Source organism: Labeo rohita, chromosome 14 (assembly GCF_022985175.1).
Source record: "Labeo rohita strain BAU-BD-2019 chromosome 14, IGBB_LRoh.1.0, whole genome shotgun sequence".
NCBI classification, from domain to species: Eukaryota; Metazoa; Chordata; class Actinopteri; order Cypriniformes; family Cyprinidae; genus Labeo; species Labeo rohita.
In genome coordinates, this window is record NC_066882.1 from 23,306,253 (window position 1) to 23,411,597 (window position 105,345).

The following is a 105,345-nucleotide window of genomic DNA, read 5'->3' on the forward strand; positions in this document are numbered from 1 at the left end:
GTCTTACTGATCCCAAACTTTTGACCGTGTGCGTGTGTGAGTGATTTTTTTTTTATTTTTTTAACTAACCCTTTTAATGAAGAGTTGAAAAAGCAGTCATAACCAATTCATACATTAGACTATTTGTTTAACATAATTAAAAGTTATTTAATGACTAATGTCTTGAATGTGTTCTGTTGTTAGGACTCTGCTGATGATCATGTGTTCCAAGACCTTGACCTTGGAATCCTCCTTGTTGAGCGTGAAGGTGCTGTGTCTCTGTCCTCTCTGCATCTCAATCCAGCCTCATTTAAGATTGTCATCGAGGGAGAAGTTGTGATGAAAAGCATTAAAGACTTGCCAAAGGCTATGTGGCTTCTCTTTGGACTTACGTATGCACTTCATCTAAGCTACCCCAAACCAATGAAGAACACATTTCAGTTCATCCAGCAGGTACTTCTAATGTTGGGCCACACTGACTTGAAGACCAGGTTACAGACATTAAAGAACCAGCTTGGAATGAGTGGCTGTTTACTGTTCTTGATGTGCACAATTAATCTCTGAGGTGATTCTCTTGTTTCAAATATCCTGTCATTGCTGTAAGTTAAATTAAACCAGTTAAAAGAGAAAGAGGTTAAAAAGAGAAAGAGGTTAAAAGAGAAAATAAAGAGTTAAATTGTACCAGTTTTCTGTGGTAAAAATGTTTAAAATTCACAGGAGTCATCTTTGTTTTAAAGAGTTGACTCAAGTTTTATTGTTTATCCAGTTTTAATGCATGTTTAGTCATTCAAAGGGATATGGCATATTGTTGAATACTATGTGTTCATGTTACTGTAAGCAATTTGTACAGTTGTTGACTAGCAAATAAGAATTGTATGTCAAAAAATGTTACTTGTCTTTTGTATGACAAGTTCATACATGGATGAATACACTGTACTGCCTGTTTTTATGAGCAATAAAAACATTGGAATGCGGTTAGTTTATTTCTTTAACTAGTATTATTTCTTAATTATAAGGCATTATGTAATATAACATTTATCAATAGAATTAATATTCAATAAGATTTTTTAATATAAATTGTACACCAAAAAAAAATAGTGTGAACTAATGGTTTTCAGTAAAGACTACTAATGCAAACCTGATTTGTCTACTGCACCCACTAACATTTTTATGTTTATAAAGCTTAACCCGTTTAGTTTTAGATTTGTAAAAACTAATCTTGTTTAGTGCAACGGGTTTCCACGCAAATTTCTAGTAAAGTCAACTAATTCGGGTTAAGAGTGCAGCATTTGGGTTTAAAAAAAAATAACCCAGCATTTTTTAGAGTGTAGATCCCCCCGGCGAACAGCAGCCCATCACAGGCTTAGAGAATTAGCACTATTTTGATGAAAAGTGATTATAGAGGACGGTTTAATACACTTAAATTAAAATGCTACTTTTAAATGTTACATTTTTTTATTTCTAAATTGCTTGTTAAGTGAGTTTAAATGTATGTAATATTGTAAACTATGCTGTTTTCACCCAGATAAGTTCAATTTGTCATATAATTTTGTCTATAGGTGTTCTTGATTAATAATAAATGTTCATCTTTTGATTATTGCTATTGCCTCTATAATTCTCTGTGATTTTTTTATATTTCCAGCCCATTTTAAGCCAGCAATATAATCATTTTTAAACAATAGTTGACTTAAATAAAACAACAATAAAAACCTTTAACCCAACCAGCTGGGTCAAAATAACCCAGCATGTGTTCTGTCCAAATTTACCCAGCGCTGGGTTGCCAAATAACCAAAGTTGGGTTGTTTTTAACCCAGCATTTTTTACAGTGCATGAATCTATGAAAATACTTTTTGTGCATCGTGGTACTCTCATGAAAGTGCATCAGAAATTGTTGAATAAATTCATTATTTTTGTTTTCTTTGTGCACAAAAAGTATTCTCATAGCTTCAAAAGTTAAGGTTGAACCACTGATGTCGCATGGACTATTTTAATGATGTCTTTACCACCTTTGTGGGTCTTCAACATGTCAGTTGTGTTGCTGTTTATGCACGGTCAGAAAGATTTCATCAAAAATGTCACCAAAATTCATTCATATTTCATCAAAAATATCTTAATTTGTGCTCCAAAGATACACGAAGGTCTTACGGGTTTGGAACAATATGAGGGTGAATAATTAATGACAGAATTTTCATTCTAAGTTTAACATTGTCTGTTTCACTGGACAATTGTGTGATTTTGGGTTATTTGGCTTTTCATAATGTGTTTTTTTCAGACTAATGGAATGAAGACATGCAAAATACCATTTTAAGTGTTTATTTTATTGCACCTTATCTATTTGTGTCTGTACAATTTAATTACAGTACATATTTTTAAAGGTCATTTTCATTGTATGTGATTGTTTTTATCAACCTTGTGATGGCTGTGCCATAAAGAAACCACACATACCTCAGAGGATCTCTGTCTCTCTGATGTCTCTTGACCCATTTTCTTCGATTTGAGCACTGACCCAGATATAGATCCACAAGTCGCTCATACTCATGAATGTTGATGCACTATTATACAGCTTCATTGTTGGTGAAATAATAAAGGCAGTCATTTAGAGCTTGTGCTTCTTTTCCACAATAATCCTTTAAACCTTTTCAACCCATGACAGACTTCAGAAGCTAATACAAGTCCGAGACATCAGCAATTACAATCAATTCAGCAATGGAAGGGGAACACAATAAAAACACGTCATTTTGTCGTAAGTCTTCACAGGCCTGCGATCCTCTGGCATTTCAGGCAGATAACACATTGTGCTTGTAATGGTCTTATTATGCACAGAGTGGAAGTCGAAACGTAAGTACTTTTCTTGATTCGGAAACCGAGAATGAATGCTGTGGGGGGAAAGAGCCTCAGTAAATAGTTTCCTTGGTAACCGTAGAAAGAAGGGATTTTCTAGTTTGAGCAACTAAGCTTTCCATGACTTATTTTTGGTTGTTCACTGGCGTCACTTTCAGTAGGAATAATGTTTGAATCAGCACATACGATGTTGGAGAGTCAGAGAAGATGCTGGCAATGTGATGATTTGGCTGGAATTGTTTCTGAACAGGTTTCCAAAACTACCTTCTTGCACCCATTTTGTGTGTTCAAATAGGTAGTTTCACAATCTGCTTTAAATAAGTCTTTTTATTTAAAATATATATATATATATAATACAATTATAATAGTAATTGTAATAATAATAATAATAGTTTATTTAATAATCTTGTTGATGATGATAATAATAGTATGAATATTATTGTTTAAAAAATTAAATTTAATAATTTTGATAAAATAAAACAAATAAAATTAATTGTAAAAATTAATTAAAATGTGTAATTATTACAATTTATTAGTAGTAGTAGTAGTAGTAGTAGAAGTCTTCATAGTTTATTTAATGATTGTTGTTAATAGTTTAATAATTGTTGTTTATAATAATAATAATAAATAATAAAAAAAAATAAAATAATAGTAATATTTTTAAAAAATTGTTTTTAATAATAACAATTATAATAAAAATAGTAATAATACAGATTATTATTACAATTTGTAACTATTACAATTTATTGTTGTTGTTGTTAATAGTTTTAATAATTGTTGTTGATAATAATAATATTAGTATATAATAATTTCTTGTTGTGGATAATAATAATGTTTAAAAATATATAATAAAATATAATGTATTAATAACAAATAATAATAAAATAATAATACAAATAAAATTAATTGATTTAAAAAATAAGATGTATAATATATTTTAATTATTACAATTTTCCAAATATTATAAATATTGTTGTTATAAATAGTTTTTTAATAATTGTTGTTGATAATAATAATATTAGTATTAATTTTTTTAAATTGTTGTTTTCAATAATAACAATTATAATAAAAATAATAATAATACAGATCTATTATTACAATTTGTAATTATTACAATTTATTATTGTTGTTAATAATTGTTGTTGATGATAATAGCATTAGTATTTAATTTTGATAATAATAATTTATTGTTGTTGATAAATGTTTTAAAATTGCTGTTGTTAATAATAATGAAAATTATAATAAAAATAACAATAATACAGTTATATTATTATTACAATTTGTTATTGTTGTTGTTGTTGTTAATGTTTATTTAATAATTGTTGTTGATAATATTAATATTAGTATTTAATTTTGATAAAAATGTATTCATTGTTAATAATAATAATAATAATAATAATAATACTGTTTAAAAAGTATTTTAATAATAATAATAATAATACTCAATTTTTTATTATTGTTTTTTGTTGTTAATAGTTTATTTAACTGTTGTTGATAACAATAAAATTAGTATTTAAAAAAATATTATTTTAAAATGATGATGATGATGATGATGATGATGATGATATTATTATTATTATTATTATTATTATAAATAATAACAAATTTTGCTTGATTTACATTTCCACTTTAAGTGTTTTATTTATGCTTGCAGGGAAAAATTGTGTGTTGAAAGATTATTTAATTTATAATAATAATAATAATAATAATAACAACGATTATAATAATAATACAAATGTATTTATTATTAACGTTTATTGTTGTTATTATTTTATTGTTGTTGTTGTTAATAGTTTAATAGTTGTTGTTGTTGTTAATGGTATTTGTATTTTTTAAAATATTATTATTATTATTAATAATAATAATAATAATAATAATAATAATTAGTAGTAGTAGTAAGCAGATTATAAATCATAACAAAATTTAGCTTGATTTACATTTTAGCTTTAAATGTTTAATTTATACATGAAGGGAAAGATTGCATGTTGAAATATTTAATTTAATTTATTTAATAATAATATTAATGATACATTTTAATAATAATACAATTTGTATAATTGTTGTTGTTGTTGTTAATAATAATAATAACAATAATAATAATACTAATTAATTAATTAATTAATTAATTTAATTTGATTAGATTTTTGTTTGTTTGTTTGTTTGTTTTTGGGGGAATGACTGTTTCCGTTTGCCTTGTTTGTGATGTTAAATGCTAAAACTGGGACAAGCTAACGGTTTTCCAACGTGACTCCAGGACGCATGCAGAGCTCAGCTTCTCGTTTAGACGGTTTAGTCTGAGTCCTTGTTAGTTTTTCATTAGTTCTATCTGTCTCGTCTTCTCTCGGCTGCACCAGGCTGCCTCAGACAAGGGCATTAGAGAGCGCTCCGGCTGCCATGCCTTTGTTCTTGGCATCTGGCGCAGTGGCATATGGACCTGTATCACAGGGGCCTGGCAGGACGGACGCCCCCAGCTCCTGTGCCCACACAAGGTCCTCCATGCCCAGAAAACGTGCCACTTGGTGGAAAAAGATGTTGTAAAAGAGATTTTTTATGAGCTTTAATGAGCACTTCAGGGTGGAAATATTTAAAGACGGTATTTTAAAACAACAATTTCAAGGTGTTAATGCATGTACCATATGAGAAACGCAATAGTAATAATCATGTATGCCTGAGCATAAAAATAACATTGTATAAACAAACCGATTTAGACACTTCAGTTACTGTTTATTTCTTAACAGCTCTAAAACTTAAAGGTTGCTTCAATACAACTGAATAACACTCAAGGTTCAACATGCACTTGAATTGTTTTCCCAGTGTGTAAGTATTCTCTTCACGATGGTCTCGAGAGATAAAAGAGCACTAGTTGGTAAACTTGTGGTTATAAAAAGCTTATCATTCTGACAAGCCTAGCAGTTGCCATGCCAACAACAGAGCTAAAGTGCCCACGTCTCAATTCAGGAAGACGTCAGATCTGAGAAGAATGTGACGGGGTCAGCAACTGTGGTGGCCGATCACTCATATCATATTGCAATCAAAAAAATATAATGTCTAAATATATATATATAATATATATATATATATATATATTTTTTTTTTTTTTTTTTTTTTTTTTTAATTGTCATTTTTTTTTTAATTAGTAAAGAAAAATGGAATTGCATCCAGACATATAATTAGAACTATATTCATATCTTCTAAAAATAGTTAAGTATCTGAATGCACAAGCCAGATGATAACCAGGCAACTGTAAACAGTCTATTGCAATATTGCACTGTGTTATTTGGTAGAATTCACTCCTGAATTAAAATTTTCTGATAATTTATTCACCCCTATGTCATCCGTTTTTTGAGGACAACATTTCAGATTTTTTTATTCGTATAGACTTCAATGGAAGCCAAAAGGGTTGAAGGTCCAAACTGCAGTTTCAAAAGGCTCTACACAATTCCAGCTGAGGAATAAGGGTCTTACCTAGTGAAATGATCGGTCTTTTAAAAATACATAAGTAAAGAAATAAAACCGATATACGTTTTAATCACAAATGCTCATCTTGCACTAAAATCCTGCAAGGTTTTCCTTAAAAAACCTTCTTTTCAACTGAAGAAAAAAAGACATGAACACCTTGGATGACATGGAGGTGAATAAAATGTCAGGAAATTTTAATTCTGGAGTGAACTAATAATTTATTTATTTACTATTTATTCCAAAGTTGCATAATTTTATTTATTTATTTATTTATTTATTTTCACAGTATACTCTTGCATAATGTCTTATATTAATAAATGTATAAGTATAATACAATTTTTAAACATTTGTGTGTGTGTTTTTTTTGTTTTGTTTTGGGGTTTTTTTTGCTGCTGCTGCTTTGTTGTTGGTTAATTTGTTTGTTTGTTTACTTATTTATTTACTTACTATCAGGGTCAGAACTTAACAAGGGCTTGTGGCAAAAATGCCATGAAAATAAACAAAAATGCCTCAAAAATTCAAGACAAAGTGGCAAAAAAACATTAAAATTGAATTAAAATTGATTAAAATGAAATGTGAAAATGAATGAAAACCCTTCACAAAAATCCACCCTTCTTAGTTACTGTTGCTATGTCCGACAAACAATATAGCTCTCACACGACACATCATGTTCTAAGCAAAGTCCCTTTAAGGCAAGTCATTTCACTCGGCGGCCAGCTTTGAAACACCTCTCGGGCAGGCAAGTGCAGCTCCTATCTCTTTGAATGGGGAAACATCAAATTATCCAAAACTGTTCACCAAGCTTACGATTAAATTTCATATTTGAAATCACCAGGGAAATCTGACAAGAACTGCCTCATAAATATTGTTCCTTATGCTCTAGTAGCTTTTAAAAAAAGCTTATTTTTCAGGCTAGATAAGCACACGTCTCAGAACGCTGACTGTTTCTATAGCAACCGGGACTTCTAACGGCAGCTGCAGTGATGCGCTGACTTTACTAAAAAATGATTGGCTCTTTCATTGAGAAGGCGGGGCTTAGCGGCCATAATGAGCGTTGCATCTTTTCCCATTCAAAACTATAGGAGTGACAAGACTTGAATATTCTATAGACTTTGGTTCTAAGGCAGTGAAAAATACATAGTGGAGCAAAGAGGAACCTGAAAACACACATTTTGTTGCTGGAGCAGGGATGTAAGTTAGACAAGAATATCTCAGATTGAGGTGTTGTGTTGCTGGATGTAATAATGAACATAGTGGTTGTCATTTACTCCCGACATCTGAGCCGCTGAAGATGCAGTGGATTATGTTTGTTTGTGAAGGGAATGCGCCTCTCGATCTACATAAACGCGTCTATGTTCGCTCGAATCATTCGTGATTCAGCTTCACTTACAGCAGAAGTGAGTATAAGGTTTTTTTTATGAATCTTTGCCATCGCCTTTCCTAATAATGTGCTAGTTAGCAAGTTTAGCGGCTAAATGCAGCTAAAGTAAACAGGCTCGTCACTCCACAGAGAGAAGAGAGGGGCGGGGTGAGCAGAGCTCATTAACATTTAAAGCAGCCTCGACCAGAACAGGATGATTTTTGCAGAGCTGATTTTGGCAAGGTATAAAAGGTTGTTGTTTTACACTACCATTGAGAATTTTTAACCAAAGTATATTATAGACTTTTCATTAAGACCCTAAAGAATCATATCAGCTTGTGGAAAATGGGCATCCGATGACCCCTTTAAGAAATTCAAACAATAAATACCATTTTGTGGCTCTTTAATGTGTCCTGACAAATCAGTGTATTACCTTACTAGGTCAATGCTACATGAACCAATTACCTTTTTCTTCTTTACTTAAAGCATACAAAAAAACGAATGAACATCATAACGTATTTTATTTCAACCGCGGAAAGACCTCACAACACACACAATGTTTCAAGTTTAAGTCCACGGAAGTTAATCTACTCTCCTGTCTGATTTGTTTGTTGGGCAGAATGGCGGATTCTGCGTTATGATTGGTCAGATCGCCCATTCGCATGTTTCATTGTATCAGATTGCTTTGACATGCTGTTTTGTGCAGTGTTGAGCCTTATAACCAATCAAATTAATTTCTGTTGAACTTAGGAATGCATTGGCCAATCAGAAGCACTTAAATTAGACAGCGCTAAAAACACCAGAGATGTGGATGAGTAGGCATGCTCTCAAATTCCCTCATCAGACATAAAGAACACAGTGCAGACACAATGTAAATAAAAGATTAATTCTGTAGTTTTAGTGATTATAACGGGAGAGTTTTTGCATAAGTTGTGCAAGACTTGGCTAAAATCATGGAGCAAAATGTTTGTCTGTGAAGCCAGAATGTGACGTGGCCAAAACGGAACAAAAACATTTTATATTGTTTTCTAAAAAGCAATAATTTACAATAATTATTTTTTCATATCGCAGCCCTATGAGCTCTTTTTTTTTTTTTTTTTTGTTTTTTTTTATGTTTAATATAGATATAATTTTACACAGTCTACTGTTATTGACAACACTTTAAAAAATATTGATTAAAGTAATTGGGTATTTTGATTAAAGTAAATTTAGGTATTTGACATTAAATACAACATAGTATGGTGATTATAATAATAAGGTGTTTAAAAAAAAAATAAAAAAAGTCTGACCCTGCTTATTATATATTTACTTATTTAATCTAAAGGAGTACAGTTTATATATTTCAAACTGGGAATAAAATTGAAATGGTGGTATCCACTGTATGATCTGTATATCCCTGTACTGTACTGTAATAGGCTGTACTTGCATAATTTATTGTATTATTATTATTAATCTCATAAACAAATATATTTTTCTAACATTTGTGTCTTTTTAATTTTGCTTTATTTATTTTGCTTTATGGGTCTTTTTAATTTTGCTGTTTTATTTAAAGCTTAACAACTGTGCTTAATGCCTAAACGTCAAAGAAAATGTAAGACGTGGCTTGGTTTTAATAAATGATAATTCATTTTAATGTGAATATAGTGGAGAGGAGGAGTTTAAAATAAATAATTGATGATGACAGCCAAAAGGTAAATCATTTCAGAAGCAAGTTATACATTTTTATGAAAGATTATAAACATGCATTTTAATTATTTTGAATAATGCACACCGATTATTCATGCACAAGAACATGCATTAAGAAAGTAAATGCATCCAATTTGGATTTCAAGTCACGGTAACTCTTAGCCTCTTGTGGTTCACAGTTTTAATTTACAATTTTCAAATTAAAATAATTAATAACCAAAACCAAATAATACTTCAACCAAATAATTTTCCTGTTTAATAAGACAGTCAGCTGTAAAACTGAGAAGGAGTTGGAGAAGCCTCGCATCCTGGAAAGCAGATTTGAGCGTAACCTGTGTAGGGTGGCACGGAATCAGGAACAGATGTTAAAATCATGGATGAGGGAATCCTGCCTCTCTCTCTTTAGAACTGTCAGCGAAAGCCAGACAAGATGGCGGAAGGAATCCCATGAGCAAAAATACAAAATGAAAAGAGACAGGGACACACACATACTCCACAAGTCAAGCTTTTAAAGCTCTGACAGCTATTGGGGAATCCAAATAAACAAAATAGATTAACACACCCACACACCAGGCATAACCTATTGGAAGTTATCACCCAACTGTCAAAGTGGTGGAATATGAAACTGGAGGTGATAGCATGAAAGCTGATTAGCTTTGATTGAGTCAAAATAAACCTGGGGACCAACTGCTGTTTGGTGCACTCATGCCGAAACTGATTAACCACCGATACACAGACACACAGACAGCTCGTACCTGACATAAATAATTCCCTGTTTCTGTGTGTGAGAAACAAATATGTGTGCTCATTAAAAAATAAAAATAAAAATAAAATCACAAATGAAATGTTTATCTCAATTGTTTCTTCCAGACAGCAACCCAGGGAATGTTCTTAGAATGTTCTGGGAAGATTCTTTTCAAGGTATGAACCCTTTCACTGCTGAGTTTAAAATATTCTATCTGGACGTCCGGTTCATAAGACGTCCGGTTCATAATCCACCATAGGGAAATAACGAGAAGAATATCGAAGTGCTATAAACGCTAAAACTGTTTGCACTACAAACCAGTGTGTTCATAATTAAGATAATACATTAAAATAATATGGTAAGACACACCAATTTGCAATATTAAGCAGCAAAACCAGCTTTTTGTGCAGCTAAAAATAGCTGGAAGTGGATGAGACCGGAAGACAGACACAGTTTTACAAATGGCTGCATCCACTCTTATGGGAAAAATAAGGTGGATAGCGCTGTATGACAGATGTATCACTTTTATTTGTTTTTTATTCAAAATTTTCACACACTTGCTTATCATGTCTTCAACTAAATTATATTCCGATTCACGAATACATGTAAGTGAGTGCCTTTATAAATGATCGTTCATTTTTTGTTAATTCAACTGAATTGTTAAAAAATGAGGATTTACATTATACTACAGGGCTGCTGAATGCTTGAATCTGATTGGCTGACGGACGTTCTAAAATGTGCAATTGTTTTCAGGTAAACGCACGGCTAAAGTAGTTCCAGGTTTTAGAAAATAATGCACAGCCAAGGTGTAACAGCCACAACGCGAATCACCACCTCAGGAGTGCACATAGCCGCGGGAACATATTTTAACTGGGGGGTGCCGAGAGGGGGCCAGGCTTGTTGTTGCAGGGTGGGACCATGGTGGGGGATTTTAGATTTCATTCAGTGAGTCGAGAGGAAGATTTAGCTTCCAAACAAAATGCAAAAGCACCTGTTTTAAAAATATTTGCGATTTTGAAAAGCCTGTTGACTTTTGCCATTTATCTAAGGTGATTTTGAAAGTTTTTTAAACATTCATTTCATATTTAATTGGTTCCACGGTGTTTGCTGGTTTTCAGTTTTTTTTTTTTTTTTCTTTTTTTTTTTTAAGTTCACACTTACATATAATGAAACAGTAAAGGTTATGTCTGAGGGGAGGGCTCAGAGCTCGGAATTTTGGCCCGAGCCCAGAGTATATAACCCCCCACCCCCCCTTCGTTCCCACGGTCATAGGTGTGCATTATTTTCTACTAATTCAACAGCCTGTCATCAGTTATTCCTTACATAATTGCATCCACAATCTTAACAAGCTGTATGTGCATAATGTAATATATAAATGTAGGTATAATATTTTTCTGAAACATTTTAGTGTTTTTTAAACATTACTAGGTACTTACTATTTGTTTCAGATGGTTCAAAGAATATCAAAAGTAATAAAAGTAATGTTCCCATAATGCTTGCAAAATTATACAGCTGAACATTACCCTTAATATTTTCTTTAACATTCACATAACCAATAATGTTTTGAAACATTTAAAAACTGAATGCAAAATAACATTTTCATAACTTATTATTAATAATAATATTAATAATAATGATTTTATTATTAATAATAATAACTAATTATTATTTGTTAGCTGGGAATGTGAGTAAATGGAAATCAAACTGAGACTTTGGCTTAAAGTCTTGCCTCCAAGACCAAATAATATGAAATGCAATTCATGTTTGTTTTTATTTATTAAAGTCTGACCACATTTAGCAAAATTTTGGCAGTGAAAACCAGTAATTTTAATAGGAATCAGTGCCAACGGGAATGTTGTGAAGTAGTTCCTTACACAGTCAGGTGAATTCCCCGAGCTGATCAACAGAAAGCTGCTTAGTTTGAAAGTGACTTCTGTGTGAGCTGTGCTTCATACATCTCTACTCTGTTGACAGTGGACCTTTTTTTGTCCGTGAAATTTCACTGAAATATTGCTTACTATGTGAGCAATTGTCTTATATTTGCATGTTGTTTCACATATGGGATTGCAGGAAAAACATCTGAGACTCACTGAGCTATGGAAGGGCATCATCTGGGCAACAAAATTCAATAGACATATAGAGTGTAAGTTCACTTTTTTTCCATTGTGCCCTTTTGCATTTGACAAACAGAGACCCAACACCCCTGGAAATATTCATGCATGCAAGCATTCATGTGTGCAAGCACAAAAATACACACACCCACTTGCACACACACACACACACACACACACAATTTACCAACCGGGTGAGATTGTGTTTGCCCTTACTGCACCTGTCAGGAAGGGTTAGATTAGTGCACGGTTCAGTTGGCAGGAATCAAATCGAACCCACATGCAGCTTTTAGAGAGCCGAGCAGGTGAGCAGGACATTTAGTCTTCCTGTGGCCTTTCAGACCAGCAGATAATGTCACGCTGCTGTGGTCATTAGAGAACAGTTCATAAAGGAGACTACTAAATCCAGTTTTAATTCAAAAAATACTGACCTTCATAGATATATGTCAACAATTTTGTCATACATCATTATGCGGGAGGTAAATATTTGGATAGACTGACAGATGGACAGATGAGAATTGTCAAGGCAAGGTGAATTAATGTGCATAACAAAAAAATAGGACGAGATTATGTCTGTTAAGCTTCATAAATAATATCACAATGCAAAATTGGTAGTGGTCTTAACAAAGCCTTTATTTTCTTTATGATGAATGTAATTTCTTGTTAAGATTATTTACAGCCCTGCGCCACTAGCTGGCAGCAAGTGACCATGTTTATGACTGAATCATTGATCATTCAATCGATTCATTCAAAACTGAGTTTTTATTCAAGATTCAGAGATACAATTATATACAGAATACAACTTGCAGTGAAAATTAAATTCAACTGATTCATTAAAAATCGATGATTCAGTTAGCAACGAAACGAGTGACTGTCTTTATGAACGAATCATCATTTTTTTTCTTCAAAACAGCACCCAGCGACATCGGCTAGAGGAGAGTGAAACTGCGCGCTGAATACTGCCGGTCAGTGCGGTGCATCATGCCATATATATATATATTTTTTTTTTTTTTTTTTTTTTTTTGTTTGTTTGTTTGTTTGTTTGTTTGTTTTTTACGTTTTTCTCTTTGGGCCAAAAACCGAAAATGCTATTTTCAGCCGATAATTTTCAGCGGCCGAAAATTCTGTGCATCCCTAGTTTTTATCAAGTCGGGTTAGCAAACCTATGGTAATGTAATTAAATACAGTATGTGCTGCACAAAAACATTTAGCCATACTAGCAAATGCAGTGGGTTCGTTCAAATTTACTTTTAGAACGACTGCATTCTGAATGTGCATTATTAACCCGCCAAATCATGACAAATAGTCACATATCAGTAAAAGGCTAACACTGAATCAAATTTCATGTTCTTTGCAGATAATTCATTACGATGACATATTAAATGTACAGGTAAGTTAATAAAAAAAGTAATGTATTACCTCATCCGTGAGCATGATTTGTGAAAACGACATCTCCCATGTTCCATGCTCCGTCATTGTGTCATAGGGCTTCGCCTATGTTATTGTTTTGAAAATGCGACCTCTAATGGCACATTTATGTTCAAACAACATGAAAAAGTGAACTTAGCTACCATTACCTACCATTACCGTAAATTATAAGAACAAACTCAAATGTTGTCAAGATTCTTGCCCTGGAAATCCTGGTTTAGTTTGGCCAACCACAAATGCCTTTTGTCTCTCAGACAGTCTTTTGCACTCTTCTCCTTGATTTGTTATATATTTTAGTAGTCTATAGTACTCCAAATGTCTTTCCCAGTCTGACTGATTAGTACAGACCAAAACATGACAATAACTGATCGTTTTCAGCAGCAATAATCAGCTAAATTTGTGAGTTTCGTTCAGTTCAGTGGCATTGTTTACTTTCTGTTCTGCCAATATGGCCAATTGGTGACGCAACGTGAAAACACTCTATACATTTACAGAAGACAAAACTGTTTTCAACAGTGTAGGTACAGTAAGGTGTAAACAGCACACATGGTTTATTTTAAAACAATTTTTGCTTTGTGTCCAGGTATACCTGAAGAAAGCAGCGGAAAGCTGCTAGATCCTTCACATGCAGGCATGGAGCCAAATTACTGAAGAAATCAGCAGGACTCAGTTTAGTTAGCATTTCACAAAGTCTGACGTTCCTCTGATCTAAGATCAGTGACAGTGCGGCCAGATGTTGATTTGTGCATTCTGGCGTTGTTCTAATTATAGCAGGTAAGATCTGAGACATGGAGACAATTACCTGGTGGGCCGAATGACTGGAGAACTAGAATAAATCTGGCAACGCATGAAGAATTTATGAAACAATCCTCATTTACAGAGTCTATTTATATCTAGCAGTGTTTGGAAAGACAGTGAATGCCAACGGGATATTTCCTGTGAGAAAAAAACTTTGATTTGATTGGGTGGAAACACGTATAACAGTGCACATCCAGATTTATTTCTGGCCAAGATGAAAATAGATATTTCATCCTAAGGATAAAATGATAATGAGTCCATATGTTCATACGTGCACACTGGCCTGTTATTAAAACCACACATGGCTTGTTCCCATCATAAAGACAGCATAACTCTTCTGAAATTAATACGCATCCGCAGCGCCGAGCTGGATATTGTCAGCAGTCGTCAGAGCAGGATATTGCATTCCGGGTGGCACGGGGCTGATAAGCATTATGATGAGGAGGGGGTGGATGTCATTCAGGAGCAAGGTGTGATGAATGACCTCCGTGTGTCTGCTATGAGACCAACCCAGGGGGTCACATCTACCTCCGCATCCGTATCCGTGTTTTCTTCCTGTGGTTTCTATCTGGCATTATAGATATTAGCAGGGAGTAGTCATTAGATGAGATAAACATTCAAAAGCATGATTACTAATGTATGGTAAATTAAATCAATCAAGTTATAATAAGCTCAAGTATCTGTGCTTGAGTGGATACTATATATCCTTAAAGGAATAGTTCATCTGCAAATGAACATTGAAAATTTACTAAGATTTAGAGACATTTGGCATTACATCACCTGCTCACCAATGGATTCTCTGCGGTGAATGGGTGCCGTCAGAATGAGAGTCCAAATAGCTGATAAAAACATCACAATAATCTACAAGTAATCCACACAACGCCAGTCCAACTTTAAACCCTATTTTCTGGCCAAAATATAAGTCCATAATCCAAAATAACACTTCCTCTTGTTGTCCTCTCACATCCAGATCCACCCAACAGTGCTTGATCTGTGCATATTTCTCTCATCAGATGAGATGATTCTTTTACTGAAGAAAGCAATATTATGGATATATGCAAGTTTTTGTTTCACAGGACATTAATTGATGGTATGGATTGTGGATTTTTATCAGCAGTCTCATTCTGACGGCACCCATTCGCTACAGAGGATCCATTGGTGAGCAAGTCATGTAATGCTGCATTTCTCTAAACTTGTTCTGTGGAAGCAACAAAATCATCTACATCTTGGATACCCTGAGGGTGAGTAGATTTTCACCAAATTTAATTTTTTGGGTGAACTATTCATTTAAATACATGCATTTTCATTTACAAAGTTTCGAAGCTGCTGCATAAGAGGAATGACCCTGGTAATGCAGAAAAACTGCCCGAGGCTGTGGAGCAAAGTTAGTATATACCGACATTTAATCAGTCAGCTAAAACAAAATGTACTGCAGTAATCAAAGACCACTGGCGGTGTTTGTGCAACATCGGCTGATTACACCAGAACATAGAAATTGTCTTAAAAAAGAGAGGAAAAGCATGCGTCAATGTATGTTTTGCACTGTTTATTTATGTGTCCATGTGTGTTCTTTCGAGCATTGCATTATTTTGTGTGTGTGTTTGCATGAGGATGTAAGTGCTTTCCAGAGACGTGGCCGAGGCAGACGGACCACTTTGCATCCCATTACTCATGCTGTGGAATGCTGCTCAGGTAATTGGGAGTAAAAGCAGAGAAAAAAGCTAAGCCTTTTTAAGACAACGAGCACCTTTTTAAATTGACTGATTTGATTGCAAATTCAATATGACAAAGCCCCACTTTGCTGGCTTGTTTTGTAATTGCCCCAGGGAACTGCTCCAGAAAGAGGGAGGAGAGGCAACAGAAATGAACCAACCTTTAGCTTTACTTTCTCAAATGAACGAGGCAAAAGATGCGTATTGGCAGGGAACACTCTGCTGTATCATGCCGGCAAGGAAGCACATTGTGAAAAGTTGAAAAAGAAGAATTGTCAAACGTTTTTAGATAATTAGTTGGCAAAGGTTGTGCAAGAGAGTTGCTTTATCACGGCAAATGAATTTGCGTTTACAATTAAGCTCTTGGCAGATGTATTTATTTACAAAACCATTTACTAGATAAATCGCTTAGTTACGTTAAAATCCTCTGAGCAGGTGGATAAAGTTTAAAATTTGGCAAGAACCTGTTTAGACAAACACATTCAATCCATTTTCCCATGTGTTCTGTACTGGGTCAGGCAAACTTTATTGTCAATATGTGGAAATGTTAGGCAGTAAGATCAGGAATCAAGAAACTGTATTTGCTGTTTTTTGTTTGTTTGTTTTTTTACTAAACGAAAAATCTACAGTGTAAGTCCGACTTACAAACGATTCATTTTTAGTAAATCAAACACTAAAGTTTTGCTAATGAGACTTGCATAAATGGAGTTGACTGCTTGTTCATGTAGTTGAAAATGCATATTATGTATTTTGTCAGTTCTAGGCTATTTTTTTAAAAAACGAATTAAATGTTACCACATTATTTGTTTTTGTTTAGTATTGTTTAATAATTAGGGCTAATTATAGTTAAAAAATACTAAAAAGTCATTAAAAGGTGGTGTAAACACACCCTTTTCAAGTTTATTAAAACCATTTGCCATTTGAATTTAATTTTTTTCTATATTTCTTTCTTTATAAAATTGAAACTGATAAGAAGCCAGAATCATTAAAGGGAACTTAGGGTATTAAGACTTGTATAGCTTAATATAACATAAATGATGTCTCTTCCTGAAATATGTAGTAGAAAACCCATGATAGATTTACGTTATATAAAAAATCCACATCGCTTTTTTGGGACTATGGTGGGGCGCCATTATTTTGATTACGCAGAACGGTTGCATTCGGTGAGCTACGCTATTTTACCAAACAACAAAGCTTATAGATGCCGATGGATATAAGTGTAGGCTTAAACCAGATGCCGTACCATCGATTTTCCCCACAAAGAGTCTAAACGCACCTGGATATCAAGTGAAATCCTTGAGAGAAACTCCTGTAGTGGCTGCGGCGTCATGACAAGTGTCAGCATGTTTACATCCTGTCAGGATGGCATCTAGCATTTCTTGCCGTTTGTAAGCTCTTTCAGTAACTGTGTTCTACTAAAAGCCTCAAAGGCATCAGGGCTGAAGTGGAGAGAACAAAGACGCAGGTCTTTAGGAAGTTTTATTTGTCCACAGGCATCTTTTTATTCCTATTTACTAGTTGCCATATCAACAGTACTTAGAGAAAAAGGTGTGCCAAAATTTAAAAGCCTTTTGAAGATATCACTGAATATTTATTTTCCCATAGTAAAAGTAAATTTATGGCTGAAGTAAATTTTTTATCTAATTTTTAGTCTGACAAATCTGCTGTTCTTTTAATCTCAGATATGTTATTTACAGTTTAGATAGTTCATTAATGGTTCGCTGGATCTAGCAGAAGACACTAACTGGTTTTAAAGTCCAGTCGCGCAGATGGGGAAAGTTGTAACACTACTTTACAATGTGCCCCACTATATTAAACTATGCTATTCTATGACATTAGCATTGTAATTTACACTGTTTAATCAAATAGATTTTAATGAGAAACCACAAGATGTGGTAAATGTAAGAAATGTAAAGCATTTTGGCATTTTGTTTTTTTGAATGTCTGAATTTCTTCATTTGTGCACACTGTTTTGAACTATACCATTTAGCTGTGTTTCGCGATCAGGGTCGTCCCAAGCATGGTTGCGATGTGTTCATTGTCAAACTCCAAAATTAGATTATTTTTAATTCCTAAAATAATGCCATTATTTTATTTGAAAAAGTTAAGAATTTTGTTTTATTGACAAAATATTTTAGTCTGTCTTGCATATTTTTTTCACTTTAAGCTGTCATATGGTCATGCTACAACATGCTCCTCACACATTACAATGTACCCCATCTACGGGCATGTGTTCACATTTCACTTTCTTTCTTTTGAGATAAATGACAAAAAACGTATACACTGTATTATGAAACAAAGCAACATATTTGTACTAGACAAGTGTGAAATTATTGTGGATAAAAAAATTATACTCTGAACCTCGTGGATTTACAAAAACTGAGAAATTCGAAAAGTGTTAGGTTGTGCCCCGCACTCCCCTGCATTGCTTCTCATGTTGCCCTTTAACTGACAATTACAACTAAAAGCTGTACAATGTGGCATCATATCTGTATTTTATTTTCCAAGATGCGTTTTCTGAATTGTGTTGCTGTAAAAATAGCAACAGCGCCAGTAGCTCACCAAGTGCAACCGTTCTACGTAATCAAAATAATGGCGCCCCCAATAGTCCAAAATATGTATAAAATGATGTGGATTTTTAAAATAACGTAAATCTGCTATAGGTTTTCTATTACGTATTTAGTAAGAGACACAATTTATGTTATATTAAACCATACAAGTCTTAATACCCAGGATACCCTTTAAAATGAAATCAAAACCGCAAAATCATTTTTTTACAATTCCCATTTCGAGCCAGGCATTTGCCATAGGGGTTTGCAGTAATACTGTACTTCCAAGGAATGCATTAGCACTGTTTACAATGGTGTACTATTACAAGAATCTAATATTAAAGCAAACATTTGGCATACACTGTCACAAATGCACCACAAATGAACAGCATGTTTTCTGCAAATTAATAGTTTTTCCAAGAGTGACAAACAGTGCCAATGTAGCCCCTCCAGAAGTATAGTGTTTCAGCAAATTCTTGCCAATCATTGCCACAAATTAAATGTCATTTTTAATACAAATAAATCAGTCTTGCAAGTGATTTTTCAAGTTCTCTGATATCTTAGTCATATAAATAGAAATGTGTTATAATTAGCAGTCAGTGATTCATACACATAGATGTTGCTCATAGCAAATTTCTAAGTGCTTTAATTGGTCCAGGCTTTTGTAGTGTTTCTGCAGATGGTCTAAAGGGTCATTTTCATGCCCACTGAGTGTGTGACTTGATTGTGATTTCTGACATACTGATGGGTTAGTACAGCATTCAGCCTTCCTAAAATGTGCAATACAGGAACTAACTGCCACCTACCGCAGATAACAAAAATATGTTAATTTTGCTATTATTTGCTATTATGTAATGAAAACAAGGATGTCATATAATGAATTTAAGAAAATGATATTTTAATGGCATTGAAATGTATATTGAATTGCATGTAAAAACAATACAAGTTGCTCATTGGCTGATGCATTTCATATACTCCACTGATCACGTCACAAGCAAAATGTGTAAGGATTTCATTGTGCACAATAAAACAATGACACAATTGGGTGCAGGGCATTCAGCTTTCACATGTTCGCCTCTACAGATGCCAAATGTGGTGTAATTCCAATGCTTTTGCCTCCCGTCCACCCACTCGTTCCTTTCAGCCGTACCCCAGGCTCCCTGCCAAATGCAGAGGCAATGCTTGTCAAGACCTCTTTTTCGTCACAATTACTTGCCACTGCCACAATTCCACTTTTCCTCTTTAACCTCTGTGTGGCACGATCAGGTGGAAACTTGAAGCTGGTCTGTGTTCAGAGAGTGCAGAAATGAAGTGATATTGAAACAAGGAGTTGATTTCAAATAAGGCCATTTGGCATCCCGAGAAAAACAATTGCAACAAAATGACTTGAAATAACAGCGAATATAAAATACATGGTTTTTCAAGGTGTTTGGACCCTTGGAGCAAGACGAATCGTTTTCTCTTGTGAAATTGACTTTTGTCAATGTTTCTTTTGTAGCTTGTTTCATAGCCTCATATTATAGTCCCAAAACAATCTCCACTTTGGCGTAGACTTTTATTATCTGTGAACAACTGCAGGTGTTATATATTTCTGTATGGATATATTGATACACTGCTGTGTGCAACACTTATTTAGATTTACACAATGATTACAATGATCTCTCTCATTGGTTCCCTGAGCACCATATCTTCAGATGAATAGAGATGCCCTCTGCATCATAATGTGCATATTTTCATATGCAAGAGAAGGTTTATTGCATCCCAAATCATACTTTGAGAATAGCATGCCAGTGTAAAATGTAAATGTGTACTTTAAATGCAGTATATAAGTCGCTTTGGACAAAAGCATCTACCAAATGCACTAATGTAAGGTGTCCAGAAAAAAATTCTACAGTGTTTATGGTGGGTTCTTGAAGTGTACATCTACATTGTAGAGCTATATTTTGACTACATGAATTATTTCTTAAATATTTAATTATATTACAGCAGTGTTGTTTTGTTTTTTTGTATCAGTACCTGATTTTTTCCCATTTGTCTGCTGTCAGCTCAGGATAGTCACTTTAAGGATGTTTCAGGACTGTGCATGAAAAGAATTTTTAGTATGAAAACAACATTAAAACTGTTAGCTGTTACAAAGCATGATAAAAATGGCTGTGATGGTGCAGTTTTATGACAGTTCATGTTATTTCACCTTCATTTCAATTACCAAAAAACAGTAACATTAAAAAATTCAAAGTTGTAAATAAAAAAAAAATCACATTTTATTCAAAATGTTACCAACTAATTTTACTAACAATTTCTGAGTGAAAATTGATTCTATTCAGCTTTTTCCTGAACGCAAAACCAAATGGACCCATGCTTTACATTTCCAGTCTCTGGTGTTTTTAGTCAAATTAACACATTTTCAGAGCTGAAAATATAACGTTAAACCTATGAAAATGGTTTTAAAAAGCACATGCCAAAATAGTGCAGTAACTCACCTGTTATACTTTAATGAGTGGTAAGATGACATGAAGTGATGTGAGGTTAGCTTCACTGAAAACTGAAGCATGGCCATATTGGCTATATTCGGATCTAAACAACAGCATGGATTGCACGGTTAATGTACTACTGAATATGTTGTTCTGCTAATTTATGCTGTCTAAACCACGGAAAAAATGTGGAAGCTACTAAATCATATAGAGAAGGACTTAGTAAGAAGGAAAGGGCACAATATTTTGACAAACTACAGTTAATAGGTGGTAAAGATACACTCAAGCAGTATTAATTAAGATATTAGCGTAATATTTCACCAACCTGACCGCAAGAGCAAACACGAATGTTGTCAAGGTTCTTGCGCTGGATATCTTGGTTCAGTTTGGCCAACCACATAAAAAACAGTTTTTTGACAACAATTGATCATTTTAAGCAGCAATAATCAGCGTTTTGTTTGGTTCAGTGACATTGTTCACATTCAGTGCCACCAATATGGCCGATTGACGACTCTATGTACAGCTGTTCACTGGAATTTTTCCACAAAATGATAAGAGCACACATTATCTTATTATTTCACACAGTATTTTAACTTAAGCACTTTAAGCCATGCTTGTTTTCTTTTGTCATAATTTATGCAAGTCATACAGCACCAGACACAGACAAATTTGCTGGCACAAAAAAAACAAGTATAATTCCTGAAGTTTATTCCTGTTACTGTTGCAGTCAACAACAGCACAGCTTAACCCTGTACACGTTTTTTATATTTAGTTATATTGAAAAAGTTTCAGTTGAATGAATTAATTCGATCTTTTTATCCCGTTTTAAAATATTTTTCTTTGGAGACTGGAAAACGAGAGCACCCAAACGGAATTTAGACTCCAACATGGCAGTGCTCATGAAAAAGTTGGTAACATAAATTTTTTTTCAGTGTAATAGTTTTAGTTAAAGGGGTCATATGATGTTGCTAAAAAGAACATTATTTTGTGTATTTGGTGTAATGCAATGTCTTTATTTTCCACATACTGTGCATTATTGTTCTAAAACACTTAGATTTTTACAAAGCTCATCGTTCTGAAAAGCGAGATGTTCTCTGATTAGCCAGCTTTTCGTGCATTGTGATTGGCCGAATACCTCAAGCGTGTGACGGAAATGTTACACCCCTTACAATGTTGTGATGCCATTATAAATGAGGCATTTGTTGAATCCATTTGGGACACAATTACTGATTACAATGACTCATACGTCATATAACACTCATACGTAAACATATCTGCATTTGTGATCATAGAAACGACAAACAAGCATTACTCTACACTGCTCAAAACTCATGTTTGAATAGTCAATAGCAAATTCTTAAAATATGAAAACGTACTTACAGGCTGTGAGTCAGAAGCGCCAGACTGTCCTTGCAGCGTTGGAATTGCCCCACTTTATAGCCTTAACCCTATGTTTACAGCTGGGATTGTAGGCTACTCTCCCACTCGAATGTTTGCATTGTACTGTTCCGGAACAGTGTTGTAAATATGACTTAACCACTGATTTCTAGTTGTGTCCTCATTTGGAGGGCTAAACAAAGTACTTTCGCTTTTGCAATGAAACACACAGTGTCTCCACAACATGGCGGCAGCTTCAACAATACTACAGCCGGTATAAAAAGTTACATCTTCTTTCTTTGCATATACATATGGGCGGTGTTATGCAAATCTACCCACACCGTGATGTAGACATTTGGGGGCGTGTTTGAACGAGCTGTTTTAGGAAGGTGTGGCTGAGTCTTAACTTTTGGAATAAATATCTCTTTGGGTTTGAGACTTTAAGCTTTGCAACTTTACAGATCTTATATAAGCACAAACAGCTTGAAATACTCCAAAGACAAAGGAAAACAAGAAACCACATTACATAACCACTTTAACAATAACACTGAATGTCTGTGTATCTTAATAGCATTTCCATTACCTTTAAAATTCGGAAACTGAATTTGCGAATTATAAAATGTCCAATGGAAACACGTAAATATCTCAAAAAAGTTTATGCTCACATGAGGTTTGAAAGAAGAAATTCTTTCAATTTGAAAAAAGAAATAATTTGCAAAACTGCATTTACAGCTCGGTGTATGTAAAAGTCACATGATCAGTCTTTAAAGGTGCACTAAGCAATTTTTGAAAAACGCTTTTGACCACAGTGCCGGATCTTGTAATGACAGAAAAAAGAGAGCACTCAATTTAAGTGCACAGGATTGATATTAGCAGACCGACTATAGATAGAGAGAGATGGCAGATAAAAAAGAGGAAAATATCAGAGGAACAAAACATTGAAAAGAAGGTTTACGATCAGGCAAGAGGTAGGACACACATAAATAGCAGAGCATCTTTCCAGTGGTGGAGAGAGTTCAAGAAATGGGAAGGGCTTGAATCGGAAGCTGTTGTTTCTTTTTTAAAGGTGAGTAACGTTGATTTTTCATTGTTTTAAACAACTTATCTGTGTTGGCTTTCATTTAAATAAGTGTGTGTGTCATCTTCGCTTGTTTAAGCCATCGTCATCATGCCAGGGTTGTGTGCGTACGTGTGGGGCGGACATATCAAAATAGGGCTGAGGTCCTGTTGGGGTACAGGTGTGTTGTACAAGTTTTGGTGCTTTCATATATTAACATTGTTTGGCAAAAATCACTCAGAGCACCTTTAATGTACTATAACCTTCAAGAAACACTTCATATGTGGCTACTTATAAGTATAAGGGGCTCTTCTTGCCATTAAAGGTGGCGTATGATTTTTTTTTTAGAAAACTGAGTCAGGCCGATTATCAAAACAAACTTGTAGCCAACCAGCAGTAAGGGGCGTGTCTACTCAAGATGAAGAGGAGAGACCGCGTGCACAGGACGGAAATTAGCCAAGCCGAGCCACGACAAAAAGGTACAGATGGCGGATAAAAAACAAAAGAGGAAAAGGTCTGCGGAACAAAAGGCGGCTTACAATAGGGCAGCGGTTCTCAATTCCAGTCCTGCATAATTTGCATGTCTCTCTTAGTTAACACACCTGATTCAGATAACCAGCTCGTTAGAAGTGAGCTCCGTGCATGAACTGTGTTGTGATTGACATGATCCCTACACCATAGCAGGGAAAATCTGTTAAAGTTTACTTCACTTCCGAAACATTTACATATTTACGCTACACCACTGCTGCCTGCAGTGTCTTTACACACAGACAAAACTTACTAGAGAAGTGTGAAATAAATGCATCTGTAAATAAATACAATTTTAAATCATGTCTTGCACGCTTTAATGACTGGAATTGAGAACTGCTATTATAAGCCAAGAAGTACGACCCGTGTAAATATCAGATCAGCTTTTCAGCGCTGTTAAGAACTAAAGAAGTGGGAAGGCCTGCAATTGGACACTGAAACTTTTATATATTCTGGATTTATTACATGTAAAGTAAAACATTTATAAAGTTTTTTTTTTTGTTTGTTTTAATTTTGATGATTAGAGCTTATAGCTAATGAAAGTCAAAAATCCAGTATCTCAAAATATTATTATATTTCCTAAGATCAATAAAAAAACAGATCTGCAAAACAGAAAGGTTCAAGTTCTTCAAAGTATGTTCATTTATGCACTCAATACTTGGTCGGCAGCACATATCACAGCAAATTCATTGCTCCTAGCACAAATTACAACATCAGTAAATTGTGACATGTAAGCGATCAGCCTGTGGCACTGCTGAGGCACTATTGAGCCTTCAGATCGACTGTATATTGTTGGATTGACTGTTTCTCATCTTTCTCTTGAGATCCCATAGATTCTGGGGTTCAGGTCCGGCATGTTGGCTGGCCAATCAAGCACAGTAATATCATCGTCAGCAAACCACTTGGAAGTGGTTTTTGCACTGTGAGCAGGTGCTAAAGTCCTGCTAGAAAAGGAAATCAGCATCTCCATAAAGGTTGTCAGTAGATGAAAGCATAAAGTGCTCCAAAATCTCCTGGTGGACAGCTACATCGACTTTGCACTTGATAATACACAGTAGACCAACACCAGCAGATGTCACAGTACCCCAAATCATTACTGACTTTAGAAACTTCACACTGGACTTCAAGCAGCTTGGATTCTGTGCCTCTCCAGACACTGGGTCCATGATTTCAACATGAAATGCAAAATCTACTTTTAATCTGAAATAAGGACTTTGGACCTTTGAACTTTTTCACAATTTGCGCCTTTTGCTTGAATATGCTTGTGTCATGTGTCACATTCGCTTGTCTGCAATCGGTGGCTGGCACAGCAGATTATGCCATAATCGTTGCCTGGGTTGCGTTTGTGGGGTGGAGCTATCAAAATAGGGGTGAGACCCTTTTGGGGTAGGGACGTGTTTGTTTTGGTGATTTCAACTATCAACATTGGCTACCAGAAATTATTTACCCTACCTTTAATGCTTAAATAACCCCTTATTTACACTGCATTACAGCTCTGACATAACCGCTGACGCTGATCGTGGCTACTTTAGTCAGGGCTTATGTTTCAGAAGTGCCCCAGAAGCATCTCTCTGCCCTGCTTTGCTTAACATGTCTACGTCTCATTTGATAAAAACAAAAAAGCTAGTGCAGTGTCTGCAATACACATAAACCTACCAAGATCAGTCGTCATGACTTATTGCAAGAGGAAAAACTCTGTCATTTCACAATGGTTTTTTATCAACAATTATAAAATATTGCAAAAGTTTCGCGCAAATCTGTAACAGAAACGCACGTGGTGACATTCTGTCTTCATACTAACTCAGAAGTGCATATTGCCAATTATTTGCATACTCCATTATGTAGAAATCACCAATTGGGATCCAGCCAATGACTCACCCATCTAATTTTAGGCCCATTGACTGTACAAAGACTGGGCTTACAATCTAATTACTTCTCAAAGCATGTCTATTTTTTAAACGTATTATTATTCTGTTAAGTCAGTGTCTCAGACACAGATCAAAATCTCAGTCAAAGTGTACAAAAAGAAATCTCAGAGCTCATTCGCTAATTTAACACCAGATTTGGTTTGCCGGACATGAAACATTTTTCATGCATTTGTTTTAATGGCACACTTTGAAGTCGCAGCATATTGTTTTCATCTGAAATTTGTGTGCGATGGCCATCATGTGACATGTAGATGAGCGACCCCGCTGTTTGATGTTCAAATCAAATGTTGTGTGATATTTAAATGCTCAGCTCTCCGTGGACCAGCCTCAGCAGAACAGACTGATTTCTCCGAGAAATGAGCGAGCACTGGGCCGGACGTGGGTGGCACAATCACACTAAGGAGAATGCGTGGGTCCAGGGTTTATTCCAGGATCTGATCAGCGCCGCAGAGGAGCACGATTTTAATGAGCGATACTTTACTAACTGCCATTACAGAGAGACACATTATCACACAGGCTATCAAAGTCATGTTGAACACAGTCATACATCATTATTATGGGGCTGAGGCCTACAGCAAACATCCATCAGGCAGTGTGAGAGGTCAACGGGAAGAGGAAACATGCTAATGATGGTGACTAAACCTGTGCTGCGCTTCCATCGCAGTCTGTTTGCTTTCAGCTCTTCCTTTTGTACCTGCACATCTCAAAAGGTACAATTTAGGTACTAATATGCATCTTTTAGGTTAAATGAGATACAAACTTGAAAGCTTTTTGTACCTTTTTTCCTGAGAGGGAAGGGAAATAAATCACACATGATGAATAAAGTGCTCAGATATCAGGAAAATAAAATCGACTAATATCCCAGCTAACAGGGAACATTCTCAGAATTTGGAATGTTTGTTAAAACTTCTTTGGTCTTTAATAATGTTCTTACAAAAACATCATTATATATCATTCATAGAATGTTTTGTCATGAATGGTGGAAGTTTAGTTGGATGTAACATTTTTAAACTTAACAGAAACGTTAGACAAACATTATTAAAACACATTCCCTCATAAATTTGCTAATTTTATTAAAATAATAAACACAACACGTCTAAAACAAACAGTGCTTAGAGTACATTCCAAATGCAAATTATTTTATTGCTTCTCAGGCTCCCTCTCGCATAAAATAAACATACAAAATGTTAATGCATACTTCTAAATTCATATATACATACATTAAACACTCCATGATTAATTCGCACATGCATATGTACATAAACACTCCAAACTGCAATTTCACGTAGCTACGCTCACAGCTGCAAGCACTTTTCAAAGCTAGCATGAGTAGTGTTCTATAAATATCCTTCATAAAGGCATCTGATCATGAAATAAAATAGACTTTGGTTCTCAGCATTGATGTTGAGAAACTGACAGGTGCAAACACAAAGCCGCAGAAAGGCCTGACAATGATAAATATCAACCGGCGGCCGTCAGCCATCAGAACCAGGAAAGCATCTCTCATTTGATTTCTTACTGAAGCAATATTCAGAGGGACCTACTCACTATGAGTGGGCTGTTATGTTGCCATGGTAATCATTTTCTTCCCACTTATTCCCACTGCTTAATACATTGTGTTCAGGGTGACACCTTGTGGGAAACAAGAGGAGCTACACTTAATCAACAGCTGTAAGAAGGGTATTGAAAGTTTGGTTTTAGAGTATAGGTTCTGTTCTATTCTATAAACCTTAGTCATGGTATTTTTTAACAGGGACGACAACAAGGCTGTAAAGGATAGAGGTGCAGTCAATGTTTTGCACTGTTGTTTAATAATACCGATTGGTCAGCTGACAAACATCTTTCTGGGGAGGAAAAAAAACTCAAGAACTCCATAAAACAGTTCAGTCTGGCATCTAATCAAGGGCTATTCTATTCTATTCTATTCTATTCTATTCTACACAATAAAAATAGGTGAAATATGGACAAACCCAGCGACTGGGTTGTTTTGACCCAGCGGGTGAGTTAAATGTTTAACCCAACCTTTTGGGTAGTTTTATTTAACTCAGCTATTGCTTAAAACTTACTATATGGCTGTGTACAATGAACCCAAAACAGGGTGTAAATTAAATATCAGACACATAATTACTAGAGGCATTAACAATAATCAAAAGGTGAACATTTATTAATAGGCTAAATACAAAAAGATTTATTATTATTAGTTATTATTTATTCAACTTATTAATAAATAAAATAATTGAGTCGTCAAGTTTGTCCATTTTTTAGTTTTTTTAACCCAACATTTTTTAGAGTGTATTCTATTTTTTTCTATTCTATTCTATTCTATTCTATTCTATTCTAATGGAGTTCAAGCTTCTGTTTTGTCAATTAGAAAAATGTAAGTTGAAAAATTCCTTTTTATTCACAAATGAACATAAATCTTAGTCAACAAACTAACTTTTAACCATAACAAACATCTTTTATTTCCTTCCATTATAGGCCTATATGTTTTAACCATTTCTGTTCTGCCACAAATCAAATGAAATAAAACTGAACATAAACTAAGATCATATGTGTAATTACTTTTATTTAATTTTAATTATTTTGCACACATATCTTGGACTACATTCTTTTAAACAATCTTTTTTATTGTTTATTATTATTATTATTCACATATAGGTTAGTATAATGTATAACTGTGTAACTAATTAGTGACTTTTTATGGGAAACATTTGTTTTTATCTTAAATTAATGAGCTTATGGTGTGTTGTACGTGACTTCAAAAATTATTTCAACACAAACGATCAATCCACCCAGCTAACTTATGTGCTCACAACGTTTAATAACGATTTATAAAAATGATATAAATGTCAGGACAAAACATTCTTAAATTAATGTTAAAATGTAGGCCTATGAAACATTCTTAGAACTTATGACATATGTTCTTAGAATGTTAAGAAAAATCTTAGAATATTTAAAAAAAAAAAAAACTTTTAAATAACATACGTTGGGTAAAAATAAAATTAGTAGAACGTTGCAAGAAATGTTTTAGAAATAATGTTTTAATGTAAAAAAAAAAACGTATTTAACGTACATTAAAAATAAACATTCAAATAACGTTTTATATGGGTTGAAAATAAAGTTAGTAGAATGTTGTAAGAAACGTTTTTGTAACCATTATATAGCTTTATAGTCACGACAAGAAAATAGGACATGTCAACATTTTAGAAACATCTTAAAACGATGTTCCCACAACGTCTTTATAATCGAAATTTGTTCCTTGGGTAAGTAAATTTATTTGAAAGAAGGACAGACTGAGCATCCATGTATGATGTAAACGTGAGGAGATCTCACTTCATGCATCACATCCACTAAAATCATTGCCACATCAGTTCATGAAAATGCATCAACTGAAACTGAACTTAAAGCAAAATTAAGCGCAGATATTTTACTATAAAATGCACTGATAGCGCTAAACTGCATTTCCCATAATTCCAAGCTCTTTCAACGCTTGATGACGTTTTCGCCAACATGGCGGCTTCCATTAGCTGTCACACTGGAGTACTCAACCTAGTGGAGACCTGACTGTTTCTGAAATCTAATATATGCTTTTAAATGAGGATTTTAATCCTCAGATGTTTTTCCGATGCGAAGATATGTTCGATATGCAGTGCGAAGCCACAATATTGTTTCTTTATTCAGAAATAACATATTAGTGTGCTGATAGAGATGATGTCTCTGTTTAGATCCCACGGGCTCTTTCTGCCCTTTATCAAACGCTTTCCTGATATTAAAGTATGCCGCGTTAAACGCAGATCTCAGGGCTCAGTGACCACATGCACAGTGATCAGACACAGATGGATGAAAAGCTCTAGTTGGAGTATCAGACCTGTCAGAGAATTCAGCTCTAATGCATCTGAGAAGGTAAAATGTGGTACTTCTTTATTGCTGTAAACATATATAACCTATACTGACCTAATATTATTTTATAGTAGTAACATATATAACCTATATATAACCTATATTGACCTAATATTATTTTATAGTAGTGACTATGGTATTGGTGGAAACTACTTAGTGATTTTTTCTGTGATGTTTATAGATAAAACTGGTTGCATGTGTTTTGTTTCAGCTGGATACTGAATCTGAGTTCTTTGCTTTTTCAGGAGAATCTCGACATGTCAAAGTTCCCAGTGGAGAGAATTCGAAATTTCAGCATTATTGCTCATATTGATCATGGCAAGAGCACTTTAGCTGACAGACTCCTGGAGATTACAGGTGATTCTCGGATTTTCCTTCCTGTGAATTATGTGAGTGTTGAAAACATTGCTGTTCATAAAATCACTTTGGGTTTGTTGCATGAGCAGGTGCCATTGCAAAGACAGCGAGCAACAAGCAGGTGCTGGATAAACTGCAGGTGGAGAGAGAGAGGGGAATCACTGTTAAAGCTCAAACTGCATCTCTCTTTTACCAGCATGACGGACAGACGTATCTGCTCAATCTCATCGACACACCTGTGAGGACAATGATTCGAAAGTTACTGTTAGTGAACTCATCTGTATTATTTACTATAGTTTAAGTGATTGTAATATTTTATTTTTAGGGCCATGTTGACTTCAGCTATGAAGTTTCACGGTCCATATCCGCTTGCCAAGGAGTTCTGCTCATTGTAGATGCAAATCAGGTAAAACGCTAATAAATGGGACTTTCTTATTTAATGATTAACGGTAGATTTGTAGAATTAAACACAATAGTGAATGTTCTTTAGTTTTATAAAATTCTAAGCCTGCATGAGTTTTATTTTCAGAAGAAGTAAACATATGCACATACCAATGTTTTTGTTTTATTTATGGACTATTATAGTATTTATGAATATTTGAAATGTTTTAGTTTTTAATTTTATTTCAGTTTAGGTTTTAGTAAGTTTATGTTTTTGTCTTTTTTATTAGTATTTGGGAATGTTCAAAGCGATTTCTATTATTTTTATAACAGTTTTAGTCATTTCTCAGCTTTAACTTAAGTTTCTTTTATTTTAGTTTCAGTCTCCATTGTGACACTTCAAATTTTGTTTCATTTTATAGCTTAAATTTTCAGTATATGTTTTGTACAATATTTACAATAGCTTATTTCAGCTTTATTTCAATAAAGAGAATAATTTATAATACTTTCACTTAAAAAACAGCTGAGATATATTAGTATAAATACTAAATATTGCTAAAAAACTTCAGCCTTTCTTAAATGCCTTAACAGAAAAATAATATATTATATGTTTTGTTTATGTTTCTATAATTTAAAGGGAATTCAAGCCCAAACAGTCGCCAATTTCTACCTGGCATTTGAGGCTCAACTGACAATCATCCCTGTGATAAACAAGGTAAATATTACAGAAAGAATTTCTGATCTTTGCTTTAAATGCAGTCATCATTTTAATATTGTACGTTAAATGCAGTGGTGCAATGTCATGCAATGATATTTCATATCAGTGCTTTGAAAAAATTATAGAAATGTCTTCATATCCAACTCAGGTTAGTTGCAGAGGCAGAAAAACAATACAGGAAAAACCTAAATCTAAATATATATTCAAATACTTGAAGTGTTTTATTATTTTGATCAGTCCAAATACAATTTTTTGAACATTTTGTTCATGTGCTTTCATCCAAATGCTCTGTTAGAGTTCTCTTGTTTTGAGCTTGTTGTAGAACTTACAATATATCATTACATTATAATTATTATTATTATGATATTATTTCATTTCATCTAGTAATGACATAATAGCTATTTTAATAGTTAATGGAGTGTTTTCTATATTTTCACATTGACTTTTTTAGGTGTTTCTCTTCTGAATTCATTTCAAACACCCAAATTTAACATTTGCCATTTTAATATTTGTTGTTGTTGTTCTCAGATTGATTTGAAAAATGCTGATCCAGAGCGAGTGGAAAAACAGATTGAGAAAGTCTTTGATATTCCAAAGGAAGAGTGTATTAGGGTGAGCTCTAGCTAAGCATCACTTAAAATAAGTAGTCATGTTTTGTGTTTTATGCCGTTTTATGCCATTTATATTTTTGTTTTGGCTTGTGATTGTTTTCTGTAGATCTCTGCGAAACTGGGCACAAACGTGGACCAGGTTCTCCAAGAGGTGGTGAAACGGATTCCTCCGTGAGTATCATAAGCTGATTTGCTGTTCTCCACAAGAGGTCACTGTAACAGTGTAAAAGCAGCTCAGACTACGTGGGTGTGATTTATTGATTGTATTTGTATTCATAAGATTGTATCAGTCAAAAGAAACACAATGACCCCCGAAGACTAGATTACATCGTTCTAAACAGGATTATGAAGAGGGAGAGGCCGTCGACAATGAATCATACTTTAGAGTTCACACAATAGAAAATATTTTGAATCAGTTGATGTGTGATGTCAGGAAGAACGGAAGGTTCCATGAGACAGATGTTATCAGACCAAGAACAGAATTAGTTACTGACACCAAGCTTCTGCATCTCACAAAACCTGTCAAGAATTTATCACAAAGGCCATATATTTGAAGAAATGCAGCCTGTCTCTGTAATATAGAGAGCTTTTAACTAGAAAATTTCATTGTGAAATTATTTTCAAAACAGTTAAGCCACATACATGTCCTGCCAAACAGGTTTTGGGTCAGTCTTTTTTTTTTTTTTGAAAAAAGTAATATTGTGAAATATTATTACTGTTTTCTATGTGAATGTATTGTAACATGGAATTTCTTTCTGTGATGCAAAGCTAAATTTTCATCATTACTCCAGTCTTTAGTCACATGATCCTTAAGAACTCATTCTAATATGCTGATTTGCTGCTCAAGAAACATTATTAATTACGTTGCAAGCAGTTGTGCTGCTTAATATTTTTTTTGTGGAAATTGCTTAACCATTTGAATTAAAGCACTGTACTGTTAAAATTACTTTTTCCTTACACATATTCACACATGTATTTATTTCATGTAAATATTTCCGAACTACTGTACCTGTGATCATGAGAATGGGAATGAAGCAGGAAGTTTCATTTTAGTAAATCATCATCATCATCATCATGTGCTTTCCCAAAACCTGCTCTTCTACATTCTCAATCGTCTTACATTTCTTCCATAACATGTTTTTTCATAACTTCTTCCTTTCAAGTACATTGTTGGCATTGCACCTGAGGGACAGTTTTTAAGTGTATAAATAAAGCATTTCATTCTCTAAAAAGCTCCACAGGAAACGAGTTTGTCTTCATACATTTCTGTAAATGTAATTCATCGGTTTTTACTCTGTTTCAGACCAAAAGCGTCAGTGGACGATCCATTTAAAGCTCTTGTTTTTGACTCCACCTTCGACCATTATAGAGGAGTAGTGGCCAACATCGCTCTGTTTGGTGGACGCGTGTCCAAAGGAGACAAGATCGTCTCTGCCCATCTGGGAAAGTCATATGAGGTCAACGAGCTGGGCCTTCTAAGACCCGACGAACACCCGACAGACACACTGTGAGAATCTCATGTACACTGAACGTATTAACGGACCTTACAAGAAAACAAAAAGCAGATAAATAAATCAGTCTCAAACAGTTTTTGTATGAAGATACCAGTTTCAAAGGCACCAGTATGCCACGTCTAAACATGTAGAAGAAAATCAAGTAATCTTAAACAGATAGTTCATCTGCAAAATGAAAATTCTGTCATTAATTACTCACCCTCATGTCGTTCCAAACCCGTAAGTCCTTTGTTCATCTTCGGAACTCAAATTAAGCTATTTCTGATGAAATCCAAGAGCTTTCTGACCCTGCATAGACAGCAACCAACCCAGAGACTCCAGAATAATAAAAGCTATATTTCTTTTTTATAAGTAACCTTTAGTTACTTATAATCTTTCAGTTACCTTTCTGCATTTTATATAGAATTAAAATAAAATAAAATAAAATAATAATAATATATATATTATATATAATTATATATAATATAATTTATTTAATGGTTATTTTGGTTGGATACAATTCATTTATGAAAATTGTTCCAATTCCAAAACTCTGAAATTGCACTGGAATTTAGGATTGAAATGTTTTAAACCTAAAAAAAATTTTTAAAGATTCACCAGCCTTCTGATTAATGTTTCTTTTTTAAAGAAAGCAGTTTTGAAGGGTCTAAAATTTAGGATTCACAGACCCACTGATTAATCCTTTTTTCTTTTTTAAGATAATTGTTTTAAGGGGTCTAAAACTCTGAGACTGCAAATTTAGGATTTTTTTTAACTTTTCACGATTTTGAAAAAAGAACATTGAACGTTTTTGTTTTAAAACGCATCAGTTTTGTTTCGATTATGCCTGTCATTTACACTAATCCTGTGTTTTCGATCCTTGAAAACTGAGACTTTTGAAAATGCTGAAGACTCCGTTTTAGATTGAAGACTACGGGGTTGCGTTTCAGTGTAAACGGACCAAAACGGAGAATTTTAAAAATGATGGCGTGGCTACCCACATTCGCACTGCGTATCTTTGACGACCGTGTAAACAATAACATCATGCTCATTGTTGTACCCATAGATATGTATAGGTAGATGCCCCATTCGACCACTCCAAGCACTTGTCGGGTCCGCCATCTAAATAATAGGGCATCTACCTATACTTATCTGTGGTTGTACCAGCACGAATGGTCAATGTGACATGCATTTTCGGTTGTGTAGATAATTTCCAGGGTTGCCAGGTTTTCACAACAAAACCCACCCATTGCTACTCAAAACTAGGCCAAAACTAGCCCATCGCATTTCGAGGGGAGTCCCCCATTATCGCATTCAGGGGCATAAAATACACATTTTTTTTGTGAGGGTTGCTCTGGTAAATTCGTATTCCAGGGGGTAAATATGACGTTATTAGGGTCACTTCAACCCACAGACATCAAAAACAACACGCAGCAACAGTGTTAAAGTAGCCCAATTTGGCAACTTGGCAACACTGATCGTTTCTAAAATGCAGTGAAAACGCCAGTGTAGACAAGGATCGTTTGCATTTTAAAACACCGTTTTAAAAATGAAAACGCACTAGTGTAAACAGGGCCTGAGAAACAACAATTCTGCAGACCCCTGATTAAAAACCCAAGTCTTATGAAATAACCAAGCAAATATGTAATGACTTGAGTGCTTCTTAGTAGAAAAAAATGGTCTCAGCTAAATGAAGGCATCTTTAAGACTTGGATGTAACCTATGAAACTCAATATACACTCTAAGAAGGAAGCATTTTTCACATTTCAGACAGTCTCTGTTGGTTGCACTAACTTGACCTTTGACCTTTTGGCCTTCAGGTATGCTGGGCAGGTGGGTTATGTGATTGCAGGGATGAAGGAAGTGAAGGAAGCTCAGATTGGAGACACACTTTACCTCCAAAAACAGCCTGTGGAGCCGCTGCCGGGGTTCAAACCAGCTAAAGCCATGGTCTTTGCAGGTGTGTTTTTAAAACTGTCCTGATGTATGTGCTTTGATTGTGTATAAGGGTTAGAATTACAGTGTTGTAAATCTGAAATTGTTTGATACTTCAGGCATGTATCCCATGGACCAGTCAGAATATACAGCCCTGCGCAGCGCTGTGGAGAAACTGACGCTGAACGACTCCAGCGTGACGGTTCAAAGAGACAGCAGTTTAGCTCTGGGGGCCGGATGGAGGTACACACACACACACACACACAGAAATGAGTGAGAGTTTAAACCATTGTTTTAAGTTCATTGCTCAGTCAAGCAGGTATTGTTTCACTTTTTGAATATTTAAAGAGGTGAATTACTCTCCATTGCTCTCTCTCAGGCTGGGATTTCTGGGTTTGCTGCATATGGAGGTGTTTAACCAGCGTTTAGAGCAGGAGTATAACGCATCTGTCATAGTAACAGCTCCGACTGTACCATACAAGGCTGTGCTAGCATCTGCCAAACTCATAAAGGTGAGACTCATTGTCTCAATGTGCTAAAAACCACCCAGAACACCTTAGCAACTACAGCTGAGGTCAAAAGTTTACATACATCTTGCAAAATGTTAATTATTTTACCAAAATAAGAGGGATCATACAAAATGCATGTTATTTTTTATTTACTACTGGCTGGAATAAGATATTTTACATAAAAGATGTTTACAATTAGTCCACACGAGAAAATAATAGTTGACTTCGTAAAAACGACCCCGTTCAAAAGTTTACATACACTTGATTCTTAATACTGTGTTGTTACCTGAATGATCCAAAACTGTGTTTTTGTTTAGTGATAGTTGTTCATGAGTCCCTTGCTTGTCCTGAATAGTTAAACTGCCTGCTGTTCTTCAGAAAAATCCTTCAGGTCCCACAATTTTTTTTTATTTTTTTTATTTTTATCATTTTTGTGTATTTTCATTAGTGTATATGCAACTATTACAGAAGGTTCAAACGCTCACTGATGCTCCAGAAGGAGAAACAATGCATTAAGAGCCGCCGGTGTACACTTTTGAACAGAATGAAAATGTGCACATTTTTAAATTTTTGCCCAAATACCTTTTTTTTCATTTAGTACTGCCCTTTAGAAGCTACAGAAGATCCTTACATGTTTCCCAGAAGACAAAATAAGTGAAATTTACCCTGATCTTCAAATTCAAAAAGTTTTCACCCCTCGGCTCTTAATGCATTGTGTTTCCTCCTGAAACATCAGTGTGCGTCTGAACCTTCTGTAATAGTTGCATATGAGTCCCTCAGTTGTCCTCAGTGTAAAATGATGGATCTCAAAATCATACAGTCATTGTTGGAAAGGGTTCAAATACACAAAAATGCTGAAAAACCAAAGAATTTGTGGGACCTGAAGGATTTTTCTGAGGAACAGCAGGCAGATTAACTGTTCAGGACAAACAAGAGACTCATGAACAACTATCACTAAACAAAAACACAGCTGTGGATCATCCAAGTTACAACACAGTATTAAAAATCAAGTGTATTTAAACTTTTGAACAGGGTCTTTTTTATAAATTTAAGTTATTTTCTCTTGTGGACCATATGTAAACATCTCTTATGTTAAATGTCTTATTCAGGTCAGCACTAAATAAAAAAAAAATAGCATGCATTTTGTATGATCCCTCTTATTTTGGTAGAATAATTAACATTTTGCTGATTCTGCAAGGTGTATGTAAAGTTTTGACCTGCTATATACCTAAAAACTACTCAGAACACAACATGCTAAAGACTAGACAAAATACCTTAGCAATTGCGTAGGAATAGAATAGCAGCAATAAAGCAAGACTCTGGCATTGTGTTTTGGTGAGTTTTGCACATGCAGCCTCCTTTGTCTTCAGAAAATGTTAAAGTCTTGTTAACTGTGTGTAGATGGTATGCACAGATTTATTTGAATGGACAGCAGTTAGTGATAAGCTCCTCTCAATGATATAGTACACAAAGAAAGATGACCTTTTAGAGAGATTCCTCAGTTGAGTTTTTGTATTGTAGGAACATGGTGAAGAAGTGATCACCATCATAAACCCTGCTCAGTTCCCTGATAAGTCACAGGTCGTGGAGTATCTGGAACCCATGGTGATGGGAACCATCATTGCTCCAGATGACTTCACTGGGAAGATCATGACCCTGTGTCAGGTGAGAGAATTGACTGCGGTCAATTATAGTATGCTCTCTCTAAGTTAAAAAGTAAACTAGGGAACAATCTGTCTCTTCTAATTCAAAGAAAAAGACCAAAGTGATTTAAAGGGATAGTTCACCCAAAAATGAAAATTCTGTCATTAATTACTCACCCTCATGTCGTTCCAAACCTGTAAGACCTTCGTTCATCTTCGGAACACAAATTAAGATATTTTTGATGAAATGCGAGAACTTTCTAATCCTGCATAGCCAGCAAGGGTCCTACCACAGTCAAGGCACAGAAACTAGCTACGAGAATACTTTTTGTGCACAAAAAAACGACTTGCCAATTTTTCTCCTCTGCATCAGCCAAGCACCATTTATGAGTGTATCACGACACAAAGCTTTCCTCTACATGTAAACATAAAATTAAGGTTAAATCACTGATGTCACATGGACTACTTTATCAGTGTCCTTACTGCCTTTCTGGGTCTTGAATGTGTCAGTTGCGTTGCTGTCTATGCAGGGTCAGAAATCTCTCGGATTTCATCAAAAATATCTTAATTTGTTCCCCGTAGATGAACAAAGGTCTTACAGGTTTGGAACGACATGAGGGTGAGTAATTAATGACAGAATTTTCATTTTTGGGTGAACTATCCATTTTCATATCCAAAGCTTTTGTAAAAGCATATTTTGAGTCTTGCATTTGTAGTGACCCACAATGCAATTCTCTACCTTGTTGAAGAGCCGCAGGGCCATTCAGAAGAACATGTTTTACATTGATGAGCATCGGGTGATGATGAAGTATACCTTCCCTCTAAATGAAATAGTGGTGGATTTTTATGATGAGCTGAAATCCATGTCATCAGGATATGCCAGGTAAGCTCATTGTGAAAGAATGAATTAGTGCTTGTATTAGTAATATTACTTTTATATTGCACATTTTAGAAACTCAAGGTTTCTTTACAACAGGGTTTCTGCAGGTTTTATGAGGGTAAATTTAAGACTTTTTTTAAAGACCGACTAAAGAAAATTTAAGGAAAAAAAATCTAAGGGAAAACAATACAGCAGTATGTTCTCTAAGTATAGTTTGAGTCTTACTTTCACTTTTAAATTAGCAGCAATTCAGCATCTAGCAATTGTTTGTTTTTAGTTCATTTCAGTTTTTCTCTTTTCCTTGTTTTCCTTCGGTAAAAGCGCTGAGCACATTTTACTTTCACTTTCAAATTAGTGGCAATTCGGCGTCAGGCAGTTGTTTGTTTTTAGTTATTTTGAGTTTTTCCTCTTTTCTTCACTTTCCTTTGGTTTTAAGTAGCTTGTAAAAGCATTACTTTCACTTTTAAATTAGCGGCATTAATGTAATGTAACACATTTTTATTAACAAAACAAATAAAATACACAATGTTATGCCCAATATAAAATAATAACTTATATAAAGTTTAAATAGATATACAAAACTGAAAATCAGTAAATACTGTGTAACAAAATAAATAAGAAACGTAGAACGTTTATTAGCAAAACGAATAAGAAAGCTTGGGAGCACGGAATACACCTTGATATAATATATATTAAAAAGAATTACACAGTTTAAATAAATAAAAATCAGCAAATACTGTGGAACCAAATAAACATGAAATTTCCACTATCACCTTAGATAAATGGCAGAGGTCAACAGGCTTTTCAAAATCCAGAATATTTTTAAAACAAGGGCTTTTGCATTTCGTTTTGAAACTCTTCCGGCATGGTCTCGTCTTTCTCACCTCTGTCTTCTTGTCAGTCAGCTCGACTCACTCTCTTCACATGATAAATAAAATCTGATCTGTGATACGACTGTCGTTCGGCACTGCACTGAGCAGCTGCTTTCAGTTTTAGTTGTATTGTCTGTTTTCTACCAGAGCTAAATTATTTTTATTACAAAAAAAAAAATCAAAACGGCAAGTTCTTCTTCGGGTGAAGGACAGATGAAGCAGCACATACCGCTTTCGCTTCACTTTAAAATGAAACACATGAGGAAACAATCCCTCATGAAAATTAATGCCATGACCACATGAATTTAAGACTTGCTGCTCTGATTTAAGACCTTCTCAGGCCTTAATTCACAGAAAAAGCGATTTAAGACTTTTTTAAAATACATAATACATAATCCAACCAGAACAAACAACACAGAGGCAAAACAAAACAGACAAATAAAAGTGAGAGATGCAACAGCATTTGGAAGTATTAGAAAAAAAGTGTAAATAGTGAGGTTTCAATTTTGAATTTGTGGATCGATATGTCAGGATGAGCCGGATGTCACTTCTGTAAATCTCTTTTCCTGTTTTCCGTAGTTTTGATTATGAGGATGCTGGTTATGAGGCTGCTGATCTGATTAAAATGGACTTCCTTCTCAACGGGCGGCCAGTGGAGGAACTTGCCACTATCGTTCATAAGCAAGTCTTGATCTTTCATGATACAATTACAGTTTTACTTACATTTAAAAAGCTATTTCGAAGTTATTTGATAACATAAAGGTAGTTAAATACCCAGACCACTTAAAAACATGAATATAGCTATAAAGATCAACTGCTGTGTTTAGTTTTTTTCTGAAAAACACAGTTGCAGCTGCCATTTTGTGTATGATTTGAGCTGGAAATTGGCAGCATCTCAATGTCATCTATGTTGTGATGTTATTGCTGAAAAGAAATAACACAAGCTTTGATTTGTCCTTGTGTTCAGAGACAAAGCGTACAGTGCGGGGAAAGCCATATGTGAGAGACTGAAGGAGTCCATCCCCAGACAGATGTTTGAGATTGCAGTGCAAGCAGCCATCGGCAGCAAGATCATCGCCCGAGAAACGTAAGTGTGGATGTGTTGTATTGTGCACGTTACAGAGATAATAACTTCAAATTTAGAGGAATATTTCACCCAAAAATGAAAATGTGTATAAAAATTAATATGTCACCCTCAGGCCATCCAAAATGTAGATGACTTTGTTTCTTCATCAGATTTGGAGAAATTTAGCATTACATCACTTGCTCACCAATGGATTCATTGCAGTGAATGGGTGCCGTCAGAATGAGAGCTGATAAACGCATCACAATAATCCACAAGTAATCCACACCTCTCCAGTCCATCAATTAACATCTTGTAAAGTTGTGTGTTTGTAAAAAAACAAATCAATTAAGCCATTTTTAACGTCAAACCATTGCTTTCATCTAATATTTGAGTCCATAATACATAATACTGCTTTCTCATGTTAAAAAGTTGTTTTGTTTGAATCAGGAGAGAAATATGCATAGATCAAGCACCATTTACAAACAAAGCCAGTCCAAAACAGTGCTAAACAAGTATATTGGTGGATTTGGATGTGAAAGGACAACAAGGGATGGACTTTTTCACTGGAGGAAACATTATTATGGATTATGGACTCATATTTTGGCCAGAAGTGAGGGTTTAAGGGACTCTCATTCTGACGGCACCCATTCATCCATTAGAGAGCAAGTGATGAAATTGCTGAATTTTTTTTTTTTAAATCTATTCTGATGAAGAAACAAACTCATCTACATCATGGATGGCTTGAATTTTTATTTTTAGGTGAGCTACTCCATTAATATTCTTTATCTTTGTTTCCCTCTTTTAGGATAAAAGCATATCGAAAGAATGTTCTAGCAAAATGTGTAAGTACTTCTTCTCATGCTGAAACATTTTTCTCCTACTTTTTTGATTAGCTGCTGATTTGTGGTCATATCTGTCTTTTCTAGTACGGCGGTGACATTACACGAAAAATGAAGCTGTTAAAAAAGCAGGCTGAGGGAAAGAAGAAATTGCGGCGCATTGGAAACATCGACGTCCCAAAAGACGCTTTCATCAACGTTCTTAAACGGAAGTAGTTCCCTTGGGAACGTAATCATAACAGACATCAAAGCCTGTGGATGATTTGTGAATATGCACATGCCAATGTACAGCATGATGATTGATTTAGAAACGCTATTAAAGTTCATATAACTAAGTGATGTTGTTCTGGGAACTTTAAGCAGGTTTTGACGAATTAATCTTCATCATGCTGAAACAACATCGCCGTTCTCTCAGGAGCGGAGTCAGAGACTGCAAGCTAAGGGCTTTCATCGGAAACGTTTAGACTGAGTGGATGCAGAAGTATTTGGCAGAGCTGTTTTCCTTTGAACACATTTATTTCATTTCCATTAAGCTGCGGAGGGAGTTGCAGTGGTTGTGGATGTAAGTCTGAAAACAGTCCAGGGAATTTTCTGAAACATTTCTTGAGTGTTTGAGCTTTTGCGACTGGCAGAAATCAGGTAAGACTAGAACATGTCCATGTCATATTTCACCCCATAATCAAAAACACATAAGGATTTTTATTGTGCATATAGAAAATTAACACTGTTTTCAGGGCCATTAATATTTTTAATTCCTTGATGATATATTTACGACAGTTGCAATTTGAGCACAGCACCTTTCCCAATTGGTGGCCTGCCAAAAAGTAAAAGAAGAAAATTTAGAAAACTATTTGAACACTACCTTGGTTCTGCAAAAATAGCGTACAACTCCAAGGAACTGTCAGGCTACCTAGCTGCCACAGGGGTCCGTCATGTCAAAATCAAGCGGATGACACCGGAAGCCTCGTACATAACATTTTACAAATGGCCCCGCCTGTTCTTATGGGAAAAATAAGGTGTATAGAAATATTAAACAACATATTTAAACAGAAACTAATGTTAAACAGAAATATCCAGAGTTGATATAAGCTACTTAATTTCACTTTTTAAAGGGGTCGTCGGATGCTAAGTTCACTTTTACATGTTGTTTGAACATTAATGTGTGTTGGCAGTGCATGTACAAATCTACCCTATAATGATAAAAATCCATGCAGTGGTTTTTAATTAATCTGTAAAAATAATATCCCCCTTTTTCCAAATCGAGCCATTCTCAGATGTCTGACATTGTGGCGTCAGACCGACAGAGGGCGCTCCCACGATAGTTGATTGACATGAGCGTTTTACCTCAAAAACAGTCCACCCTCTTTGTTTCAGTGCTGGAGCAGGGATGTAAGTTAGACAAGAATATCTCTGATTGAGCGATTGAGGTGTTGTGTTGCTGGATGTAATAATGAACACAGTGGTCGTCATTTACTACTGACATCTGAGCTGCTGAAGATGCAGTGGATTACGTTTGTTTATGAAGGGAATGCGCCTCTCGATCTACATGCACTATATTGCCAAAAGTATTCACTCACCCATCCAAATAATCGAAATCGGGTGTTCCAATCACTTCCATGGCCACAGGTGTATAAAATCAAGCACCTAGGCATGCAGACTGTTTTTACAAACATTTGTGAAAGAATGGGCTGCTCTCAGGAGCTCAGTGAATTCCAGCGTGGAACTGTGATAGGATGCCACCTGTGCAACAAGTCCAGTCGTGAAATTTCCTCGCTCCTAAATATTCCACAGTCAACTGTCAGCTGTATTATAAGAACGTGGAAGCGTTTGGGAAGGACAGCAACTCAGCCACGAAGTGGTAGGCTACGTAAACTGACGGAGCGGGGTCAGCGGATGCTGAGGCGCATAGTGCGAAGAGGTTGCCAACTTTCTGCAGAGTCAATTGCTACAGACCTCCAAACCTCATGTGGCCTTCAGATTAGCTCAAGGACAGTGCGCAGAGAGCTTCATGGAATGGGTTTCCATGGCTAAGCAGCTGCATCCAAGCCCTACATCACCAAGTGCAATGCAAAGTGGCGGATGCAGTGGTGTAAAGCACGCCGCCACTGGACTCTAGAGCAGTGGAGACGCATTCTCTGGAGTGACGAATCGCGCTTCTCCATCTGGCAATCTGACGGATGAGTCTGGGTTTGACGGTTGCCAGGAGAACGGTACTTGTCTGACTGCATTGTGCCAAGTGTAAAGTTTGGTGGAGGGGGGATTATGGTGTGGGGTTTTTTTTCAGGAGCTGGGCTTGGCCCCTTAGTTCCAATGAAAGAAACTCTGAATGCTTCAGCATACCAAGACATTTTGGACAATTCCATGCTCCCAACTTTGTGGGAACAGTTTGGAGCTGGCCCCTTCCTCTTCCAACATGACTGAAAGCAAGGTCCATAAAGACAAGGATGACAGAGTCTGGTGTGGATGAACTTGACTGGCCTGCACAAAGTCCTGACCTCAACCCAATAGAACACCTTTGGGATGAATTAGAGCAGAGACTAAGAGCCAGGCCTTCTCGTCCAACATCAGTGTGTGACCTCACAAATGCGCTTCTGGAAGAATGATCAAAAATTCCCATAAACACACTCCTAAACCTTGTGGACAGCCTTCCCAGAAGAGCTGAAGCTGTTATAGCTGCAAAGGGTGGACCGACGTCATATTGAACCCTATGGATTAGGAATGGGATGTTACTTAAGTTCATATACGAGTCAAGGCAGATGAGCGAATACTTTTGGCAATATAGTATATATCCATCTATGTTCACACGAATCATTCATGATCCAGCTTCACTTACAGCAGAAGTGAGTATAAGATTTTTTTTTTTTTATGAATCTTTGCGATCACCTTTCCTAATAATGTGCTAGTTAGCAAGTTTAGCGGCTAAACGCGGCTAAAGTAAACAGGCTCGTCTCTCCACAGAGAGAAGGGAAGGGCGGGGTGAGCAGAGCGCATTTGCATTTAAAGCAGCCTGCACCAGAATGAGATGATTTTTTTGTGAGCATAAACCAGCAAAGGACCAGCATAAACCAGCAAAGGACCAGCTTAAACCAGCATCAAAACCTACCTAACCAGCATTCCAGCATCAAAACATACCTACCAGCATATGCTGTTTTTTTCACCAGGGCAGTCCCACATTTAAATGTGGTTGTCACTCCTAAACCTTGCAGTGTGTACGTGGGACAGTGAAGTCTATGCAGTGTTTTATTTTTACATTTGATTATTTAAATATACTCCACAGATATGGAGAATATAAAAAATGTACCCCGTTCTGGTTAGGATTTTTTATGCCAGTTTTGGAGGTTATTTATGATGCTGCTCAAGATTTTTTAAATCAAAATCTGCTAGGTGAGCAATGTTTGAATTGCTTGATAATGTTCAACCAAAGAGGTGAAGGTATGTAAAAATGCTCCCATCTAGGGTTTCAGCTTCCTCTGAATTGCAGTCATATTATTCAAACGTGTGCACACAAGACTCTTTTCCTGAAATATATGGTTATATTGTATTCTTCATAACTGATTTTGAATATGGAAATGACTGTGCAAAGCGAAGTGGTGCGAAAACGTGAACTAAATGCAGTATGTGACCTGGACATCTTTCTGTAAAACTCATTCTGTCTGTACAGCCTGTATACAACTGAGGCCCAATAAATGAAACTTTTTATTTATCCATTCATGAAAGTACAGAAAGACAAAGAGGATGATTTGGTTTTTGGAGTGCAAATCTGTTAACAGTCAGTTCACATAAAATTAACAAATTCGTAAATCCATAAAAATGTATACTCTCCTTGCAAAAACATTCACTAAAGTACAGTACAGGAGGTTTAGAAACACCAAAAACAAAAGCTCAGCATAAACTCAGAAAGCAATGAAATGATAGTTTCTTTTACAATACAAGTAAAATGTGAACCTTGTGCTTTATATTTTTAAGAAATGAAACAGACTTTATCACAAAGAACAGTAACTAAAGAGAATACATGAGTACTACACATCACGTGTAAAATTAGATTACCTCTCTACTCAGATATGCTAATAAAAGCCTTTTTAATATATGAATAAGCAAACATGAAACACTTCTCTAGCATTTTCCATTGTTTTTACATACTGCAAGTAACCTGGATTCATTCAAAGGCAAGAAAACATAGTTGAAACTGTATAAAATTACATGTATTTGGGAAATTCTGATCACAGATCAGCTTCCACTGCCTGTTAACTCCTATTTTGACACTACAAATGATTGTGGGTACCATAAATCCTCAAGGTTTCATATGTAAAGGGAGAGATCCGAAATTTGGAGAATTAAGGGAAAAGACTTTAGAGTGTATTTTTGTAACATCTAAACAAAAATATTCCCAAGAACACTTTCAATAAGTTGCCTTGGAGTAAAATTCCACATTCAAGTCAACTTTAAGTAGCTGTGAGTTATAGCGTGTTATTGAAAGACTGACCATCAGTGAAAACACATGCCTGAAACTGACATGTTCGCTTTCTCATAATGGGTTGTAACAGATGACTTTTTCATTAATGATGTGAAGGAGTGTGATAGTGTTATCTATAATAGTAAATATTAGCTGAAAAAGTTAAAGTAAGAGTGCTTAGTACAGTTTCCCTAAAACATTGCCTTTTCCTGTTAATACTGGCCTTAAAGAAGGTTAAAAGTGAATTATAAAGACTGTTATGCTGACGGAGACCTCTAAACACTTTATAACCATTCAGAACTGCTGTGGTCCCTGAGGCCAGTTTCCACTCATTCACACTGATGTCATTCCGGTTTTTCTGCTGCTTTTCGAGACGTCCCGTCTCGAACGTTCAGTCCATGTAGTCCTTCACGCTGAGCATCGGCTCAACTAGCTGATTGTGGACGTGCATCAGCCCTGTAGGACAGAAGATCCATCAGTATGTTTAGGAAATCCAGCCCAGCCAAAGATATTAAACCCCCAGGAGAGACCAAAGCCCTTAAGACTGAACAGATCGCGTTTCTGAGAAAAGCGCTTGTGATGGACATTCCAGACGGGTTTAGATCTTGAACCTGCCGTCTTTAGACAGATATTGACCTTGAGACGAGCCAACCACTAAACCGAGATGAGATCAGTTAAAACGATGAAAAACTATGAAAAGCAAACAAACAGCTGCTCTATTGGGTTTCTCAAAGGGAAAAGGGATGGCTAAAATTGTGGGGTTGGTAAGATTTTTTAATGTTTTTAAAAGACGTCTTTTAGTTTCACCAAGGCTGCATTTATTTGATGAAAAATACAGTAAAAACAGTAATACTGTAAAATATTATTACAATTTTAAATAACCGTTTTCTATTTTAATGTGTTTTAAAATGTAATTTATTCCTGTGATGCAAAGCTGAATTTTGCATCACCACTCCAGTCTTTAGTGTCACATGAACCCTCAGAAATCATACTAATATGCTGATTTAATGCTGAAGAAGCATTTCTTATAATTATCAATGTTGAAAACAATTATGCTGTGTCTAAACTTTTGAACGGTGGTATATATGAATCCTGAGGGTGTAAAGAATTTCATGAAGTCACAACAGTTAATGTCTCAAACAAATTTACACAGATTTTTACATTTTAAGAGCAAACTGGTAAATCTGAATGAACTTGTTTACCTTTGAATGCTCATTATAATAATAAATAAGTAACTATTTACTCAATTTGCCAGTTCTTTGAGCTTCAAGGAATCTGCTTCCACAGAAGAGTAACTTTCCGTCTACGTGAATTAAAGTTTTGCCCCTCAGGCAGCAGAGTGCTCAGTCACGTACCTTTAAAATACTTCACAGTTTTGACCCTGAGCTCCAGCGTTGCATCTTCATCGCAAACAAAAATGGTTCGTGGGTGCTGCTGGAAGGCAGATACCGTCCACATGTGGTTCACACCCTCCTCGATGGCTTTATATAGGGCAAAGGCCTTATGAGCCCCTGTGATCAGAATCATGACCTGTAAAACAACAAAAAGTTCACATATTCAGGATGGTGGCTTTCATATGTAGTTCTGAAGGTAAACATGTCAAAAAACGGTTTAACTTTAGAGTCAGTCACCAACATTTATTTATATAGATAGATAGATAGTTTTCTATTCAGGGTACAATATGCCTTGGAAATGTTTTGGGAGATGCACACTGTCTGTTATAATAATAATAATAATATGATGATAATAAGGTGATGTCTGGCATCCACAATAACAAAATCAAGTGACCCGAAGGACATTTTACCCAGCATCCTGGCTGTTAAACGTATTCAGGTATGTTTATGTACTTGTTTGTATTTCCAGGACAATCAGTCTCACATTGAGACACATGAGACACATGTTCAATTTAGCGCTATAACAAAGAGAACATTTGTTACTATATAAAAGATAATTATATTTATCAATTGCAGATGTCAAATGCTCCAAACAAAAGTGCGTCTGACTGGAACTAAAGAAAGACACTGATATCACAAAGGATGCTATTGAATTTAAGGACAAAAGACATTGTGTTCATTCTACATTCAGTTTCAGCCACAAACACCCACTTCAGGTACACTCAGATTCATGTAAAGTCTTATATTTGAAAGTATTAAGACTAAGTAAAATGTAGGTAAAATTATATTTTTAATCACTTAGAATATAATTTCTTTCATTTTAGGGTGTTTTAAACTTTGCTACTGATATGACAATCAGTTTATTTTCAGTTTACATTCTGTGCCTCATTAATATATCTAAGTGTGTCTTTTATAGTTTATATGCCAGATATTACAGAATATCTTCTGTCTTTCAGCTGAATGGTCGCCTCCTTATTATGTGAATATTAATGTATTGTTTAATTCACCTCTCTGGCATCCATCACTGTTCCTACTCCAACAGTCAGAGTCATGGTGGGCACTTTGGAAAGATCATTCCCAAAGAATCGAGCATTGGCTACTATCGTGTCCTTGGCCAGGGTCTTCACTCTGGTCCTGGACACAAGACTGGAGCCGGGCTCATTAAAGGCGATGTGCCCGTCTGGACCAATGCCTAAAAAACAAGCAATACAAAAAGAAGAAAGATTATTAGGTTGATGTGAGAATATGCAATGATTCTGAATAGTTGTTGGGAACGAAAAAGTAATGCAAATCATTGAACACATGGATCACAGTAAAATGCTAAATGTGCTTATTTATTATAAAACAATGTAAAATGTTCATTTTCTTTTGAAAATTCATTAATTATTGTGTACTGTGTATGTTGTTGTCATATAACTAACAGCCTAAAACCTATATCATTTGGACCAGTTTTGCTATTGCTAACTAAAACTATCAAAAATTGATTGTATTACTTGAAATGCAATTACAGTATAGAGGTCAAAAGTTTACATACACCTTGCTGAATCTGCAAAATGTAGGGATCAGGAAACTGCCCCCTGTTCTTCAGAAAATTTCTTCAGGTCTCACAAATTCTTTGGTTTTTCAGCTTTTTTGTGAATTTGAACCCTTTCCAACAATGACTATGATTTTGAGATCACACTGAGGACAACTGATGGACTCATATGCAACTATTACAGAAGGTTCAAACACTCACTGATGCTTCAGAAGGTAACACAATGCACTGAGAGATGGGTGAAAACTTTTTTTTTAATTTAAAGATTAGGGTAAATTTAACTTATTTTGTCTTCTGGGAAACACATAAGCATCTTCTATAGCTTCTGAAGGGCAGTGCTAAATGAAAAAATATTAAATTTAGGCAAAATAAGAAAAATGTACACATCTTCATTCTGTTCAAAAGTTTACACCCCCGGCTCTCAATGCATTGTGTTTCCTTCTGGAGCATCAGTGAGCGTTTGAACCTTCTGTAATAGTTGCATATGAGTCCCTGAGTTGACCTCAGTGTGAAAAGATGGATCTCAAAATCATACATTCATTGTTGGAAAGGGTTCAAATGAACAAAAATGCTGAAAAAAACAAAGAATTTGTGGGACCTGAAGAATTATTGCAGCAGTTTAACTGTTTAGAGAGCCAGTTTTGTGTGTACAGATTAAGACATGCATCACAAAGCACTATTACTGATGTCTCTTGATTAATCTGTGTCTGAAAAAACAATTTATTGAGATCTGATTTATTGAATGCACCTCCCACAAACAGCTCAATTCCACCAGCCGCAGTAATTTTCTGCTCAAAGGCTTCACACTCGGTCTGCAGGTTGCTGGCATTCCCATCCAGTATATGGGTGTTCTGGGGTTCGATGTCAATGTGCTTAAAGAAGTTATTCCACATGTAGGAGTGATAGCTCTCGGGATGATCCCTGGGCAGACCTGAAGACAAAAAGAAATTTAGAAAGAAATTATGATAGTGCCTTCAATTATTACATTATTTTCTACTTTAACACCATTATAAATACTGCATTCAATTACCGAGAATAATGGGAATTATGAAAAAAGTACTCAAATTCATTATGCATGCTTTTTTGACAAATGTGCAAATGTTTAATAAATATTTTCTGAACTAGACTAGAAAGGGATGAGGGTGGATGGCCAAAGCGTAAACGCTTTATAACATTGTTTTATACGTTATCCATGCATTATTTTATGCCGACCTGCTGCGTCGGCAGCTCTCGTTTTGCAGTATTTTGAGAGTTTGTGGAGATCTTGCATGCTCAGCACTTCTCGTGAGAAATGATCTGTGCAGTCACACTCACCCACATACTCGTCCATGTTAAAAGTCTTCACGTATTTAAAGGACAGGTCTCCATTCTTGTGATATTCGATCAGCTTCCTATAGCAGCCGAGGGGTGTGCTACCTGCAAATATTCAGATTATATAAAAATAGATATACTTGTTTAATAATCATAAACTTCCTGATGTATTGAATTTCCAGGATCTGATATATTTCTGAGAGAAACCGGATATTCAACAACAAAAAAACTGGATTGGCATTTTTTAACTGTTTGGGAACTTTTAGTTTACCTGTTGGAAGTCCTAAAGTGAAGTAGCGGTCAGCACTGGGTTTGAACTGGATGATCCGGTTGCGGATGTACTTTGCAGCCCATTCGCTGGCCAGATCATAGTCGTCCAGAATCACAAGTCTCATGACTTCTCACTGATAACAGGTCACTGCAAACCTTAAGACTCTAAAAATAAAGACAGATCAATACTTTATTGAACAACACTGAGCATTTCACATGATCAAGCAAAGCTCAGTACAGTGAGGAGCAAAACAACTAAGATGCACATTTATTTTAATAAATATGATCGAATACCATGCACAGTATATAATCAGCATGGCAATACAGACCATTTCGCTAGATGTAAACAACACTGGTCCAGAAGCGCTTCCTGTTTTTTTTATTTATTTATTTCATATCACATATACAAATATATCTTAAAGGTGCTAATGTAACATTTTCATCCAGTCAAATGTTATGTTGGTTGCATTTTTTGTGATATTTGTGTAAAGTAAAAAAAAAAAAAAAAAAAGAAACACGAGGTGCATCGGGACCAGTATGTTTACATCTAGCGAAATGGTCTATATAATCATGATATTGCATATGTTTGCTTTGAACTTGTATTATTGACTTAAATTCTCTAGCTTTATTTACACCCAGCTGCGACTTTATGTGTCGTTAGATGTCGAATAACGGTTATGGATATATAATGGGTAATACATTTTTTTACTTACAGTAATAAAACGCAGGATCTCAGCCACAACGGGGTGAATGGATACAAGTTTTCTTTGAAAACACTGATCATATGATCGAGTTCCGGTCATGTGCGCTGACGACACACTTCCGGGTTGTAAGCACTGCCCATGTATGGAGACCGACAAGGCTCTTTCTGTAATAAGAAATAAGCAATGTGCAGTATGAATGAAATGATGTTATGTAGAATATCGTTTAAATTCGAAAATACGCGAATTATGAAACATTAGTATTTCATTTTGCACTGACACAGTTGTTTAATAAAAGAAACTTTAGTGATTAATCAAAATGTATGTTATACTGACATGACAAACTGTGCATTTGTAGGCAAAATAACAATAGTGCAAATATCTATCTATCTATCTATCTATCTATCTATCTATCTATCTATCTATCTTTTGTTGTTATGTTGTGCGTAGTGCAATTATAATTTTGTCCAATTTTCTCTCTAGTTGTTTAATTTCCTTTTCTTTCTACCATGCCTGACCTTGCAGGAGGACCTCAGGGAGGCAGACGGCTATGAGAGAGAGCAACAGAAGGCGTCGGATTGAGGGATGATAGCGTGCAGAAGTCTGATTCATTTTAGCGAATCGGTTCGTTCGGACAGTTCATTTCAAGCGGTTCAAAAACTGATTTGTTTCAGACGCCACTTCGACGTGTTTACAGAATTGGAGCGGGGGTTTTTTCCCCCTCGTCGTCCTTATATGTGGTTAAGTAAATTTTTAAATATGTTAGCGTGACAGAATTGTTGTATATATTAGGGTACATTGCTAACATATTGACAGGACCAAAAACTGGAGTTTTAAAGCCACACCCAACAAGCTGTCACAGTTTGTCAAATGACTACCCTGGTGAAAAAAACAGCATGTGCTGGTAGGTATGTTTTGATGCTGAGATGCTGGTTAGGTAGGTTTTGATGCTGGTTTAAGCTGGTCCTTTGCTGGTTTATGCTGGTCCTTAGCTGGTTTATGCTGGTCCTTTGCTGGTTCATGCTGGTCCTTGACCAGCAACATGACCAGCAAAAACCAGCAAAGGACCAGCTTAAACCAGCATCAAAACCTACCTAACCTACATATGCTGTTTTTTTCACCAGGGTACCTGGAAACCTTTTGGAAAATCTAAATTAACAAATGTGTAGGAGCTACATAGCCAGATTTAAAACACCTTAACAAACCGACCATGTATAGACCATTTCGCTAGATGTAAACAACACTGGTCCAGAAGCGCTTCCTGTGTTTTTTTTTTAATTAATTAATTTATTTTATATCACATATACAAATACATCTTAAAGGTGCTAATGTAACATTTTCATCCAGTCAAATGTTATGTTGGTTGCATTTTTTTGTGATGTTTGTGTAAAGTAAAAAAAAAAAAAAAAAAAGAAACAGGAAGTGCATCGGGACCAGTATGTTTACATCTAGCGAAATGGTCTATAGAAGGTTTGCACATGTCATGGTTTGGTCAGTTACCCGAATGTACCGCCATATTGGAGATACGTAAACAACACCCTGGTGAAAAAAACAGCATATGCTGGAATGTAGGTTTTGATGCTGGTTTAAGCTGGTCCTTTGCTGGTTTTTGCTGGTCATGTTGCTGGTCAAGGACCAGCATGAACCAGCAAAGGACCAGCATAAACCAGCTAAGGACCAGCATAAACCAGCAAAGGACCAGCTTAAACCAGCATCAAAACCTACCTAACCAGCATCCCAGCATCAAAACATACCTACCAGCATATGCTGTTTTTTTCACCAGGGCAGCATGGATTGCACTGAATATGTTGTTCTGCTAATTTATGCTGTCTAAACCACAGATATTTCACATACCTGACCAGAAATGATATGCACAAATATGAATCCTGGTTCAGTTTGGCCACCACAAATGCCTTCTTTCCTCAGACAGTTTTTGCGCTCTTCTCCTTGATTTGTTATAACGTTTGTCAGTATAGTACTCCAAATATTTTTTCCAGTCTGACCAATTAGTACAGTTCAAAACATGACAATAATTCAGTTCAGTGGCATTATGTTTTGTGCTGCCAACATGACTGATTGATGATGTGTTGTGAAAAACACCTGAATATTGTTCTATTGCTGCATTCAAACAACAAATAAATAACCTGAAATCTTCAGACAGGTCAAGCATTTAAGCTATATATGACTTTATATAGTATAACTTTCTTCATGATCTTTAAATGCAAACGTGAACTCAGTAAGTGTTTATGTATATCTGTCTCTTGTTCATCCCAATACTACTTTATAATCAGAATCAGAATTAGCTTTATTCGCCAAGTGTGCGCAAACACACAAGGAATTTGTTGTTTTTTTAAGGTGCTCCTGGTACATACATACATACATACAACATTTAAATAAAATAAAAACTTAAAAATAAATAATAATGTATGAATCTGAAACAGATGAATTATGTACAGATTTGTGCATTATTTTCTCTATATACAGCTATATAAATAAGAGATGTGCATGAGTATTTACATAATAACACTACAGAAAGAGTCAATAATTAGAAATGGAGAAAGAAATACAGAAATGAATTGTAGAACCCAGGTAATGATTCATGTTTATCTGTTTAAACTGGAGATGGCATTTGGAAAAAAGCAGTTTTTTATGTCTAGATGTTTTACTGCTCCGGGATCTGTAGCGTCTGCCTGAGGGGAGAAGTGCAAACAGGTTGTATCCGGGGTGAGAAGGGTCTTGGATGATGTTTCCTGCCCATTTCTTCACTCTGGAGATGTATAGTCCTAAAGGTTGGGCAGGTGCACGCCAATGATTCTTTCTGCTGTTTCCAACAGAACTGATTTACTGATCTGATTTACTGGCTGCCCCAAACCAGACCTTTATATAGGTTATTGGCTTAGAAGCATTTAGTTTAGTGTTTAACAAAAGCTGTTTGTTTATATTTCTGCATCTCAGAATACATACATTTATATAATGGACATTAGGGTTCAGTCTTTAAAATTTTTGCTCATTTTGTTGGTGGTTCCTGAAATTAAAAATAAATTAGGCATATTTGCTCGTGTGATTATCAGAGTGCATTTTTTTTTAGTTTATGAATACATTTTTACTACTTTTGATTGTATTTTCAACTAAGTCACACAAATATTCTCCCAAGATTTACAAATGCGTTGCGAATCGGTTCAACCGAATCAGTTCAAAGAACCTTTCAAAACAGCGATTCATTTGCGAATCGGACCTCGCTGGGAAGGGATGAGGGAGGGGTGGAGTGGCCGAGGAGAGGCTGTCTGCGTTCAGATGGAGGATTAAGCTGGTCCCTATCCTGACAGCATCCAGCACCGACACGCAGCCCAAACATCATCCCACACCTATCCGTCCCGTCTGTATCAGCCGGATCCACCTGCTCCCTTCATCCCGTGCTGGCTCTCCATCGCTGGACCCCACCGGTCCACACCCCCCCGGACCGGACCGGTGTCCTTTCAAACCACGAGGTGGGTGCAGCTGTCTCTGTTGTTCTTCTGTACGTTCATTAACTGGACATGTGTTTGTATGCCAGCAAGGAGTATTTTTACAGCACCAGGGTTGTTATTTTTAGGTTTTAGATTCATTTCTATTGTGCGCTCACTGTTGTTCGGACGGACGGAGAGGAAGATTCAAATCGGATTAAGATTAAACGGGAGAACCAACAAAAGACTGACCATTTTTGCTTTGTTTACTAGATTACCACACACGACTTCTTCTATCTAAAATGAGATGACACGTATGGATTTGGGGGGAAAAAAATCCGTTCAACACATCGGATCGGGAAAACAGTCAGTCTGAGCGGAGTATGTAGGTCATTTTTGGGTTTCGCGTCGGACGTGAATAGAATTCATTTTGTTAGTTGTTCAAAAGGAAACATCCTGTAGTCTGCTTTTTAAGTCTGATTGTCACGATTAAGATCTCGCTGATTAGGCATCATGGTCGTGTATGGAGTGCGTTGTAGTGATTCGTAAACGAAACGTTCTTTTGAATCGGTTCCTTGTAATGAACTGGTCCGAAGCGCATCTAGTTATCAGATACATAGATGTGAATTATGTATGAATTCTGACTTTAATACGTAAAATGCCTATTTTCTTGTTTGTATGTGAGATTTTATGGCTATAATACAAAGTACATCGTCACATTTGTGTTTTTAACTATCAGACTTGAGCTTGAATTAAACAGCACGTTACTTACTGAGATAAACGTCAACGCAAGCAGGTCTGTTACGCTTAATGTAACACTGTTTTAAAACCAATCACTGAATCGTTTTAAATGAACGAACTGTTCAACAGAATCGATTCGCTTAAATGACTCGGACAAGCCTAGCACTCGCGTGTTTACTATTGTTCAGTGAGCGCTGGCTATTTTGGAGACGCGCTCTTGACGCGGCGCTGCTTTTGCACGCACTGTGGCTTTTGCGTTGCGTTTGGACTATATTTGGCTCAGACTGCACATATGCTGTGTTTGTAAACTAAGGTTTACTCTGGAGTTGTAAATCTCGTAGACCATGTGGTTGTGTCTTACAGTGGGAGAACTGAGGGAGCACTGCTGTGTTTCTGAATGAGTGAGGTGTGGCATATGCACCCTCTTTCTCTCCCTTGCCTTCTCTGTTTTTTTTTTTTTTTTTGTTTTTGTTTAATTTTTTGGGGCGCTTGGGCACTGCACTAGACTTTGTGCTCGATTCCTGCTACATATAAACACATTGAGCTTTATTTTAAGTGTTTGCATGGGGAGTAGATTGTAATTATGTGCACTGACGACCATGTGCGCATGCACACCACAGCCAAATGTACTAGACAGATGATCTCAATATGCCAGTAGGAAGTGTGGAGAATAAGGAACATGATTATTTAGTGGTGTGTGATGTTCTGTACATGCTGATTTTGGAGACAACAGAAGTGAAACAGGCTAGGGAATGAATAAAACCAAGAAATAATTTTAGATTAATGTTTTAAACTTTATCATACATGTTACAGAAAGCTGTAAATCAAATAGATTGTACATTTATCCTAAGAACAATCTGGTAAAATACTTTTTGAAGCAATAACTCAAAGTGATCAAAAAATTGTGCAATATAAAACTAATAATCTATCATTTGCCAATTAAATGGGATTTAAAAAAAAAAAGTTTAAAAAACAGCGACTTGTCTAAAAAAGGAAATACCACTGTTTATCCTCAAGAGCTCATAGTCGAAAGTCTCACATGTTTTGTTATGCAAATTGAATTGGGATTTTTGCTTCCTGAACCTGACTGTTGTGTTCTATTACGGATACTGTCTGACATCTCAAGAATTAACTTGTTGGAAATGTGTGTGATTGGATTAGAGAAGTCTTCTGCTAGATGTGTGTGTGTGTGTATGTGTGTGTCTACATGGGTATTCTCAGCATTTTGTGTGGCTTTAGGCTCAGCTGATGACTCAGTGGTGAATGGAGAACATATGATGTAGTTCCAGCGCAGAGAAACGGCCTGCTGTACTTACACATCAGGAAATACAGGAAGCTCCTGTGACCCAAATTCACTCTTACTTCATGACACACACACACATAATAACATGCACAGGTTTTTCTACCTATGATTTGCTTCTTTTATGGCCTCTGGCCTTCTCTTGTCAACATAATTGGATCATTTGTGTCTAAATGAACCTCTTTGCTTAATTGAACAGCTAATCTGAATCACTTTTTGTAAAGTAGATGTTTATTGTGAGTTTAAAAATCTTGTTTTGAAATGGTTAATGGCCTCTTAGTTGTTTAGGTATCAAAATATGCTATTATATTTTTAGATTATTTATATTGTTCACACAGTACCAGTCAAAAGTTTTTGACTAGTCAGAGTCAAAAACCAGTCTTTTGCTTACCAGACCTGCATGTATTTGATCCAAAGTACAGCAAAAACAGTAAAAATTCTAAATATTTTTACTATTTAAAATAACTGTTTTCTATTTGAATATATTTTAAATGTAATTTATTCCTGTGATTTCAAAGCTGATTTTTTAGCATCATTACTCCAGTCACATGATCCTTCAGAAATCATTCTAATATTCTAATTTGCTGCTCAAAAACATTTATTATTATTATTATTATGTTGAAAACAGCTGAGTAAAAAATTGTTTAGGTTTCTTTGATGAATAGAAAGTTCAGAAGAACAGCATTTATCTGAAATAGAAATCTTTTGAAACATTATAAATGTGTTTATCATCACTTTTGATCAATTCAAAACATCCTTTCCAAAAAATCTTTAGATCTTTCTATTCATCAAAGAATCCTAAGAAAATGACTCATCTGTTTTAAAAATTGATAATAATAATAATAATAATAATAATAATAATAATAATAATAATAAATGTTTCAATAGCAAATAAAAACAGCAAAAACAGCATATTAGAATAATTTGATTTGAAACAGCATATTAGATGATTTCTGAAGGATCATGTGACACTGAAGACTGGAGTAATGATGCTAAAAATTTAACTTTGATCACAAGAACAAATTACATTAAAAATATATTTAAATAGAAAGCAGTTAATAAAAAAATTGTAAAAATATTTCACAATATTACTGCTTTTGCTGTATTTTGGATCAAACAAATGCAAGCTTGGTCAGCAGAAGAGAATTCTTCAAAAAAACAAAAATCTTACTGTTCAAAAACTTTTGACTGGTAGTGTATATTAATATCGTAATTGTTTTGAATTAGTTTTTTTAAATTTTACATTTATTAAAAATTTTAGTTAGTAGTTTTGTTGTGTTGTTGTTGTCATTTTATTATTTATTTATTTATTTTTATTATTTGTTTTTACAGCTCTAGTCAATCAAGTTACTAAAGGAAAATGTTGAAATGTTGTTTTGGCAATTAGCTGAAATAAGCTATCTGATTTTTTTTTGTATATATATATATATATATATATATAGTATTTAGTTTAATTGTATAATTTAAAGAGAGTGACCTTTTTTATTCTAGAGAGTGTACATCCTGCCAAACTAGTTTTTTCCCCTATAAGTTAATTTTGTGAATGTTTAGCACAAGCTTTGAGACACGGACTAAAAGCACCCTGACTTTCTGTGTATTTTTTAAATATTCAGGGATTTCAGTCTCAACTTGTCATGTCCCAAGACACCAACCCTCAGAAGTCTCTACATTCTCTAATTACCAGATGCGAGTCATTAATATGTGCACATGCCGAATATTAATCTCCAAATGGTGGCTGGATTTACCCGCATGCTGGGAACCGAAAGCCCTCGGTCGCCGTCGCCGATGGAATTGAATTGAGAGGTTGCACAAAAGGTTCTTTCTTTTATTATGCTAATGGACGGCTCTGACAGGCAGAACGGGGAAGAGAAGAGCGATTTAATTAGTGCTAAAGAGGAAACGTGGAATCATTTTCAACACACACACAACAAACTGCTGACTGGAGCAGACAAAGCAAAGGAAACGCCATTATACTAAGACTCAACCATTTATTTGGCTGTTAGTTAATGGGTATTGGATGAAACAAATCTGACCTAGTTACAGACCGAAGCTGTGAACCGCAACACGTCTGCTGCATTTCTTTAGTCCTCAAGTGGTGCAGTGCCAACCCGGGACTGAACCCTCGTTTTAAGAGCATATGCCACATTTTATCGTGTTATTCAGGAATGTGATGCAGCCAATAGAACTGGATGCGATGCACTGCAATTGACGTGCATTTGTGCAATTTGAAATGTTAGAAATCTCAGTGGAATCTCTAAAATTCAGTGGTATTTAGACCTGCAGGGCATACGGTTAATAGCTTCTTTCTTTGAGTCTCTCACTGTGTAGAACTGCTCATGCACGAACCTACTATTGAGAAGCAGTCAAGTATTATATCAATATGGCCTTCTTAAAGTCTTTTTTCTTTCTAAATAAGAACTGATTTCTGAAGTGCGTCTAAATAATGATTAAATATTAGGGTTAAATGTTAAGAATAGTCATTTGCTTACCTTCTTGTTCCAAACCCATAATATTTTTTTTCTGTGAACTGATGTTTTATGTACTATGAAAGACTTTTACAACCATACTCTGACAATCTCCAAAAATGACAAATAAACCATAAAACTTTAAGTTTACATTTTCAGAACAGACTTAAAGTTGCACACATGTTTGTTTTCAGGGTCATTCCACGAAATCTGTGCATTTTCCACTTGGAAAAATAAAATAACTTTAATCAATATTTTTTAAATAAAAAATGAAGACACCTTAAAATAACAAGAAATTGTATTGTGCCATCTCAGGCTATGTCATTTATTATTTGATGGCTATTTTTCTACCTCATGTTTAGATATTTTTGTCAACCCTGTTACTGACACAAGCGTTCCTAGATACTATAGTTTAATTAGAACTCATGTGCCACTGAATGTTATAGGCATTAGCTCAATAATATACAGAGTGTGACCTTTAAAATGTTTGAATTTTACACAGACAATTTTTAATACAGGGTCAAATCTAATCAATGTCATTCCTGTTACCCACGTCAAAACCCGTTACTCTAAAAGTAACAGGTAGACAATAACAGGTTTGACAATTTCAAACAAATTTACTAATTGGTAGCTAACAGTCAAGTTCACAAAAGCACATTGCATACTTTAAAAGGATTTTACTTGTGGATATTGATTAAGATAAATGTAAGAAATAATTGTTTACATTTACATTTTAAAAATGGTAACAGGATTGACATTGTATGATGGCCCCCCCTTAGTCGAGTCCCAAATTCTGAGTATGGGTCACCATACTTGGCCTCACATCACATCCTTTCCTTTCCTTTTTTCCTTTAAAAATAGACCATTATTGAGAAGTGAGAGAAACATGCTTATATTTTAAGTGTTGGAATCCTGTTTTAGAGATGATGTAACCTCCTAGAAGTGATGTCACTTGAATGTACGTTATTTTACAAGTTTTTTTTTTTTTTTGACAAGGGTAACAGGGCTTACATGAATTCGGGGGACACCAGTAAAATAATTTAGATTTTAGAGAGAAAATGCATACTTATGCCAAAAATATTGCTTAACAATGAGACTACATTTGGAACATTTGATTTTTATATCATTTTCCAAATTGAAAGTCCTGCTGCAAAAGAAAAATAATAGTGAGTGACAAGCCAAAAACCTTACCCTTACCAGCATAAATGCTATTTGAATTATTTAAAATAATATTTAATTGACCTTTTTATGTAATATTGGTGAAAGCATGCATAGTGTTTTTATGTGTTTAAATTGCACATTTATTTGTTGTTATATTAAATCTATGTTTGATTATTTCTTAGGGATGCAAAGGCACAAATACATTTTCATTGAAAAATACCCTTTTAAAACTATCATTTTGTATCACTAAAGATTTTATTTTATATTGATTAATGCTGGGTGGTTTGACCAAAAATCTGTATGTGTATTTTTTAGGATTCTGACAGTTGCCTGACTGTGACTTTATATGAATCAGAATGCATGAAACAGTTGCAGACTGCGTTTTAATCACAATCCAAACAAACATGCTACATATAGCATAAGCATTTTTTGATGTAAATTAGATCATTTCAACATTTAAAGCAAAAACAGAATGGTCTGACCTTAGCTTTGTGTTTTCACAATGCGTCATCAGTCATATTGGCGACACTGAATGTAAACAATGGCACTGAACCGAATGAAACTCACATATTTTGCTGATTATTGCTGCTAATTTAGTCAATTATTGTCATGTTTTGGGCTGTAATCGGTCGAACCGGGAAAAACATTTGGAGTACTGTAGACTGCCAAAAGTTATAACAAATCAAGGAAAACAGTGCAAAAAAAAACTGTCTGAGGAACAAAACACATTTTTTGGCCAAACTGAACCAGGATTTCCAGGGAAGAATCTTGACAACATTCATGTTTGTTCTTATCATTTCTGGTCAGGAAGGTGAAATATTAGGCTAATATCTTAATTACCACTGCTCGTACATATCTTTACCACCTATTAACTTTAGTTTGTCAAAATATTGTACCCTTTCCTGAGTATCAAGTCCTTCTCCATATGATTTAGCAGCTTCCACACATTTCTTTCATGGTTTAGACAGCATAAATTAGCAGAACAATGTATTCAATAGTACATTAACCATGCAATCCATGCCTCTGTTTACATCCGAGTATCTCTAGGGTTGGGTATCGTTTGGGGTTTTTTCGATACCGGTGCTAAATCGATACTTTTAAAACGGTACCGGTGCCAAAACGGTGCCTGAACCGATACTTTTAAAAAGCCACAAAGTGGTGGATGACACAAGAATATATTTTTATTGGACAAAAAAGTTCTTTAAATTGAACAATGTATTAAAAGTAAAAAAAAAAAAAAAAAAAAAAAAGAAGAAGAAGTAGTACTATACATTATTAAGTCAATGCAAAACGCAACAACAATAAAACCTAAGCCACCTAACCCAACTACAATAATTTAACAGCTTAAAATTTCAGAAATTCTTTTGCAGAAATATGACTATATGTGATGAGATCTGGGAAAACCCGTCGGATGTCGCGGTGGGACGTTTTCAGGAAATTCGTTTTTCATTAAATTATTATTCTATAACATCTTGTCTATCATCTCTGAAAATATCTCTTCGAAATTCACTTGTTTAGTGCAGAAAAATAGACATTTATTGCAGCAAGCAGAAATGACTGTCTTTCTCCTATGTTAAGAACGCGCTGCAGAGGTGCTTTCCCTTAACTCCACAAAAACAGTTAACCTATCAAAATAAACCACCTAACATATTTAGTAAAGGCGTATCAGTTCACATTCTCCACCAGTCCTGTGTAAAGTACGGCAAGCAAAGTTATTTATTTATTTTTTATGTATTTATTTATTTTAACATCGTGAGATGGCGGAGCACAACAACGCCGTCTAAAGTACTGCAGCTGCTCACTTAACCGATCTTACTCGTCTCAGTCTGCCCAGTTTTGGTGATGTCAGTGCCCTAAATGATGTTACGGGCTATTTCACATCCAGAGATGAAGGATCGGATGATGAAGTTACTAAAGAGGAGTCCGATGACAGTCTGTTTTATCACAGTGCACGAACAGTTGCGCTGCGCTCGCTTTTACTACAAGGTAGGCTGCATTATTTACTAAACATAAAATGGGTGATCAACGGAAAACAAACGTTGTCTGTTTGTCTAATGATGCAGTAGCGCTCCTAACTTGACAGACAGCTCTCGTTAAACCCGTAAAGTGAAAGTGAAAGCCGTCTCACTTTAAAGCCGTTTTTCTCAAAATCCCATTCCTAAAAATCATCGCTATCGGCCAACCTAAGATAGCCATAACGCAGGTTATGTAAAAAATAAAAGTTTTGGAAAGGGACCTATACTCAGCTTTCATATGGTGTCAAAACCTAAAAAAGGTAAAATTTCACCATGTGTTGGGTTTTCCTAGATCGCATCACATATTTTCCGTCTCTGGCAAAATACGACACCTCTCCAGCTGATGTCTGCAAACTGTCAAACACGGTGCATTCCTCTGCTTTCAACTTTATTCCACATACCATCAAATGTTTCATTAGGTTTGACGCGTTTTCCCCTTCACACGCAACTGCTGTAAAACATTTGCTGCACGTCGCAGTGTCTGAATCCTTTCTCGTGAAATATAGCCACACTTCAGAATGTTTAGTTTTTGTAATTTTAAGTTAGACGCGTTTAACGTAGCTTGCTAAGCTAACGGCAAACCACCTGCTGCAGTCAGAGCAAGTGTAACGATAGTTGCAGCATTCATGCGCTTCTCGGATGGTCTCATTTCCAGACGATTTGTGCTTTTAATTCGAAATGTGAAAATGGATAGTAACTACAAAGATGTCTTGGATTTCTATCATCAAAGCTTTCCGACGTTCACGTGAGTTTTCTCATTCAGTAAATACATTTTCTGATCATTCCGACACCCCATGAATGCAGTATTCAAATTTAACTAGCGATCATGCATGTTGATGAATCAATGCTTCTACATCCGTGTCATAGCACCAGAAGACAAATATTTCAATCGACAGTTCAGGCATTTAAGTGGCACCGAAATGAGGCACCGAAATTCGCGTTCTGATTCGGTCCGGTACATACCGGTCACATGGGTACCGGTGCCGTATTGGCACCGGGTTTCGGTACCCAACCCTAAGTATCTCCAATATGGTCGCGCATCTGGGTAACTGACCGAATCGTGACGTAAGTGCAAACCCTCTATATGCATTATACATAGCTAAGACGAAACGAAAATACCATCTAAACCTTTCTGAATATGGTCAGTTTCCCTCAGAGATACATTCATATAAACCTCATCCCCAGTTCATTATGTAGAATTTTCTTCTTATATTGGTCGTGAACAGTGATCTGATCTGCCTGCTACAGTATTCTCTCCTCTTTTTGTCTGTTTTCAGCGTCTTTGGCTTCTGTTAATGGCCGTTTACAGTTGTTATTGTTGTTTTTGCAGTTCTATTTTTTTGGATTGGACTGTTATTGTTTGCTCTATGCATTTCCAGTCAGCACATTACCTACCTTCAACACTGAAATGTGGTTGGAATAAGGTCAGTTTTTGTTTCAGTCCTGAAAAAGCAAATAATAGTAAGTGTTTGCAAAGGTTAACAAAATACAAGACATAAAAGACATTGGAAACAATGTGTCAATGTCAACACTAATTTAATTTACAGAATCTAAATGAGTAATATATACACAAAACGAAACACTTAGGTTGAATCTTGATCAGTGACATTGTGAATAAATGTTGAAATGTCATTCAGGTTCTTTGCATGGTAAACAGCGGTTTGTTAAATTTCTTAAATTAGATGAGGGTGAGTAAATGACGTCAGAATTTTTATTTTCGTTAAATACTGTAATATTAAACCCAGACACAATAGACGCAAGTTTAGCTCTTGCTGAGCCCCTCCCTTTGTTGGCTGCTGTGGTGCGGCCCATCTTGGCCCAGTCTTGCCTTGTCTCTTACTTTCCTTGTTCTCAGTTCAAATTGGATTTGAACATTCAGTGGCAGAGCCCACAGAATCATCCTCCTGATTCCATGCAATCCCTCAATCCTGCTGAAAGAGAGCGAGGTGGTTGGGGGAGGGGAGAGACGGGGCTGTGTCAGCTGAGGAGAAGATGGGTGAAAGTAAGGACAAATGCAATGAAAGGGTGTCCAGATGGACAGAGTGTTCTGCATTCTGATGCAGTTGCAATGTGTTCGGGGTGGTTGCTTAGGGGTTACTAGGTAGTTGCGAATGCAGAATTTATGCACTTTTTTCCCCATACTCAATGCAAAAATACAATTAAAGTTTCAAAAAATGCAATAGAGAGCTGCAGGGATAATGTATTTTTATAGGCCATGGAAACCAGTTAGCATTTTAGCATTTCTAGCTTCTTCATGCCCAAGGCAATGTTTTTGTCGAAAGGATTTTAGTTTTAGTCTAACTTAAATAAGGCCTGTGATAAACACAAGCTCAAGATATTTTCACAGTTCAGCCTATGCTTAACTTCAGTTGTTCTTTTGAAAAGTTTAACATGAATAAAACATGTAAGAATCATACATTTCTGTTGTTCACATCTTATTTTCTGCAATAATCCATTGGATTATACTAACGTATGGGTTGGCTTACAACAGTATATCATCACTGCAGCACTCTATTGCATATTCAACTAGCCACATGACTACGTATCATTCATATCTGTGAAAAAATGGTTTTTCGTGTGTGAAAAGGCTACGTCTCGTTTTGTTCATGTTTGTTTCTGGACATTTGCAGCCCTTTTCCTTCGACTGCTGTAGGAGCAGTTTAATGAGAGCTGTAAATGTCAGAGTCACAAGCAAACATCCATTTCTGTCCCAGTCAGATAGGATTGGAGACAAACTCTCCGTTTCGCAGACACGATCGCTATTGATTCCCCGGGGTGTGTTTGTGTCTGAGCAGTCCAGTGATCACGAAGACACTGATACGGTTTCCACATTTTCACCAGTTTATTCTCAGAGGGCAAAGAGATGCTGTTTTTATGGGCCGACTGAAAATTACAGTCTTACGCTATTCGATGAGCATAAAAATAGCGTATTTTTGGAGAGCCAGGGGGTTGATGCAATTCTTGCGACACGGGTCGAGCAGCACAGGTCAGACTTATACCCGGGCCTGTTTATTTGCCCGTTCCTCATTGACTGCTTGTTGATGAATTTGTTGCTGAGCAGGAATTCTGCTGTATTGCGGCAAGGTGCTGCGTCGCACCGCTCAGCTGTTCCTCACAGTCCGTCTGTTTATTTTCTGTAGTTTTCCCAAGTTTCATATCCATTTCAACTTTTTCCAAATCATCTTCATCCCCTAATGCACACTTTTCACTGAAACAACCTTTTTTTATTCTTTTATCTCTTGCTTTTTATGTCTGTATGTTCTTTACTTTTTCTTCTGTCCACTCGGAAAACCACAGAAGTTGTGCAGGAGATGGTCTCATTTATGTTTTATGGGAGCTTCTGTTGTTTCTCCTAAAGGTCAAGATGAAATCAAAATTGTTCCTGGTCTTATTGTTAATTATTTATTATTCTGAATACATAAAATGTCTTCATAATGTTAAATGTTGTAACTTTGTCTTCTTTAGAAATTACTTTTAATTCATGGAGATGTCACTTAGGCTGTCAGAGCAATTTTAGCAAACTTATATTTCTTCTTAAATCAAGTCCTTACAATGTTTCTCATATATCTAGTTTCAGAAAATAGGTTGCACATGGCCATTTACATTACTTTAAGTGAAATAAAAGCATGTAGTCAGTTATTATTGTTATTTATTTATTTATTTTTTTTTGGTAAAGATCTATTTTTTGGCATTTTTTGCAACAGGACAGATCAGACGTGACAGGAAGTAAGGTGGGAGAGGGAAATGTCCTCGAGCCAGGATTCGAACTCGGGACGCCCGGAGCACAACGGCGCTGTATGTCGGCACGCTGCCCACACGGCTATCGGCACAGACTATTATCATTTTATTTTAATATAACTAAACTAAAAATAGTGGTTCAATTAAAAGTAATTTTGAAAAAGGTTTTAAAACAAAAAACAAAAATTAAAACAAAAAACAACACGAAATGAAATGAAAACAATTTTTGATAAAACAAAACGAAAAATTATAATAATCTTGAACAAGAAAAATTTTAAGCAGTTATTATAACTAATATTAATAGAAATATTTGAGTTCATATCTCTGAATTTGATTAACTTGCTTTGACTTTTAACACTGTAAAAACAAGTATGTTGTGAAAATACAACTTCAGTTTTTTACTTCTTAATTTTTTGTTTAATTCAATGTGTTTCTTGCCATTTTTTCTTTGTAATTATTTGTGAAAATTTACTAGTAGTTTCTGAGTGAAAAGTGTTTCAAAGCCATTTTTTTCAATGTTGGCAAATTTGATTCATTGTTGAGGTCTCTCCTGAAACTATTTTGCATTACACTTTATATTAAGTGACCTTAACTACTATGTACAGTTAAGGTTCAAAAGTTTACATACACCTTTGCAGAATATGCAAAATGTTAATTATTTTACCAAAAAAACGTGGGATCATACAAAATGCATGTTATTTTTTATTTAGTACTCACCTGAATAAGATATTTCACATAAAAGACATTAACATATCGTCCACAAGAGAAAATAATAGTTGAATTGATAAAAATATCCCTCTTAATACTGTGTTATTACCTGAATGATCCACAGTTGTGTTTTTTTTTTTTTTTGTTTAGTAATAGTTGTTCATGAGTGCCTTGATTGTCCTGAACAGTTAAACTGCCCACTGTTCTTCAGAAAAATCTTTCAGGTCCCACAAATACTTTGTATTTTTAGCAATTAAGAAAAATGTACAAATCTTCATTCTGTTCAAAAGTTTACATGCTCTGGCTCCTAATGCATAATTTTTCCTTCTGGAGAATCAGTGAGTGTTTGAACCTTCTCTAATAGTTGCATATGAGTCCCTCAGTATGAAAAGATGGATCTCAAAATCATACAATCATTTTGTATGAACCCTCTTATTTTGGTAATATAATTAACATTTTGCAGATTCTGCAAGGTGTATGAAAACTTTTGACCTCAACTGTACATACATCACAAAATAAGTACCATGCATATTTTGTGTTCATATTGTATTGCAAAACACTTTTGCTGCTGTTGAGGTGGGATACGTGTAAGGTTAGGGACAGTTTTGGTGGTGTTGACCCTGTATTGAGATATTAAAGAGATCTCATTGTAATTCTTCTTCAGTGTAGGAGCACTTAATCCATTGTTCTGAGTCTTCCATCTCTGTTTTTATCACACCTTCTTCTCACGTTGGCTGTGAAGTGCATAAACCGCATCAGTCTTGCACAAGTACAGTAGCTGCATTATTGGAATTCATTATTCATGAGTCTTGCAGTCGGCATGAGCTAGTTACCCAGCAGCATGGCGTGCTGAAAAGGGCAAACATTGAAAGGCTGGACCTCAGTTCCACAAGGGCTACAGTAAGGGGACACTGGGAAATGGAAATCACAACCAGGGGGTCGAGATGTATGTTTGCTGACATCACAAGCCCTGCAGGTGCTTTGAGACCAAAAGAGCGTGACGTATGCGATGCAAACGCAAGGAGACACAGCCTGGGGACGGCTCTCGTGACTGTTGCATGACTGCCGCCATCGCATGATTTCATGTGCACTGGAGCGAAAGTCGCAGCGCTACACACTGAAATGTTAATAAAGCGTGCTCGATGGACAAGCATTGCACATTACCGCAGTGAGCCTCAGCACGGAAAATAGATTAATCTATCAGGATTAGTGCAGAAATGCAGATTTATTTGCTGATTCTGGTGCAGGCCAGGTGTGCAGTTACACACAAAGTCAAAAAGTCTGGCCTTTGGGTTTCAGATGATATAGGAGCTAGAGTTCTGTCAATTTTAGGACTGTCTCAGCCATTGTCTCAATATTTACATATGTATTTACATATGATTGTGTTTTTTTTTTTTTTTGTTTTTTTTTTTTGCACTGTTTGTCACCAAAATTTCAATGCACTACGTAATTTAAATGTACCAGTGTAAAACAGCAATATTTATTTTCACTATAACATGTTAATGTATGAAAAATAACATAGGAACATCTATTAATGTTGTGTGATAATGCAAATTAATTGTTTATTCAGAATTTAGAACTGATTATTTAAATGAAATAGTTTGAACTGTTTCTTAGAAATGGATCATATGTAAACCAAACAGTGACAGTGACTATGTTTTGTACCTTGTTTTTGACTAAAATACTAATACTAATACTAATGAATACTAATTAGAATACTAATGAATCATTGTTATTTAAATGCACCAATATTACAGTATATTAAAATAAACCTCATTGCATATATTTTAACAAATTGAAAAATGCTACATTGAAACATCCATTAACATTTTTGAGTGATGATGCAAATTAATTGTACATTCAGAGTTTGAAATTGATTCATTGAATTGAAAAGTTAGAATTGATTCTTATAAATGATTTAAATTGAACAAGTCTTATGCAACTTATTAATCAGAGATGCTAGTAGCAAAAATATTGTAAGTATTTGGCTTGACAAAACAATCATTTCAACCAAGCGGTCATCGCTGCGAAGTAGATTAAAATTGTTTATTGCAAGAAGTGCAGTGAAATAAAGTAAAATACAGGGGGAAAAACAACAGAAAAACTAATCTTAAAAAAAAAAAAAAAAAAAAATCCATAGGAAACTTATTTGGCCATTTTAAAAGTGCATCAAAATCAATGTCATATGCTAAACTTCGCTAAATTTTTCAGCAACAGAATTATGGTTATCGGTATCTGTAATTTTCAAAACTGATTTGGTGATAAAATAATTTAAAAGCATTTAAAGAAAGTTTTTAGTCAGAGCCCTTGTTATTCTTAATTTTGACATTAATTTTCATTTTTACATCAGACGTATGTATTTCTTAAAAATATTGATTATTGGTCTACTTGATGCAAATGAATTGTTTATTCACAGTGACTATGTTTCCGTGTCTATGTTTTGTACCTTTTTTTTCTGCAATATTCGCAATATTGCTGAATTTTTCATCAACGGACTTAGAGGTTGACCGATTATTGATGCCGATATTAAGCATTTTTATGGTTATCGGTATTGGTCATTTTCAAAACTGATTTGCCGATAAAATAATTTAATAGCATTTAAAGAAAGTTTTCATCAGGGCCCTTTATTATTCTTAATTTTGACATTAATTTTTATTTTTACACCAGACAAACAGTGACCGTGACTATGTTTTGTACCTTGTTTTTCTGCAATATCTGCAATACTGCTACATTTACAGCAACAGAATTAGGTGTTGATCAGTTATCGGCATCGATATTAAGCATTTTTATGGTTATCAGTATCAGTCATTTTCAAAACTGATTTGCTGATAAAATCATTTAAATGCATTTAAAGAAAGTTTTTGTCAGAGCCGTTGTTATTCTTAATTTTGACATTCATTTTCATTTTTACACCACACATCTGTTCAAATATCGGTTATCGGTTTACTTGATAAGCCCTTGTTATCATTAACTTATCCTTAATTTAAATTTTGACACCAGACATATATGTCTGTTCAAAATATTGCTTATCGGTCTACTTGATAAGCCCTTGTTATTCTTAATTTTGACATAAATTTTTATTTTTACACCAGACATATATATTGGTTCAAAATATCGGTCATCTGTATACTTGAAAAATGCATATCGGTCGACCCCTAAACAGAATCATTGTGAATATTCAATGCATTGCCCGGTCATAATCAAAATACATGTATAAACATATATTCAGTAATATAGTCAGTAATCTTCATTCGTAGTACATATATTTCAGACTCTAATTATGAATATACTTTTATCTCCAACAGATCAGTTCTCATTGGTCCTGATGGTTGTGAGGGCCCGTCTCCGCCACCTCTCAACCAGTCCGCACAAGAGAGATGTGACAGCCAATCACACACTGAGATTTCTGCATTCTGGAGCTGTTAGGACACAAGCCACACCCAGGTGAGCTACATTTCATCAAGCTACTATGCTGAAAGATGTATATTAGATGCAGGTGTAACAAATAGATGCATCCAGGTGTGACAGAAAGCATATTTTTCAATTAGAAACACCCAGGGTTTTATCTTTCGGAAGATGCTGAGCTTTCATTCCCTCAGGGATTCGAGCTGTTGTGGCTTTGATTTTGAATTTGAATGAATGAGAAGCGTACCTGTTTGATTTTCCTTGCACTGCGAATACAGGGAGGTAGTGTTAAAGGAATAGTTCATCCAAAAATGGAAATGTCTGGTATCATTGGCTTATTTCCTCATGTTGTTCATATGCTCTTCTCCATACATTGAAAGCGAGCAAGAGGTCGCTTTTGGCAGAATTTAAGTTAGCCAATAATCAACCTATAAATGGTTCCCTTACTGCTTCTAATCTGACAGTGCAATGGAATCAGTGTTAATAAATAAATACAAATCTTTTTCAGTAATTAATGAAGTAGTGATGAGTAAGTGCTAAAATGACTAAAACTGAATTAAAATAAATTATTTAAAATAAAATTAGAAATATTAAAAATAAAAATGACAACCATAAAACTAAATTAAAATTTATAACAATTCAAATTCAATTATATATCCAGTAATGAACACTAAAAAAACACTGGATGGGATAGGAGAGATCATTTTGACATTAAAAAAAATAAGCAAAGTTGGTTGTTATTGCATCAACTTACATTTAGGTCAGCTTCACAGTGCAGTGGGTCACAGTCACATTGCATGACTGTTGACGGCCAGTGCAGTCAACCAGCAATATGAAGCACTCAAGCAAGTATAATAAATACTAATGGAGAGTGTCCTCTAGCAGATTATCATCTAGAGCCGTTCCTGCATTGGTGAAGAGCCTCTCAAACATTTGACCCAGTGACTGAGCGCACGGGTTACGGTTACATATTAAAAGTGATGCTTTCTATATTGGACCCTGCATTTAGAAAGGGATGGAGAGGAAGTGTGAGCAAGACATCAAGCGGTCTTCCTTAACAGCGTGCATGGTGCTTATTATAGGCGTCTGCTTCGGTGCAGGAGGAGATGGGGGTTGGGACAGACATGGGAGGCAGGGTGTAGAGTTACTGTAGCCAGCATTAATAGATGCTTTGAGGTGGTTCAGGAGCTGAGAGCAGCTTTCTGGTGTGATCTGGACCACACGCTCCTGAGATCCTGTGGCTGTATGCCTAGTAGCTGTTAGGATGACTTATAGCTCTGGTTATAGATGAGTAAGATGTTGTTTATTGTAACATCATAATGTGCCAAGTGCTTTGACTGACAGCACTACGGTAATTCCAAGATTTTTAATTTAGCATTGTTTATGTCTGTCTCTTTGGTCCAGCTACGAAGCTACAATAGGGAGGAATAAGAAGGCTAAAGGTTTTGCACACCAAGAACAAAAACTGTAATGGTAACTATAATGATAATGACAATGGTTTTTAAAGGAATAGTTCACCCAAAAATGAAAATTACCCCATGAGTTATATTTAAAAATATCCTGGCTCTTCCAAGCTTTATAATGGCAGTGAATGGCTGCTGAGATTTGCAGAGTGCATCCATCCATCATATAAGTGCTCCACTCAAGTTCTGGGGGGTTAATAAAGGCCTTCTGAAGTGAATTGAATTGTGAATTGAATTGTGTAAGAAAATATCCATATTTAAAACTTTATAAACTGTAATCTGAGGCTTCCGTTAAAAAACTGAATGTGGCTGCTCAATGCAGTGTGTCGAACGACAGTCACATCAGATTTAATTTATCATGTGAGTAGTGTGAGTCGAGCTGACTGACAAGAAAAGAGAGGTGAGAAAGACAAGACGATAGCAGATGATTTAGTTTTGAAACTAAACGCTAAAGCGCCTGTTTGGCAATATTTTGGATTTTGAAAAACCTGTTGACTTTTGCAATTTATCTAAGGTGATAGTGGAAGTTTTTTTTTTTTTTAATTTCTTATTTAATTGGTTCCACAGTGTTTGCTTACTTTTACTTTTATTTAAACTTTGTGTAATTTATCTTATTTGACATTAAAGTGTATGCCATGTCTCCTAGCTTTCTTATTCGTTTTGCTAATAAACATTCTACGTTTTTTATTTATTTGGTTCCGCAGTGTTTACTGATTTTCAGTTTTGTATACCTATTTAAAGTTTAAGTTATTTGTTATTTTATATTATTTATAATATAAGTTATATGATTTATATATAAGCCTAGGCTAAGTGAGTTTGACATTATATTTTGTTGAATTGCATTCAAGCAATTGACGCTGAATCGCTGCCAATTCGAAAGTGAAAGTAGAATGCACACAGCGCTTTCAAGCTATTTAAAAGTGATGGAAAGAGGGAAAATTCAACCGAACTAAAAACAAACAATTGCTGAATTGCCGCTAATTTGAAAGTCAAAGTAAAATCCGCACTGTGCTTTTAAGCTATTTAAAAGGGATGGATATTTTATTACACAAACATATAAATTCACTTTAAAAGGCCTTTATCAACCCCTGAGAGCTGTGTGGAGTACTTTTTATGATGGATGGATACACTTTTTTGGGTTTAAAAATCTCAACACCCATTCACTGACATTATAAAGCTTGAAAGAGCCAGGACATTTTTTTATGACTCTGATTGTATTCATCTGAAAGAAGAAAACCATATATACCTAGAATGGCTTGAGGATGAGTAAATCATGGGGTAATTTTCATTTTTCTGTGAACTATCCCTTTAACTGGGGTCAGTTTCATAATATAGGTTTGTTTTTGATTAATGTTATGAATTTTAATACTTGTGTATAATACAAAAGGAGAATATTTAATTGCTTCTAACTGAACTTTGCTAGTTCTTTGAAAAAGTGAATTATTTTTTGTGAAGTCGATTCAGGGTTTCAAAAAGCTTTGTTTCTCCCATTTACTACAGATAACTGGCGATTCTATAGCGTTGTTTTCATTTTTTGCCTCCAGGAAGGGCACCTGAAAATCATATAGATGATACCAGTTTTTGTTTGTTTTTTTAATGCAAGTTAAATCTGATTTTTTGGTATTGTTTGGTTGAAATATTTGGCTTTGGGCTCATGAGGGTTGCGATTTTCTTCCTCAAAACTATTAAAATAATCCTTAACAAATGATTAAGAAAGCAGAACCATCAGTTCTCTAAATGTATTACAGTAAATACGTTTTTGAGGGATGATTTTCTGTCAAAACCTGACAAACCTGGAATATTCCTTTAATGGATCAGAAGATAAATGTAGGCTTCTTTCAGCAGCTTTCATTTGTACCCTGCAGTCATCGCTTACAAAATGAAACATCAACTCTTTTGTCTCAAAAGAGACGTCTTGGCCCTTTTTGGTGATATATTGAAGCAAAGAGACTATACAGAAATCTGGAAACCAGCGCTGCTGAAACTGCAGTCATGGGGCCAGACTGTATATAAGTCAAGTTAGGTTTATTGTCATTCTCTTCATTACAGGCCAAGTGTCAAAAATAAAATATTGGTCTTCCTGAACCATGGCCCAGCGTATAACAAAATAACAAGACAGCTAGCCCTGTATGTCAATAAACAACACATACATAAATTTAAAACCGCTGAAGAGTACACACTAGTAGAATGCAGTAGTGGAAAGTTTTTAGAGACGCTAGTAACGCTGCATTAAGACATTGACGTTATTAGTTGAGTTTGAGCGTGACAGAATGATTGCAGTCAATGATTTTGATTGAATTGTGCTGTATTAGTAGAGTGGGATTGTCAGAAAATGACAGAATGAATTTGGCAGAAATCACTTAGCCTAACAGGAGTGCTGAGTGATTGTGAAAGGGAGCAGCTGAGTGTGAGTGTCTAAATCTGAGCGCTTTTACTGTACCGCCAGAGGCTGATGACTGCAGTGTCATTACAGCAGCTCTCAAAGGAACTGAATGAAATACTGAGGCTGAATGCAGTCTCATAGAGCCCAGATTCTGTGAGCATAAAGTCTGGTCCACACTGCATCTTATTATGGCCAAGAGCTGTCTAGTCTAAGCCTCAGATGAACCACTTGAAGTCCATCTGCTGACCATCTGATGCATGTTATGCACTAAAGTGGCAAGATATTGAGTGTTTCCCCTACCATTATATTTGAAGGTCAAGTTAATTTTATTTAGTTTATATATATATATATATATATATATATATATATATATCATATCTATATATAGATCACACACTTTTATTAAACAGACTAAATAGCCTTATGTTATTTATCTTATTTACACGACGGCATGTAATTTCTGTCTCTACATGGATATGATTTTAACAGTTCAATAAACAAGAAGTTAATATTAAGAGACTTACGTTTTAGACAGCATATTTCCTGTTTTTGCTCAATTTCGCCAACAAAAATCATTCAAAACACAGCCACAGCATTGTTTTGCATCTTTGAGAAACATGACAGTGTTTTCTTAATGAATAAATCAACCGTTTAAATGATTCGGTTCAGTCGCAACGACTCACTTAACAGTGACAAATTTCACATTTAAAGTGGCCTTTCTTTTCATTTTTAAATATGTTTAAAATATCTAAACATTGTTTATGCATTTGGAACTGCAGTTTAAAGCATTCCATGTCCCGCTGACCTGCATTAAACTGTGTAAATACTTAAATGTCACTTCAGATGCAGCTTCTGTGTTTCCTCTTGCAAAGATGAATTTTGTTAATACTGATTTAATTTGTTTGGTAACAGCCCAAATGTCTTATTTTTCTAATTAACTGGTTAAATGTAAGAATTTGACTCAAAAGATGATGCACACTTGAAAAAAATGGCTTTATGAAGGTAAAAATGCCCATAAAAAAGGAAAAGAAAAAACTATTTAAACTTACTGGAAAAGATTAATTTCTATCACTGCAAATTGAGGAGTCAGCTGTCCACGGTAGTCTTTAAGATAGCAGCACAATAACACACTCAGCAAAATATTGTCTAATTATCGTTATTGATAAAATCCCAGAAATTATTGAAATATCATCTATACCCCTACCAATAACTGATATTATTAAAACTGCCAGTCCAAAATCCATTCAGTTACTGAATCTGCAAGGTTTGTCAGTTACATGTTTGCAAGATACTCTTACGTTTTATTTGAGGCTCTTAATATATAAACAAGATTTCAGCAAGTTATGACTGTGAAATCTTTGATTATTAACCAGTGGATACTTAAAAAATATGTGCAATCACTTTTATTAGCTTTTTGCTTTGAGAGCTTTCTCCAGTGTGTATGTGCTTTAAGAAAAACCTGTTGCAATATGACTTTATTAAAAATCAATACACAAAGTGTGAATACATATTCCCCCGGGCAGAATGATGGCTGTTTGATCTAAGTCTTGCAGAAGATGCAGAAATGCAGTTGGAGAGACAAGAGGCCTCATGTTTTTATGGATGAATAGGAGTTGAAACTGTCACTGCGGACATCTTCATGACTCCACAAGGGCAGCGGCTCTTACCTGAGTCAGCACACACACACAGGTGTGCTGTATAAAGTGCATAAATTCTCAACACAAACCTTACTGTTTTATTTTTCACAGTCACTTTACTTTCATCCAATTAACTTGTACGTTTTACTGTGCAGCTATGAAATATCAATAGCATCTCCTGCTTAACGCATAAGCGCAGTGCAGCTGCCCGTCTCAGATCTGCAGATCCGGATCAGCACGAGTGACTAAATGACACCCTTACTAGGTGGGCGTACTAATCCAGTAATACCTCACACACACGCACATGTTTAGCGCTCTGATTGCACGCTGGATTAATCACGTTTGTCACAGTACCACGAGAGCCGCAAATCTAGCTGCGCTCGAGGAGCCTTGGAGGTCAAGAGGTCGTCTAAACTGGGTTTACATGCGTTTTGAATTTACGGATAGCATGAAGCAGCATTTGAATATTCAGTATGAAGTAAAGTAGGTCAGAACCTGGATGTTATGCTTTGCTATTATGAGTGAAGCATCACTATTATTGTTGCTCATACTTATATGTCTTTTAATCCTAACTATTAAATTTAAGTGTGTAACTCACACACAGCATTTTTGCTCTAGATGTAAAGGATTCCTCAAGTCGTGTGTGATGAAAGGTGCTGCTACTTTACTTTAAGTCATCACAGTTTTAACCTGGTGCAAGCTAGCAACTGCACAACAACCCACTGAAATTGCTCCAAAACATTAGAAACTGCAAACATTTTTTGTTTGGAGTAATGTGAATGGTGCATACTAAAAACCATGGAAATTTCTTAAGAAAGTTAATTGGAAATGTCGATTTCATCTATTTAATTCTAGTATTCAGGCAACTTCATGTGTCACTCAAAGCAGTCTATTCAAACGCTGATTTATGATCATTGTTCTGTAACACAGACCAAACATAAAACGGGTCTGATCTGGTCTTTTGTCAGTCGTATGAATGAGTCTTTCTTTTCTTGCTTCAGTAGCTTTCAAGAAGGTCACGCTTAGACATGCTTGTCTCTACCTATTTTGTTTCTGTATCTCTTATTCTGTGAGTATACAGTTGAGGTCAAAAGTTTACATACACCTTGTGGAATCTGCAAAATGTTCATTATTTTACCAAAACAAGAGTGATCATACAAAATTCATGTTATTTTTTCTGTATTCCTGACCTGAATAAGATATTTCACATAAAAGACGTTTACATATAGTCCACAAAAGAAAATAATAGTAGAATTTATAAAAATTACACAGTTCAAAAGTTTTCATACATTTGAGTCTTAATACTGTGTTGTTACCTGAATGATCAACAGCTGTGTTGTTTTTTAGTAATAGTTGTTCATGAATCCCTTGTTTGTCCTGAACAGTTAAACTGCTCGCTGTTCTTCAGAAAAATCCTTCAGGTCCAACAAATTATTTGTTTTTTCAGCATTTCTGTGTATTTGAACCCTTTCCAACAATGACTGTATGATTTTGGAGATCCATCTTTTCACACTGAGGACAACTGAGGGACTCATATGCAACTATTACAGAAGGTTCAGACGCTCACTGATGCTACAGAAGGAAACACAATGCATTAAGAGCCAGGGCCAGGGTTGCAAGGTTTTCGCAAAACAAAAATGCCCATTTTTCAACCAAAACTAACCCAAAACTAGCCCAATCGCATTTCGAGAGGGGTCCATCTGTAAAAATTGTGTTCTGGGGGTAAAATACACATTTTTGGCGGGGTTCCCCTGGTACAATTCACATTCCAGGGGCTAAATATCACGTTATTGGGGTCGCTTCAACCTACGGACAAGAAAAACAACCTGTGGCAACAGTGTTTAAGTAGCCCAATTCCGCAGGAAAACCGTAGACTTGGCAACACTGCCAGGGGGTGAAGACTTTTTTAATTTGAAGATCAGGGTAAATTTAACTTATTTTGCATTCTGGGAAACTTGTAAGTATCTTCTGTAGCTTCTGAAGGGCAGTACTAAATGAAAAAAAAAAAAGATATTTATGCAAAATGGACACATTCTGTTCAAAAGTTTTCACCCCCGGTTCTTAATGCATTGTTTTTCCTTCTGAAGCATCAGTGAGTGTTTGAACCTTCTGTAATAGTTTCATATGAGTCCCTCAGTTGTCCTCAGTGTGAAAAGATGGATCTTAAAATCATACAATCATTGTTGGAAAGGGTTCAAATACACACAAATGTTGAAAAAAGCACAGAATTTGTGTGACTTGAAGGATATTTCTGAAGAACTGTTCAGGACAAACAAGGGACTCATGACCAACAAAAAAATAAAAATAACACAGCTGTGGATCAACTGTATGTAAACTTTTGAACAGGGTAATTTTTATAAATTCAACGATTATTTTCTCTTGTGGACTATACATCCAGGTCAGTACTAAATAATCAATAACATGCATTTTGTATGATCCCTCTTATTTTGGTAAAATAATTAACATTTTGCAGATTCTGCAAGTTGTGGTATTGTGGTATAACAGTTGAACCACTCATGTCACATGGACTATTCTTATGTCATTACTACCCTTCTGTGCCTTGAACATGTCAGTTGTGTTGCTGTCTATGCAGGATCAGAAAGTTCTTGGATTACATCAAAAATATCTTAATTTGTGTTCCAAAGATGAACAAAGGTCTTACAGGTTGATATGAGGGTGAGTAATTAATTCAAGGATTTACATTTTTGGGTGAATTATACTTTTAATTGTCAACATATAACTAGCTAAAGGATGCTATAACCATGAGTTTCCATCTGCGTTTGTATACTTACATAGACTGTGTCAGGTTTTGTTGATTAATACTCTTAGCGTTCTTGTAAATTGCATTTCGTTATAGTGACCAAACCTCAGAGACATCATTTAGACTGAATCCGTATGCAATCGTTGACTCAAAGAGCAAAGGTAAAAGGCCACATGACTCTCTCCAGCATGCAGTACAACCAGCAAATCAGTGCATAATCAGGCAGATTATTCTGACGAAACACAGAAGAAGAAAACTGTGCATATTGATCAGACGTTCAGAAAGTGTTTGTAAGCACACATTCACAGAGTGTGGTTTGAACAGTTGTGGTTTGTGAGTGATTGAGTGAGTGTGTAAGGGCTCCCTTGCGTCCCACTGCAGAGATAACACACACTTACAACAGTGAGAGAGATGCATGTGTGTTTGTAACAGCAGATGTACAGAGGAGCGAGAGAAGACGTTCAGGTAATTAGACGAACCGAGTGTGTGCGTGTTACGTAGGTGCAGGGTATGTTTCTATCATCTGTAGATGGCTGATGTTATTATGCATGTGATATCTTGTCTGTTGTGACGTAGGTTGTCCTCTAAATGCCAGGCCTGGTGTCACCTCATGACTGTGCCGCTGCTATTAGCATATATAAAACCCAGCACACAGACAGGACAGAGAGAGAGAGTTGAGATGAGAATATGAATGAAGTTGAAATAAGCTGCATCTGAAATACATCAGTATTTGCTCATTTACAGATGTAAAATGGATTGTGAATGGCATTTCATGTTGGCTTTGTGAAATCGCTGATGAGTTTTCCTTCCTTCAGCAAACATGGATGCATTAAATTTAACAAAAGTGAAAGGAAAGACATTTGTATTGTTACAAAAGATTTCTGTTTCAAATAAATTCATCAAAAATCCAGAAAAAATATATATATCACATTTTCAGAAAAAAATATTAGGCAGCACAACTGTTTTCATCACTGATAATAAATGTCTACTGAGCAGCAAATCAGCGTATTAGAATGATTTCTGGAAGATCGTGTGACACTAAAGACTTTAGTAATGACTAATGGAGTAATTTGTCTGTTTTTCTATCTCTCAGTTAGATGGAGGAGCAGGAGAGAAGCAGAAGTCGATCTCCACGCAGGGTGGGTCGGGTGGAGCAGGTGGTGGGGAAATGGCTGCGCCGTTCTCGAGACTCTCTCAGCAGGTGGTGTAACCTTATACACTCATACACACACAGACATGTAATATTATAATCAGAGCAGAAATGTATTTCTTAAAGGCATTTGTAGAAGAAAAAACATCCTTCACATTTTGAGCCCCAAAACTTCACAGGCAGTTTTAGTGATGTTAGATGTAGCCGTTTGAGTTAGGCTCTGTCCCAATTGGTCCTTTGTAGTCATCTTTTGATGTAGTGCACATGTCACATGGACTGTGAACAACACACAGAGCAACCACCAAACCAGTCAGTCTGAACCATGACGCATCTGCCATGTGTTTAACAGACTGTGTGGGTTGAAGCCATCTTTTGGTTTTCTCCAAACCCATCCAGGGAAAGAACCAGAATCATTCCATTAATTAGTGTGGCAGGTTTTATGGTTCCTGTATAAGATATTGGCCTTGGTTTCCAGATGGGCCCTACCATAAATTCCAGCTTTGTGAAGCTCACGAGATTCAGGGTTTGTTGAGAGTGATGTAGTTAGAGATTTTGGTGTGGGCTCTTTTTTTCTTGAGAATATGTTCAAATATACTTTCCTTTCCTAAAAATGTAGTCACCCCCATGTCCTCCAAGATGTTCATGTCTTTCCTTCTTCAGTCGAAAAGAAATGATGGTTTTTGAGGAACCATTTCAGGATTTTTCTCCATATAATGGACTTCATTGGTGCCCCGATTTTGAACTTCCAAAATGTAGTTTAAATGCAGCTTCAAAGGGCTCTAAACGATCCCAGCCGAGGAAGAAGGGTCTTATCTAGCGAAACGATCTGTCATTTTTTTCGAAAAATAAAAATGTGATACTTTTTAAGCACAAAAGCTTGTGTAGCACAGGCTCTGGCATGCGTGTTCACAACACTACGTACTATTGAATTATGTCGAAAGGTCAAGCAGAACTACAAGTGTTTACAAAGCGAACGTGCAAAGACTAAGAAAGTGCAAGTAAGTCAAACGCTGTTTACAAACAAAAAGCTACAACGATGTCGGACGATTCTGAAGTTGTAGGAGAAAATAAGACTTTTTGCCAGAGTACACAGACGATGAACTTAGACGTGATTCGTAGTAGTGATGGGAAGTTCAGATCATTTTCAGCAAAATGAACGAATCTTTTTCTGAGTCATTTCGTTTATTTTAGCAAAATATAATTAAAATGTTACGCGTTACTTCCCTAACACATCGACTGCTTACACAAACGTTGTTCACACTACAAACAAGACAAAACTATAATGCTATAAGAAACAGAAAAGATTAATTTATTGTTTACCTGGGTCTTTAGTCTATGATTAGCTCACCTCACCTCTTATCTGACAAGTTTTCGGGTTTGAGTCGTTTGTTCATCACGTGACAGCCCCATAAGATGAACGAACGACTCAAAAAACCCAAAGACTCGAAACAGGTGAACTAATTCCAGTACAGAACCTAATAGGTTGTTGTACATACGTGACTGAACGAATCACTCCCTGAGACGACTCTTTCTTCCTGAGTCACATTAAAGATCCGTTCAAAATGAACGAATCATTCAAGAATGCGTATTCCAGAGATTGTGCTACACAAGCTTTCGTGCTTAAAAAGTATACAAATTTTTATCTTTTAAAAAAAATGACCGACCGTTTTGCTAGATAAGACCCTTCCTCCTCGGCTGGGATCGTTTAGAGCCTTTTGAAGCTGCATTTAAACTACATTTTGGAAGTTCAAATTCGGGGGCACAATTGAAGTCCATTATATGAAGAAAAATGTTTTCCTCAAAAACCATAATTTCTTTATAACTGAAGACAGAAAGACATGAACATCTTGGATGACAAGGGGGTGAGTAAATTATTTGAAAATTGTTGTTCTGGAAGTGGAATTCTCCTTTAAGGTTTTTGAGGAAAACATTTCAGGATTTTTCTCTATATAGTGGACTTCAATGGTGCCCAGTGGGATAAAGGTCCAAACTGCAGTTTCAATGCAACTTCAAAGGGCTTTACACGATCCCAGCCGAGGAATAACGGTCTTATCTAGTAAAATGATCGGTCATTTTCTAAAAAAAAATACGATTTATATACTTTTCAAGCACAAATGCTCATCTTGCATTAGCAGACTTCACACATTACATAATCAAGTGTGGCCTAGGCGCAAGTAACGTCCCAGTGTTTGCAATGAAAGTCAAACGCCCTTTACAAAAAAGGTAAAACAATGATGTCGGATGATTTTGAAGTTGGAGGAGAAAATGAGATGGAGCACCTACCCTACCTTTTTGAACCAAAGTACACCTACGAAGAACTAACTGCACGTGACCTTTCCAACATGATTACGCAATGCTTGAAGACACACATGCGCATTGTAAAGCTAGTCCAAGATGAGCACTTGCGGTTAAAAAATATACAAATTTCTTTTTTTTTTGGAAAATGACGATCGTTTTGCTAGACAAGTCACTATTCCTTGCCTGGGATCATGTAGAGCCTTTTGAAGCTGCACTAAAACTGCACCTTCAACCCGTTGGTCACCATTGAAGTCCACTATATGGAATGTTTTCCTCAAAAACCTTCATTTCCTTTCAACTGAATAAAGAAGAACATTAACATTTTGGATGACATGGAGGTGAGTAAATTATCAGGTAATTTTTATTCTGGAAGTGAACTAATCCTTTAATGAATATGTTGCTCTACATAACTGTTTAGTTGGCAAATATTTCCTTGTTTTCTCTTCCTTAAACACGAGCTCAAGATAACTGTTTTCGAGATGTTCTCGTACTTTCATCTGCTCTGGGCTTGTAGTTCGTTTGTCTTTCACCCGCTGGTATAAACACAGTCGTCTCCTGCCATGCAACCACACGTTCATCATGCAATTATCATCGCCATGTGTTTTAGAGTCTGTCAGCATACAGTGACGTCATTTCATGTGGTTTTTCACTGATTTGAATGTGATATTTTTGGAGGAAAGTCTCAGTAGTTTAATTAACACTGTCCCAGAAAATGCTAATTAATGTTATCACTAAAACTTACTTTGCTCAAAAGGTCATTTTTGTACTGTACTATATATATTTTTTAAATATATCAATTGTTCTTCCTGTAACAGTGGGCGTGGCCATTTGTAAATTTTATGGGTGTGGCTTCCAGTCTTATCTGCGTTTGGCTATTTTTAGCTGTACAAAACAGCTTGTTTTGCTGATTGATATTCAAAATTGGTGTGTCTTACCATGTTATTTTAATGTATCATTTTAATTAAGAGCACACTGGTTTGTAGTGCAAACAGTTTTACGGTTTACTGCACGTTGTTTTTTTTCTCGTTATTTCCCTATAATGACCTGGAAGTCTCACCCATAGGCTTACTTCTGCAAAAAAGGAGGATATTTCCTCCTACTGTTTTCTCCCAACTTGTTTATTTTCAAATATCGCATGGTTTTGTATTTCTTTTTGGAACAGACTGATCACAGGCCTCACTGATCTGAGCTTATGCACCTCAGTTTTGAAGTAAGCATTGACAAAATTGATTTTTCACTCAAAAACTGAGGTACATAAGCCCAGATCATGAGGCCTTCTACGAATTAGTTCCAAAAAGACATACAAAACTATGCTGACTGAAAGAAAACAAGTTGACAACCCAAGATTTGGTGATAATACAGCATAATGAGAGATTTGCAAGTAATTTAAAAAGTAATTTTTGACCAGAAACACCAAAACAGGTAAAGGATTTTAGCACAAGTGTTAAAAATGCAAGAATGAGCATATTTTTAAATGTTCACTACTGTTCAAAAGTTTGGGGTCAGTAAGATTTTAATGCTTTTATTCAGCAAAGACGCATTAAATAGTTGCAAAAAAGTTACATAAAAAAGTTACAATCTTTTGCATACAAAAGATTTCTATTTTAAGATAAATGCTGTTCTTTTGAACTTTTTATTCATCAAATAAAAAATATATTATGGTTTCCACAAAAATATTAAACAGCACAACTGTTTTAAATAGTTATTACTGTTTTTGATAGCAATAAGACATTTTCTTGATCATCAAATCCGCATATTTCCGCAAGATTTCTGAAGGATCATGTGGCACTGAAGACTGGAAAAATGATGCTGAAAATTCAGCTTTGCATCAGAAACAAATTGCATTTCAAAATATATTAAAATAGAAAACAGTTCTTTAAAATTGTTATAATATTTCACAATATTACTGGTTTTACTGTAGTTTTTATCAAATAAATCCAGCCTTTTGATGAGACATTTTGACCCCAAACTTTTGAACAGTAATGTGTATATACTACCAGTCAAAAGTTTTTGAAAAGTAAGATTTTTAATGTTTTTTTATTTTATTTTTTTTAAAGAAATCTCTGCTGCTCACCAAACCTGCATTTATTTGATCCAAAGTACAGCAGAAACAGTAAAAAATTATATATTTTTACTATGTAAAATATCTGTTTCTGTTTGAACATATTTTAAAGTGTAATTTATTCCTGTGATCAAAGCTAAATTTTCAGCATCATTACTTCAGTCTTCAGTGTCACATGATCCTTCAGAAATAATTTTAATATGCTAATTTGCTGTTCAAGAAACAAATTATTATTATTATTATTATTATTATTATCAATATTTAAAATAGTTGAGTACATTTTTTTCAGGATTGTTTGATGAATAGAAAGATCCAAAGATCAGCATTTATCTGAAATAAAAAGCTTTTGTAACATTATACCGTTCAAAAGCTTGGAGTCAATATAATTGTTTTATATAGAAATTATAGAAATGAATACTTCTATTTAGCAAGGATGCTTTAAATTGATCAAAAGTGATAATAAAGACATTTATAATGTTACAAATGATTTCTATTTCAGATAAATGCTGTTTATTCTAACTTTCTATTCATCAAAGAAACCTGACAAAATTCTGATCAGCTGTTTTCAACATAATAATAATAAATGTTTTTAAGCAGCAAATCAGAATATTAGAATAATTTCTGAAGTTATTTGAAATAGTAAAAATATTTTCAGAAAATATTTGCTGTACTTTGGGTCAAATAAATGCAGGCTTGATGAGCAGAAGAGACTTTTTTAAAAAACATTAAAAATATTACTGTTCAAACACTTTTGACTGGTAGTGTATTTTTGATATTTGTATTTAGAAAAAATGCATGTTTTTTTTTTAAAAAAACTATAGATCACACTAATAGATCAAGCAGTACTCTAGTATTTCATTTTGAACACAGCCTGTGTGTTGTCATCTGTTTGATTCTATGCTCTCTCTCTGTGTCTCTCAAAGGGAGCGTATTTTAGGAGGCAGGAGGTCGCGCTCTGGGGATTCGGGCCAGCAGAACTTCCCTGTGAAGGTGACAGTGGAGGTGATCAGAGATGCTGTCCTGGACTCCCATGGTTTTACTCTCTCATCACAGCACCCCCTGCTGGTCAGGGATGTCACTCCAGGTACACACACACACACATACACGCTTCACGTGGAGTTTGGCTTACGGGACGTGCTAGAGCAGGTTTTTTTTTAAACACAGATTATGATCTAAGCGAAGCCGGGTTTGGAAACTGTCCTGGCTGTACGTGAGAAAATTTGCCCAGAGGAAAGAGACAACACAAATGTGATCTTACTGAGACACCAATAAGATTAATTTGAGACTTCTAAGAAGCTCTGTCCTGCTTCTCAGTTGTTTAAGACCTTCATTTATAAGCTTTTCCTCTGGATGTCTGTGTCTGGAAATCGGCTGCATCAGATTGAATTTTCACCCTCCGTTCTGCTTTGACAGAGATGGTGAAACCGTGAGAAAGGACATGACACTTGAGCTGGTGTGTGTGAGGTTGCCACCTGCTCCTGTGTCATTTATTTAATTCATTATGATGCAGGTGCACAAGCTCCTTCACACATAATATCTGTCTCTCATGCACAAACACACACTGACACAAGCTGATTATATTTATTCTCATTTCTCATTTTCAAACCTGTAAGACCTCCGTTCATCTTCGGAACACAAATTATTTTTAACAAAATCCGAGAGCTTTCTGACCCTGCATAGACAGCAATGCAACTGATACGTTCAAGGCCCAGAAAGGTAGTACGGACATTGTTAAAATAGTAACATAATACACATAATAATGAATAAAACCGATTTCACAAGAAAATAGGCAGAGAATAGCAGGCAAGATTGCCCGTCAACATCATTGCCCTAGTTACATAGACTCAGCTGACATCTTTTTTAATGTCTTCTAGCAAGCCTGCCTATGAATCACAAGCGATAAATCCCTGAATGGATGTTTCCCGCCTTTGTAGCGCGTTTCAAAACTAAATCAGCCACTTATAAGATTCCATTTTAGCCACCTTAGAAGGCAGCTGCCTATACAGAGCAAACTGCACAGCAGCTTACTGGATTTTGCTACAAAGCGATTGTGTGTGCATTCTCTCACACACACACAGTCATTCTGCAGTGCTGACTTCTCTCTTTTTGCAGCAGAAACAGCTGATAAAAGCCCAGAGGGAGAACCTCACAACCCTGCAGCACATAATTATGTGAAAGGAGAAGGAGAGAAAGAGATCTGCCAGGCTTTGGTGGTTGGTTCTGGCAGGGCAAGGAGCCATTGGGGACTAAGGGGATGTTGTCGGGGCAGAAGGGCAGATTGTGTGTGTGTTTATGTGTGTGTGTAGTTTGGCTTAAGGACAAATGAGTGTAAATGGCAGAACAGAGCGGTGCAGAGACAAACAGACTCAGAGTCAGACACTCCATCCACAGAATGCCAGACGTGACATGAATAATGAATTAACAATGCAACTTTCGCAATCACATTGTTGTAACTATAACTTTTGTGCGTAGTTAGGGTTCATGATTTGAACGAATCCATAACACATGTATTGATAATAACTGAAATTGAATTGTTTCTTGAGCAGCAAATCCAGCATATTAAAATGATTTCTGAAGGATCATAAGGAGAAGTCCACTTCCAGAACAACAATTCACAAATAATTTACTCATCCCCTTGTCATCCAAGATGTTCATGTCTTTCTGTCTTCAGTCGTGAAGAAATTATGGTTTTTGAGGAAAGCATTTCAGCATTTTTCTCCATATAACAGACTTCATTGGTGCCCCAATTTTGAACTTCCAAAATGTAGTTTAAATGCAGCTTCAAAGGGCTCTAAACGATCCCAGCCGAGGAAGAAGGGTCTTATCTAGCAAAACGATTGGCCAATATTGACCACTTTTGTATGCTTTTTAAGCACAAAAGCTTGTGTAGCACAGGCCCTAGGATGCGCATTCACGATGCTATGTACTATTAAATCACGTCGAAAGGTCACGTGGAACGTAGGCAGAACTACAGACCCAGTGTTTACAAAGCGAACGTACAAAGACTAAGAAAGTGCAAGTAAGTTTTAAATCCTAATAGGATGTTGCGCATACGCGACTGAACGAATCACTCCCCAAGACGACTCGTTCTTCCCGAGTCACATTAAAGATTCGTTCAAAATGAAAGAATCGTTTAAGAACGACCAATTACTAATCGTGGACGCGCATCCCAGAGCCTGTACTACTCGAGCATTTGTGCTTAAAAAGTATACAAATGTTTATTTTTCTAAAAAAATGACAGATCGTTTCGCTAGATAAGACCCTTCTTCCTCATCTGGGATTGTTTAGAGCCCTTTGAAGCTGCATTTAAACTGCATTTTGGACGTTCAAAATCGGGGCACCAATGAAGTCCATTATATGGAGAAAAATGCTGAAATGTTTTCCTCAAAAACCATAATTTTTTCATGACTGAAGACAGAAAGACATGAACATCTTGGATAACAAGGCGGTGAGTAAGTTATCTGTAAATTGTTGTTCTGGAAGTGGACTTATCCTGTAAGACTGGAGTAATGATGCTGAAATTTCAGCTTTGATCACAGGAATAAATTAGATTTTAAAATATATTCAAGCAGAAAACAGTTATTTAAAAAAAAATATTTCACTGTATAACTGATTTTACTGTGTTTTTTAATATCTTCTTTTTCTTTTTTGCATTTTAATTTACATACCTCACCAGTAGGAAAAGACACATTTTGGCTCAAAGCCTTCTTCAGTGTGTGAACCAAAATAAAAAGATCAAGTGCCGGAAGAGCGCGGTGCGAACAGCATTGTAGAACTGTATTTCTTAATCAAATAAATGCAGACTGGTGAGCATAAAAGACTTTGTGTTTTAAAAACATTTTAAAAATCTGATCCACCCCATACTTTTGATGACCATAAAATCATCCCATTCTTGCATAGTTCCATCACTATAACCTTTAATTACAGTTAGGGTTAGTGATTTAAATAACCCCCAAAAACCAAGTATTAAACTGTGGCACATAACTTAAAGGGATAGTTCACACAAAAATGAAAATTACCCCGTGATTTACTCACCCACAAGCCATCCTAGCTTTATATGACTTTTTTCATTCTGACAAATACAATCGGAGTTATATTAAAAATGTCTTTGCTCTTCCAAGCTTTATAGTGGCAGTGAATGGGTGGTGAGATTTTGAAGCAAAGTAAAGTGCATGCATCCATCATTAAAAGTACTCCACACTAGGTATGTTGCAGTAATCAATATATTGACTTATCGCACAACATATGTACTGTACATGACCTCAGTAATTTTTGGTGACGCAATATATTGGCCATTATATTTACATAAAAATTAATGTCACCTTGTTTTTTTGCATTCCGCTTGGTGTAGTCATCCAAATTTAAAAAATGTTTCTACAAAAAGGTTTCATCAGCAGATATGGCCTTGTTTAGGGATCTGTGCCTTTGTGCATACGGACATCTGACTGCTAAGTAGAGATTGTGTTTTTCAGCAAAAGCGTGTACCCTAAATTTACAGAGAAGAAAGTCAGGGAAAAATCTGTAAATTAAAATATCCCCATAAGTTCTTTGAGCATTTTTCTTTTTTCTACTTTCCGCTTTTTGTTAGAAAATGTTTATTTACTAATTATTCAAGTTTTTTAAATTATCTAATGTTTTAATATTTAATTTCCATGATCTAAATCTTCTTAAGAATTAAAAGTTTGTTTGTCATTTGAAAGTGTGTAGGCCTTCTTGCATTATTATGCCGTCATATTATGATTAGTGGCATATTATATTCAGTGACATAAAATGGTCTTAAAATGACAATAATATTTGTTTATCGCAATTATTTCTGGGTTATCGTGACAGGCCACATGGCTCTAAGGGATTAATGAAGACCTTCTTAAGTAAATTGATGCATTTGTGTAAGAAAAATGCACATATTTAAACCTTTTTATAAATCGTTTCTCTATCGATCTCGCTGTCGTATGCGTTAATGAGAGAGTGGCATTTCAGTGGATGACGTAGTACATGACAAACTCGGAAGTGCAGACAAAAGAGCAAAACAAAACACTGGTCATGAATCAGAAGTACCAAACGAGGATTTGTAAAGAAAAATGTTATAAGGAGAAATATATCGCTTCTCAAAGCCTTTATTAACCTCCTAGAGCTGTGTGGAGCACTTTTTATGATGGATGGATGCACTTTTTTGGGCTTCAAAATCTCAACACCCATTCAATGCCATTATAAAGTTTTTATAAGAGCCAGAACATCTTGTAATATACCTCTGATTGTCTTTGTCTGGAAGAATAAAAGTCATATACATCTAGGATTGATTGAGGGTGAGTAAATCATGGGGTAATTTTCATTTTTGAGTGAACTGTCTCCTTAAATCATGTGGCTTGTAGACAAAGGGTGTGTTCTTTATTTTCTCGTTGATCAGACGTTTTGCTTTTAAGAATGAAGAATATAAAGAAGACATTGACTTACATTGAAGGTACTGTTCGGAATGCATGAAACTAAAGTATTTTAATACTTACATACTGTATGTGTGTGTGTTTATTTGTAGGAGGCCCAGCAGACGGTCAGGTTTTTCCTGGAGATCAGATCCTGAAAGTGAACAATAAAGCCATAGAAGATCTTTCGCCTGAAAACACGGAGCAGATGATTAGGTAACCGATTAGAGAAACGCAGCTAAAATAACTTTGCAGAGTTGATATTGCTTGCCTGTTTCTTGCTCCACTTGTAAATATGATGTTTTCATGTCTTCATGATTTAGTAGTGATGTCATTTTTTTCATGCTTTATGCTCCGCCCTCAGGGATTGCGAGGACTCTGTAACCTTGACGATCCTCAGAAATATGGCGGTGTGTACTGAAGATTCTTCTTCCAATTTGTTGTTGAGTCTGATAGTGTTAGGGTTGGAAATCAAAAACCAGTTCTTATTCAGATCTGGTTTTCTTTTAAATACTGAAAATGAGGAAGGGTTTTGTTCTGGTAATGGTTCTGGATATTCAGCATTTTTTTCACCAGTACAAGTCAGTTCAATTCACTTTTATTTATATAGCAGTTTAAACAATACAGATTGTTTCAAAGCAGCTTTACATTGATAAACAAAAATAACATTATTAATGTTGCAAAGTTCGTCAGCGTGAAATTACTTAAAGTTCAGATGTAAAGCAGCTCTACAGAAGACAACAGTGTCATTGTCCAGCTCAGAATTGAAAGAAATGTCCTTTTTTTGCTTTCAGAATCCCAAGTCTTCGTTCATAACAGCAGAGAAGAGAGCTCGTCTGAGAAGAAACCCCGTTAAAGTGCGCTTTGCAGAAGAGGTGGTCGTCAACGGACACACTCAGGTAAAGCCACACACATACTCAATTCTCACACCAACCCTGGTCTGGATAACACATGGACCAAAAAAAATGGTGTGATGCAGCCTCGTTAGTAGTTTTGTATTGTATTAAAACATGATGAGATACAGTTTTCCTAAGCCACGTTTCATTTATTGTTTCCAGGGAAACTCTCTTCTCTTCCTGCCCAACGTTTTGAAGGTGTACCTGGAGAACGGTCAGACCAAAGCCTTCAAATTTCACAGGACCACAACTGTCAAGGTTTTAGATTTTCTTTTCAGTACCCTATATCAACTTTAGCTTCAACTTTAGTACTGTGGGGTGCAGTGATACTGCAGGGGATACATCAGTTATTGCTTGTTCTTAAACTTATTTGTGACCCTGGACCACAAAACCAGTCATAATGGTTAATTTTTTGAAACTGATATTTATACATCATCTGAAAGCTTTCCATTGATGTATGGTTTGTTAGGAAAGGGCAATATTTGGAAGAGATACAACTATTTGAATATCTGGAATCTGAGGGTGCAAAAAAATCAAAATATTGAGAAAATTGACTTTAAAGTTCTGAGCAATGCATATTACTAATCAAAAATTAAGTTTTGATACATTTACGGTAGGAAATTTACAAAATATCTTCATGGAACATGATCTTTACTTAATATCCTAATGATTTTTGGCATAAAAGAAAAATCAATAATTTTGACCCATACTAAGTATCATTAGCTATTGCTACAATATACCCTTGCTACTTATGACTGGTTTAGTGGTCCAGGGTCACATTTTTCAAATTTCGATACATTCTTTCTTTATTTTTTAAGACATTTCACTAACCTCCAAAATCCAGAATGACTTTGTGTGGACATTACACTCTTCAAAATAAAGATTCATTATTCGTATCTGTGGTTTAACATCCACGAAACCTTTCCATTACTCAAAAAGTTGGGTTCTTTGAAATATTAAAATATTTTTTCACTACGAAAAAACTTCTTTCTTAGTAAACTGTTTACTGAAAAGTTCTCTTGGGAACCTAAAATGGTTGGCATTGCTGTGAAAACCCTATTTTGGAAGCTTTATTTTTATTGTAGTATTAAAGTTATCTCTGTGTGCAGGATATTGTGTTGACTCTGAAAGAGAAGCTGTCCATTCGATGTATTGAGCATTTTGCACTGGTGCTGGAACAGCAATATAACATCACCAAACTACTGCTGCTGCACGAGGAGGAGCTCATACAGAAGGTAACACACTAGCTGACTAAAAGTAGCAATGCTATTAACTTGAATATATTTTTTTTCGAGATACAACAGTAGCTTGGATACATTCAAAATAATGGCAAGCATTAAGAAGCAAACTTTTCCAACAATAAACATAGCACTATATTTTGCACAAGTGAGCATTAATCAAACACATTACCTAAAATGCCTTTCTCTCAGTAAGCATGGGATGTCTGATTCATATTTCCCTTATAGTACACTTACATCCCGGAGACGTCTATCTGACGTCTGCATTTACATCTGCAAGACGTATTTTTTAAGTGTGTTTCCTCATCTGCAATATAGGACATCTCCTACCAAATGTCAAATAGACATCTATTAGATGTTTTTAATAATGTTTAGAATGTATGTAAAACTGACATCTTACAGACGTCTGTCAGATGTTTGTACACAGCAGATGCTTGCCAGATCAAGAGATCTTTAACAGACATCTTGCAGACAAAGATGTGCTATCTGGGTTGTGTATTGGTTAATCTGGACAGCTCATTTCAGTCAGCTAGTTCGAAAAAGCAATTCACTGATTCTATCCATCATCATTCTCTAAGTCTATTTTTTGATCTATACAATTACTATTAATAACTTAGTTTTGATCTGTTATAAATTACATCTAATATAAATCTAATATAAATTACTAATATTAATTAATGTTGTCACCCGCATTGTTCACATTGTGCTCTGATTTTGAAAATAAATAATATGCTAATTATCTCATGATTTGCCAGTAGTTTGGACTATGGGCTTAAAAATCTATCACAACAATTTCTGGTATTACTGCAATAAAAATATATATGACGATAATTCTGGGAGTCCAGTTTTTTTAGAGAAAGTATTATTTTTCCAATTTTTACCCCAAATAGAGCATAACTGAGTACACACGAACAATGCAATGACTGTTTAATTCACTGGAAGCTGTACGGCGCCCTTGCGCAGAAACTAAACATATGCTTTATAGCAAAGTAGTTGTACTGATGACGCTCCAGGAATCTCTAATCCAGTTATCGCTGTAGCTGAATAAAACGTAGATAGAGAATATTTAACTGAAGAAACTTGACGATAAACATACGATTGCTATAATATATGGTTTGTCTGTGTTCTTCAAGCAATCTTGGGTATTTTTATAAGGATAAAATATATTTATAATGCCATGCTAATCGACATAGCTTTTATAATACTATAAAATAGTATGATTTCTGCCTCATTCTGTGATTTGAAGCCACGTCTCATCGCAAAAAGTTATTTAAAACACTCGACTATGTTATGAAGTTGATTTAGAGAAAAAGCATGTCAATAAATGATTTCTTTGTTGGACAACAGGTTTGTAAACAGACTCATATACATGCAAAACCGTATTGCACACGTGCTACTGTAGACTTTATCATTATTATCGACTAATACTAATTCTTATCATGGGGAAAAAAATGTACACGCATATATCGCAAACGATAAGATATTACCCATCCCTACTTTAAGGGTCTTGACTACCTAATTTTTCTGTAATCTAAGTCAAGTGTTTAAATCATCTGAAACATGCTACCACTTATATTCCAAAGTAGTTATAATGTGCAAAACGCATTTGAGTGAGGAGAAATAAAATACAAGTTTATAGTGTGTATGGTGTTTGGAAAAATGTAATGTACCAGTATTTTACATTATTCTGAAAGTAAATACAAAATGTGACTTATACATTGTAACTTGGCTGTGTTTTTTGTTCTCACAACAATGCAGTTTTGACAGTCAGGTATGATGTATTGTCAGAAAAATACTGTAGTTTATTTGGGAAAACCTTGCAACTTGCTAAGGCAAGTGTTAACGCATACATAAAGTATGTAAACATGTATAAATGCATAAATATATAAATATTAATATATAAGCATTGCATGTATAAACATAAAGCATTGTTTCTCTTTCAGGTGGTACAGAAGAAGGATTCCCATGACTACAGGTGTCTGTTCAGAGTCTGTTTCATTCCCAGAGACCCAATGGACCTCCTTCAGGATGATCCTGTAGCCTTTGAGTACCTCTTTCAGCAGGTAACACAATATGATTTTGTACCGCTAAAAAAAGTGGAGTGGAAATAAAGCAAAGCTTTAAAGGGATTTTTTTACCCAAAAATGAAAATTCTGTTATTAATTACTCACCCTAATGTCATTCCAAACCCATAAGACCTTCGTTCATCTTTGGAAAACAAATTAAGATTTCAAATTACGAACACATTAATTAAGATTTTTTTGAGAATTTTCTGACCCTGCAAAGACTCAACTACCATGCATCATGGTACTCTCATGAAAGAAATTGTTGAATAAAGCTGTTGTTTTTGTTTTCTTTGTGCACAAAAGTATTCTTGTAGCTTCATAAAATTACAGTTGAACCACTGATGTCACACGGACTATTTTAACTACCTTACTACCTGTCTGGGTATTGAATGTGGTAGTTGCATTTCTGTCTATGCAGGGTCAGAAAAGCTCTCGGATTTCATAAAAATATCTTAATTTGTTTTATGAAGATTTGGAACAATATGAGGGTGAATGGTATTTTCATTTTTAGGAGAACTATCCTTTAAAGACTGTGCATCGGTGTATCAAAGTTGTAGTAATTTTGTTGGGTGTTTTGTCATTTTTGTTTTTCATTTTTTCCATTAAGTAATGTCAAGATGCTACCTCAGCAACCAGCTAAAATGAAATAATTTTTTCATATTTATTTATGTTAGATTTTTATTTAGCTTCAGTTAATGTTTATTTAATTTCAAGTAAGGAAAACGTTTTATATTGGTATAGGTTTAGTTAACTTAGTTACATAACCCTGGTGTGTATGTGTGTGTGTAGAGTGTGGGAGATGTGTTACAGGAACGCTACGCCGTGGAGATGAAATGTAACACAGCGCTGAGACTAGCTGCTTTGCACATGCACGAGAAACTGGCAAGCTGCGGACAGACGACGAGAGCATCTGTTAAGAGCATTGTGTAAGAGTGCACACACACACACTCAAAAGTACTCATGCTACATTACAAAACAGACATTTAATGTGTGTGCGTGTGCATGTGTGTTAGCAAGGAGTTTGGTTTAGAGAGCTTCATCTCTCCCACTCTGCTGAGGAACATGAGAGAGAAAGACCTGCGGAAAGCTCTCAACCACCACATGAAGAAGATTCAGTCGCTGCTAGAACCACGACAGAAGGTGTGTGTGTGTCTTTTAAATGTTTGGACTATATCTTTTAGGAAAGTATTGAACTATATATCCCTATAATCAGAAAATAATTGAATTTTTTATTTTATTAATTAATTTAATCGCAGTTTATGAATTATTATGGATGATTTCCTATGGAGAAAATTATTGGACTTTTTACCTGTTGCACCCTATTATTGCTGGTTCATTTGTCATACTGCAAATGGAGACTGAGTCAAGTAAAGTGCATTGCATTGTGCTTTAGTTACACCCTGCACATTTTAAGAAATCACATCTGGGTTTTCTATGCCTTTTCCTGTTCTTGTTTTTCTCAACTCAATCATAATGAAAATCTATTTGTTTGTTTTTTTCCATTTTCCTCTCTCTCATGCTTTCAGGTGATTTCTGTGTCTCAGGCCCGGTTGGCCTATCTGACCCAGATGGCGGAGCTGATTTCATACAGCGGGAGAAGCTACAACGCCACCATGCTGGTGAGAGAGTTGTGTCCATCTGCCATGTTTATCACAAATAACAAACAAAATCTGCAGGGCACAGATATGTTCCGTTTATTTTCCTCTCTCGTCTGGTGGCAACCATTTGTTTTTTGTTTTTTTTAGATAATGTTATGCTGGATAAAATCTTGTCAAGGAAATGAATTTAAGCATGTTATATAAGATGGCTGTTCTAGGGAGCCAGAGATTTGGATAAAATAGCAGCATCTCTTGCAATGACGTGTAGCCTGAGACTGATTCGTTTAAAAGAAGTGACTCATAAGATTCACACAGGACCATTTTAATGATCCTCACTTAAAGGGAACACCGGGTATTAAAACTTGTATGGCTTAATATAACATAAATGATGTCTCTTACTGAAATATGTAGTAGAAAACTCTTTATATTATGTTTTACGTTATTTAAAAAATCCACATCGTTAATATATCCACATCGTTAAAATAACATGCATTTTGTATGATCTCTCTTATTTTGTTAAAATTATTCACATTTTCACAGATTCTGCAAAGGGTTCCCAAACTTTTGCAAGCCACTGTATATACATGTTTTGGATTATGGGGAGTGCCATTATTTCGATCGCTTTGATATTTCACTCTGTGAGCTACTGGCGCTACCTGTTGCTATATTTACCACAGCACAACTCCCAAACACAAATACAATACGATCTCACATTGTGCAGCTTTTGTAATTTAGAATGACAACCTGTCTTTGCTACATTTAAAGATGCCTGTGGACAAATAAAACTAAAGCACAACTCCCTGAAACAGTCAAATACAACTACTTGAGCTTACAAAGGCAGAGACAAGAAACGCTAGATGCCATCCTGACAGGATGTAAACATGTTGACTCTTGTCATGATGCAGCAGCCACTGAAGGATATTCTCAGTGTGGATTTCACTTGATATCTGGGAGTGTTTAGACTCCTTGTGGGGATAAATTGATATTACGGCATTTGATTTAAGCCTACGCTTATATCCATCGGCATCGTTGTGTTGCGGTAAAAATAGCAACAGGTAGCACCAATATCTCACCGAGTGCAAACATTTCACGTCATCGAATTAATGGCACCCCCCACAGTCCAAAATATATATAAAATTATGTGGATTTTTTAAATAACATTAATCTTTCATGAGTTTTCTACTACATATTTCAGTAAGAGACATCATTTACATTATATTAAGCCATACAATCTTAATTCCCGGGGTTATGGTTGTATTTCCTTGGTAAGACTAAGTCAGATTGGAGGAAATGTGTGTTACAGTTGCAGGACAGGGAGTCGCTGGTGAGTTTGCTGGTGGGAGCGAGATACGGGATCAGCCAAATACTAAACCACCAGCTCAACATGATCTCCACCATCATTGACTTCCATTACATCACCCGAATAGAGGTGCTCTCAGAGTCCGACAGAGTCAGCATGCTCAAGATTTACCTGCAGGATATCCAGGTGTGTACATGTCAGATTAAAATAAACACAGTTAAAATGCTGAAACTGTACCTTCAGGACATCCAGGTGTAGATAAACACCCAGGCACAGAAATATATTTTTCCTCTCTCTCTCTTTATCTGATCATCTCTTTCTTCCAGCCCATAGCCCTGTTAATGGAATCGGTAGCAGCTAAAGATCTGGCCTGCCTTCTGGCTGGATACTGCAAACTGCTGGTGGACCCCAATATCAATGTGTTTCGCTGGGGACCCAGACCTAAAATGCGACGCATTCCGGCAGAAGAAGGTATGAGATTAGGGAAGGTTGTGTCTTTAGAGATGTAATGAAATGTCTTTTTTGTAAAATTTCAGTTATATCATCAATTGTGTTGGTTATGCATAGGGTACATTTCTCGGTGTGGGAGTGATTCAGAAGACAGCTCGGAGGATGACTACGCAATGGAGGGACTGCTGGACACTCAGCTGTCAGAGGACACTATGTCCACTCATACAAATGACGGCACAGAGGAAGGAGAGGAAATCGAGGGTAAAAGTGAAGCAGAGGCAGAAAAGGTCAGAGTGATTGTTACGCATACCTTTTTAGAGGACGAAATAGATGAGGTGAGCAAGAGAGAGTCTGTTGGAGATGAGGATTACGCCATGACAATGGATTCCCTTTTGGAGACAGGATGGTACACGGACCCTCGAGTCAACAGCAGCTTCTCCAGTTTGTCCAGTAACTCATTAAATGCGCTGGAGGAAAGTATTAAAGCAGCCATTGGTGGGCTCGGAAATATGGATGTGTCTCTGGAGGAGAAACCCAGTTCTGGCGCTTCGAGTCTGGATGTCCACCACCCTTACCTCATGGAGGTGCCAGAGCGTTTAGATGAGAGGGGCAGTTCAAACAAACTCAGACGACCTTCAGACCTGGCCTACGATAATCACTCAGGTCTGTGCTTCTCAGAGCTCTCCCAAATGTCTGATAGCTTGCCAAGCCCACCTGCGGCCAGCGACGATGCATTGAGTGAGGAGGATGAGGATGATGAAGCAGGAGACAGCGGAAAAGACGGTCGCATTTCCGCCATGTCCGCGGAATTTGAGGCTGTGTTAGCCTCTTGTACCCCTAATAGCATAAATGCTAAATTAGCAGGAGTGAACTTTCAGGAACTCTTCACCAGGATTCACAACCATCCAGCATGTAGACAGGAGGAAAAGGCTTTCCACAGAAAAAGACAAATGAAGCTAAACAACAGGGACCATCTTCAAAATTAATAGCGCAATCTGTGCTGATGAGAGCTTTGCCCTCAAATGTCTCTGAAAAATCAAAGGACTCCAGAGAGAGTTGTTCAGAATCTGAGGATGAGTTCTTTGATGCCCAAGATCGATTTACCCCTCCCATCACAGACCAAGGCCTCGCAGGTCAGTGAACCGTCTATTTTTACCACAAAACATTTGTGCATGCCATAAAAGAATGTTCCAGGTTCAATACAAGTTAAGCTCTATCAACAACATTTATAGCATAAAATCATTACCAGACAAACGTTCAACAGGTCCTCCCCCGAAAAACATTAGCTAAAATCACTGTAAAGCACTTGAAATGAAAGCTAACATGGCAGAAATATAAAGCTTAGTACTTTTAGCACTTCTCATTTAAAATGTGTATTATTTCATCTGTAATTTATTTTACAGTCATGTTTCTTGTATCCTTGTGCATGTCAGTGTAGCAGGGTTTACTGCCTTTAGATGGTCATGACATAGGTTGGAAATATTGGATATAAATTTATTAAGCAAAAAGTAAGTTACACTTCCCTGTTTACTTGCATTGTAAGTACCTTACTGCAATTTTTGCTTTAAAAAAAGGTGGAATTAGTCAAAATAAGTTTTTGAAGGTAATCAACATGTTGCTGATAATTCTTAAAGGATTAGTTCACCCAAAAATGAAAATTGGTCACCCCAGAACAATATTAAATTTTGTAAAAAGGGACATAATAGGTGCCCTTTAAAGGGATAGTTCACCCAAAAATTAAAATGAGCCCATTATTTACTCACCCTCCAGGCATCCTTGGTGTATATGACTTCCTTCTTTCAGACGACTCCAATCAGAGTTACATTAAAAATTATCCTGGCTCTCCTAAGCTGGCAATGGCACTTTTTATTATGGATGGATGCACTTTACTGTTGACTTGTTTTAGACTGTTAAAGAGAAACAACCGCCCATTGCCTCGACAGAGCTATATACACCTAGGATGCCTGGAGGATGAGTAAATAATGGGCTCATTTTAATATTTGGGTGAACTATCCCTTTAAAGGGCACCTATTATGTCCCTTTTTACAAGATGTAATATTGGTCTCGGGTGTCCCCAGAATGCATTAGTGAAGTTTCAGCTTAAAATACCCCACAGATCATTTATTACAACATCTGGAAAATGTCATTTTTGGGGCGTGCCTAAAAAAGAGCTGTTTTGGTGTATATCACTTTAGATGCACCGTCTTCAGAAAAGGGCATAGCGTATACATCTCTGTTATGCATATGTTCAGAAATAAACTACTGGTAGAAGCTGGTGTTCAGCCGTACGTATGAGAAGTTAAACACAATGAAAGTGGGGCAAAATTGAACAACGTTACAGAGCTTGCGCTGCGCTGACCTGTCATCGGCTGACTCGATAGCGTAGGGAGGATGTGTTTGCTAACACCACTGAACTAACACAGCAGCCCAAACTCATCTCACCAGCGTGGCGCCAATCAATTAAAATACTTCCAATAACGTATGCACACAAATATGGTTAAAGCGTTAGCTAAGCACTATAGCACAATGACATTCACAAAGTATGGATTAAACTGATTTGCGCAGACATAGGTACCCTTTAACATGTATTGAACCTAGAATATTCCTTTAAAATGTTAAATATCTAGGTTTTCTTTCAAATTATGTACACGTCTCCCTCTTATTCTTTTGCAGAGAAAAGCTCAGAGAAAAAACGTCCTTCATTTAGTGACCTTAAGGTCAGTGTGGAGAAGACAAAAGCTCTGGAATCCAGAGACAGCAAAGAGAAGGACAGCGCCGCACCAGAGAACCTCAAAGAAAAACCTTCTCTTCCCAACCATTTCACCCCTGCAATCCCTGAAACTAAAAACCCTGAATCGGAGGTCCATCAGCCCTCACTGATTTTTCTCCCTAAAACTACACCTGTGGAATCTAAATCGTTCTCTGCAAACCACTCCACGGGACAGAAAGCCCAGCACTGCAATGGAGACATCCCTGGCCGAAATCCACACCTATCATCACAACTTCTAGAGATGGAGCCAGACACCATGGAGTTTAAACCAGTCACAGGGCCTGGACCACCAATGTCTTCCTCATTAATTACAGCTGTACGCCAAGCTACCTTTCCCCAACAGACCGTAGCAGATCCAGAGACTGTTCAAAATGGACTGAGACCACAAAATGGTCCTAGACCACAAAATGGAATATCTGACCAGGTTCCAGCCAGTCTAGAAAAAGAGACTACTCCAAATCATGTTGATCTTGAAAGACTTGATTGTCAAGATATTAACCAAAATCGGAAAGAGCCAACAAATGCCAAAGGAATACCTGAATTTGGGAAAATAACAGCAGACGGCAAGAGTCCTCTACAACAACAGTCATCAGATTCTCTTGAAACCAGAAAATCAGAAAATAAAGTGCCCCAGATAAACACAAAGCCCCCAATACCTCCCAAGCCATCATTCATTGGTTTACAGCCATCCTCAAAGGCAGTTAATGCCCAGTCACGAAAACCTGAGGAAAAGACAAAAGTTCCCCCCAATGGTCTTTCTCTACACCCCTGGTCTCAGAGAAATGGTACCAGTACCTCCCCACTCTCTACACTGAGTAAGGGTGTTTCTCAAAGTCATGAGAACCTAAGAACTGAACTAAAGACTGAAAGCTCTACAGTCAAACCGACAAGTGCTTCAACCACTCCTACCCCATCTCCATCTCCCTTACCTTCTCCTTCAGTTCAATCTGTAAATATAGTTCCTGAAGATTCAGCTCAAACTGGGACTAGCTTCCCCAGCAGAACAGGCTCGTCTGGACGTCTATCTGCCACAGCCTTGCGGGGAAAAATTCAGGATATGCCCTGGTACCTCACCCGTTCCCAAGAGATCTTGGGGACAGTAGCACTCAGCAACACTATTTCAGGCAATAAGGCAACCATTCCAACAGATGTGAATCATGAATCCAAGAAGGTATCACCCAAGGCCACTTCAGTGCCATCTTTGATTAACTGGAAAGAGAAAGATGCTGAAGTAGTCATTGTGAAGCTCAAAGATGGACCTGAGGAACTGACCCCAACTCCTGTGAAAGACACCGATGGGAAACCTCCAACATCGTCAAGCCATCCTAACCTAATGCAGAAATTGTCCACAGAAGCTACGGAGTTGCACTGGCATTTTGGGTCCTGCAAGTCCGAACAACCTCAGTCAAACAAAGGCAACCCTTCAGAGATTCGACTCGACAATGCTCCCTCTCTATCCGCAAGTCCTTCCCATCGTGATGCATGTGGCTGCCATACCGTCTATGCCAACTGTTTCAGCGGAGATACAGAGGACAACTGCAGCTTTGATGATGATCTGACTGTTTATGAGTTCTCACGTCGAAACCAGATCAGTAACCCACCTCAACCCACCCCGGTTCCTCCACCTGCAACCCTCTCTGGTCCCTCTCCAAATGTTCTCTCCCTACTTAAAGATTCTCCTCGTCCCCTATCCTCGTCTTCAGAACTCAGTCCACTCCTGGTCCCACCTAGACCTCTGGAATCTCTGCCACTAGACCACGGACTAATGAATAATCCGCTCCGCTTTCTGCAAGGCCACCGTTATGTTACCGGTCAGAAAGGTGCAGGTCTTAAAGATGGCTATGCCTGTTTGCAGCGAGATATTGATGAACTTCTTTTAGTTTTGAAGAAAGGACCTTCTGCGGTATACCCTCCAACCCACAAGGGGGAATGCGAAAACGGCAATGTGAATGGGAATACGCTTTCAGAAACAGAGAGATGCCTGGTTCAGGCTGAGGCACGGAGATTGGCATCAGGATGTCAGAGAGCCACACGGGTAGGATGGGCACCTGACGATGCTCTTCTATCCCTCGGAAACAGCTTTGGAGCTCTAGTACAACTTACCTCAACCTGCATGCGAGTTCCCTGTTCAGACTGCGGAGGCTGTCATGGTGATATTGATGCAGATGAGGCCCTGAGCAAGCTTGAGGAGATTGTGGACCTGTATAAGGAGTTTGTAGGTGCTGTACAGACAACAAGGGAGGGCGAAGGTGTCAGGCTCTTAGCCAAGCAGTGTACGGTTCTCATTTCAACCGTCTTCTCGCTAACACAACTGTTTCGGACACGGACCCCAGACATAGACAATGGAAATGTACCTCTGAACTTTTAAATTTCACCTTCCGTCACCCTCTTAAGGGACTGCAGAGTGCAGGCATAGAATTGTACTTAAAGTAGCGATGCCTTTCAGGCATCTAAAAACTGATTGTGTGCTGGCACACAAGAATAATAGTAAGTGCCGTGAACGTACACACACAGTTAGCAAACTAACATGTCAGAACTGTTATATGTTAACCTGTTTGTCTTGCCAAGTCTCCCTATAAACGTACTGGAATTATGCATTCAGACATAGCTATTTTCTAACAGTTCTTTAATTCCTGATGTATTTACAGTCTGTAGTCTGTATTTATTTTTTACATACAGTATATGCGCACCGTGGTTTCTAACCTACTATATCTGCATTTTGTTTGTTTTATGTTTTTTTGGGTATATGTGAATCCCTACCTCTTGCTCTAATAATTGAGATAAACAGTGTTATGAAGCTTCACTTGTTTTCATGTTTAGTTTAGTCATGCTGCTCTTTACAGATTGAAGGAACAAAGTGAACGGACACTCCACTAACCCCTAACAATAGATGCTGGGACAAACACTAAGAAGCCCAAATACGTATGCAGTAACGTTTCACTGGACTATCCAAAGGACTTTCATTTCATTTTGTCCATGATACCTTTCTGGCTATAGAATGAGAGTTGATGGCAATTGAAGTGTGGCAGTTTGCCATTTTTGTACCTGTATGTCGGCGTGTCAAGTTTGGCTTTTGATGTTAGTTTTTATATTGGCCTATCAGCTGACTGTTAACCACAGAGATCGGTGTGGTCCAAAGACATTATAGCACAATTGGGTCGTGTTTACACAACAACGATGTCACCACGTTACTGTAGCACCCTGTAAAACCGATCCCAATGATAGCCAAACCACACAATTTCTCACTCGTCTGTCATTTTTGACTATGCAAGCATCACGATTTGTATCCAAATTTTTCCACGTATTATACTTTCTTACATTTTATACATATTAATACATAATTTTCAATTTGTTATGAATCACTAATATTTCACTTTAGAGGACTTCCCTGACAAACCTAGGCCTTATATTTTATCTTGGAAGATCGTTGTGAAAGTTTGTTCGATTGCGTTATGCACATGCAGCGTGTATATTTATTTTACCTTCTGTTTATGTAAACAAAAGGTTCAGTTGGAAATGTTTTTCTTCCACTTTTGTAAGTGGTGAACAGCACCATATTTAGTACACATTAAATACGTCACTCATTAGTGTAAATCATCTTTGAGAAAGGCCAGAAACATACTCCATGCGAGTACGTGAACGCAAACGCTTCTATCGAAACCAGCTGAATTTCATTGCGTAATGTGCAACAGTGCCAGTTACGTTGCCTCCTAGAGCTGTCACTAACAATTAATTTGGTAATCAAGCAATCGGTCAATTATTCAGACAATTAATTGAGTAATCAGATAATTGTAGTTAATTTTTTTGCAGTAATAAAAATAGACCTCAGTGAACAATAGACTTCAAAATTATTTAAAATATATATCAATGAGACAATAATTAGTTCAAATAAAGTTTCAAAAGCAAGTAATTATATGGTTTTATTGAACAAAACTGTTAAAACACAATGTATTAAACAACAGAACTAAAGTACATTACGCACAGTGTTGCCAAATCTGTCATTTTCCAGCGAAACTGGGCTACGTTTATACTGTTGACACGGGTTGTTTTTTAGTCGAAACCCCATTTTCCCTGAAACGCGATTGGGCTACTTTTGAGTACCAAATGGGCTTGTTTTATTATGCAGACCTGGCAACCCTGATTATCCATTATAACAAATGACTGCAAGATCTAATCCTTGTTTAATATTGACTAAACAACATTTAAGTCAAATTTCCACTTAATATTTAATATATGGCCATTTCTTTTCAACAAAAGTGCTATAGCCACTGCAATTTCTTGAATATGTGGACAACAAAATGTGTAAACTCTCAGAGCGAGGGTTTGAGCATTATAAATTATTTACCTTACAAATACACACATGTAAAAGATAACTGTTTGTGTAGAGCAGCATTTACTTTGAACGGAGCCACTCTGAGCCACACATACCTAACCTACACGAAAGTAAACAATTAAAGTGCATATATTACAGCAGCATCACATATATTTAATTGAATCATAGCATTTGTGAATTTACAATAGCATTATGCTTTTTATTATTTTTAAATGGGTTTAATATATCATGTAGCCTTGGAAAATAGCCTATATTGTGTTTTATGGATTGTCGTCCATGGAATGCGCCACTTCCAGTATATTAACACGGGAAAATTGTAGGCAAGGATTTTTTTTTAAATTGAGTACTTCTAAAGGAAACTCTATCACATCTTTGAGTGCTAAGTTTGTTTGAAACTGCACAGTTGCAATACATTGTTCAAGCCTTGCATTACTGTACTTGCATAGAGTGTTTCTGGTCTAAGAATGCCAATTATGAATTTGGCTGTCATATTCACAAAAAATATGATTGAGGAGATCATCAAAGACCTACGCTTTGAAATTTGAGTACTTGATTCAGTTGCCGTTTGTTCCTGATCTCAGACCAGCATTTTGTGGTGTAACAGTCAAGGGTGTTACAGTCAAATTCTCACTGGCTGTTTCTAGATCAGGTTCCAAAAGGCAACTTCCACCCACAATACATAAAAAATTAAATCGCCCAGATCACATGACCAACTTGAGGTCAATGGACGGATTATGACATCAGTCTTGTTCTAAGTTACTCGACATTAGAGAAGTGCTTCCAGATGGCAAGAATAACACCCATATTGGACACATCCCTCCCAGTAAACACACTGCCAGATTGTGGTTATCAAGTCAGAAAGCTAGTTCGCATCAAGAGCAAAGTCATGAGAAGAAGAAAGACAAATATGTAAATCTGTTATTATTCAGTCTTTTCACAGGAACAATTTTCATATCGAACTATCAAAGAGCAAACATATTTCTGTAATAAATCTTCCTGTCAAATGAAGGTTCTAAGAACGATGAAGACCAAAAGGAACTGTCATTGCATCTGTAGCAAATATGAAGCAAAAACTGCTTGTAAGGACCATGTGTATTGAGCCGTTGTATGCAGACGATTGTTTCAAGTGCACAAAATAAAATCTTAAATGTGGCTGTACGTGAATATGAAGGCAAACATCTGAATGAAATGAGAAGGGACAATCGAGAGTATGTTTTGCATTCCCTCTACTGTGTTCATGATAATAAAGGTTTGATTTTGAATGACATGCTATGGAACTAACGCAGCTTTTGTGTTGTGTTTTCATTTTCTTAACTGTTTCTTACATCTCGTTTAAATATGAACATGAATGTTTTGTCCAACAGTTTGATTTCTAGTTTAACACACCTACTAAAACACTCAATTGACAATTAGTCTGTATTTGCTTTTAAGGTTGCTGGAGGAGATTACAGATTAGGCCTAGGATTAAACTCAACCGAAATCTTGACAGTTCAAACTGAGGGAATGATGGGATTGTGGTGGAGCTGTTTACTGGCAGACACGCTCGCTGTAATCTGTGGCTTTTCAACAGAGGGAGTGACTAGTTAATCTAGTGACACTGACATTTATGTAGCTTTTTCTCTTTTTAATTGTGAATGTCATTAGGAAACTC

General features: G+C 36.0%; 3 protein-coding genes and 1 long non-coding RNA gene across 4 annotated transcripts in view; 3 read left to right on the top strand and 1 right to left on the bottom strand.

Annotated features, from left to right (window-relative positions):
• LOC127176000 (uncharacterized) overlaps window positions 1-831 on the top strand; it is a 2,520-nt gene extending 1,689 nt beyond the window's left edge. The window contains exon 3 of the long non-coding RNA XR_007829054.1: window positions 184-831. This is a non-coding gene — a long non-coding RNA (uncharacterized LOC127176000). The remainder of the gene's footprint in view (window positions 1-183) is intronic.
• A 28,680-nt stretch (window positions 832-29,511) lies between these two features.
• guf1 (GTP binding elongation factor GUF1) lies at window positions 29,512-41,568 on the top strand. Its single transcript, XM_051127381.1, has 17 exons — window positions 29,512-29,932; window positions 30,175-30,286; window positions 30,376-30,524; window positions 30,612-30,692; window positions 31,305-31,382; window positions 31,914-31,997; window positions 32,103-32,167; window positions 33,300-33,503; window positions 35,310-35,449; window positions 35,544-35,667; window positions 35,804-35,936; window positions 37,455-37,598; window positions 38,326-38,459; window positions 39,908-40,009; window positions 40,296-40,415; window positions 41,200-41,236; window positions 41,321-41,568. Exons 1-17 carry the CDS (start codon window positions 29,738-29,740, stop codon window positions 41,447-41,449), a joined length of 2,031 nt encoding a protein of 676 aa, XP_050983338.1. The 5' UTR covers window positions 29,512-29,737; the 3' UTR covers window positions 41,450-41,568.
• Window positions 41,569-44,916: 3,348 nt separating this feature from the next.
• Window positions 44,917-51,048, bottom strand: gnpda2 (glucosamine-6-phosphate deaminase 2). Its single transcript, XM_051127395.1, has 7 exons — window positions 50,909-51,048; window positions 50,197-50,360; window positions 49,929-50,030; window positions 49,363-49,545; window positions 48,088-48,272; window positions 47,042-47,216; window positions 44,917-46,142 (listed from the first exon to the last, which is right to left on the bottom strand). The coding sequence occupies exons 2-7, from the start codon at window positions 50,318-50,320 to the stop codon at window positions 46,078-46,080; spliced, it is 834 nt and encodes a 277-aa protein (XP_050983352.1). The 5' UTR covers window positions 50,321-50,360; window positions 50,909-51,048; the 3' UTR covers window positions 44,917-46,077.
• A 3,107-nt stretch (window positions 51,049-54,155) lies between these two features.
• Window positions 54,156-104,959, top strand: frmpd1b (FERM and PDZ domain containing 1b). Its single transcript, XM_051127398.1, is given in 18 exon segments — window positions 54,156-54,384; window positions 69,773-69,911; window positions 79,210-79,317; window positions 84,550-84,710; window positions 89,157-89,259; window positions 89,408-89,453; window positions 89,838-89,942; window positions 90,102-90,197; window positions 91,049-91,174; window positions 93,121-93,240; window positions 94,033-94,169; window positions 94,257-94,383; window positions 94,770-94,862; window positions 96,145-96,327; window positions 96,468-96,612; window positions 96,709-97,574; window positions 97,577-97,724; window positions 99,265-104,959. Coding segments are annotated over 16 exon segments (5,025 nt in total). The 5' UTR covers window positions 54,156-54,384; window positions 69,773-69,911; window positions 79,210-79,213; the 3' UTR covers window positions 101,730-104,959.
• Window positions 104,960-105,345: the final 386 nt, after the last annotated feature.

Excerpts from the sequence above, each read along its gene's own strand:
- guf1 (XM_051127381.1), top strand. The coding sequence starts at position 29,738 with ATGATGTCTCTGTTTAGATCCCACGGGCTCTTTCTGCCCTTTATCAAA. Across the intron at positions 30,693-31,304 it reads TCATTGTAGATGCAAATCAG|GGAATTCAAGCCCAAACAGT; the intron begins GTAAAACGCTAA and ends TATAATTTAAAG. Across the intron at positions 32,168-33,299 it reads GTGGTGAAACGGATTCCTCC|ACCAAAAGCGTCAGTGGACG; the intron begins GTGAGTATCATA and ends ACTCTGTTTCAG.
- gnpda2 (XM_051127395.1), bottom strand. The coding sequence starts at position 50,320 with ATGAGACTTGTGATTCTGGACGACTATGATCTGGCCAGCGAATGGGCT. Across the intron at positions 50,031-50,196 it reads CACTTTAGGACTTCCAACAG|GTAGCACACCCCTCGGCTGC; the intron begins GTAAACTAAAAG and ends GAATATTTGCAG. Across the intron at positions 48,273-49,362 it reads AATTGAGCTGTTTGTGGGAG|GCATTGGTCCAGACGGGCAC; the intron begins GTGCATTCAATA and ends CTTGTTTTTTAG.